The sequence below is a fragment of the Manduca sexta genome, chromosome 9 (genome assembly GCF_014839805.1).
Source record: "Manduca sexta isolate Smith_Timp_Sample1 chromosome 9, JHU_Msex_v1.0, whole genome shotgun sequence".
Lineage (NCBI taxonomy): Eukaryota > Metazoa > Arthropoda > Insecta > Lepidoptera > Sphingidae > Manduca > Manduca sexta.
In genome coordinates this window covers 5,901,725-6,045,903 of record NC_051123.1, presented here as the reverse complement: position 1 = coordinate 6,045,903, position 144,179 = coordinate 5,901,725, and the positions used below count along the sequence as shown (strand labels likewise).

Genomic DNA, 144,179 nt, shown 5'->3' with positions numbered 1-144,179 from the left:
TCGGGCTACCTTTTGAAAAATTTCTCCTTACGCCACAGATAATCGGTTATCTATGTCGGATACTTTCGCATACTTTGCGATTTTACAAAGGTATCAAAACCTATTTGGTACTTCCCGTTGACATTATTTTATAATTTGCGTTTGGTAATACTCGTGTTTAGGAATCGAACTGCATAGTTAATTATCTCAAGTTTGAACGTATATACTTCGATACCTTACCTACAAATTTGTATGAAAGCCTCGTCATGCGAGTCCAATTCACGCATGGCTGATTTATGTTTTTTATAAGCTTTATCGATTATACAAAGGAATCTTGTCTAAGGCTCCTGGTCCGTTTGCGGGAAATTTATTATCTTGATGCCTTCAAAAGTTTGCATTTACTTCTGACAAACATCCAAACCCTAGAAACCTTCATAAACTTTGCATCTATAATCTACTACCTTGTTACTTCACCCGCGTAAGAGTCATCCAAATTAAAAGAATTATTTATTTATTCCAGATGGCACCACCATTAGTAGTGGAAGATAGGCTGACGTCAGGACACCGGCTGTCTCACCCCCCGCCCGGCGATGAGGTCTACATAACGGGGGTGTCGGGGTACTTCCCTGACTCTGACTCCGTTATGCACCTTCAGGAAAACCTTTTTAATAAGGTGAGATGACGGATAATAGAAGAAAAAAAAGAAGAAAAAGAGTTTTATTATTGGCACAAAATGTAGTTATAAAAAATAAAGTATTTTTTTTTACAAATAATTAAATTAATGTGACAACAATGGGCTACTAATTCAGCCTAATGCTGCTGCAATACAGCTGCAGCGCTGGTTTTCAATTTCTATAATCCGACCATGTTGACTAAGAGTTTAAATATAGCCATGGAGATTTTACCAGACTAAAATCTTGTTAATGAATTCGTAAATATTTGGTCACTTAATGCTAAAATACACGCAGAGTTTCAATTTATGAAATAGGTGGATATGGAATAAAGGTTACTCAAAAGAATAAAGAACATGATAATTGAAAATATTGATTATTTCGTCCAAAAATATTATAACTATTACTGAAGCCAGAACAAGTGATATTATGTACCAAATTGCAACATTACTCAATTCTTGTATAGGTGGATTTAATTTCCGGAGATGCGCGTCGATGGAAGCTGGCCCACCCCGAGATCCCTCAGCGAACCGGCAAAATCAACCACGTGAATAAATTCGACGCTTCATTCTTTGGGGTCCACTACAAACAGGCACACACCATGGATCCCATGTGCAGGATCCTGCTAGAGAAGGCTTACGAGGCTGTTATTGATGCAGGTTAGATCCCTTTTTATTCGCGTCGAAAAACGCGTCTCTGAGTTCACTAGTGTTAATTTTAAAGATCATAATAATATCATACTATATTTACGTTAAAGAGTTACCCCCTTATTTATAGACGTTTTTTATCTAAGGACGAAGCATTGCTGTGATAACAAGTCTGTTTTTCAGTGCTGACGGCATGGCAGCCTTCGCAGTGCGTAGCCATAGGGTCGTTGTGATTGGCTTATATTTTGATACAACTTGAATTTAATTGGCTGTCAGATAAACAAAGCTGAGAAAAAGACTTTTTATCACAGCAATGCTTCGTCCTTAGATAAATAACGTCTATGAATAAGGGAGATAGACGTTTTTATAAGCATCCATTTATAAGTATCTAATACTTCAATTTTCTTCTTTATTCTTAAAGTGGTTAAATTCATAGAAACTAGGGGATTAAACACATTGAGTCAATCTGATTTCAGATTTGCACTGTGTTAAAGTTGTGTGGGTATTTTACTTCTTCAGATAGCTAGTTCTCTCTAGAGTTAGGCATTATCTGACAAATTATTTTTGGAAGCAACAATGCAAATCTCCATTCATTTCAAGTTTGAAGAAAATTGTTATACAATAAAATTTAAATACATGGCGTTTAAATTGTATCAGATGCATTTTATAATATGTAATTCTGGTGTTGCTACTATTTACAAACAGTCGTGGCGTCTTTATGTAGGCGCGTGACATGCCTATCTCTTAATACAATTGCATAAACACCATTTTCTCATTAACTAGAATCCCAGCAATCAAGCACAATTTGAATATCTGAATACATTTTGAACAAGAGCAATGGAGAAAGAAATTACCCCATTTTCTAACGTCCCAATGATACTTTGCACATAATTGTACCAATTCGTCTGTCGAAGAATTGAAGAGCACTCCGTCGGATTACATCCGTCTTGGCGCCAATTATGTGTGATACTTCGTTTTCCATTGAAGGCGCTATTCCTTTCAGCATTTGTAATTAAAGCCGGGTATGCAGAAAATTTAAAGGATTATTTTCTTTTAACTTCGCTCTTCATTTTTGAAAATGGTTTGACTTGACGGTTACATTTATTCGGCAATCAGTTAAGTTGTTAAATTTACTTAGTCCTCTAAACATAAATTTATTTATTTTTATCGGAATAGTTACTGAACTAGGTCTTTTAAGATAAAAAAAAATATGTTATATTATAGTCGACAGTTTTTTTTAATTGAAGCTGTAAATTTCCTACACCTGATCTGATATTATAGTCAAGATCGTGGCCATCTTGTTAACGAAATATCATTGAACGCGATTCCCAGACGGATTATGGCGGGCTTTCCACTTACTATGTACGGCAGTTATTCCTTCCTAAACTCTTCCATCGGCATTTTGAATAAATAGTATCAATTAAAACTATTTAGGTTTCACTTTGCAAGCGGTAGATTCAATAATGAAAGCCACTAAAATGCATTGTGGTCACTTTGAAACTTGAATGATTAAATTGTATTTGACTGGCTGAATTTAACCGGAGAGCTTAAAATTAATTAGGTTTCTAACTATTACCCGACCACAATGCATCGTTCCAATTTATAATGTGCATTAGAGGGATCAAAGTGTCAGTTATTTACTGACGCGGTTAGTTCATGAAGCCGTTTATTTTAGATTTTATAAAGTCCTAGCTTTTGCTCGCAGCTTCGCCCGCGTGAAGGAGTTTTCCGGGATAATTTATTTTTACTTGCTTGATATGTATCGTTATATTTTAATCAAATTACACAAAATAATAATAAATTGTAGTCTATTTGTTATTCTGATGTATAAGCAATATTACTGCAAAGTTTCATCCAAATCCGTCCATTAGCTTTTTCGTGATAAAGGAACAAACATACATATATCCATCCTCACAAACTTTCGCATATAATATTAGTAGGATATTCAAGAGGCCCTATTCCGTCTACGGGGGCATTACCGTCTTTTTACAATTACGAGCGTTCTACTCAAAGGACAGCTTTTGTAGTCATATAGGTATAGAATTCAGAAATTTTCTATGTATCTAAATGGCTATAAAGGTTGTCCTTCGGTTAGAACAGCAGTAATTGCAAAAATATAGATTCCCCCCGTCAACAGAATAGGGTCCCCTGACCGTATATAAATAGTCGATATTTTTTTTATAGCGACCATGGATTTTTAATCAATTGTAAATACGTAAACTTACGCCTGTTTGCTGAATGGAGTAGGCTTATGAGGTATTTAACGTTACGCATTAATTTTTCGTCCCAAATTATGACGTGAATTAACTATATGGCAAGGTCATAATTCAAACACGTATTATCAAAATACACACATTTATTGTGTTTATACTATTCGGAATCAAATTCATTCACGGTCTGAGTATTATAACGTTAGTCTAAAATTTTCCGCGCTAAACGGTCTGGTGCAAGATATTAAATCACTTTTGAGTTGCAATACAACATTGCAATGTTGCTATTGTGGTCTCTTCCGTTTGTTATTGGTTACTAGTTCAGATATAAAATTACGATACACCAACTATGTAATAATTTATTAAATATATTTAAGAGAGGAAACACAGATATAAAATCACCGTAGTGCGATAAGCATCTAAATCGCATAATAAAATAATGTTCTAAACTAAGTGATCGAACAAGAAGAATCGTCTTGTTATCTCAAAATCCATTAAAACTTTTACACAGAGTAATTATAACTCAATATTGGCTTTACGATCATTCTGTAGGCCTGTGGAATTTAAATTTGTTCATTTAACGTCCAAAGTTGGCGATCCGGCTTCTGGGCGAACTGTGTGGACCATGGCTTAAAGTTTAAAGTTACAAATAACAGGTGTTACTGTTAAGTCCATTGTTTTAGTAGTAAAAAGTTTTGTTACATTGAGGACTGGAAGATACGAAGTATTTCTCGCGGCTTCGTGCATGTGGAAGAGGACATAGTAAAATTATATTGGATAGAAGCAATGACGTTTTACAAAAAGACGCGTCATACACTAACAAAATTGCACTTAAAAACAGCGCAGTACATATTTTAGTCACAGCCCTAGCGGCTCGCATTGATACGGCCCGAGTGGGCCCGAGTATACCCGAGCGTCGACCGCCCCGTCGCCATAACAGTCGAATAAAATGCATTTATTAGTTAAAAAATAATTTATATAGTGTATACTTATTACTAACGTACGAAATGAAACGTTTTTTTCATTAACAGTTGGAGTATAATTTGTACATCGTCTAAAAACACAGGAAGGCATATTATTTATAAAAATACAAAAAGTTAGTAAGCCGACTAGCCGCGACAGTAGTTGGAGGTTGACTAAGGGACTAAGTGAATGTTGGGCAATTACCTTGCTTTCGTCTTGCCAGTATTGAGCTCAGACAACGTATCTATGTAATAAAAACATCTTAGGATAGAAGTATTCATGTGATTAAATTAGAACATTCTATAATTGTGTGCCAAACTAAGTATATCCAAAATTTTCTACCGGTTTCTGGAATTCCTGTCCTTGATAAAGTATGATAAAAACGCGGGTAGCATTGCCCCAGCTACGAATCGAAGTTAGAATCTTTCACCACCTCCTTTTGCTTGTTTTACCCCACTTGCACCAACTCAAAGAGTCAACAAAACCCGTCCATAGAATTAAAATTCTTTTAACTCAATACGGGTGATTTGCTAAAAAATTTGTAATTTCACGTTAATTGGGTACCGGAGAATGTCTGAGGATAGCAGCTATACTAATTTGAAGTAGACGAAGACATGAGCAAAATGTAGCTTAATTAATTTGTTATTTAGTATTTCGTCTTTATCTCGTATTTTCACAACACAATACTATTAAATTTTGTTGACTCTCGAGACAAGTTTGGCTAAAGTTTGTTTGATATTAAGCAACAAATGTCCAAATCTCTGGATTCAATTTTGTATTAATTTTGATGTTATTGCTTTTATAAAAACTAATCACCCATAAAATGCCGCTATAGAAAAGAACATCAGTTTTAATTGCAGACTGATAAAAAATTAAAAGGACAGGAGAAAAGAATATGATATTTTACATTTGCGGTATTTTGACAATTCAATAAGCATCGTGTAAATATATCTTCGTGCATAATAATAATTATAATGGATTTAAACGACCTACCACTTATACTCTGAAGTGAAATTAGATCTAAATGATTACACGTATCCTCCGCATAACTCAAGCAATCTTAATGAACTTTCTTTAGATAGTTTAAAAGGTGAAAACCGTCTGTAATTAGAACAAACATTTTACCGTTCTTCTTCTTCAAATCCAAATCACTGAGTATGGACTCAAAGAAGCCAATGAAAAAATATTTACCAAAAATAAAAATATGAAGACCGAGGCAAAGCTTCATTATACGAATATCAAAGAGATCTGAAGACATTTTGAGGTTCCCGACGAAACCATACGCCATCCGTTAATAGATTTATCATAACATACATACGTTGAATTATTCAACGTGGGAAATATGCCCTAATCCGTGTACTTATGTTTTAATGGAATACTGAAAGGATGCCTTGTGTAGAGGAAGGCGAAATCATTTGTTCATAAACTCAACCATATTGGAATAATATAGGGTTCTATATCCAATGGAAACTGGGTATGGGGCTCTTTGGGACCCGTTGTTTCGTGTGGGTGGATTGTATGTATTTTCGGTTTTATTGTGAAATATTTTTACTTATGGATCGTGAGTGATTTGTATTCATTGTGGGTTTATGAAAAATGTGTACGGGAATCGAAATTGGCTGTAGACGAAAAACGAAATGTATTATTTGAAATGGAAATAAAAAGCTCGATTTCTCAAACCTTTTTAGTTTAGTGGTTTAATATAAATTCGTTTTGTGTCGATTGAAATTTGTTTTTGTACGTCTTGACAAAAAAGGATAAATTGTCTTTCAAAATTATAAAACAACAGGCTTAAGATCACAATCTATTTTATACATTTAAATGAAGAGACGAACAAGTAGCTAGCCTGATAGTCAGCGCTAGACCTGTAAACGATAATAATAGTACACATAATTTCTAATTACAAAGTATGATATTAAACTTCGCTTGTTCTGGTACACCAAATGTTAAGTTTCATAAAAATAATCTCATCATCTCTATGCTATTGTAATTTGAGTACTTATTCCTGTCGTTTAGGTATGAACCCAAAAGAACTGCGAGACACAAAAACTGGAGTATTCATCGGGGCGTGTTTCTCGGAATCTGAAAAGACATGGTTCTATGAGAAAATGCAGGTTAACGGCTTCGGTATTACCGGGTGAGTAAATGTAGTAACACAATATACGTAGACTTTTCTAGCTAAAGGAGACAAAGGTTAAACTACTTTTCCAATAATTTACATTTAAAGTCTAGCTTAATGTATAAAAGTTGCATGGACTGCATCAGTGGCGAAGGGTGACATTGTTCAAAAGGTGACCCGAGGCAAAAAAATGCCCCAGTTTACATACCGCGACCAATTTTACCGGAAAACAGAAACAAACGTAAAAGGGAAGTCCTTAAGAATTGGTTTGTATGGAAGCTTCGACACTGGACTGCATCTCAGTACAACAAGATACTCTGGGGCCATCCCGTATGCGTCGGTGAAGGCCATCTGGGTTTTGGTTGATATGCCGGTATAGGGCATATATAGGGATAAGAACTCGGTCCAAAGCTCGCTCGAATGATGCTATACTCCCAAGGGTTGACACTGGGCCGTAAGACCAGTGCAACCAACATAACCGTTCCACTCATCCTCAAGTGGTGGTAGCGACAACGCATTTTTTCCCTTCGAAAAAAAAGGGGATAAGAGTTGGCAGGGTTGTTTATTGTTTGCAATTCTTGGACCGCAGTAAGTGCGATGGTATATATGCAATGCGTCGCTCAAATTGTGCAAGCGTGATTCAGGATCGACGTCGCCATCTATCGTGATTGCTGTGTGATATCACTGTAGTTGCGTCACTGCATCGATCCTCTTGCAGTTCCGGCGATGTTGACAAGATGGCGGTGTATGCATCGATTGTATCGCCACAGTACCGTCTTAGAATATATACATCAATATATATTTATCGTGTAAATACCTAATATTATGCTTCGAGTGAGTTCAAACTATTTAATTTTCGACTAGGTATTTACGGCGCGACGTTTCTTAAAACTGCTTCGATATAACAATAGATTGTTCAATTTTACAAGATTAACATCGAACAGTAATTGTAATACTTAACATCTTGTTAATTAAGTCGAAGCTGTTCCGAAGTTAAAATTCACTAGACCGAACCATACACAATTAAAAGACAGCTTATAAACCGCTACAATAGAGATTAACTTGGCTAGACGAAGCGAATTCCCTGTAATACAATGGCAATAATAATTGCAGTGCCGTAAAACAATTAAAACTCAACTTTCCAACGCCGACTCGATCCACCGCTCATTATTTCAATTGTCAGTCCTCATCGAGTTACGAAACGATTAAACTTTAGAGTAGTCACTACTTAGCTTAAGTTATTGCGTTAGTTCCGCGTCGGAATGCGAATTATACATCTAATTTTGTAACTCCAATTAATTTAAATTCATCAGAGGTCCGCGGTTTCCTAATTTATGCCGTGATAATAGAATGGATTTGGGATTATTAACATCCCTCAACTGGGATGTTTTAGCATGTTCTGGATTATTGTAGAGCTTATATGGACAGAAAATTTATTAAAACAATTTGTTGGCATCATTTACATAATAAATAACAGCTTAGAGACAAAGATTACTGGATGCAATTATGATAATTTGACATACTTACTAAATTACACCAGTCCCAATTTCATTTAAAAAATGCTTACAACTTTTCCATCTATTATTACTATATTCTTTTTCATTGGATTTTCGTTTGTTACGCATTTCTGACACAGTTTCTTATTAATTTTAAACCTGTGCTCCTACTTTAAATATTTTAACATTAGTTATTTTTAAATTTTTGACAGATGTTCGCGTGCCATGTTGGCGAACAGGATTTCTTATTGGCTCGGTGTCACTGGCCCATCTTACACCGTCGACTCGGCTTGTTCAAGTTCTTTATATGCACTAGAGCATGCATTCAGGGCTATAAGAGATGGGCACTGCGATGCCGCTATCGTCGGTGGCTCAAACCTTTGTCTTCATCCTTATGTGTCCCTGCAGTTTTCTAGGTAAGTCTCAATTCTGTGTTATTCTGCTATAATCCAAATTCAAAACTGGTTCCAATATTCATTTGCGTCTTTAGAACGTCTTGACTGGTTGAACCCAGAACGCGACTTATCAAAACGAGTGAGAATGGAGTTTTAGAATTGGAAAAATAAGAAGTGTTACTGGAATAGAAATAATCTAAAGTATAAATTTAAAATATAATAACTACTACGCATTCTGAGGTCAACAACTTTAGTAATGGTAATGCAGTTATTTATAAGCATCTCAATGTGATACTAATAAAAAAGAAAGAAAGAAAAAAAATGTCCTCAGGAAGGGTGGTAAACAAAATTACTATAATGAAATAACGTTAATCGTCAAACGTTTGAACTACCATCGATGTATATTGTATACTTACTATATTATTTATTTGAACAGGCTGGGAGTGCTATCGCCAGACGGAAGATGCAAAAGTTTTGACAACAGCGCCAACGGGTACGCTCGTTCTGAAGCCATCGTGGTCTGTTTCTTGCAGAAGGCTAAGGATTCCAGAAGGTACAGTTTATGTGGAAGTTATAACAGTTTACTTCTCTTATACTTGTTATAAACTAGCTTTTGTTCGCGGCTCCACGTGGTTGAATGAGATTTTTCGGGATAAAAAATTAGCTTATAGCACAGAAGTAATGTAGCTTTTTATTGGTGAAAAAAAGTTTGATAGTTTCCAAGATGTGCGCGTTTAAACAAACAAACTTTTTAGCATTATATATCAGTATAGAAATATTATTCCTCATTATTAATGTATCTTTATATTAGTATGCTCTAAATATATTTGGTTCTTTATATTTATTTATCGACTAAAGGATCACCAACATGACAAACCTTAGTATACGATGTTAGTATATATTTCCATAATAATAGGTATATAATTCCATAACGACATGCACAATAATGAGATTAAAGAGATTTATTACAACATTTATATTGTTTTAACTTTCGGAAGACATATTCATTTTATTATCTTATACGTCTAGCCTAGAGTATCAGTTATCATATGACAAACAGTCTAGCGAGAAGAAACTTAAGTTTGCATTAAATTTTCAAGGTCAGGTTGTGTTAACTTCTTAACGCAAAGAGACTAAGGTAAGTTACATAATATAATAGAAAGTTTCTAGCTAACCAACCCAAAAGTTGTAAAATTAAGCCGCAAAAGTGATTCTTATAAAATCGTTACTTTGTATAGCGTGTAATTTTGAACGAACTTAGTTGGTAATCGTATTAAAAATAGACGAGTCTCACTTTCATTTACTTTAAATTTTTCATCTGTTTCTGGTCTGTGTTTTAAGTCTAGTTAAATACCATTGATTTGATTCTTACATTGAATAAGAAAACAGTTCACGGACTTCATACTAGCTAATATACTTATCTGTTATTTTGATCAAGAAAATCTTTATCAATCCTACTAATATTATAAATGTGAAAGTTTGTGAGGATGGATGTATGGATATATGTTTGTCCCTCTTTCACGAAAAAACTTCTGAACGGATTTGGATGAATCTTTACAGTAATATTAGTTATACACCAGAATAACACATAGGCTACAATTTATAATGATTATGTGTAATTTGGTCATAATATAGCGATATCAAGTAAGTCGGAAAAAAAAAATCCTGGAAATCTCCCACACGCGGGCGAAGCCAAGCAAAAGCTAGTATCTTCATATCTAATTATTTTATGTAGCACTGCTTACATAATTTCAACAACAATTCTTTCTAACCTATTTTAGGGTATATGCTCAACTCCTCCACGCTAAGACGAACTGCGACGGCTACAAGGCACAAGGTATCACCTACCCCGCCGGTCAGATTCAGAAGCTACTCCTCAGAGAGTTCTACGAGGAATGCTCCATCCCACCATCGATTTTGGAGTATGTAGAAGCGCACGGCACGGGTGAGTTCATCTTTGGATGTTTTCTAAATGGATTTTTTTACCTATAAACAGTAATTACAATATTACACTGCATTCATCACCCTAAGATATATTAATCCCTAAACACAACAATGCGTGCACAATTGTGCTGACTGCAGAATATACATTGCTGTGATACCTAGTCGGGCTTTCCAATACCTACAACCAGATTGAGTTGCGTTAACAGTTGTGATTCTTCGTCCTTCTGGATAGGTTTAATGCTATACTTCTTGCTGCCACGTAGTCGCAAATAATAATTAGACGTTGAGCTTACCAGAGAACTGGTCATCTCATCATTCTGATCATTCAAAGCTGCCTCGATACAATGTAACATTAAATTAAGCGGAACTCTATGAATTGCTCATTAATTTTCTACCTACCATTTTGGGTAGCGCTTCGTATTTTGTTCCATGAAATAAATGCCTTTAATTTTCTTAGGAATTCCTTTTGTTTAACCTACATCACTACAAAGTGAATAGGTGCTGAGAGATTTTTCATTTCGTGTATAACAATTCTTATAAAGGTTACCCGCGTGATTTTGCGGTCGACCTGCGGAATACACACAATTATTATTAAAGGTTCAGAACTTTAACCTACTCATTAATAACATTCATAAAATAATATTTCATACACACAAAATACATATGAAACAAAGTGAAAATATAAAAGACAAACATTAAACTTTTCTTTAAAAACAACGTAAGAAAAATAATATGAAACATATTATAAAGGGAAAGAAATAAAAATAGACACTGTAAAGGAACTTTACAATAAAATTAAAAGGTGCATCTTCTCGTCAAGTTAGAGCCATTGTTTTAGCACAAAGAGCAACGATAAACTGGCTTTTGATGAGAAAAATAGAGCTGTAGAGATGTTTTGCGTCAGAAAATACACGAGCTTTCGCTGAGAAAACCTTTCCCGAACATTTATGAGTCAATTTATGATGCAATTCTATTGGCTTTATTTGTTATTGTTTGAAAATTCTGAGCTATATTTCGTTACATACTGTAGATATAAAATAAATACTGGCAAGCATATTTTATTGTAATATTATGCCTGTACATTAAGAAATGTAATATTATGTTTCATCTTTGAAAATTCAATTACATAAAATGTGATAATTTTTACTAATTTTACTGATTAACTTGGTTAATCAATTATAATTTCAGCCACTATGTGGAACTATCGTTAATTTCAATCAATCAGCCAATCATCATCAGCCATTGGCATTCAGTGAATTATTAAACATAATTAAAATTTATTCAATACTATCGTTTATAAATTCCATTACTATACCTATTGACTGTCGAGTTACATCAAGTTTTGCAATTCACAAATATTTTGATCGCAACGCGCTCTAACATTCCCCAAACGACATAACTTCACGCAACAGACATACAAAGTACAATTTCGTATTTTATAACTCTAATAAATTGCATTCGAATGACTTTACTTTTAAAAGAAGCGAAGTTATCCCATTTTTATTTCCCAGGTACTCGAGTTGGTGATCCGGAAGAATTATTGGCGATTGACGAGGTCTTCTGTACGGGCCGTTCTGGGCCGTTACTTATCGGGTCAATTAAGTCCAATTTGGGACACAGCGAGCCTGCGTCCGGACTTTGTTCTATTGCAAAGGTTAATACCCTTCTTTATTGCAATGAGATGAGATCCTTAGTTGTTTTTTTTTGTGTTTAGCACCGTTAATATAACTTCACTGCACCTGGAGCTGTAGCTAAAATAACTTGTCCATAATTTACGCTAACATTATGTGTATGAATGACATATAGCTAGCGATAAACATATCGATACGATATGTCAATCCCAAACAATTTGTTTTCTATTAGCGTTCACAATTATGAAAAGGCATCTTGGGTACGGCCCCTGGTGGTAAACGAAGTGAAGCCTAAGAAATTATTGACTGACAAGAGATGAAAGCATCCCTTGACAATCGGCATAATTATGGTCAGCTCTTGTTCGAAGACATTAGGGTGATAAAACCATAGGAAACTCCGTATTATTTGGGGTTAAGGAATCGCACAGACGCTGTTAACGTGTCTAAGAAACACTACACTACTAAGAACATCAGCTGTCAGTCATAGTGGTGTAGTGATTCTCTTGATATTAATTTACCATGAGCTATGATAGATCATATTTAAAGCTTATTAGTATAATATCGGATGCCATACATCGACAGATTATAATTAACAGCCAATTAGTACTGACCGGAATGAAATCAATTTTCATTATAATTGATTTGTAATTTGATCTCCAATTAGCTATTTAGCTTAACCTAAATATTAGTTCAGTGTTCTTTCACACTATAATAAAATTAAATCTGAACATTCGTGCAGTTATTGGTGATACTTCTTTATACCCTAGTGAATGAACGGGAATAATATTGATATAAGATTTAAAGGTAGCCTGGAATTGTGGCCAATTTCTTTTATAAACGGGCACGACATAGTGGCACCTGCACCTGATGGTAAGCCAGGTTCTGAGAGTGGCGACTGATAAGAAATTATTATCTTTCTCCAGTTGACTCATTCTGGAACGCGAAACACAACGTAGGCCACTATGGTATAACTGACGAACGTGAATGTTTTATCCTCCTGTCTTGAAAGGGAAAAAAGCATAATGTATTTCCCCAGATGTGCATAGCCTATACGACTGGTTATATCCCACCGAACTTGAACTACGTGGTTCCTCGTGAAGGAGTCACATCGCTGGTGGATGGAAGGATGCAGGTCATCACGGAGAAACAGCCATGGAGCAGGGGCATGTCTGGGGTCAACAGCTTTGGTTTTGGAGGCGCCAACGCCCATGTACTTCTGAAGAATGTTGCTAGGGAAAAGGTAAGAGTCTTTTTGTTCTTTCGGTTTCATTTTTTTATTCATTTACAAAATAGAATGTCTATTTACAATTTAAAAAGGTAGTGTCAACTTTTAATTAGTAAGAAAATTGAAATGAATCCTAACTATGGTTAATTAAATTAATATTAAAAAAGAGTCTTATGTTAAAGGAACTCTTTAGTCAAGATATCCTGTAATAAATACTAACTTGTCCGCGGTATTAATATTGAGTGATAGGTTTGCATATCTCATGATTCAGTTACATAAGAAATTAAATATCTTCAATCAAAAAAGAATGAATTACATTAGCATTTAATGAAGAATCTCTTCCTTTGTAGATTTTAATTTTATCATTCTCCAAAGAACAAACAAGATACGCCATACTTCGTTTGCGTTAGAGTAAGGCGAAGTTAATCATTGGATTTCCCTGGAGTGATACTTTATTCCGGGATAAAAGTATCCCAAGCTGGTCCGACATCAATATTTACCTGTCGACTAAAATAATAATTAAATTTATTAAATCTTTCTGGAATATCTCTTCTGTTATGGATGGATAAGCGTCCTTTACAAAAATATCACTTCTTTTTTAAATGACGTCGCGTCGATTTATAATTGGTATATTCCATATTTTTAGACAGGTCTCTATATGCTATACTTTTTCCGGGCTAGCATCGCATTATATATACCTGTCACAAAGCAGCATAGTTACTGTATCCATTTTGAAATTGAAACCATACACAGGAAATTAGGCAGAAATATCTTTTCTCAGAATGCTCGCAATTTATATATTATGAGCTCTAGAGCTCATGAATCAGGAACTGAGTTTACACTTGATTATATGTGTCTAATCCTTAATTCTGTTGGAATACTCATTTCTCATCATAGAAATCTTACCGTTAATAGTCTACTGTTGTTACAGCTTCGCTATTTATTTCATAAAATGAAAATGAAATCACTTAATATTTTTACATTCACAATAACGTTACCCATAAAGGGGCCGTAGATAAGATACCTTTTTCAATCGTTAACGCTAACGTTATGTATGAGAACGCTACATTCTGACGATGGACTTATCGATAGCAGATGTCATGACAATCTTTTTTCTCTGTTTTTTATTAGCGTTAACGATTGTACAAAGTATCTTTTCTACGGTCCCAGGTAAATTTAAACCTCATTGTCTCATTATTTCTAGTAATAATAAATGACAGAATGAATTCGCACGATGAAAAATTGAAAAAATTACCGTCCATAAATGTGTAGTAAAAATCTCATTCACCCCTATAATGTAGTAAAGCAAACACGAGACGAACGGCTGTGTCGTCTAATTGTGACGATCGTGATTGGGCGAGCGACCTACACGTGACTCACGCGTGACTCAGGCATTGGTCTTTCGACCAATCATAATCTAATGCCACGGATATTTGCGTCGTGTTTTATTTTACATGGGACTTCAAATCATTACATCTCGTTTTGTGCTGCAATGAGATCAGTATCCTGCCGTTAGATACACTATGAATACTTTTCTGATAGCTTCAAAAAGAATTGTAAGATACCTCTTAACTACTTGTAAGTTTTATACTCCATTAAAGCAAGTAAAGATGCTAGAATGATGTTTAATTTTTTTTTAGAGACTTTGCCTGGTATCACTTCTTCTTACTGAAAAGCATTAATGTTAATCCAGGAGGGTCCATTGTACGTCAAAATTTATCTAAATCCGTTCAGCAGATTCTGGAATTTCTAAAGTTTATTTTTGCAAACTTAAAAAAATATTTTATTAAGATATGACCAATCATAGTTGGTCAACTCTAGCAATTTCCTTCAAAAACTGTTTGCCCTAGGTCAACAATGGTATGCCAGCCGACGATCTGCCTCGTCTAGTCTGCGTGTCGGGCCGCACAGAGTCTGCCGTTGCAAAATTCCTGGACGACTTGGAGTCGAGGACGGTGGATGTGGAAGCGATTCGCCTCCTACACGCCATTCATGATGAAGATATCACTGGACATGTTGTTAGGGGATACACTTTATTAGGTAAGTGTTCTAAGCTGTCCTTCGACAGGAATGCCTGTAATTGCAAAAAGACGGATATGCCCCCGTAGAAGGAATGAGGCACCCTGACTATAATTGAAATACGATCAGCAGTACACACATATTTATAACTATTTACCTCTGGTATTACTAGTCAAATATATACCAAATGGCTTGGACAAACTGCACCTAAAAGAAACATTTTTCCAGGATCAACACCAACAAAGAGCGTACAGCTAGCTCGAGACGTGCAGTATTTCTCGGGAGTGCGTCGGCCAGTGTGGTTCGTGTACTCTGGTATGGGCTCTCAATGGCCTGGCATGGCCACTGAGCTCATGAGGATACCTATTTTCGCTGCTGCTATTGAGAAGTGAGTGGTATAGATTTCGGTCTTGAAAACTACGCAATATTCAATTATTTTATGAAACTTGACAAAAAAAAAATTGTGTTAATATTACGATAATATTCTATCCAGCATTAGATGTTGGCATTGAAGATCGCTTCCAAGCAATATATTCCTGTAGTATAGTCACCTTTCCTTGTATTGCTTTCCAAATTCGCTATGTCCAAAATGTCGTTGTTAATTTGGCAATAACCATATAATTTCAAAATATAAAATATGAATTAAATAATTTACTGAGCTAGACCAGAACCATAACTTACATGAAACTACTAGAAGATGTAACTCTAATTCTATTAAAACTTGTGCAATACATTTTATAGATGCCATAAAGCACTGGAGCCCAAGGGAATCAACTTGACTAAGGTCATCACTCATCCTGACCCGAAAATATACGACAATATTCTGAATTCCTTTATTGGTATTGCTGCTGTACAGATTGGTCTTACCGACGTACTAAAAGCCATTGGAATCGAACCCGACTACATTATTGGTGAGTAATTGCGATACGATGCTAAACTTATAATACTTGTCGTTTTCAAATGAAGTAGTTACCTACTTCATACACTCTTTCATGTAAACTTCTAAATCGAAAGTAGTTTTAGACACAAAGTTTTAATTCAGTTATTACGTCACCTTTACTACCATATAAATATTATTTGCTGTCTCGGTGGCGTAGTTGTAAAGCATGCACGGTACGACAGCACTCTGAGGCCCTGGGTTCAAATCCCGGGTAGGGAAAAGTGATATTCGGGTTTTTCTGCTCAGTATCAAACTCTGGAATTTAGCCTGATATGGCGATAGGCTCGCCCCCTATCACATCATGGGACGGAATACGTTTGGCGAAAAGTGGGTGACCTGGTTATGCCTTTGCATACCCCTTCAGAGATAATGCGCGTGTGTGTGTGTGTGTGTGTGTGTGTGTGTAAATATTATTCTGTAATAATTGTAATTATTTATATCTGCCTAGTTTAATTCCCTCCATAGATACACGATCTTTTCCAATTCAGTCGACGTAATAAATTTGTGGACTTTCGTTAGACTTTTAATGTATCTAAATGGATAAATTAATTAATTTGTCTTGTAAAAGCCTTTCTTTTCGAAGTAATTTAATCAGGTAAATGGGTCCTATCATCTATCTAGAGTAACAATAAATTGGTTTGTCGTCTTGAGCTATTAACAAACCAATAAATCGTTTATCAGAATTTCTTTTAAAATTCCGAAAACGCAAAATCTAAGTATGTAGGTAAGATGCAAATGAAAATGTAGGCTTATAATCATTAATCAGGATTTCCTAATCTGGGTCCGCAAGTATATCCCAAGGGAATTGCAGGCAAAATAAACATCAAAAGAAAAATTATGAAACCGGAGATACGTGGCCGAATGCTCGACGGCCACGAATTTTTTTCCATTATTATTATATTTTTTAGGGCCGTGACGAACAAAGTGAAATCCCTTAGGGTTAGGAGTAAGAAGCTGAGAAAAATGTATTTTGTAATGCTACTTTAACGAAATTTTATTCTAATGCACTAGGCAATACACGCTTTAATTTTTTGGAATTCTATTAAGTACGTTGTGTTACGGTACGATTAGCTGAGTTCTCGGGTTCGATTCCCGAGACGGAAAAAATGATATTGGTTTTTTGCTAAGTATTAACCCGGAGTCTGGAATTTGTATCTGATATGGTGATAGGCTCGCCCCTTATAACATCATGGAACGGAAAAACACAGTGGAAAGTGAGTGCAGCAGTTGCATCTCTGCCTACCCTACCTGTTTGTTTATGAAATAAAACATAGTATTGATAATCTTGAAATAATAACGGGTCATTAATTACTCCTTTAAAAACTTTAGGATGGTTTTCAAATAAAACTCCAGAACTACGACCCGCAGCGCCCGAGCAAAGGAAAACTTTAGACGTCGTTAATTTGAAATCGGATACTAAAGTAAACCAATCCACTAGCGAGTATTTCCTGGTATTCTTAAATATGAAAGTGTTTTTCTATCTGGATGAACTGCATCTGTACTCTTGAAAACATATATGAAAATATCATGATCATCGGTTTGAGTAGTTAGGCGTGAAGGTGGAACAAATAAAACGAAGTCATTTTCATAACATTAGTATTATTAGATACTAGATGAGCCTCCTGGCTTGATATTCCTTGCATGGAAGAGAAGGGGAGCGTGGGCATTTCTATTTCAGGTAGGGTGGCATGGTAAAAAATACTTTGGGTGCTTCTGCCCTAAAGTAATATGAGGAGCGTATTGACTATTCCTGGTTTAAAAATTTAATATTATACTAAAGTGAATACTTAATATAGTAGTCATCATCTATCATTAATTTATCATATAATTTTTTAAACAACTCAATTTTCATGTAAACAGGTCACAGTGTAGGTGAACTAGGCTGCGCGTACGCAGATGGTTGCTTCACAGCGGAGCAAATGATCCTTTCTGCCTACAGCCGAGGTTTAGCTTCCATCGAAACTCCATTCATCAAGGGATCCATGGCCGCTGTGGGCTTGGGCTATAATCAAGTAAGATTTGTTATAATATCGAATAGTTTTATAACAAAATTAGTAAGCTGTTGCTCTAACTTGCAAAAAAAAGAACTAGAGACACTAAAGAGTAACAGCATTTTCAGATACTTATTTTCAAGTTTTTAATGATAAGGAATAAAAGATGATCAAAAACACGATAAAACCAAAATCATGATTATTATTCCATTAATCATCATGCATATACTACATTAGGCGTATTCAATTAGAAAAATGACATATAATATTATAATTAAACTGCACATTTCAAGGTTAAAACCATGTGCCCGCCTGAGATCGAAGTGGCGTGCCACAACGGGCCTGACTCCAGCACCATATCAGGGCCTGCTGACGTCATGAAGAGTTTCGTCGCGAAGCTTACTGCGCAAGGAATCTTCGCGAAGGAAGTGCCTTGCTCGAACATCGCTTACCATTCTCGCTACATTGCTGAAGCTGGTAAAAAAATTATGTTATTTGTAACGTCTTATAGTTTTAACTATTAAAAATGGTTTAACGGTTGTAATGATGAGGACACTTAAAATGTGTTTCTTTTTGTTGTTAATTACGATAACTATTATAAAAAATTGTCTCCCTGGATAGCGATCACTACAGAAATCAGTTTTACTGTTTTCATAATTCGCGTACCGAGTCAGCCGGCATTTCATCAATTTGGTGATGTTCGAATGACCCAATGTCTATCTTTGGTTGACATTCTTTTTTTGAACTGGACCACTATTTACCCCATCAACTTTAATTTTGCCGTGTCAGATTTAAAATGTTTGTTATTTCATCCTATTTAGGTCCGAAACTCCTGAAATACCTTACTCAAGTGATTCCATCGCCTAAGCCTCGTTCAGAGCGTTGGGTGTCGACCTCCGTTCCACAAGCTCAATGGAAGGACGCTAAAGCCAAATTATCTTCTGCTGAGTATCACACCAATAATCTCTTGGTAATTATTAACTTATTGACCGACCAAAAATATAGTAAATAGTTATATCTTAGCCATCATATAACTGCTGTGTTTGCCAAAATATTATTACTTATTTCCTTAGTCATGTTTAAATATTTTTTATGTCTGCCCTGTGATAAGATATCAAAATAACATTAGAATTCACTGCGTCAGAAAGTAATGTTTACTCAATTTCAGTATTCTGCAAATCATATCATTAACCTTCCGAAACATGATTAATATAAAATTTCATTAAAACCCCAAAACAATGTAAGATCGTCATCGTTATTAGGCAAACAATTAACATGTCCGTACATTCCAGAGCCCAGTACTCTTCGAAGAGACATCCAAACTGATCAACCACAATGCCATAACGATAGAAATCGCACCGCACGGACTGCTGCAGGCCATCCTACGACGTTCGCTGAAAAAGGACGTTGTAAACATACCTCTGACGCAGAAGAACCATCAGGACAATGTGCAGGTGTTGCTCACGGCTTTGGGCAAGTAAGTAGATCTTTTATTGTATTCTTCTACCAACTGCCTTCCATCATCATCATCAGACATAGGAAGCCCATTGCTGAATAGGCCCCCCCTTAAAATTCCCAGGCCAACATGTCAGAAGTGGCAGCTGCTTTTATCCCACTTTAATTGAAATCTAAATGTTTTTCCACTTAAGAATCGAACTCAACACGTTTTTAATTCTTTTCTATACCTTATAATATCGCTGCCACTAAACAAAGGGAGAGAGGAGAGAGTAACATCTAAAAGTACGATTAAAGTAAAAACTTAGCGTCAACGCTCGAGTGAAAGATTGATACTACTGTAGTATTATGTGGTATGTGGATAACAATTTTTTTCTGAAAAATGTTGTTTGTACGTGAATTATATCTTGTATAGAAAATTGTAAACAATAACGAAATATTATTAAGGTGGTAGCTCAAGGTCCATTTTCATACATTTTGTTTCGGCTTTAATCTGGGTAACTAAACAAGTATTGGCAAGTAAAGAATTTAAATTCACGTCTAGTTAGTGATTAGTTCTCGCAGTTGAAAGAAAAACGTAAAAATAATTAATAATCATGGATATTTCGGCCTTTAAAATTTAATATGACGAGTATTGGCAAGTAAAGAATTTAAATTCTTTACTTGCCAATACTTGTTTAGTTACCCAGATTAAAGCCGAAACAAAATGTATGAAAATGGACCTTGAGCTACCACCTTAATAAGACCACTGATCCTATATTATAATGCGACTATTTGAAGTGCTATCAGTGAGTTATTCAATAATTTTTTTTAAATTATGATTCCATCCTTGTCAGACGATGATTTTACTAATGTCAAAGAAAGAAAAATCATGCTTATAAAATGGATAGGCTTGATATAATCTGTGACTATTGAGCGGTAAATAAAACAATGGCATTATAAAATACACTAAAACACTATGCCTAAATTCTTAATAAGAATATCAGTGAGGGTTATGTAATCTTTGTATTTTAACAATGATGCAGCATAAACGATAGACCTAGGTACGCTTAGATTAAACCAGTAGGTCTACTATAACTTAACAGAAAAGATCCTTATAGAACTTAGATAAACATCAATTTCTTCATGAAATGTAAATGTAATAAGTCAAGAAATAGGCCATACTGTTGCCATTATACAAAGATGATTTAGGTAAAGGAACAGTAACTTTGACTGTAGCCAATAAAGAAGTTGGCCATATGGAGGGATTTTTGAATAATGTTAATACTACAGTTAACGTCGCGGTGTGAAATTGAAAATTAGATGCTAACTCGTTCTTATTCATGTCACGAGCGAATTCAGTGTTGTACGACGGTTAACTAGCAATGAAAAAGTCATAAATGGCATAATGTTGTTAACAAATTGCCTACGTGTTACATATTTGCAAACCTTTTTAAAATATAGCAATTTTAATAAGCAAAGGATAATTTAAATTGCATGATCACATATAAACCAGAAGCCGTAGTTAAGATGCCTTTATAAAATTGCTATCCTATCGACAAGTCTATCGATCGGATATATGCTCTTCTCGTACATAACGTTAGCGTTAACGATTGTGGATAGGCATCATGGCTGGTCCAAGGCGTAGAAATACTGCGTGTCAGAATACAGAATACTACTTATTTTGAGTTGCGTTGAATCAAGTTTAAAAATATACTGATGTCAAATTAATACAATCATGTCCTTGGCTATACCGATACTTCCTTTCGGGTATTTAATCGAGATTTATTATATAACATTATTGACCACTTTATTTATATAAATCAGGAATTTATTTTTCTAAGTACTTGATAGAGCAGTGGGCAAGTATATAATACAGGGCTGATATTATATATACTTGATAGAGTATTTAAAGCATAAGATTTTGTCGCCAGGTTATACGAGACGGGTTTGAACCCGCACCTGGCCAACATCTACCCGGCCGTGCCGTTCCCCGTGTCACAGGGGACGCCGATGCTGTCGCATTTAGTAGAATGGGAGCACAGTGAAGACTGGTAAGATACTCACAAATAAAGCATAAAATTACTTTATAAGGATTAACAGGTGCTTTGACTTCTCACTTTGCGAAATATTAATAGGGGCCGCCGCCGGTCAGGTGCAACATGTTCCTGACTGGAAATCTTCCCCTTCCATAGAGGAATGCAACCATCTGTTCTTCTACAGTGGCGGCAATAATTACATCGCTACGTGCTATTTGTAATTTTTAAGTTAAGGGTACTAAACTATTGAATTGTTTCATAATAGTGGAAACTTCTTTTGGTAAGGGAAGTAGAATCTTAATATAATCGTCTTCTTAAGTTCCTTTGCCAAGTTTTGACTGACTTAAAAATGATTAAATTTTTATTTACAAACTTTATTCACACTTGTATTTTCATTATTCATTTTATTCATTTTATAACTCCGCACTTATTTTAAAGTACGTAAAGTTCCCCTCAGCATTTCTAGTTCACCTTTAGAACTCTTAAGCTTTACATTTTACTGTGGCCCAACCTTAACCCACTTATTTCTGCAGATGTGACCTATAAAGTATCTACGCGTAAAAATTCTACATTAAACACAACCCTTCGTGTTTAATTTTAAACTTTCCTTTGCTGCTTTGATGGTTATATTTTAAGGACAACAGGTTCTTTGGAATGAAAGGATTATTCCACTAGGTGTAAGGGTTTATAAATGATTACGAGCGAGGCGTGTTTAAACATGCTAATTTTTATACAGAGTCAAATGTTGTGTTCAAACTATTACAAATAAAATAAAACATGAATGAGGTTCCGTTATAATTATCCTACATATCGACGGTCGGAAGGCTATTTGAATTAAGCGACAATTTTTTTCGAAAAATTTCAACTAGTTTTAAAAAAACATAGAAAAACGTACTAATTTAAAATATGACGTAAGAAACTAGTGTCGCAAAAAAGTCAATTAGCCTTCTAACCATCGATATTTAGTGCCTAAATGGTTAAATTGGAAAAAAAATAACACTACCGCAGGATGCTTTAATTTTGTCGTCGGTCAATTCAAACCGATAAAGTCTACAATTGTGCGTTTCCACGCAAAACTAAAAGCCAATGTGCTTTGAGCACCCTTATTCTAGCTGTAGTGATATTATGACCTACAAGAGTATATTGTAAATTGTATTATCAAAAATCAGTTTATTGAAGAAAGAACTTATCTTATTGATTTCCTGTGTTTATGATCAGATGTACCGTAAGAACATAACCTATTACAATACAGTTTAACTGCGATACGCTTTAAAACCGCAAACGTTTCTTTTAAATCAACTGCCTGCAAATATTTTATTTCCAATTACATAGCTGTATTTAATTTACTTAAATAATGACATATTACCATGTAATAAACATCTATTTTACAGGTTTAGTTACTCACATACAGTAAACTCAAAAAGTACATAAATTCAACCCTAATTTCGCATACCGAAATATCACTTTTAGAAAGTCGACCGAACCAAAATCGACCACCTTCCGTATATTAATCGTCACGCATCCATCAAGCTACCACAAACAAATAGCCCGCGTGTGATCTATGGGTAGTACTTTATTCATTGACTCCAATAAGGACGTCCGCGTTGGCATTTTTCAAATGTCCCAGAATGCCTCTCTTTACGTTGTGATGAATGACTGCAATGCGGTGAATGCGCGATGAAAATTTCTAGCGATTAATCGCTAAGAAATGTGGTCAATCTTGTCTCGGCCCTTCGTAGTTTCATATGATGGATATCTTTTGAAGTCGTTCTATATCATGAAACTTGTTAGTTATATTCTAGGTCGGTTATATTGTAGTCATGGGCGCTGGGAGGGGATGCAAGTAGGTGCACGTGCACCCACCTTGCCCAAAAATAAATGACAAGAAATATGTTGCGGAATAAATCTGCAGTGATGGGAACTATTGAGCACATAGGTTTTTTATGACAAAGCATTTTCAAAACCCGCGCGATTAGAATTTGGAAAAAAAAAACTTAATGGTACTATGTAGTATAGTACGTAGATGCAGACGCACTTCCCTAAAACTAATCTTGGCTGCGCCCATGATTCTACTTATCTTTAAGTAGGATCTTAAGTAGACATTAAATGTATTGAACTATTTAATAAACAAAGATAAGCTGTCACTTAATAGCTTGTTCTCCGCTGAGTAGGCGTTGTCTATTAATAAGACTCGGCTGTCAAAATCTCCTATATATTGAGACTTTCATTTGAGCATGTTAATATGGGTTTATTAAATAGCGATGATTTTAAGACGCTGACTTTAAATTGTTGGACTTGATATTACACTTAAGAGCGCAATTCAGTTGCATCTAATAAAACGCTCAATGGTATTTTAAGAATGTACACAAATAAAGTCTACTCGGCGTTACATGTGTTAATATTTCACAATAATTATTTTAAAAAGGTACAATTAATTTTGGCAGCAAGTAATTCCAGCGTCACATCTGTCCATTTCATATAAAAATAAACTGAAAATACAACAATAAAGATCACCTTTCATCGAATGTTATGGAGGAGATTGCAGAGGGAACATAAATTTTATGGTTAATATTGACGAAGAAATGGCTTTTTATTCGAGCATCGGAGCTGATGGCTGTTATCGTAAAAATGTTTCCAAAGTATTTGGTGAAATTAGAGATTTTTTGAATCATTTTCCGAGCCATTGCTTATAGTCCGATGAATGATTTTTAAACAATATTTTACATTTTCTTTGATGATTGCAAAAAATTTTCTATATATAATTTTTTTAATGGTCTCTAATGATCAAATTCTATCAAAAAGGAATTTTAATTTTCTATACTAAACATTTATCTTTACGAATTAATATGCCTACGTATCGTAGGTAACTATTTGAAATTGTTTTGTACTTAGTAAACCAAAGCGGAGTTATGAAGATTAAATTTTAAAAATAAAACCCGAACTTCTAGACTAGCTAACTTCTAGCGACTAGAGCCATGAGCAAATAATGATAATTAAAAGATTGTAATTCCTTACTTTTAGGTATGTGACGTCATACAAAGCGCAGGAGAAGATGAAGTCGGGAGAGCGAACTATCAGGATGTCGATTGTAGACGAAGACAGCGAGTACATGGCTGGACACGTGGTAGATGGTAAGTAAGAATAACCTTTAATTGATAAACTATTTATAATGATTTCTTATGTTTACGCGAACGTTAGATATTGAATTGAAACTAGTTTTCGAATTTTCTTGCGGTTTTTTGTATTCGTAAAAAGTATTTAGTAAAAACAAATGCATAATTATAAAATGTAGGTAGATATTGCAACTTTAATTTTTCGGACGACCAACACCTCCGTCGGCTTTGTGGTCATGAGACTCCAGTCTTTGAAATATCGGGATTAAAAACAATACAAAAAGCAGCGATAAAATCCGAAAACTGGTTTTACATATTTCAATGACTATTTATTATTAGTATTTTAATATTTTCGAAATTTTAAAAAATATTTACTGATTATTAAAAACTTAACCATGGTGCTATTGACTCAGTGTCAGCTTGAAGTTTTCGTGATTATTTTAATCTATCTATCTATACCTATAATTAGAACAGGAAAGGAAATTACACATATCCCAATCTAAAAATGTTCTTTCCTCCTCAGGTCGTAACTTGTATCCTGCGACTGGTTACCTGGTCCTAGTATGGGAAACCCTGGGAATGATGATGGGAGAGTTGTACACGGAGGTGTCTGTTGTGTTCGAGAATGTTCGCTTCCAGAGAGCTACTAACATTCCCAAAGATGGCAACTTGGAGTTCATTATAATGATACAAAAAGGCAGTGGAAACTTTGAGGTAAGAATTAAAAAACAATAAGTGCAAGTCATAAGCGCGATAGCCTATTTGGTTGTGGAACGGACTGCCGAGACGAATGACCGCAGGTTCAAATCCAAAGGCACTCCAATCCATCCAATTCCTTTTTACGACAATTCTGCCAATGCCATGTTTTAGAAGCAGAAGCCACACGCTCTATATTTAAAAAACAATATTTGTAGCTGGGTGTAAATGAAAACATATACAATAAAAATGCTATTAAGAAACACTGAATAGGAATAATTTTAGGATTGAAAGTTCTTTAAATAAAAAAAATAAAAAAGTAATCATAATTTTCGTCCATAAAAAACATGATAAAATATATAACAGGAGTTATGACGTTATTTAATCAAAAATAAATATTATATTTTAAGAAATTACAATAACATATTTAAAATATAAGAATCCTTGCACAGATCGTAGAAAGCGGCGCCTCGATCGTAACAGGTCGTATCTACGCTAAGAAGAACGTTGGTCAAGACTATAGGGTATTACCAAATCCCCCAGAACAAACTGGACCCAACGTCAAGCACATGCTTACCAAGGATTTCTACAAGGAGTTGAGACTGAGAGGATACCAATACAGGTGCGTACTTGATTCTTAGATGTTCTTATTACAAGGTATATCCAACCTCTATAATATATTTATAAAACAATGTATTTAAAGTAATAAAAATAGAACTCGATTTGGCAAGTTATCTGGATTATGTAGAAGTGCATTTGATTTTAATTCGATAATAATTTTAGATGAAGTTTTTTTGCAGTTAGTCCTGATGAATGTCAAAGGCACATGTAACTATACTAACCAGATGTTAAAAGCGATGAACTATATTAAAACTGTTCCAAGTTGGATCTCTTTTTATGTCTTCTCTATTTATACTCCACTCAACTAATTTGTACTTCCTATGTTGCCTAGACCTTAAAATAATCTAAATTTCAGCGGTCTCTTCCGAGGCGTCATCGGGTGTAACATCGAAGGTACTCGCGGCCGCGTCGCCTGGGTTAACAACTGGGTTACCTTCATGGATTGCATGCTGCAACTTAAGATTATCGGCCAGGACACCCGAGGGCTCTTCGTTCCCACCAGGATTGAGAAACTCTCCATCGATGCCAACATGCATTACTATGCGATATCGAAGATGAACCCTGATTCCACCAGGAACTCTTTCGAGGCCCGAGTTTATCCCGATGTTGAAGTTATCAGGTAAGTTTGTAGGAATTTGTTTTTACAAGTACTTGATATGGTGCGATTAATATTTTTTAGTTTCTATTTTGTTTCTTCTTTACTCTACAAAAATAAATACATAGTTTTAAATTATTTTCTGTCAACACCACGAAATTAGAGACTAATTTTAGCTTCTTGATCAAAACACAATATTCATTATAATCATAAAAAGTAAAGATTAGTCTTTGATATCAAAACATAATGCCATATATTATGGAACATGAAAATGATTATGATTATTTTTATGTAATTGGAAGCAATGCAAAAAAAAACTAGACGAAATAAAGTTTTATAATTAACAAAACATAAATCAGCAATGCCTCCTGTGAGGTTTGAACTCACGACCCCTGGTTTACGAGACCAGTGCTCTACCACTGAGCTAAAGAGGCGTATACTTAGACAGCCATAATAAGGGTCCTTTAGGACAAACCAATATATCCAATATTAAATAAGGGTGTGAAATATAACACACAATAAATAAAACTGATGATGTAATAATTAATGATGCAACTTACTTGCTAATTACAATTATTAGTTAGCTAAATACTTGGTCAACGATGTATAAATCTCTGAAAAATACCTATTGTTATTGATAATTAAACAAGAGTTAATTTTTTTTCTCTTATTCAAGAAGCTTCTTGTGTCCACTTTCACCGGTGTTCACCCGCTTTACACGATGTCAAAATATTTTTTTAATAAAACCCTAGCCGCTTCCGACGCAGGAACTGACAACATAATACTCATAATACCCACATTGAAACCCAAAGTATGAGGTCCAATCCGCGCCAAACAACAAGTTCTTAATAATTAAAATCGATTGATTATACCTAACTAAATATGTACTGGGTATATTGTACCCACTTACTCAATTGTATGCCTTTCTAGACAACAGATAATTATTGGATCTTAATTTTTATTAGTCGATTAGTAAAATATAATGCGTTATACCTAACTTTAGTTGTTTATGGAACGTAAAAATGATATTTTAAATTTGAATATTTATTTTATTTTACTGCAGTATTGACTCTCAGTTGTGAAAACTTAATACAAGAATCATATTAATGATTGTACTATCAGCCACAAAAATAGCTGAACAAATTCAAAATTTCAAATTACCTTTTAACTTTTGTGTCCTTATCACTAATATAAACTTTAAGGAGTTTACTTAATCTGGATAAAAAACAAAGAATATTGCAATTAAAGTAGATGTGTAGGAGTGTTTTAAAGTGTTGAATGTATTCGGTTACTTTGGTTTCTTGTCTTTACCATAAAATATAATAAAAGTTACAGGGTCCAAAATATTACTTAGGATCCAAAGATTATAACATAACTTAGTTATGTAGTATCAGAGGCGGACTGAGAGTTTGAGGACCCTGGGCTAATACTAATTTCAGGGCCCGCCTAACTAATCAAATAATTGCTTCTTCAAGAAACGATTTTCGATAAGAATGTAGTATGTATATAAACACAGTATATTAGGAAAAAAAGGATAGTAAATACCTTATTTATTCAATGCTTGCATGCTGTGACGACTCGTAATTGAAACAACAATTAGCTTTTTGTTTGAAACTTTGTATTAATCAGGTATCGATGTATGTTTTGTGAGTCGTTCCTTTTAATAAATAAATAAATAATAAATCACAGAAACAATAACTATAAATTCTTAACTTACTCCCCAGTAATAATTCCCAGTAACCGGGGATCTTGGGCCACAACCCAAAAGACCCGTATATAGATTCGCGGCTCTCTAGGATGTGTGAACGCGTTCGGTATTTCTATCGATAGAGTAATGATGAAAATATTTGAAATCTCCCTTGTCTTGGAGAATATGAGAGCTGATAGCGATGTGGTACTACATTCCAGTGATAGACAAGCTTCTGCCGAGTTTGATTTGTATATACATTCTTTTTTCCTAGTTTAAGACTTGCTTGATTTTTTTCCAGGGCTGGAGGTGTAGAGATCCGTGGTCTTCATGCCACCCCTATCACCAGGAGGGTGCCGCTCGGTGTTCCAGTTCTGGAAAAGAATGAGTTCATTCCAAACTTTGGAAAGAGGAAGATGAAGGTAGTTATGTTTTTTCTTTATTGTAGGATGTACAGGAGATTTAATATTTTTCAAGCATTGGCTACTCTTACTCCTTATTAATTTTATATACTACTAGCTTTTGCTCGCGGCTTCGCCCGCGTGAAGGTGTTTTCCAGGATAAAATTCCACTGTTTGATAAAAGTCTTGCTACATATTTTCCCGGTACTTATAGGTTCAAACTAATTTTATCCCCAATCTATAATTTCAGTTCAATCAGTCGAAAATCTAAGAACATTTATACAAACTTTCATCCCCTATTTTATCCCCTTAAGGGTAGAATTTATCAAAATCCTTTCTTAGGGGATGCCTACGTCATAGTTTCTTTATGCATGTAAAGTCTTAGCCCGATCCGTCCAATGGTTTGGGCTGTTCCTTGATATATCACTGTCAGTCACCTTTGAGTTATATATTATATTAACAACTGAAGTTAGCTAAAATTGAGTTTCTCGAAGCCGACCACTATTTATGTACTATGTATTTTGAGACTATGCAATTGTGTCGCGTTCGCGATTCACTTTCACTTTTGTTGAGTTTCAGAACGCGATATTAGATCCTCCAACGCGCACGCGAATTTGAACTTTATGCAGCGGTAATAAATTACAAATTGACTCTCCATTTTATTTAGAAAACGTTTGTATGGGAAATAGAAAAATGCTGTTTTGAGGATTTTCCCGGCAATTATTCGAATTTTTCTCACCTTTTAAATCTTCCCTAGACCTCCACGAATAATTCAAGACCAAGATAAGATTAATCCGTTCAGCCGTTCTCGAGTTTTAGCGAGACTAACGAACAGCAATTGATTTTTATATATATAGATTAGCAAAATTGTAGGAATGTTCTATTTATTTATTCTTTTTCATCAATTTTCTTATGTATCTAACTGTAATAAATCGTTTGCAAACCTTAAATAATAGTAATTATAAATATTTTATGTCATATTACATAAAAATATATGTTTTATAATGTTTCTAAAACCGACAACCTATATTATTAAAATTCATTTTTTCCAAACAGACGGAAGATATCCTCAGGGCCAACATCCAGCTAATCCTCGAAAACATTCAGACTTACAAAGTCAAGAGCATAGAGTACGTCGACGAAGAATATAAAAAGAATAACTTCGAACCACTATTGGAACAAGTCGCTGAGATTTTGGGTGATTTGCCTTTGGTACAAGCTGAATTACTCTTATTATCTGAGGAGCCTGTAGAAATGGCTTCTAACATCTCTGTAGAAAATAAGAAACTTTCAACAGAGTCGAACGCTGTTATGGTTATCGGAGCTAATCTTTTGAACAGACCTGAGGCAAGTACTAACAATAAAACATTATAATATACATATAAAACCAAACTGTGTAACGTAGTGATAAAACAATATCATGTAATATAATTAATGATTTTTTGAAATTTAATTTATAATAATCTTTTTTTTTTTTTTGTCTATACATACTTTGATGTTACTTATTATAAATTATGTTTCGTATTATCTTATACTATAATATAGTTATGATTTTACATAAAAATTTTTTTTAGGTGCTACAACAAGCAGTGGCAACGCTCCGTGAGAAGTGTTTCGTAATCAGTCGTGAGAAAGAGCGTCCTGACGCCAAACTGTACGCAGAGAAATACGACATCATCACCATCCAAGACACAGGAGTTGAATACTTGGTACTTCTTAGAAAGAGAGTCGGAGCTAGACCTGCAAAATTCGTGAAGATCGACTCCTCAGACTATTCCTTCGCTTGGATCGACAAGGTTAAAGATGAACTCAAGGAGGGACATAAGATCGTATTGTACAGTCAAGACGAGCACATTAATGGACTTTTGGGTCTTGTTAACTGTCTTAGAAAAGAGCCTGGTGGTGAAATTGTTTGTGGGTTGCTCATTGCCGATCCTTCCGCCCCCCCTTTCAACCCCGATTTGGACTTCTATGAAGACCAACTGGATAAGGATTTGGCTATCAACGTTTATCAGGATGTAAGTAATTTGACTCATTAACGAGTAAAGAATTTATAATTTTATGCACCTAATTGATAGTTATATATTTAATTAGTATAAAATATATTTTATATTTAATTTAGCTTAGTTGGTTTAGTTTAGTTTCCTGTATAGACATAATATATTATTTTTTATTATCTTATACTAAATTTATAGTTCTTGTTGGCTGACTGACATTCACATAGTTTTTCATAACGCAGAACTGTAATACTTTTATGTAGACGAGATAATATAAAGTTTGTATATATTATGCTTAATGTGATTACTGTAGTCATTATTAATAATTCATCAAATGATTTGGTAAATGTGATAAAAACTTATATTTATCAATTTCGCCTGTTATTGTTAATAACTTTCAACAACCTTCAGCAATAAATGTAAAAAAATGTTGCATTTTGTGACGTAGTATTTAATCTACGAAAAGGACTTTTATGCATGAACAGTAATCGCATATATTTAACAACGAGTTGACTTTTTATTAGGGACAATGGGGTACCTACCGTCATCTTCTTCTCGGAGACTTGGAGACGGTCCGCGCCCATCACGCCTACGTCAATACCTTAACCATTGGAGACTTGTCCACACTCAAATGGATCGAAGGTCCTCTGAGGGAGAACCACCAGTTTAAGAATCCGGAGAAAATCCTAATACATGTAAGTTTTTGGAAATAGTAATGTATATAGGTACTTACTCATTCATTAATTATAATCTGACTAAACATATTTCTGAAGAATAGACTTATTTTATTCATGTGACTGCCTTTTCTTAACAATCTAAATATATATAACTCAAAGGTGACTGACTGACTGACATAGTGATCTATCAACACACAGCCCAAACCACTGGACGGATCGGGCTGAAATTTGGTATGCAGGTAGATGTTATGACGTAAGCATTCGCTACAGGATTTTGATTAATTCTATCCCCAAGGAGATATAATAGGGGATGAAACTTTGTATGAAATTTTGTCAATTTTAAACCGATCGGGCTGAGACTTTGCATGCATAAAGCTACTATGACGTAGGCATCCCCTAAGAAAAAAATTGATAAATTCCACCCCTAAGGGAATAAAATAGGGGATGATAGTTGGTATAAATCTTCTTAGATTTTCGACTGATTGAACTGAAATTAAAGATTGGAGCTACTATGATGAAGACGTTCGCGTAAATAGGATTTTGATAAATTCAACCCCCATGGGTATAAAATTAGTTTGAACCTATCAGTACCGGGAAAATATGTAGCAAGACTTTTATCATACAATGGACTTTTATCCCGGAGAACTCCTTCACTAACTACCGGTTTTTTTTAGAATCTTTATAAGTCTTTATTTTCCATCAGGTTTACTGCGCAGCGCTCAATTTCCGTGATGTTATGACTGCGACTGGTCGTGTAACGGTCGACGCTGTGGCTCGTGGAAGACTTGCGCAGGAGTGCGTGCAAGGGTTCGAAATTGTAGGCAGGACGCCAAAGTAAGTAATTATTTGCAGTGTAAATAGTTAATTGATAAGTTTGTCTAAAAGTTAGTCCTCGTATAAAATCATAAAGGTGAATGTATTCATTGATATTTTCATATTTTATAAATGGAAATGTCGTGAAAAATTAGGAAAGATTCAGAGACCTTTATTGTTACTAATAAACATTATATTATATTATTATAGGAATGTTTTAAGTACCAATATACTATTTTGTCACTGTCTTCTTTAAATCATTTAGAGTGTAAAGGAGCAAAACATTGATATTAAACACTTGTTCTTTTCAATAATATTTATACTTTTACTCCTTTCGAACAGTGGTTCCCGTGTCATGGGCATGTTAAGGAGCACTGGTTTGGCCAACGTAGCTGAAGGTGACAAGGCCCTCATGTGGGGAATACCCGACGAATGGAGCTTCGAAGAGGCCGCTACGGTCCCTGTTGCATACGGAACTGTTTATTATGCTATGGTATGTTCGAAACTTGAAACATTTTTTTTTATTTGATCACGAACCGCGTTCCTTACCCTATGGTATGTTCGACATTTGAAAATTATTTTATTTTTTATTTAGTCACGATCCGCATGTCTTCCTTAGATATTTAAGGGTCGTAATACTAGATCTAACTCAGTTTTGCTCTGAAGTATGATTATAGCTCATACACTATTAAGTTAAAGTCAGCAGCTTAATGGCGTCGCTATTTAATAAATACATATTATCAACAATGTTAGTTGAATACTTGAACTTGGTAGCAATAAGGTTGTTTTTTTAATTGGAGTTTTGAACATAGGTAATACTACTCCTACATGTTACCTAGAATGCTGAGTTTAATAAATTAAGCAACACCAATTTAACTGACTACAGGCGTTCAAATAGCAGCTCAAGTTTTGTTTATTGAATAGCATTTTAAATGTTTACTTAAGATCTTACTGAAACGTGAAATTCATTTATAAATGCGTTCATAAGCGCCATCCTTTGCGTTTTACAAAGCCTTAATAATAAAAACAACGATAGCTTAGTTCCGTGTATAACGGACTGCCGATATGAATGTCCGAAAGTTCAAAACCAAAGGGCACGCACTTTCGACTTTGGTAAAAAGTTATTTGTATTCTTTGTGAATTATAGCTTGCTTTAACGGTGAATGTAAACATTGTAATGAAACCTGTATACTACTGAAGTCCTTTATAGAAATGTTGAGGCTATGTGAAGTCTGTCAATCCGTACTAGTCAGCGTGGTGGACTATGGCTTAATCTCTCAGTAGTAGAGGAGCCCCTTGCCCAACAGTGGGACAGTATATAATACAGGGCTGATATTACTAAAACACCACCCCACGTTTAAGTGATTTTGTTTCAAAAATAAGTAGGTATTTCTGAGGAGGCATGTTCATACTTAAATCGTCATCGTTCAGAAAGAATTATATCCTAGTAGATATTTAATAATAATTTGTTTTATAATTATATCTACTACTTCTATATCCATTTGATCGGTTTTTTTACTCGCAAAACTTTACAATACCTCACCTGAACCGAATTAAAATATACTTTTATTTTCAATAAAACTGCAATATTTCATGAGGCCGCATATTGAATAAAACTTTTCCGCGTTATTTTCAAAGAGGCCCTATGGTGTATTTCATGTTGCATGTCTGAATGTAAAATATCCTTTGTTATCATTTTCAATATTTTCAGCCCCGTTTTTTATTTTGTCATTTCGAAGTCAATTTAAACAAAAGAACAACGTATTATTTTCATCATTAAATCTTTTTCAATGCGTGTTCCTGACTGCATTGAATGTTTGCGCGGATGGTCCGTAACTGATAGCTTGACAATTTAAAAGAAGATATTATGAGAGACTAGCCTACTTGGTAATGGAAAGGACTACCATGACTTCCACATGTCTGAAACAAACCTCTAACTTTTCAAAGTTACATTTGTATTATTAAGCAATCGTTCACTTTAACCTAATTAATACCTGAGCATTCTCGATAAGAATATCAAAGGTATGTGAAGTCTGGCAATCCACACTAAGTCAATGTGGTGTGGAATGTAAAGTATACAATACAGGGCAGGTAATATTGCTATTAAACGGCAAATCAAACGTTGGTCTACTAACACATCACCAGGTAGATATTTATCTAAACACGTGAGACTTTCCCGCCCTCACCCTCACCACTACAACTCTTATACGCCAGGATCAACATTGGCACGCATTTTAAGACACCGAGCGGTGAAGCTCAGCGAGTCACAGAGAATACTAATTTGTCTTTATCCCGCAACGAAAGTAATCAAATAGAAAGACAAGTTGGCAATACTAATACTTATGTAACATAAAATACTTTGTCCAGATAATGGTGGGCCAGATTGAGCGCGGCGAGTCGATCTTGATCCACGCCGGTTCTGGTGGTGTAGGCCAGGCTGCTATCAACGTCGCGCTCCACCGCGGCTGTGAAGTGTTCACCACCGTCGGTACCGCTGAGAAACGGGCCTTTATCAAGAAACTGTTCCCGCAGTTAAAAGGTTTGTAATAATTATGAAAAACCTTATGGTCTAATGAATGGATTGTTTGAACTTGATCCAATGAAAGTCACCAAATTTGTTTCTCTTGCCAATGTGGCACCACGATATAACTTTGCATATTTTTTGTCATCAATGTTATTTTAAAAGTAGGTTTTTCTTGCAGTTTCGCCCGTGTGAGAAGCTTTTTCAGCTTTAGAGTGACTAGGAAGAAGACTCTCCACTCCATGCGATATTTGTTGAGCTTAAATTTATTTGTCTTCATAACTGTACTTATGCTTCGTTTTTTTACAGATAGCCACATTGGCAACTCTCGTGACACATCCTTCGAAGATATGATCCGCAGAGAAACCAATGGCAGGGGTGTGGACATGGTCCTCAACTCTTTGTCAGATGAGAAACTACAGGTACGTGTTTGTTAATTATTATGTTTTATTAAATAAAAGCTAAGTTCTTGACAGTTATTTATGTCACAATATGACTAGAACTCCTTCGATTTATGGTCAAACTTGGTTATCTTACAGGCTCCTGTTTTTGACATATTCAAATTCTCATTTCTACGTGTATATTCGGATAGCTAAAGTCAATAAACGGCTCCATTCACTACTTTCGAATCGCTCCAGAAAACAATCCAATCAAAACTATGTCAAATAAACTTTATTTTTATCCATCTATGTATATCCGAAGATAGAGATCTGGTTCATTTATTGCAGCTGTTTGTTGTATTGCAAGTAAAGATTGAGATACTATTTCAATGAGTGACATTCCTCGTGAGGTGGAGATTTTTCTATCCAATGCGAAATCTTGTTATCTCATGAAATTAAAAATAAATATTTGTACTTATACAGGCGTCTGTGAGATGTTTGGCGTACCGCGGGCGGTTCCTTGAGATCGGCAAGTTCGACATCAGCAACAACACTCCCATCGGCATGTACTTCTTCTTGAAGGAGACCTCCTTCCACGGAATTATGTTGGATTACATCTTTGACCAGAGTTTCGCGTTTAGGAAGGTTAGTAACACTATTGGTAAATGTTATGTTTTTCTTTTCTTTCTAGTCAAAAACATATTGATGACTTTTTCAATTATATCAGAGCTATTACTTTCTTCCACCACTTATAATGATTATTAAACTAGTAACTACTTATGTCATCCATCATTATTAATGATACAAATTTAATTGCTTTTTTTTAAACAGAGGCTTCAAGATCTTCTACTGAGTGGTATTGAGAGTGGCGCAGTGCGTCCATTAACTTACTGCACATTTGAAAAGAATGAAATAGAAACTGCTTTCCGTTACATGGCGGCGGGCAAACACATCGGCAAGGTGAGATATTTATAACAATAGTGCCTACCATACAAACAAATACTGATTTTGCGACCTTAAGAAATATTGAAATGCGGTGGACGATGAAGAAAAATCTTCTAAACGTTGGTAATACAAATTAAACAGTATCACGAATAACTGGTAAGGAGTTCAATTGCAATGTCAAATATATAATTCAAGACATAGCTATTATTACGTATTATGAAAACATACACTTGACAAATAGTATAAATTAGTAACAATTAGAATTTAATAAGTAAGAAGCAAAATAATTTTAAGTTTTTACAAAGTAAAGAGTTTGAACGAATAGTCAGAAAGCGCCCATTACAATTCCATAGAATCATCAAGTTCCAACGAATTAGGTACCTAAGATTATAGTATGACTTGAATTTCCTAGGTTATTATCAAGATTCGTGAGGAAGAACGCGAGAACAGGCCTGTCAGGCCATCATCAATGCCACTTGATGCTTTACCAAGGTGAGCATATACTTTTGTATGTTTATATTTTATAACAAAACAAATGAAAAAAAGATACTATTCAGGTAACAAATTTATTTCCAGTTTCCCATTAAATAATTAACTTCACTAGTCAATATTTTGACCAACACTATTATGTTATTTCTTTCTTTCGAAATGTAATTTGAATGTGAAATATGTCCAGTAGGAGCGCCGCTAGAGCGGAACAAAAATTAGATATATACATACTAACATACATACATAAGGTCCTAACATTACCCTCCCTTATTCGCCGTAGTCGGATAAAAGTACTAAAACGCTGATTAAAATTATTTATTAATAAGTTTCGTTTTTCAGGTATATGTGCCACGAAGATCATGTATACATAGTAGTAGGAGGCCTGGGAGGTTTTGGTCTCGAATTGGCTGACTGGCTGATTCTGAGAGGAGCCAGGAAAATCCTCCTTACATCTCGCAGAGGTGTCACCAATGGATATCAATCTTCAAGGCTTAGGTAAATATGCTTAATAACACTGATTGCATTGTAAGATAATAGCATAATATTAATTTTGTTTTATCAACTTTTTTATTTAAAATCATGTCATATTTGCTTCATTTTGAACTTAACTGTCTTATAGAACATAGTATTCATAAATTCGATAGTTGTCCACTTTTAAACAATAAAAACTTTTTATTTTTTCATATTCCGAATAAATTAATTTGCAGTAATGCATATTTATGTTCAAAGAAATAAAACATAAGATTCATTAGGCACTATTCACGTAAACACATATTGATAAATAAGCTTTTAATATTTTGTCCTTATAATTCAACACGTCATAATATTGCTTTAGAGCGTGGGCTGGTTACGGAGCAGACGTCCAAATCTCCACCCATGACGTCACCACCGAATCAGGATGCGAAGAGATGCTCAAAATGGCCAACGCTTTGGGCAAAGTGGACGCCATCTTTAACTTAGCTGTCATCCTGAAGGACTCCATATTCCAAAACCAGACTCCTGATACATTCAAAACATCGTTCGGGCCCAAAGCAATAGCTACGATGCATCTTGACAAACTGTCTAAGAAGCTTTGTCCTGACTTGAAGTAAGTGTAGTTGTGTTCTCTTATGATTCTCAGACTGATAAAAACGTGGTTGCCTACTTAAGGAGCACAGAATTAAGATAATGATGTATCTCTATCTTCGACTGGTGATCCTAAAATAAATAAACAAAAATAAATTATGGTTTAGATATCAGAATTACCCAGTTAAATGGATACGTACCGTCATACTCTTATTTTTCTTACATTCCTTCCAAAAAAAATGTTATCAAAATAGTCTAGGCGTAACAATTATTAGACTTTAACCATGGTCAATGTGAAATTTAAATTTGATTTTTGACTTATTCTTTAGTTACATTAGCTTATTACAATAAAGGCTGGCTTTAATTAGAAAACTTTTGGTTTGCTTAAACTTCTGAGTGATTTTCTTACGTCAACAATGTGACGATGTTTTATGTAAATTTGTGATTTCATTTTTCTAATCAAGATGGTTTTTAATATCTTTTTTCTAGGGACTTTGTGGTGTTTTCATCTGTGTCATGCGGCCGTGGTAATGCTGGTCAGACGAACTATGGGATGTCCAACTCTATCATGGAGAGGATTTGTGAGTGGAGAAAGAAGCTTGGCTTGCCTGCCTTGGCGGTGCAGTGGGGTGCTATTGCCGACGTACGTATATGAACAGTCAGCCCCAAATTAGCTGAACAAATTCAATATTCTAAATCGCCTTGAAATTTTTGTTTTTATTCTTTTTTTCTTCATTTAAATAAATTCGATTGTAGTTTATCTGAAGAAACATTTTGAAGTTTTTAATTTGTTTAGCTATTTTGTAGCTGAAAGTGCATAAAGATTTTGCAACGTCACTGTTATGTCTATATTCAATTCATTCAATAATAAATATGTTAATAAAAATAAATGAAACTTGACTGTTCTTCAGATTTCGGGCAACCTTTTACAACCCAAAAATATCAAATAGTAGTATCTTACAAATGGAATATCTTCTGAGTCCTTTATTAACAAATACTATATTTAGCTACTAATTACGTGAAGGTACTCACAACAGAAGGATCAATCAATAAACACTTCTAATTAAATCATCTTTATGGCTTGTTTCACGATGTTTATGTAAACGCTAATCGTAAAATATAATATAAGGTGACTATATAAAAAAGTCCAGCTCCCAAATAAACGTTAAACAAAATAATATGATATACATAAATTATCTTATACGTTATCTGGAAAACATATTTTTTATTGCCTCCGAAGGCAGACGAGCTCATAGCTCACCTGATGGTAAGTGGTTACCGTTACCCAGGGGCACAGCTAGGCTGCTGCCTACCCTAAAAAACTTTTTTTAAACCTCATTTAAAGTAATATTTTATAGCGCTGAGGAAATACCGTGGATGGCATGTATTTCAACATAAAGGCACAGGTCCTTAAATAACCACCGAATATCACCTCCAGGTCGGTCTAGTAGCAGACATGCAAGATGAGGACGTACAGCTGGAAATTGGAGGCACGCTGCAACAAAGGATATCCTCGTGTCTACTAGCCTTAGATAAGTTCATGAAGCAAGACGCAGCGATAGTGTCGTCCATTGTCGTGGCCGAGAAGAAGGCTGGAGGCTCTGGCTGTGGAAATATTGTTGATGCCGTCGCGCAAATTATGGGTAAGGCGGCTTCCATTTTTATTCAGCACTTTGATGTCGTTTATCATGATGTCTTACAGAATTATTGTGCTTTTTATATCACAAATAGCTAATTATTAAACTGTCCTTCAAGATGTTGGCCAGTTCGATGCTTCGGAGTAGCATCTATCTGGCTTTAGTGCATGTTTATTTTAGTCCAACAGTTATTTATGAAATAACTGCGGTAGGACTATCAATAGGAAATAAAAAATATAATCGGGGACGATATCTAAGTAGCAAAACAAAAGAGAACAATTATTTTATTGATCTCCACAGGTATTAAGGATCTCAAGACTGTATCACAGCAAGTGTCGCTGGCCGAACTGGGTATGGACAGTATGATGGCTGTCGAAATCAAACAGACTTTGGAGAGAGAATTTGAAATCTTCCTTACTGCGCAAGACATCAGAACACTGACATTCGCTAGGTAACATGGAGTTTTAAAGCTAAAAATCCTCACGTTTCCTTTGAGAGATGGGTCTTTTTGATAATAAATCTTAACGTAGATTTTCTTCAGTGGTACATTTTGGTCAATTTTAATAATTAACAACGTCCAATCGCTATTGAACACAATATAGTAAATTCTTACTTCCAAAAAGTATAAAAATATATAAACAAATAAAACTAAGTAACTTTTATTACTCAGGTTGGTGGAACTAACCGCCCAGCGTGAAGCAGCCGCGTCAACGTCAGCAGCAAGGCCCGCTGCAGCCGAAGGTACCGCTGGTTTCCGAGTCCTCATGAGGAACTTCGGTGAAGAAAAGCTGGTGTCGGAACCTCTTATCTACATGCCGACGATGGTTTCCGACGGAGTGGAGGTAGCAAGACGTATCAGTGTTATATTTCCTATCTATTGTTTTTATTAACAGCTCCATTCATCGATGTTCAGCACGCCCTTGAGCAGCTGCTGCGGATACAATTAATGATTTACCTTGGCGCAGTGTCGAAGTCGTGTTACGGTATGACTATCGCGCTGTGGTCTCGGGTGAGATTCCCTGGTTGGGTGTAATATGGGACTTCCTGCTTATCAAATAGGAGTCTGAAATTGTGCTTAGTAAATTGCCACTGGGCCGCTTTCTTCTATAATATGTTTCCCATGTGTTTACTGTTAAATATCCTAGTCGTAACTGATAAATCGTTAATATACAATTGCGTCGCATTTTCATAGGGAGAAGAAGCCATCCACGTAATGGAGCGGGTGATGTTCATGCTGCCAGGTTTGGAAGGATCCGCGGCGGTCCTGGAACCCCTGTGCAAGAGGTTGAAGATCAAGGTTTGCGTGCTGCAACTCGGAATCGAGCATAAACACCAGAACTTGGAGCAAATGGTTGACCGGTTACACCAGGTGAGGTTTTGGAAACGTTCAGCATAATTCCTATTAAACTCCAAACAATTGTTCAATTTATAGAACTAGGTAAAAAAAATCCTTCCTAGTCGAATATCAGCCACCTGAGTCAGTTTTATAGAAAAAAGATATAGATTTCAAGTTTCGATTGACTACAAATTAATTTTTCGAAATGGACAAGTCGCAAACGAATTTTAGTGTGATTATCTTTTTCGGTATACAATTGCACATTGAAATATAATTTATGCATCAATTTTTTAAGGCATATTCTTTTCAGAATCTGAAATAAAATGTATAATGTTCTCAACAATTTCCATAAGTACAATATATTATGTCAAATCCCTATGATAATTAAATCATTTCTAAATTTTTCATTAAAATGCAATGATAGTTGATGTCGTTTAGAAGCATATTCTAAATATCTAGTTAATTTATGATTAAGAAAAAACGCAAATTCTGCTGGAAAACTCGTCCATAGAAAACACCAACTAGTGCGCATTTTGTTTGTGACATATTATCACATATGCTATGCTCAGCACAAATTCCGAGACAGAGTCGGCACATAACTTTGAATTATTTTAGTTAATATATCATGAAAAATTAGTATTTCTAACCCAATCAATGTTAACAGTTCACAATACATCAAACATATATAGCAATCCAAGTAAATGTAGGTGATGTAATATTTGGAAAAATGCGATTTTAAGATCGCATATTTTTCTTTAGTATATAGTTTTATCCAATGTTTTCAAATTGATATTCTATCTGATGACTTTCGAAGTAACTAAAAACCATGAAGTATTCATTATTTCACTCACTCTCCTATAGAAGCTCTGCTATTCGGGTTAAATAAGATTCATTTCATAACATTTATTTTAGTCTGGTGGCTATATTTCGTCATCAATCTGAAGTATGATACCATTTTTGTTGTTTCAGTCGGTGATATCACGATTAGCACCCGGTGCTTCGTTCTGGCTCCTGGGATATAGTTTTGGATCTCTACTGGCCTTGGAATTGGCAGCAAAATTGGAAAGCGAAGGTAAAACTAATCAGCTGCAATATAACTTTACTTTTATCGAATCATATTTTAAACCTGATAACAAAGTTACTACGCTCAAGGTCATAATTTATTTGTCTTAGACTTTTGTTTGATTCCGGTTTGGCATTTAACTGCCATACAGTGTATCAACTACTGTAATAGTTTATTTATACATTTTTATGTCTATAGGTTTCAAAGGTCACGTATTCTGCCTCGACGGAGCTCCGGAATTCCTTTACGCCATCTTGACGATGACAATAACCTTCAAAAACGATGTCCAACTCCAAAACAGCCTCCTGTGCCATACCATCGACATTGTATCTCCCAATAACAACATCACACCTGTTCTAATGGAGAAACTCAATGAAATAGAATCCTATGAAGAGAAAGTTGAATTAGCTATTAAGATGTCACCAATTCAAACGAAATACTCTAACAAGTTCATAGCTGATATGGCAATGTGCAGTTTCGATCGTCTCAAAATCGTTCTGAATTACAACAGCAAAAGCATCAAGAAGTTGAAGTCCCCAATCATGCTTTTGCGGCCTAAAGAGAATCCTCCTCATGTTGTGTGTGAAGAAAACTATGGGTTAGACAAATATACCGATAGTGGCTTAACTGTACACTTCTTGGAAGGTACTCATGTTAGCATAATTGAGAATAAGGACTGTGCCAATATCATCAACAGAGTGTTAGCGGAGTCTGAGGGAGGGCAAAAAGGCAAAACAACTGAAAATATTGTTACCAGCATCGTTGAAAATCAAAGGGAGGTTCAGGTTTAAAACTTTCCAGATACTTTGCTCGTTGAAAGGAATTTGATATCTACTATATGGTAGGGGTTGAGGGTGATTATAGGGTAATTTATTGTTTGCGAAACATTAAAAAATAAGCGGCCGTATTTGTTATTTAGACAAACCAAATATTAATTTATTTAGATTTAATTAATTTTAGGTTTTATGTCAAAGAGACACCAGTACCAAACAAAATATTCGTTAAGTTTCGTTGTAAGAAAACTTTTGGGTTGATTATTAAGTAGATATTAATTCGGGTTAACTTTTAACATCTGTGGTAATTTTAATTTTTGCATATTAAATTATGTTCCAGTTGGGTTAGCATAATCTGTGTTTTTAGAAGAGTTTATTATATTTAATCTGTGAATTAAGTTGTTAATTGGGGGAATTTTGAAGTATTCACTTCATTAATGAGTCAAGTCGTGGTAAATTAAGATCGCATTGTATGTTTTTTTACGATATAATAAGTTTTATATAATTTTAGGGCCTAATCGTTTATTACATTAGTTACTAGAATTGTTGCGAATATTTTGGTGTTGGGATGTCTAAATACATATATTTATATAAAAATATATTTGTTTCATTTCTATATCCTTTAAGCTAAGATTTATAGATTCTATGTTTCTTCTATTTAACTAAACAAACGCAAAAATATATGGCTGAAGTTGTCTAAATACGGAGTCAACACTTTGAAATATAGATACACATTACACATGCATCAATAGTATTTAATTACCAAAAAACCAATGGAGTATGTAGAAATGTACGACATTCTAAATTTATGTCAATGACAAAGCTATGACGAGGTAAATTTTCCATAAAATTATGAACACGTGTAGTAAGCAATAAATACTATGTACCTAGATAACACACCCTATTGACTTTCATCAATGAATACTAAATGTATGTAAGAAACGATTATCATTAAGACATGGTAAAAAAATGTAGTTCATAGACAATTTTGTATATTATATACAAAAACTGTCATCGCCAAATAAACTGTTCTTTTTTGTTGTTAGGTAAATTTCCAAAATTTTCCTATTCACCTTTTAAAAATTGTTGAATATACACCAATTATAGTTCGTACCTAAATAAATCCATGCTATTACATTCAACCCCATCGTAAACCCAAAATACCGTAGCGGTAAAAATGACGCAACAAAATCGAAGTCACCCCAAGGTTAATTTATAAACCCGGCTATCATTTAACAGATGAAACGTTCCGAAACAGGCCCCGAATGAAAGCGGTTAATCGGATAGAAATCGGGATTTGACAGTTGATCCCTGATTTTCGCCGTTGAATGAAACAGCATTATTTATCACTGGAGTAAACGTTTGAACAAATAATGATTTTCATTATTTTGTATAATAGAATATACAAAGCTCTAATGTTTCGTTTCATGTAAAATTTACATTGCTTTACGAATTCGTACACATAGTTCTCATTGGAATGAATAATTAGAATAGTATTCTGTCATCAGATCAACCGGATTGAGAGAAATACAGCCGGATTAATATTGGTACCGGATTACCAGCGTACCGAATGCCTAGCGAGCAGCCTCCCGTACCTCGCCCTTTGACACTCTATAAGCCCTATTTTCTGGCTCTTACGACTGATAGGGGATGCCGTGGCGGGATTCTCTAGATGCTCGCGGACCACAAGGCACAACATCAAGACTAACCTTGAATAATAATAGTACCAGCCCTATATTACAACTACTGAACATAATAACTTAACATAATATTATGTCTCAGGATGACGAGCGCAGTGGAATTCCAAACAATATTTTGTAATTCAAGGTGTTGGATGGTGTTTCTACTGTTTATGGGCGGTCATATCGCTCACCATCAGGCGAACGGTTAGCTCGCTCGTCATTCGAAGCAATAATAAAAAAAACATACTGTCCTAGTGCTGGGCACAGGTGTTCTCTACTACTAAAGGGATTAGGTCTTAGACTTAGATTGGCAGAGTTCAAATACCTTCAAAATTCTTTTAGATAAATTCTCAAGTTGTTGATGTTTTCCTTCATCGTTAAAGCAAACAATAATTTAGAAATAATGCATAACGTTAGAAAAGTCAGAGGTGCGTGGCCTTGGGTTTTGAACCTGCTGACATTCGTATCGTCCATTCCACTCCCAACTTCTTATCGCCGATTCCTACCGCGCACTAACCTTTTAATATTAGATATTATTATTTCTAACATTAAAAGGTTAGTTGGTAAAGCGGCGATAGCCTAGTTGGGTGTGGAACGGACTGCCAAGACGAATGTCCGCAGGTTCAGATCCCAAGGGCACACACCTCTGACTTTTCTAAAAAACATGTGTGTATTCTTTGTGAATTTATCGTTCGCTTTAACGGTGAAAGAAAACATCGTGAGGAACCTACACATCTGAGAAGTTCTCTATAGAAATTTCGAAGGTGTGTGAAGTCTATCAATCCGCACTAGGCCAGCGTGGTGGACTAAGGCCTAATCGCTCTCAGTAGCGGAGGAGGTCCGTGCTCAGCAGTGGGCAAGTATATAATACAGGGCTGATATCATTATATTATTATCATTATTTCTTAAAGAATTAACGAATTAGTTATTAAAACGTCGTCTGATTTAATTGGTAATGTATATTTGTACAGCCAGTGATAGATAAACATTGTGAAACTTTTCTGTAATTTTTTGTTATTTGAACTATTTTTAATACAAAATTTAAATATCTATTCTATTTATATGGGTACCACATTGCAATAATTGGGAAGAATGTTCTATGTGTAGCTAGATATATCAGCAGTCGTAACATGTTAGTATTATGTAGTTTGTATTATTATTGCTTAGTTCAATATGGCATTGAAATCCTTGTTCAATTTGCTAACTGATGCAAGAAACTACCTAAATTTGATTAATAATAATCAATTGGGTAATGGGGATAACATTGAATTCCCGCTAGCCGAATTTCCACCACGGCGGCCAATCTTAATGGATATCCGCCAATATAATATTATAGTGCACAAGTGTATGCGAAATACGAAGGTGCACTCGCTTATCCTTCACTCTCCAATCATGCCGGTGAGACATTGGACTCAATGTCTCACCGGCATGACTGGAGAGAAATCAGGCGTAGAACTAACGGCTTTACGTGCGTTCCAATACCGGGAGTACCACACTGCCAACTTCTTGACGCCTAGCTGCAACTGATTACTTTTTAAGATGGAAAAATCCAGTCCCAATTATTTTTGGCCTGACCTGGGATTCCAACCCTGGACCTCAACACTGCCGTAGTCATGACCGCACCGGGTACGCAACTACGCCACCAAGGCAATCTTGATAATTATTACATAAACTCATTTTTACTAAATATCTTATATCACTGTCACAATCAGCAAATTTTACAAGAAACATGAAGTTACAAGTGTGGGCGCACTTCGAATATTCTCTGGAAAATATTCATTTTGAATATACGCACTCATGACACGTCCTGTTGATACACGTATCATTAACACGAACCAAAGACATCGTCCGCATTGTAACTCACTACTTCGCATAAAAGTTTCCTGCAACTTAATATCTCACCGATTTTTTAGTTTAGCTTTACGATGGGTCCCACCATAACAGTGTGTCGCAATTAATAAATACCGTCCGTACATGCACTGGTACAGGCTGACTTTTTTGTTCGGTTAAGTGTTCGTGTTCGAGAAAATTCTACCTACTAGTGCAGACGTAGCATAATTCTCTAAATGCAACAGTATGGACGCGCATCTGATACAGTGTTTCACAATGTCTTCGAGAGTTTCTGTTGCGTCATATGGTTACAATATCTCGCAATACTTAAAATACAACCTAATAAAACTATTATCAATGGCTCATTTTGCATAACAAGTACAGAATAGGTACCACATTTTCATGTGCTGTAAAAAATGAGGACTCGAAAAATTTTACAAATTTTGCCACCGGATAACATGCGATTTTAATTTATAAGCTTACGGAATAAGGTATAGAATCTTTTGTATTCACAGGGCGATGGATGAGTATATAATCGATGTATAGGCATAAATACTTATATTTAACTGACAGCTCTTTGCTTAGTGACATAATGAAGGCGTTAGCTGGTGAGTGATTTTAATAATTTTATTTTACGTTAATTTGCGTACAAATACGCCGTTTGCAATTCAAAAGTTAAGCTAAGTTAGTACAGTTTAGCTCGCATACCTAATAAGTAATACATATAGTTCAAAATTCATTATAGCTACGCTGGTATGGAATACCATGAATTTGATAATAAATCAAGTGCGTTCATAGATTGAAGGATGTATACGACAAATTGCCGATCATAATCACTAAAATAATAACTTAATCAATGTAAATACATAAAACAATTGTACACACAAGTAGAAAACCTTCTCCTTTTTTTGGAAGTCAGTTAAAATATCAGCTATGTGAGTTAAGATTAAAGTGCTCCCGTCAGCAAAACGACGCCAACAGCATTTATAGAAGCTATCTAATCCCAATTTATAAAACATATTATTAAAAAATTTAAAAAAATCTTTCTACAGTTATTATCTTAACTTTGGTAGTTTCGATTTTTTATAATGTATTTATATATTGTATCATTGATTTCACAATAAAACGCCCCTAATTGACTAGACCTCAGCAAGGCATTCGTACCGCTAATCGCAATATATCTACGCCACCGAGCCATATTTGATTAACTTCGTTACGAATTAATTAGATAATGTTTTATTCACAGATTTTCGTGTTATAATAGGATGGATTTTAACATTACTGCTATTAGCAACTGTTAGTTTTGGATCCCCTCTAAACAGACTAAAAAGCAGGTAAATTCTCATTATTAAGGCCCATTTGCTTACTCCATCGTTATACCTTGATATATATTTCTAGACGAGACGATTTGAGCTTCATATTATAATCCTCCGCAAGGCATTAAACAGGACAACATGATCACGTACCCTTCGACTAGTACATGATTGCCTTGGCGGCTTAGTTGTACACGGTTCGAGCACAATCGGGCTGAGGTCGTGGGTTCGAATCCCAGGTTGGGCCAAAAATAATTTTGACTGGGTTTTTTCATCTTAAAAATTACTCAGTCGCAGCTCGAAGTCAGGAAGTTGGCGGTGTGATACTCCGTGCCTCCCAAAGCACGTAATGCTGTTGGTCCGGCTCCTAATCTCACCCCGTTCATGTCGGATTGCCGTCTTACCGGACTATGGGTGTACAGGAACAGGAGTGCACCTGTGCATTGCGCACACACTTTTGCACTACAATACCTTCTGCGTACCTTAGTAATATCCATTGAGATTGGTCGCCGTGGCCGAAAATCGCCTTGGAGGGATTCATTTACATGCTAATCCTTGAAATTGAATAATTATACATTTATCCCCATTTATTTATAAATAATCACAAAATTATCATTTTCAGTGCCAAAGCGAATCGTATATGCGTGACAATTTACATAGATCCTGTCACCGGAAAGGAGAGGTTAATCGGCCGAGGCTGCTAATAATATCAAGTGAATAAAAACTTAACACCAGATTGTTATTTGTTATTCGAATCGCCTTCCACCACCTTATATCCCCTATTACAATCCAATGTATTTATGTCTGTAACAAATGGCCTCGAGTGATAAGACCGCCAATTGTAATTTATTTAAATAAACATTTTATCATGTTTCTCCTAATCATGTCCAATAGAGTTATAAATAAAATAAAAAAATGTGTTCGATGTAATACACTTCCTTAGGTTTGTTACAGAAAGGAATTCGATAGGTATTACGTTCGTCGCTTGCTATTTGTCAACTTCTTCTGTGGGCCTCCTGAGACAATTTTTTTACGCTTGGGCCCCACTTAATACATCAATGACATGAATGAATGACATGAATGAAACACGTCATAATTATAGCGTCACAAAGTTATTCCAATCCTGAGGTTGGTTAGTACTAATCGATGAACGCAACGTCACTCACCTTATTACTAACACACACACACGCCTACGCCTTTTGCTACGCCAAATTCCTGACTCCAGGCTGATATCGAGTAAAAACCCCACTTCGCCCGGGAATCGACCCTTGACCTCAGAGCGATGTCGTATCGGACGCAGTACAACTACGCCACCAAGGCAGTCATGTACTTATAAGGTAGATTTCACATTGTGAATGAAATGATCTGTATCTCAGAGTGACAAAACGGAGTACCACGTGATTTAAAATCACGTTAAATGGTGATGTTAGTTTATGGCAGTGTTGGGCACAATTGAATTAGTTTTTTAATTGTAGAAGCAAACAATTTTAATTGCAACTAAATTAATTGCAATTAAATTAATTGAATCATTGTTTAATTGTGAAATACAATTAAGATCAATTGCAATTAAATCTATTAATTGTGAAATGCAATTAAGATCAATTGCAATTAGATCTATTTACAATTAATTTAATTGAAATAAAAAAAAAATATTGCAATTAAAACAATTATTTATTATAGCAATTACATATTGATAAATGTAAATATAGTAAGAACGCGTCAACATTTATGGCGACTTTAAAGTGCACTAGTCGCGGCGCAGAACCCCATCCGTCAAACCCAGTTCAAATTTTATGGCGGTTCGGCGAACCTATTCTAAGTACGTACCTGTGCTACACTTTTACATATTGTACTTAGTCCATTGAAATGTTACATTTTTTAGGCCTAACCTTGCGTTTTTTAGAGGACGCAATTTTATTTTTTTGAAATGTAGGGGGGGTCAGTCTAACGCTAAAACCAAGTTTGTGGGGTCGCCACCCTTGTCCCACGGCCGCCATCTTGAAAATAGGGGTTGAAATGGATTTTACGATGTATCTCTTAAACTATTTATCTGACAAAAAATGTATAAACATTTTTGTTGCAAATTAAATTCTCTACAACTTTGGTCTAGTAACTTTTGTCGTAGAACTATAAATAAAAAGTTATAAGCGAAAATGTTAAGAAATTCAATGTTAAGCAATGTCCATTGCAACGTCATCAGAACATGTGTTTATAAGGTTCATAATACTTTTTGTACTATCATTAATACCCAAATACCCAAGGGACCATTAGGGAACAAAAGAACATCTGCCTGCTATTATTATTATTATTTCTAACCTCTTATTGTAAGAATAGCTGATAATATTGTTTTGAAGTTGTCGTTCAACTTATATCTTTTAGGTATAACATATGTATTTAATTCGATATCCCGTCGAATTTCCTTGTTTAACGTGATAACTGGCTTCATAAAATACCTAAGTCCTAAATTAGACTAATGAAATAATCTTACAGGTTACCTTACTAATAGTAGTAATGATAAAACTTGCGTAAATGTTTGAATTTTTGTATAACGGAATTCGTGTAATATGACGCCATATTGACCAACCGCGCAGTTCGTAGTTTGGTTTTCACATAAAATTCCTTACGAAGTTCGGATGGCTTTGCTTATAAAGGCATATCGCTTAGTTATATATCTATCTTTATGAAATTAGTGACCAATGTACATAATTCTTAACACCTATAGTCATTTCGTGACCTTTTTCCCCGCGACGACGCTCTGTGCGTGCGCAGCTCGTTTTTATTTTCATTCTGTCATAAATTGATTATTCTACGAATGGGGTATTTCACTTTTTTACTTATAACATTTATAAAATATGTAAGTACGTCGTATAAATTCTAAAACAAAAGAAATTATTGAAATCTGGTTAAAAATCTATAAGTTATAAGCCATTGAAATTAGGTAGTAGGTGTGAGTGTCAAAAAACAGAAAAGGAACGAGATACTGACATGTGACATCAGCGGACTTTATGATGCGTGCGATGGAAAGAGACGGAGCGATACCCCCTCTCCATATCGATATAAGATATTAAAGAACCTATTATTTTAATTTTCCATGACATTAATTAAAAAACCTTGGATGGAACACTCCCTTCACGATATTTTGATTGTATTTTCTAAATACCTGCCCTAAATATGTAAAACATTATGTTAATGACACAGACCGCCTCCGGCTCGCAATTGTAACAGTCCCTCGACACGATGCAAACTACAGAGAAATCCACTATTCAAAATTGTTTAACATTTTCAATTAGATCTGTTACAAAGGGAAAATGTGCGTTTAATTATAATTTTTGTGTGAAATGTGTCAAAACTGCTAAAGACATTTTTGTTTTAGTTTGATTTTAAATGCTTCACTTGCATGATAAATCGTTTAAAGTAGAAAATAATAAATCCCCGTAGATATTTTTTTAGACAGAAACCTATGACTTTACACACGTTTAAGTAGTTGTTTAATAATCTACGGACAGAATTCATCGGCAAATATAGTTAAATATAGTTATCTACTATAAAAATATAATAGTAGATAAGTATATATGTATCGATGCTTGAAAGGCAATCACATCTAAGCGACAAATATACTGAAAATGAATTATATAAATATTTTGAATCGCCATGTTTTTCCGCGTCATTTGATCTAGGTTTTATTGGTCTAGGACAATTTTAATAACATTAGATTATATCTTTACAAAATAAAAAGTTGAATTGTTATGAATTTTCAAATAAAAATCAATGCTTTAAAGCACACTACTCAAAAATATACTAATTGTCGCTTAGATTATTGCCTTTCATACGGTCAGTATTTACTTACCGTATCTATTGACGAGTATGTCTTTTCGTGTCCACATCACAATTATTTCGACTTTGAGATTTATTGGACGTTCCGTTTATCAAAAACGTGTCACATTTCGCGACATGCTTCATACGGGCGAACGACGGCTTAGAAATTTGGAACTAATGAAATATTACGTTTGGCCTGTGGCTTTGTATGACTTGAAGTTTCAAACCCCTCATGTTTGTACAGAAACGTTCATAAATTTGCAAGTGTCAGCCCTAGAATGTGACACAACTATAACACGCGATAAAGGTTCGTTTCGCTTAATTATGTGATTGTGATTGGTTGAGAGACCAACGGATGAGTCACGTGCTAGTCTGTCGACCAATTACAATTGAACGCTATGGGCTTTCGTGTCGTGTTCTTTGCCATATTCAAAGGTGGCTGATGCCAGTAATTCGGGCGGAAAATCGCATAAAAATTCTGTAATATTTTGCGTTTGTAGTTTTATTATACTTTAATCCAGAAATGCAATTCAAAATTATATTTAATCCGTCTAACGAGAAATCGGATAATCCCTTTCAAATAAAATAAAATCATTCATTGATGTTGAACTTTTTTTTAATTATCTGATAAATGACAATGTAATTATTTCTGTTAAGTCCTGACATTGTTTTTTGTTTATATTTCATTTCAAAGTATGGATAATAATTGAAAAATCGGCCCTTAGAAGTACAAACTCAATATACAAACACAACTTCGCCATTTACAAAGAGGATGGATGTAGCAAATGGGTAAGTTTCATTTGAAACATTAGGAACACGCTGCGGATGCGGTCAGAAATTATTCGCAGATATTAATTCAACAAAACGTTTTCATCCGAAAACATCAAGGGATTAGTACCTGAGGGATTTTGCATACGTTTTTGGGCTTACTTCATAATTTTGTTTGGGGTCTGTTAATCCGTATAATATAATATATGACTTTAAATTTATTATACTTTCCTATTACATGCTATTTGTATTACACTTTATGAAATTTAGGATGAGCCCTGTGACAGATGTGAATATAAAGTATTTGGAGTTGGGAGCGCGTTAAAAATAAATGATTAGTGGATATTATTGTAATTTTTTTTTATATATAAATAATATTATCTATAAACAGCCTCGGTGGCGTAGTCATAATTGTACAGGGTTCGAGTACAACTACCACGTTGAGGTCCTGGGTTTGAATCCCGGGTTTGGCCAAAATAATAGGGACTGGGTTTTTCCATTTTAAAAAATACTCAGTCGCAGTTCGGTATCCGGAAGTTGGCGGTGTGATACCCCCGTGCCTCGGAAAGCATGTAAAGCCCTAGTCCTGCGCCTGATCTCTCTCTGGTCATGTCGGCTCACCGGATTATGACAGTGCAGGAACAGAGAGTGCACCTGTGTATTGCGTACACACTTGTGCACTATAATATATCCTGCATACTTGACTGATGTCCGTTGAGATAGTCCGCCGCGCCGTGGCCAAAATTCGGTTAGAAAGGTATTATTTTAATATACACAACAAAGCATGCATATTAAAATACATTAAAGCATCTAGTCTGTTAGATAACTTATGTCTACGTTCCCAATGGGATAATCAAAGGTGCAACGAGTGCCCCTAAGTTTTCTAATCTAGTTACTGATTGAGGAGGTTTGTTCCGCAGCGGGTGAACAGCGAGTGATTTTCTCACCCACAACTAAGTTTATTTTAATGCATTAGTAACATCTGGAAACAGTGAAGTACTACCAAAGATAATATACATATGTGTATATTATGTCGACCCTGTCTTATATACTGTCCCACTGTTGGGCACAGGCCCACTCTACTACTGAGAGGGATTAGGCCTTAGTCCACCACGCTGGCCTAGTGCGGATAGATAGACTTCGCGCACCTTCGAAATTCCTATAGAGAACCTGGATTTTCAAACCTGCGGACATTCGTCTTGGCAATCTGTTCTACTACCAACTAAGCTATCGCCGCTCCTTATATATGTATAATATATGTATAATTCAACATAACAAATTGTTTGTTTTTTTAACAACTATTAAGTGTGTAGAGACTTTCCCGCCTTCACACCCACTACAACTCTGTAAGCCAGAATCAGCAGTTGTACCCATTTTATAGTAGCTATCAGCATGATTAGCCCAAGTCCAACTTATATTTAGAAAAACTTTCCAGAAATGTACTTCTCACAAGATAATAAAGATTAGACTCTACTTCGACATAATTAGTTGGACTAATAAGTTATTGTATCTGAGACGTACACATATTAAACCTGTTTTTTCATTCAAATAAAATTTATTCGTAGGATAAAGTACAATCACTGACAATGGCATATGTACAGTCACAATTTTGACTAAAAAAATTCAAAATTTTAAATCGCCTTTAAACTTTTGTCTCCGTATCAACAAACGGTTTTTCTTAATTAAATTAAATTTTAAAATTTACTTCATTTCAGATTAAAAAAAGGATGTTTCAATTGAAATGAATGTCTAGAAACATTTTAATATTTCATTCAGCATTTTTTTTGGTTAAATGTATATAGTCGTCAATTTGTCTTACCTTTGAGGTGTAGTAGTATTAATATTATTATACATATATAAAATGTATGGTATATAAATATAAACACATTGTAATCCAAGGAGAGTAATAAATGATATTTCATCCAGAACAGTTGTCTTCATCTCCCCACATGGCGACCCTTGCCATATTTGGGACGCGTCGCGCCGGTACTGTCTCAGTGTAATATTACGTCTCTACAGTAAATAAATTGACCTTTGATCCAAGATGACTCCTTCAAAACACGGCGAAGTGTTCACGCAAGTTGGTAAAATCAAAGGCTAAAATAAAAAATACCTATTTAAAATCCGAAGATGTGTCAATCAAAAGTGGACAAGGAAACGGTTTTCTTAAATCAGAATGCTGCTGGATCAAATAATGCCAAAATTGAAGAATTGAAGCTGCATATGTCTAGTATTAGTATTTTGCTCGTGGTTATATGTATCCTACTGGGTCTCGGAGCTTTCTATTTAATGTGGAAGCAATATAAGAAATGTCACCATGCCTGGATCAATGACCAGATTACGCAAAATAATTTTCGTCGATCATTTAGCCGCGCTAGAGCCAATCGGGAAGAAGACAACGGCGTGCGTGATCCAATGAAATAGCAGAAGAGTCTTTTGTGTGCGTGAATGTGTTTGTGATACCTATCAAATAAAGTGAAATGTGAAAATCAATAGTGCAGTAACTCAAATATTTTATACATATTATTGACGGAAACAAATGTAATTTAAGGACATTAGAATTATACGTAAGTTATAATTTACTAAATTGAATAATGTAACATAAGACTCACGGCCCCTACTAAGGTAACAAACAATCAGAATTTGGTTTGTATAATATCATATCACCATATCATTTTATGAAAGGTTATGGAAGATGAATTACTTGAGAGTTTAGATGAGCTTAAGTTAATAAGAAAATATTTAATTAAGAAAGGAAAATCAAGATTTAAAGGTAATGTTATTAAGAATAAATTATCAGAAACGGAAAGTTTATATAAAAGTGTACGGAATTAATTCAATTATTATTGTCGAAGAAAGGAATAAAACTGAATTTTGTAAATCGTTAGCTTTATTAGAAAGTGAGATAAAATTGAACTATCAAAAAATTGTTAATTTATGTGCGGAAGGCAAATCAGATAGCGGTAGTGATAGCGAATTTTGTAAAACGAGTTTATATCAAGAAACAATTATGGATTTTGATTTTAAGACCGCATGTAACTTGATTCCGATCATGAACGGTAAGGAAAATAACACCAAAAATATTATAGACACTGTAGAATTGTATGCAGAAACGTTGTCAGAACCAGGGAGAAAGATGCTCATAAAATTTGTTTTAAAAAGTAGACTAACTGAAAATGCGAAACTGCGTATGTCCAATGACTATTCATCTACGGATGAGCTTGTCAAAGATTTACGTAATATTCTGTTAAGTAAAAGTCATTTACTGCAATACAATCACGACTGCAAAACGCAAAACAAGGCTGGCGTTCAATTGACCAGTATGGTACAGAGTTAGAAAAATTATTCACTAATTTGACAATATCGCAGGCTGATGGTAATTCTCAAAATTATACTGTTTTAAAACCGATTAATGAAAAATTGGCTATTAAACGATTTGCAGATGGATTAAATGATTCCCGGCTTAGCACAATTATCGCAGCACGTAACTACAACAGTTTGACAGATGCAATTCAGGCTGCAAAAGACGAGGAGTTGACGGCGGCATCTACTTCAAACGGTGAAAATATAATGCAATTTCAGCGTCGCAGTGGAGGTAAGTTTCAACCTAATATTTACCCTTATCATCAACCATCATACAATCAACAGTCTCGCGGACATCGGAAATATCCTCATCACCCAACTTCAAATAATTACAGAAGAGGTAATTATAATAATTATACAAATAATTTTGGTAGAGGTAGAGGAAATTTCAACAGTAATCGTGGTAGATCATTCTATAATTCTCGCGGTAACTCTCGGGGTTCATATAATAAAATAGATCGAGAGCGAACTAACCAACCAAACGAGAATCGATCGAGATATAAAACTCATGGTAGTGGTAATCAGCATCGCATGTTTTATACCGAACAGATAGATCAGAATGAACCTTTGAAATCCGATAACGATGAAATAAAAGTTTTTTCGATCTTAAACGTAATATTTTAGCATTAACTGGTAACGCGAAATTTTTAACTTTATATGTTGGCAAAAGGAAATATTTTTGGTTAGTAGACACCGGAGCATCAATAAGTGTGATAAAGAGAGATGCATTACCTAGCAACAGTATCATAAATAAAGATGAGACAACCATAAACGGCATTGGGGGTCAAATTCAATCGATTGGGTTTAGTCATCTTAGCTTGAATCATCATAGTGACAAACACTGTGTCGAATTTGATACCAAGCTTTATATTTTCAATAACATACCATTAAAGGCGGATGGAATATTGGGTTTAGATTTTCTGTGTCGTTATGCGGCTAGTATCAACTTAAAGAATAACATTGTTACTTTGTTTAAATACGGAATAGAATATATGTTAAAACTTCATGACGAAATTGATTATTCTAATGAAACAGTACGTATTCCAGCGCGCAGTGAATCCATTCACTATTTGTTTTCAGATACTGATTTTAAAGATGATTGTATTATTAATAATAAAGTACTGGCAGAAAATGTTTTTCTTGCGGGGTGTATAGCTAGAATAAAAAAATAATAGGATTCCAGTAAAAATTTTGAATACCAATGAACATGATGTTATAATACCAATGTTTCAACCGGAAATACATTCACTTCAAGATTATGATTTATGCAATTTTAAATGTATAGATAATAACTTAGAGCGAGTAACAAAGTTATTAGATATTTTGAAATTAGATCATCTTAATGTAGAGGAACGAGAATCCATTCAACAATTATGTGCTAAATATCCGGATGTTTTCTTTTTACCCGGAGACAAATTAACAACTACGAATATTTATGAACAATCAATAACTATCAAACCAAATACTGGTCCTGTTTATGTTAAGCAGTATCGATTGCCTCATTCTCTAAAAGATGAAATAAATAGACAAATACAAGATATGATTAATAATGACATAATAGAGGAAGCAAGAAGCGAATGGTCTAGTCCTATATTGTTGGTTCCCAAGAAAACTGAGGGAAATAAAAAATGGCGGCTAGTAGTAGACTACCGAAAACTTAATGATTGCATTATAGACGATAAATTCCCTTTACCAAATATTAATGAAATTTTAGATTCACTTTGTGGCTCTATCTATTTCTCACATTTAGATCTTGATCAAGGCTATTATCAAGTAGCTTTAGATAAAAAGAGTAGAGAATACACTGCGTTCACTACGAACACTGGGCAATACCATATGAAGAGATTACCTATGGGACTTAAAACAAGTCCAAGCGCTTTTAGTAGAGTCATGTCAGTAGCTATGTCTGGATTAACATATGACAGATGTTTTATATATTTAGATGATTTGATTGTTTTTGGAAGAAATTTAGATAACCAAAAATATAAAAATTTAATGGATGTTTTACAAAGACTGAGAAAAGTTAATTTGAAATTGAATCCACAAAAATGTATATTTTTGAAAAAAGAAATCCTTTACTTAGGACATTTAGTAACAGAAAATGGTGTTTTGCCCGACCCAGCAAAAGTTGAAATATTACAGAAATATCCAGTACCGACTAGTACAGATGAAGTTAAAAGATTTGTAGCGTTCTGTAATTACTACAGAAAGTTTATTAAAAATTTTGCAAGTATAACTTATCCTTTAAATAAATTAACTAGAAAATATGAACCGTTTATATGGACTGACAAATGTCAAAGTGCATTTGAAACCTTGAAACATGCTTTAACAACTCCACCAGTCTTAGAATTTCCAGACTTTTCGGAGAATAATTAATTTATTATTCAAACAGATGCATCAGGTACGGCCATTGGAGCAGTTCTGAGCAATAAAAATATGAAACCAGTAGCATATGCAAGTAGACCACTTAATAAATCTGAACTGAACTATCCAACTATCCAGAAAGAATTAGTGGCTATTGTATGGGCTGTCAAATATTTCAGGCCTTATGTGTATGGCAAATCATTCACAATAATGACCGACCACAGGCCTTTAATATATTTATTTTCAATGAAAGATCCCTCTAGTAGACTTTTAAAATTAAGATTGACATTAGAAGAATATAATTTTAAAATTGTGTATGTGAAAGGAAAAGAAAATAGTGTAGCAGACGCATTATCCAGAATTGATATTACTGTAGATACTTTAAAGGAAATGAATAAAGAAATAATGTTAGTTACGACTAGAGCACAGAAAAACAACTAGATAAAATTTAAATACACGTATTTTTAGTAATTCGGATAAACAGTGGCCTGATCAACCACGTGTAGTTGAAATACTAAAAATACCAAATGATTCTGTAGAAATGACTTTTATAGGTAATGAAGAATTAAATCAATTAAAAACAGAATAACGTAGATGAAGAAAAGGAATGTTTTGTTTATAGTCATCATAGGAAAATATTATATATTAACCTTAACTTTAGGGCACAATTTTCGCGAGCCGAATTTGTAACTAAGTTAGCAAAGTTTTGTAGACATATAAATATAAATGAACTATGCATAGTAAAAATTAAAAATTGTGAGAGTTTTATTAAAGATATATTAAGAGAAATAAAAGATAACAAGGATTGGACCGGTCCACGAATTTATGTATTAAGAGGAGTTAGAAGAATAAATGATGAAGCAGAAAAGAAGTATATTTTACATGATTTTCATCTGTTACCCACTGCAGGTCATGCAGGTGTACGCAGGATGACTAATAATATTAAAAGAAAATTTTACTGGCCAGGCTTAGATAAAGATGTTAAAGACTTTGTAAGTAAATGCGTTAAATGTCAAAAATGAAGCATTGTAGATATGTCAAGGCGCCCATGGAGATAACTACAACAGCTTCTTATGCTTTTGAAAAGATCTTTCTTGACATCGTAGGTCCTTTAGAAAGAGATGTAGACGAAAATATTTATATTTTAACACTACAATGTGAACTTACTAAATTTGTAGAAGCTTATCCATTAAAAAATAAGGATACGGTAAGTGTAGCACATGCTTTAGTTCATAATTTTATTTTAAGATTTGGGATACCAAACGCGATAGCGACTGACCGTGGTACAGAGTTCGTCTCTTCAGTAATGGACCAGGTATGTAAATTATTAGGAATAAACAAAATTACATCCACAGCATATCACCATCAATCTATCGGTGCGCTTGAAAATTCACATAATAGTTTGAATACAACTTTGAAAAGGACATAGGCTACTTTTTATCCTTTACTTTTCATTCCGGAAAAACTATTTCACGCAAGTGAACCCGGGACCTAGTGAAATAATATACTTAATTCTCGTGTAAATTTCCACAATCGAATCAAAGGATGTTCAAAAATACATTCTCAAATACAATACTAGTTAAAGATAAGTATGATAATTTCCCATGTTTTCTTGCGAAAAAATTAACACGAATTTCACAAACTTAAGCGTCTTCGAAGAATTATTTAAGACTCGCTATACAAAATATTAGAGAGCCTATTTCCGTTATCACTGAATAAGGCGAGGTGTTCTAATATATATGCAAATTTGTACTCACCGTCACACTGTTTGAACACGCCTGTCGTAACAGTGGATGTGACAGGGTGTGTCATTACTAGTGTGCTTGTACTTGCTTGTCCGATGATGTGTTACATGTTAGCTACGAAAGCTGAACAACTTCAAAACGACCCTAATTATCAACCTTAATGAAAATGTTCTTTTTTGTGTCTAAAATAATTCCTTTTGAAGTTTATTTCACTAATTCTTATAACTACTAACTTTACTAGTTCTTATAAACGATTATAAGAAACTGTTTAAAGGCGATTTGAATTATTTTATTTGTTGAGCTACGTTTGTGGATAACTGTACTCGTTCTAGTGTTTTCCTAAGTCAGAAGAAAAAGAAATTATTAATGTTGTGAAAGCAAGGTTCTGAATTGTTTTCACGCAAATAAAATGCTCCGGCAAAACCTTAGTAATTAATAATGTATTAATGCAACCCTCCTAGCCGAATTTCCGCCACGGCAGCCAATCTCACAGTGCACAAATGTGTGCGCAATATACTGCTGCATTCTCTGTTCCTACACTCTTATAGTTCAAAGAGAAAACAATCCGACGTCTCCGAAGGGAGACCAGATGCAGGACCAACAGCTTTTATGCTTTCCGAGGTATAGGGTTTCACACCGCCAACTTCCTGACTCCGAGCTGCGACTCAGTAATTATTAAGATGGAAAAACCCAGTCACAATTATTTTTGGTCCAACCCGGTAATCCGAGAGATATTCATCACTTGTCAGTCGACTCTCTATTGGGATCCTGCTCCGCATGTCACCAGGTGCTGTGAGGTCACTATATAATAAAATAAAGTTTTTAACTGACCTATTAAGCCAAATCAATTCAGATCTGATAATAGAGTACCTATTATGAAAAAGACTAAACTTTTATTATTAAATTCTAGTTTAATGCCATGAAATGTCTCACATAATAAATAAATAAGCCAAGAATACGGCGATAGCAGTAAAATACCGCTTCGCATGTTTATTTGCTAGCAAAGGTAGGCAATACAAATCAAATCCAAATTCGACTGTAAACTTTGTGTTTCAACTGACGTGAGTAGCTAATGGTTGTACGTGTATACCTGCTAAGGCCGATCGAAGTTTGCTCATCTCTAGTTTCAGTCAGCATTCCGCAGATTGTTGCAACATCAGACCACGGAACGCTCGATACTCTGCCCCGTCTCTACGGCTAAAGGTCAATTCGTACGAGCGCAGAATCGAAGTGCATCGGTGCGTCAAATTCTTCACAAGTTGCATGAATGCGCGCGTATTCGCGTGAATTTGCGCGCCTTCACATTTTTACATTTAGTATAACAATATCAGTTTCCGGTTGACTCTCATATAAAATGGTTGACATTGATCTTCAGCTCGTGTGTCCGCTCTTGGCTTGCCGGCGAGCCCGACAGCCACATGACATTACGCGTGTCAGGGAAAAACAACCTTATTATGTAGTATATAAGGTTATATTCCCGCGACACACGTAAATGTCAATGTCACATTGAGAGGACCCAAGAGGGTACCGATTCTGACTGTCAGTGACGGCGTTGGTTCGCATAGTAGGCGCTTGGGTTCGCGGAATGCTCGCACACCAATCAGTGTTGCTTGCGCTCAAACACGCGAATATCATCGAATGCGCGTGCCTTTTTTTAATTTAGAAGGAATATGTCGCACAATTCAGAAAATAATGTCCTATTTCAAAATTGTTAATATGTGGCAGTCGTCGGAAAACTAATTTTGCTTGTTTTATAAGTTGCTATAAAATTGAGCTTATTAAAGATAGGTAAAAAAAATAAAAATAACATGAAAAAAAGGGAAAAAACTAAAAGGTCGCAAACAGAAATTGGTTGTTTGACGATTCCCACAAATTGGCAATTTTGGAAAGAGTCATTATTTCATTAAGAGTGCGATGTGTATTACGTTGTAGTATAGGGGTGAATTAGTTATATTATTATAAGTTTCAGATTTTTATCAAAAAATCAATTGAGTTATAAAGTAGATAACTACAAACTAATCTTCCCAGAAAATATTTCAGCAAATATAAAATCGCAACGATCATTGCTTTATCCTTGTACTTGTGTTTCTAAAGGTATAATTTTTTTTTTTTCCAAATTGTCTGCCAGTAAAGCTTGGTTATTATTATCTCTGTATAAGACAGTTCTAGATATACTGGATCTTCTTAATATAGTGTCAGCATTAGCGGGGAACATATTCATAGGTGCTGCAGTCCGCAAATCATTCTAATGATAATTAGATTTTTACATCATTACGAAAAGGAAGCCGGCAGGAATCGGAATTACCTTTACCAATGGTCAGTATTAAAAAAAAACAAATAGTGTCCTTATAATGAGTTTATTCAACTATATACATAGTTCAGTTAGATATGTTTTCACATCGCTATAGGTAGGCTATAAAAATTAATCTAAGTGACACTAAAGTATTATTAAAGAATTTATTTTTCGATAAAAACTAATGAAAATGTTTTAATTTCTACTAAAATTTGATTATATACAATAGTTGAAGAAATAAATGCAAAGTTAAATGCTCGTTCTCCATTATTAACCAACTTAGACATTTCACAGTCCCTTTGAATACTTAATGCTTAGTATTTAAAATTCTAGTTAAAATGGCTTTGGTGAATAACTACATTCAGTATTCGACGACAGGACTTGCAGAATTTGTATACTTAAAATGATTTAGACGAATCACCTAGGAGCGTCTTAATCAATCAATCTCATCTTTAAGTAAAATTTCAAGTAGACATTTACCCCCTTATTCATAGACGTTATTTATCGAAGGACGCAGCATTGCTGTGATAACAATTCTGTTTCTCAGGTTTGTTTTTCTGAGAGCTTGCTGTTTGTTCAGCTTTGTTTATCTGACAGCCAACTAGATTTAAGTTGTATCTCAATATTAGCCAATCACAACGGCCCTATGTTTACGCACTGCGAAGGCTGCCACACTGACGACAGTCAGCACTGAGAAACAGACTTGTTATCACAGCAAAGAGAGAGCTTAGATAAATAACGTTTATGAATAAGGGGATTAATGTATTAAACTATTTAAATACCAAGCTCAAACTCTCATTTAAGAGCTTGTTCTCAACTGAGTCGGCGTTTTACATAAACAAAACTCTCAATGCATTTAAGAATGAATATCACTAATCAAAATCGTCTGGATTTGAAACTCATTAACTTATTTATGTTTTATGAATGCGCAAAACATTAAATATTTATTACACTATCTGCAAGTTCTACTTAAATACCAGTTAACCTTTAAAGTAATTCAACCCAAAAATTTCAAATGCAAGTAAAACACGCTGTGACTTACATGATAAGTATGCTGCATGGACATAATATCTCAACTTATTAATGCAAGATTATACCCAAATATGTATTCTTTAGTTTCTGCTAATGATGTTAGTAAAATTCCAAAAACAAATGCAAATCAAATCCTCATAACTAATTCTGTTCCAACGCAACATCTAAAATACTTAATTCTATCCGATCTTACATTAGAAATGTGTGATTACACGAAAATAAAGTCGGGATTTGTGCAGCAATCGCTTCTTTTGTCCAGATTGTGTTCTGATTTGATCCATTTGCCGTGACAGTGGGGCGCAACCAGGGCGTAGAAGCGGGTGGTGTGACCCGCCACGCCGTGACCGCTGCAACGCCATTTCAAATCGCGACGCAGCGCCGCTGTTTCGCACATTACGCACACTGTGTTACCTGATTGAGAGACAAATCATTGTTTTAGATATGAAGTAGTTATGACACTTTAAGTTAAGTACTGAAAGGTTAAAATTGTCTACTTAATAACTAATTTTACTCAATTTAATTTTTTAAACGCCCTAGTACAAGTTGGATTGCAAATATACGCCCTTAATTAATTAAAACAATATCTAAAAAAATAACACAATTATATAATGAAATATCTCTAAGTCATTTTTTGGTAAACTTTTAATATGTATAAAAGAAATCACGAAAACATACCACAATGCTTTGGTACTAAAGTACGATAAAGCCCACAAAAATCTGTACCCATATATCAATTACACCTACAAAAGCTATTGGAACGAAGCCAAGCCAAACATTTTTTATTGTTCATAAACACTAGGTATTTTCATTTCGGTATACCTTACCGAGGCCTTATGTCATAGAAAAAATAAAAACTGCTTCTAAATAAACTGTTTGTAATGACAACGGAAACTGTACCTTCTCTCAGTGACTTATAGTCGGAATCCATGTGGCAAGCCTTCGACACCTTGGTCACCTCGTATTGAGCACAATACCTGAAATCATTTCCGCTTTATACGTCGGGAAATTGAAACACATCACAATAGCTATATTGTACTTGGGGCAGGTGCGTTCTTAGGCACATACGAGGGGGGTACCATCCACTCTTCTAATATTAAACAGTTCATTGCGCTTTACAATAAATAAAGGAGGCATTTAACGCAATATATTATAACTTTATATTAAAACTAATTTAACACAAAAAAACATATTTTTTTTGTTAACATTCTTATAAAATTACGTTAGTTTGAACAATTATTCATAATTCACCCGTTATTAGGAAGAATACTTCAACATTTTTATATAAAGATATGAGCTCGTAAATCTGATGAAGGGAAGAAAAGTTTGAAACTCAAGGGAGAAATGAGAGCGAATCACAGCACATACCGTGATAGCGTATCACGAACTAAAACACTCATAAAACGATGCTGTTACCTTACTTTTCATGATTAATTTATGTTTTGTTATTCTTAGGAAATATATTTTTATTTTTAATGCCACACTATCTTCATAACATCTGTGTATTCATTTACTTATTTGTTTTTAAAATGATTTTAAAAATATTAGATACTAAATTATTTACTTACCAAATATTCAATTTATTCATGTGTTAATAATCCAGTTTAAAATCGAACTCTGAGTATGCCCCTGGCGTCTAGATATTTATATGGAAAGAAATTTTGTTCCTCGATTCGTTTTGAAACGGAAATGGGGACACAACGTGGAGTATTTCCCCTTCTCTGAATCTACTTTGAGTAAGTATGTTACGGAAATATGTATCGGCGGATGCTAAGCAACTGGATTTCTATAAAGCTTACGACATTTTCAACAAGCAGACATACTACCAAATAAAACACGTTACACTCAGATGTGAAACAGACCCAAAATATTTTTTATTACCTATAGTTAACTTCTTGCTATTGTCTAATAACATCCGTATGCACATACAAATAATATGAGGACGTGTTATGTCGGGAATACGTTTTTTTTTTTTACTTTTTTTACCCAGAGTTCTTACCTATAAGTCAATCGCACTAAGCCTACGCACTACGAAGGCACTTTGTTTGTGAATACGAGTCTTAATTTCATCTATTTTCAAACGTCTACACTTACTCTCTATGCGAGTTGGACTCGGGATCGTCAGGGTTACGAAGGCGTAGATTTTTTCTTATGTCAACAGTTTCGTTCGAGTGGCGGCTGATGGACAACGCTCCGGGAAGCAGCATCGCAGTTTCGTCTGAAATAAATTACAATACTGTAAAATTATGGATGATATCAAAGAAGACAAAGTAAAGAGCCAAAGGGCAAGTGGACGCAACCCAATATGGTGGTCCGATCAGGTCCGCACCACACTTCACACCACTATATACGACGCCATACACGTGGTCAACAATCGAGATGACGTGACATCATACGGTGGTACAACTACCACCGGTGAAAGGTCAAGATCCTCAAAACTGAGGAGAACGATTCAAAGATAGATGATATATAATATTAGATACTATAGATGTAAATTAATATAGACTTTTGGTTACTTTTTATTCCGAAGCATGTCTAATATATTTCATCGCACTATATTATATCCGACGATAAGCAGTTACACAGACGTCATGTAACAAAAAGAGAAAGCACGTGGCTTTAAAGTTAGAAGATACACTTCAGAAACAATTCTTAGTATTCTTTCGAAATATTAAATTACATTATTCCTAATTACTATAGGCAACTTTTTACCTCAGAAACAGACTTGACCGCACTCAGAAACACCTGGCCTTTGAAATTAACCTTAACAAAGAATTCTTTTGGAAGATATTGGATCGCCAAACTTTTTCTTATGTGAATATTAATTAAAACATATCCATACTTAATCTACAAACCAATCTCTGAAACAGTCCGACATAATTGTATCGACTAGTATGAGATAAACATCTGGTCAATCAATAACCTATCTGGACCCCACTCCACTGACCATCAGGTGCAAATCGGTCACTTTGCCCTGACAGTATATAAAAAAAAAAACAAAAATCTCTACTCGGGGTTATAGGCAAGAACAATCATGTTATGGGAGACAAGTTGAATTAAGGTAAAAAAATTATAACTTAAAAACCCACCTCAGTAGCGCTATCGTCGCAAAAGTGTATGGCATGAATTTGGCAGTTGTAAACGTAGTGTGCTCAGATGAAAAAAAAATTACATCTGTTTACTATTGTAGTTGATGTATGGAGGTTAATGAAACCGTAGTGTATAAAATCTCTACTATAACAAATTGGAAGCCTTTTATCTTAATTCAATATACTATAATAACTTCTATTTTAATTCAATATCCTATAATGACTTTGACGCTATCTTTAAAAATGACCCACGTGCTATCGTGGCACCACATAAATGTAACGTTTTGCGAAGGACACTTTTTCATACACAGAGATAGTTCTTCCTACCTCTACTCTCCATACTCGAGGTGCTAAATCATCCACGCTCTAAACTATGGCTTCGCTTTGCTTAAGTCTTACCTCGTAAAGGAATGTCGCTGTCAGCCGAACACCCGACATGTTCTTGGCAGGCCCTGCGCTGGACTAGTGAGGGACAGTGTCTGCCCCCATGTGCTGGTTGCTGAACGATCCTCCGTGTCCGAACCATGCTGCCAGATCCGCAGGCCGTGTCGCATTCCGACCATGGACCCCAGTTTGATACCGCGCAGTCGATTACTGTGGACAAATAGAAACTAAAATTAAACTATTTTTCAGATTTTATAGCGGTTTTAATATTTAAGTTTTCTCCCGACGTTTCGAAGACTTTGCATCCTTCATGTTTACAGGGGGGACGTTACATTAGAATTATAGCTGAATATTTGTACACAAAACATTCGAGTATACAGGGTGATTTTGACATTGCGTTAATATACAGAACCACATACTCATTTTTATACTAATATTGTACCAAAAATTATCCGTGAATAATCAATATTTTCACCAAAATACCCTGTTTTATTTTGCTGGCCTTTTGATCATTTTGTACTTTAATGCAAATATGATATATGCGTGAGTATATTTCTGACTACAAATGTAATGTTGCCGCTTGAACGAATTCTTTTAGAGTAATAGTATAGACATTAGGGAGCGTCAAATAAAAATAACTTTTTATTTATATTTATTTGGCTCTTTTTAATTTTACATCTACGGTTCGATTAATGCATTGTAAAGCATTATATAGAAGAAGAAAATCAAAAAAATCTTCATTTACCTATGCGGCTATCAAAGCTGTCCTTCGATTAGAATGCCCGTAAAAGCAAAAAGACGGATATGCCCTCCATAGACGGAATAGGGACCTCTGACCTAAAATTATTGTCCTCACTATTTGATCTAAAAAAGACCATGTTCAAAATGAGTTGCTTTTCTAACCGCACACATCTATAAATGTCTTTCCAGGTTCAATTCTGTTAGACTATAAAGAGAAGTAATAAATTTTAAAACGATTCTAATTCATCATCATCATCAACCGCAGGATGTCTACTGCTGAACATGGGCCTCCCCCAAAGATTTCCAGATTGAACTATTGGAAGCGGCCTGCATCCAGCGACCTCGTGTGACATTTATGTGGTCATCTATCTAATTATAGAATCAATTTAACATTAGATGAAGCTATCATGTTCATCCACTATTATACTACCACTAAAATCTTTGAAATTCCATTCCTTCGTGTACTCCTATCGGTTATGTTCATGGCTTATTTTCCCAGCATATAATGGGAGTCTTCCTGTGACAGACGACCACTTAAAACCTCTTTATAGGCCGTTAGCCGCGTGTCATTACCGATATTAGGACATTCTACTGCGAAAGAATTTTACTATAAACGAAGGGTATATTTTGAATTACTTATATTTATTAATATGTATTAGGCCACCAAGGAGGTGCCTGACAGTGAAGGTATTTCCTTTCGCGTTTAGAATAGTTAATTAAAATATATAAAGATCATAATATGTTAATTCAAAGCATAAATTAACGGGTAAAAAAATAAGTAGTCCCGAATTATACTACACGATACGTAGGTCGAAAACCATCATTCTCAAAGAATTTTCTGTCAAACAGAATAAAAAAAAAAAACACAAAATGAAGGTTCGTTCAAAAACCTAAACAGAGCAATATTTAAAACTGATACGCCTTTTAAATCTCTGACAAAAATGCGTTATCATTTCAAAAGCTCGTACACACGAAAACGAATTGTTTACGTGTGGCATGAGTTCAATAAAAATATTGTTTTCACACGGGCGCGCGACACAAATTTGCGACGCGCTCCGATGCGGCTACACAATTGGAATGAAAAAATATTTGTTATTTCGAAACCTAAAAGACTTTCTTTACTGACAATTTTAATTTATATATCTACTGGATAAAATTTATTATTCGAGACACAACACAGTTGAAATTGTTCTGTTTGGAATTTTGTATAAGAAAATCTTAATCAGAATGGATTTTGATAAATCGGTCCGTAATATTCTACTCCATATCTTCGATACGCTAATCAGTGGTTAAGTGTATTTTATTGTTTTCCGTAAATAGGATATAGCCATTTTGTTTTTACTAATCACGGTTCATGAAGTGGGTATTCAAAAACCTTCACTTGAATAAAGAAAGATACGTTATTATCATCATCATCATCATCATCAGCCACATAAAGACCATTGCTGAACATCGAAGAAATAAAGAAAAAAAATACGCTATTAAGTAATTGTTTAATTAAATGAAGACAGTATACATATAACCGCAAATAAGGATTCCTACTAAATAATATTAAATATGCGAGAGTTTGGTACATTTTTTGGATGTCTGGACGTATGATAGAAGTAAACTTAGAAACAGCTGAACGTATTTAGCACACGGGAAGACTATGTCCTGGATTAACACGTAGGCTACTTTTATCCCGGTAATTTGTTTCTATGGGAAATAATAAGATTTAAACCATTTAAAAAATAAAGATGGCGCTAACTTAGTCTTTATTATTTCCAAGTACTCCCTATCTTTCTATTTGATTAATTTCGTTGCGGGATAATGATATATTAGTTTTCCCTGAGACTCGCCGAGCTTTACTGCTCGGTGTTATAAAATGCGTACCACTGCTGCTACTGGCTTACAGGAGTTGTAGTGGTGGGTGTGAGAGCGGGAAAGTCTCTAGCGTAGTCTTTGTTACGCTATAAATCGCTATAGTGATTTAGATATTTTGTAGCGGGAAGGCTTTCTACGCAGGCGAAGCCGCGACCACCGCCTAGTTTCAAATATAAAACTACCCTCGCATTGTAGAGATTAAGGCTACGCTCAGTTAAAATTAAACCCTGCAAATAGTCCTTAGTTTTCCGACGTAATGGAGCAAAACTCATGCAAATTGAATGAAGATTTACTACAAGTCCCATTTCCGTTCTCTGTGGAAAGGATTTAAAATTTCAAACGTCGACAAAACCAAAAACCATTTCCAATGGATTACTGAGATGATATTTAAACCCGGATAGCGGTGGATGTTGCTTGATTTATTGATAATGAACTGTACGGCTTTATATTTAAGTATGTTTACGTTTGGCCCGCGGGAACTGTATATGCCAGCTTTATTGGAACTGTTGTGCATTAACGCATTATGGTTTTAATGGAACTATAAACAGTTCTTCGTATTTACCAATAAATAAATGTTATAAACAACATTTACAGATAATCTCATATATTTATTGGTATTCGGTACATTATAAATCAGAAATGAATTTACTTATTCGCGTTTCATTTTGTACAATGAGTAATCGCAAAATTGTTAGTAATTACTGTATTAATAATAAAAATGCCTGCTGGCCGAAACGCATCATATTTACGGCTAAACCGAACACAATTATTGTCTTTAAAAGTATATGTAGTTACATTCAACCAGATTATGTCTCATACTCTGTAACTGATAACCGAAGTATTTGACTAAAATAGCGGCAAATTCGGCTTTTTAATTTTAAGACGTACAAAGCTATGACTCAGCTGACTATAATGCATCTTAAAGGACTTGAAAAAGTTTTATAAAGTAGTTAATGTTCCATTTAACAAATTTTGTATAAGAATTTTTAGTTCGCTAACTTCCAACGCTCCCAACAGAATCTATAAACTTCGTCGGCATACGAAACGTTATATATTGTAAAATGTGCAATCAATAGCATTTCTTCAACAATTTGCTTCAAATCATCTTCATCGTTTTCTGAGTTCTCTAGCAATCACATAATGGGACAGATAACCTCTTGGAGAAATGCCTCACGGGGAACGCCTTCGTTGCATCTTAAGAGATAATGCCGTGAGGTTATATTGTTTTGTTTTTGTCAGTTATAATTAACGAATTTTATGATAATGCATGAAAATAATTCTGTTGTAAGCCTCGTGTTAACGCGATTTCTACAGAAGTAAATCAGAATTTCGTCGATATGAACTGCACATAATATTATTTGATTTATAATCCAATATATTTCGCCATGCAAATCGATTATTATTATTTTTTTTGTCGTTTTGTAGTTTAGTGCGAATATGATATTGAACGTGAATGCAAAGGTGGTCTTAGGGGGAGGCGAATCGGACAACCGCCTGGGGCCTCGCACGGTGCCTTGGAGGACCTTTTCTAGATCTTACCGACGAAACTTAAAACCGGGGCCTTGCTTCGTTTTGGGCCGCCATTGCATGACTATAATTGTTGCCCCTGCAATGAATTCTCTCAAACTAGTAAGAATAGCCTTAGGACGTATAAAACGTTTTTTTTTTGTTCGAAAATATCTATTTTATTTTACATCTACTATTAGAGTACTTACCGTAAAGTGTTGCAAGTAGACGAAAATATTCATCGAATAACGTTTTAAGACCCTGTATAATCTTCCTATGTTGAGAATACATATAGCCAAGCCAAGGCCGTTAGTATCTACTACATGTTAGACTAATCAATTACTAGTAGATATATAGTAGGTACATAGTACGCATAAAGTACAGATGCCCGTTAGACCATCGACATTGTTTGCCGGGCTAAATACAACGTGGTTCAAGCTTTGTGTTATGTATGTTCAAATTCTAATTTGCTGATTGTATTGTGGAATTGGATGTACGGTTGTCACCTATACCCGGCGAATTTAGGAAGTGCTATTGAAATGTTAAATTCATTGCAGTGATTGCGCGATGCGTTTCTGTTTTGAGTCAATATTTTCAATAAGACCTGATATGGCTAAGAATAAGGATCTTGAAGGGTAGGATATAAAGAAATATCTTAAATATCTTGAGCACAAATAGACGATAAATGTTATAATAAGAAACAAATAAGAAACCAATTGTTAAGATTAATAATTAACCTTTTTGTCTCTATAACATCGCATTAGTAAAATAACTGTTATATTATATGTGTAAATGATAGATAAATAAATAAATCTTGGTTTTCCATGAGATTATTGTCGTCAAAAAGGCCATCGATTGTAAAAACTAAGCAAATAGTATCTGCATCTTAAAAAAACTGCACTGTCGCCATACCACGTTAAAAATTTTAGAACAAATAGAATATATTAACGTCTCTGATTGAATTCTAGAAAATTCTAAAATAAATCCTTTAATCCAAACAAAGATACGAATTTCACAAACATCATAAAAACTACGAACACTGTAAAACCGAAACCCTTTCAAAACAAACTACATCGAAATACACAAAAATACGGGATTCACAATCAAAGGGAAGCCGTTGTACATCCACGTACTCAATTAAGCTCCCCTCAAACAAAGGAAACTGAATCCGAGATTACATTAAAGCATTCTTACAATTAGCAATGTAAATAAATGATGACTCGAAGGTTCGTTTCCTTTTGTCGCTTTTATTTTTAAGTATTGCAAAGGCCCGCATTTTGTAAAGGGGAATGAATTCGCTTTCGTAACGTGGGAATTTGGAGTTTAGGATAATAATACTCTTATTAGATTGGAAATGGAAATTTATATTATAGAAATACATTAAGTATTAAAATTAAACAATATTTTAGGTTTTATCGCGAAAAAACTGCGGCAAAATCCGAAAAATAGTTTCATTTTAATGTCCTAACTACATGATTGTTAAAAAGTAGACACAGCATTCACTAATAATACCTACTAACAAAAGACACATAAGTAGCGTTAGGTTAACAATATTATAAAAATTACGATAATAACTAAATTCACAATAGTTTAACAAGACACATTTTTAACAATTATAATATAGCAAATTAATTGAGTTTACAAGAGCGTAATGTTTTTCGAAAACTATATGAGTCCGCATATTGCAACAACATATCAGATAAAGTGGCTGTTAGCAACTGAATAGATCGGGCTGAAGATAGATCTCCGTAATCTTGGAGATGCTTTGTACAGAACCATTCGGATTGAAACAATATACTCTGTTAAACACGGTGATTGTCTTGTATCCGTATAATAGATGCTTTTGTTCATATAATGGTATCTAAATATTATTTATTTGTCATAATGGATGAATAAGGTTATGTAATGATACAATTACTGGATACCTTTTACTATAGTAGCATTTGGGAACTAACGTTTCTGAGGTTGTCAATTCCAAAGACATGCAAATTGCCTGGGATTTGAATTTGATCATTCTATAATTCAATGGAAATGAGCTTAGCGAAACGTGAGTATATTGGCTGCCTCGGTGGCGTAGTTGTATTGCATGCCCGGTACAATAGCGTTCTGAGGTCCTGGGTTCGAATCCCGGATCGGGCAAAGTGATATTTGGGTTTTTTCTGCTCAGTATCAGCCCGGAGTCTGGAATTTGTGCCCGATATGGCTATAGGCTCGCCCCCTATCACATCATGGGACGGAACATACTTGGCGAAAAGTGGGTGCCCTGGTTGCGCGCCTCTGCATACCCCTTCGGGGACAAATGCTTGATGTTATGTATGTATGTTATGAGTATATTGGCTTCAATTCTGTTTAACACTGCAGATACAGGCTTGAGACATACATTATCAACAATTTTACTACATAATATTATTTTTTTTATACAGGCACCACGGCACCTGAGTAAGCGAAGTGAGAATGTGGACAGACGAGAGATGATTACCCTGCGACAGACAGGCTGGTCCCAGAACGCGACATACTTACGAGGGCCACTATGTCGAATTTTAACACCTTGTATACGGTGATCGCACTCCGGGCGGATATAAAATATATCCCTACCACCAACTATTTAATTTCATCTTATTCGGTTGGGTATAAATCTGAAAATGGCCGAAATTATCACGAAAAAATCAAATCTCATCACCAAACACTTCCCCATAAATATAACAACGTCTAAACAGAAACATGATGTAACGTTCCTTTTCATTGCGGGAAGGGATATTTTTCCAGCGGACAAAAAGGGAGCATAACTCTTGGTGACAAGCGGACGGCATTCACAAAACTTCAATTAAGTTGAACAATTAGAAGATCTCGGGCCGCTGTGATTAAACCCCTGTTTTCTATCTCGAACAAGCGTTCAACAATGTAACAGAGAGGGGGAAAGCTGTTTAACATTCAGTGAAAAACATGAATAGTGTAGAGTTAAATAGATTACCTTTAATCACGTATTAAAATAAAACAAAATCTATGGAAAATATCAAAAAGAAAAGTCCTCTTCATTTGTTAATTTACTAAAAAAGTTTAATTCGTAGTTCATTAAAGAGGTTGGGCAAGGCGAATGTAATGAACCGTTACTAATTATTTGTAAAATTAAAATATTTTAAGGTAAAACAAAGGCTAAGGAATCATAAAAAATTTTGCAGAAATCATTAAATATAAAACAAATACATCTTGCAAGAAAACATGAAGTTTTTCATTGTGTTGTTGTTTAACTTGTTAGGTTCTCAAGCGTGACAGTTTTAACCAAACAAAACCATTTTTAAAACGCTCCAACATTTCGTTGAACTCCGAATTCATTCTTTACACCCCTTTATATATGTTTAAAGCAGAACATCAAGCTAATGGTGGAACGCCTTCAACACGACATCAAGTAAATAACAGCCATCCAAGCTCAAACCGTCTACACTGGATAAACGGATAATGCAGACGATATACTTTCGAGAACATTCGGTGAAATTGTTCTTGGGATTTGAACATTATTTTATGTGCTTGAGAAAATTACGATAAATTGTAGAATTTAGGACAGAAACAAGGACGCATTTAAATGATTTTTTTTCGGTAGTATATTAAGCTAATGGTTTCAAAATCTGTTACGACTATTTTCGATGAAAGAAACGATGCAAAATGCATTTTAGGAATGGGTAGTATGATTCATATTGGCTCATAACTGTAGATAGCGAAACTTAATATTTACTAGGCGAAAGCTACACCTAGTTCCTCGTTTCATCCGACTCCTTGAACTCAATACGGAAAGATTCCTTCCGAAGCAAGCACATTTATAGAGATTGAATAATAAATAAATAATTTCAACATAGTATCTGATCGCAGTTGTTTATTCTTAATCAAAAACCATAATATAAGTAATCGGGTTGAAGCACTAATGATACTATTGACGCGTAGATACTATTTCATTCACAGAATTCATTGACTGGACGAAAACAATAAAAACTCAATATTTAGGGTAAGTTTTACCAGTCTTCTTTAAAATTACATTTTACAATTAATTATTCTTTCCGTAGATGTAACTTAAAAGTGTTAATTTCGAACAAAATAAAAATATTGTATTATGTAATAAAAAGTATTTTTAAATTAATTAAATTTTTTAATTATAGTACGTCGTAGAGGCAAATTCCCACTTATACTCAGAAATACACTTACTCATACATCATAATATTATATTATTCACACTAATCTACAGTAATAAAAAATCAACAATATTCGATATTCATGAATGATTTTTCGCACAATGTTAGCAGAGTAACAATGAGTATGTGGTTTAATTTATTGACAATGACCCTACATTAGAAACACGGCCAGCTGATTTTGAAAACAAACATAAACTCAACATATTTGTAAACAAGTTTGTATACCACGTAGCGAAAACACCAAAATTAGCTCTCATACATATGTAGGCGCTTTTTACATTATCCAAAGCTTTGTTTGGAACAAAGGGAGTGTGCACGTTGCCTTAAGTACGGTCCGTATAACAGTTCTATTCAATTTTGGTAGTAGTGAAATTATGCCAACTACCCTGTGAATATGGTCCTTGAATTTTCTCCGTCGTCGGACTTTGTCAGCAGACAGTCGTTTATCAAAGTAAAATCGTTCGATTTGATTCCAGATTTTACCTATGTGCAGAATATGCTTTTGGTCTTATCTTTTATATATGTTTTCCAGGCTGTTTTAAATATGGGAGGTATCATTGATTGATTCTTTACTAACCGAATTTCGACCACAGCAGCCAATCTCAACGAAGATCAGCTAAATACACAGGAAATATTATAGTGCACAAGTGTGTGCGCAATATACAGGTGCAGTCTCTATTCTTTATCTCATAGTCCAGTGAGACTGGAATCCGAAATGACCGGAGAGAGATCAGGCGCAGGATCAACAGTTTTACGTGCATTCGCAGGTACTGGGGTAACACACCGCCAGTTTCCTGACTCCGAGCTGCGACAGTATTTTTTAAGATGGAAAAACCCAGTCAATTATTTTGGGCCCAACCCTAGATCTGAACCTAGGAACTCAGCGAGGTAGTTGTACGAGTCCCAAGTATAATTACAACTACGCCATTGAGGTAGTCATAGCATAGAAGAGGAGATCTTCAATACATTTATGGGTTCAAAACTAAATGAAAAATTTGTCTCCTCGCGATAGCAAAACCTTTATCCTTGGATTACTTTACCTGGTTATAACGGCACAGTTACCTTGCAATTCTGTCAAGCATTGATCAAATTAAATTTCCGCTTCGGCTGTCTAGATATTATTTTTTAAGACTTAAGAGATTGGGAAGAGGAAACTTCAAAAGGCGAGGGAACAGCCACGATCAAAGAAATTAAGGAAAATGTAACTGGGATGGAATATTGCTATTGCCCGTTGGGTTTTTTAAATGGCATTTGAGGTTATGAAAAAATGAGTCTGCACGGAATAATTTGACTCAAATTTATAATTAATTTGTATTTTAATTATTGTTTGTATCGCATCGTTTTGGGCCTTTGAACTGCCATGACATTTGTATGCGACAAGAGAGGTAAATATTGTAAATAAGTCTATTTTATGATTCCCAATTGGAAGAAATACGAATTATGAATGTCGCTAGATTCCGATTCCAAGACAAATAAATACAAAATTTGCATTGCATTCACGTGAATGCAACATCGAAAGGAAATACTTGCTGTGGATATAATTGAAATAGCAAAGTTATGTAACATTTTAATAACTAGCGATTGAACATCGTCCACACACAAAGTTTTTAACAGGTCGTGAAACCTAAGAAATATTTTAAAGTTTTGTACCGAAACTGAACTCTTTAGAGTCCGCCTTGCCGGTCAATCGCATTCGCATGCTATTATAAAACCATTCGACTTAAAAGGATGATATCGGACACAGATTTCAGACTTCAGGCTGTTAAAGAACACAAAAAATACCAATATAACTCTGCCCTCTTCGAGATTCGAACCTGGGACCTCAAAGCAATGTCATACCACGCCCGCAATAGATATATGCCACCGGAACAGTCATCTTGGGATTGAGCACTCATGGCTGCACCTCTGTCCATTCGTTCGTTTTAAGATAATTATTGGTTGAAGAATTAGAATAGACTATAAAAGAAGACGGGCTCTACAGGGATAGTCTCACATCTTGGTGAGATCGCAAAGTATGCTACATACCTATATAGATATTTTATCGCGTTAATTTACAAGTTTTCTTTTTTATGGCTTAAAGAGACCATTGCCCCGAATAATTGACATAAATCTCAACTTGTTACTTCTACGCGTTCCTAAGAAAAAGGATCTTGACATGCACATAGACGAACTACAAAGTGATCCTCTAAAAGTACCTTTTGAGGCACGGAACCTTAAAAACCAAATTGTATGTTCGTTCACTTCAATTTACGAAATATCTAGAATCCACGTAAGAATACCTACTATAATCTTCAAATAAGGAGCCAAGCCTCACGTATTTTCACAGGACATGTAGTTTCAAGAAATTGCCAATCACGTAGGCTTTCTTTTTTTTATTCCCTTACATCCTATATAGGTAAATTGTATACAAGCTTTTATTAGCGTATTCGCCGGCATAGCTGTTATTACCTGAATAAAAACTCTACAAAACCATGAATTTTCCAGAACAAAATCATCTGTAAAGTTTCTTTCCCGCGAATTAACTATTCCTGTGCAAAACATATTTCAAAATTAGAGCATCGGTGCTATAATAGAGCGTCAAATCAAGAAATAAAATTTGGAATTCGTATTAGTATTTTTTATATTAACACTAGCTTTTGAACGCGGCTTCGGCCGATAAAAATCCCGCTATATAATTTAAAAAGTATGCTATGTCTTTCCCAGTCTTAAACTATCTTCATACCAAATTTCATTGAAATCCGTTTAATAGTTTTAGAGTCAATGGAGTTTATAGAAACATGTGGCGGGGACTTTATTTTATAATATTATGTAAGAGTAAAATGGATAGCAAATGTAATTATTCTTCTGAAGTGGTCAAATGTTTCCTTTTTTAAAAGCTATTTTTGTAAATTAAAAGAACATCTTTCCGAAAGCCTATTATTGGACGGAAATTAAAGCCATTTAAAATTGTATACAAACAATTTCCTTTCATCAAAAAGAGAAGCTATCTAAATACATTTTTTACGTTAAAACAATATTTATAAACATAAAAAGGTTAGATTTTTTTTCATGTAAGGAATCAAGATTATAAGACAATACATTAGATTTGTTCCAATATATGTGGAAACCAAACATTACATCGAGAACAAGGAAAAATCTTCTGTATCACAAAGGAATTGAAAGAAATAAGCCGACAGTAAAGATTTTAGTGTACTATAGAAATTTGCCAATAAGCAATTGTGACTTTTTCTATTTATTTTTATTTGCACAGAAATATACGACCTGTTATAAGTATTACTATGGGTGACATTTTGATAGCATTCCTAAGTTTGTGTGTGTGTGTCTGTTTTTATGCCTAATTTCTCAACATTCATGTACTCATATATTTTAGTAATAAACTTTCTACATCATATATTAGATAACAATAAAAAATATACCCAAGTGTGTATTCAGTCCCAAAAAGATCACGCCACGTATCCAGCATCACCTTAAACAATGTCGTACAATGGCGCGCTTCATAATAATATTATCATATTATTGCGCAAAATTGATTTTTTGTACGTGTACGACAAAGTGACCCAGCTTCACCTGATAGTAAGTGGAGTGGGTTCCAATGGAATTTCGACTGACAAGAAATTATTACCCTTCGGAAGTCGACAATTATGCCGTCTCAGTACCAGATATACACGGGCTGATCCCGAAACGCGACACACTTACGTGGGCCACTATGGCGGGTTTTAACAGCTAGTGTACGGTGGTCGCTATTTGAGCGAAATTAAATATAGATCCTACCGCCAACATGTCCAGAGATACATCAAGTCATGCCCTGAATTTTCCCAAAATATAGCGTTATTTTCACAGTCTCCACGTCGAATGTTGCCTTACGTATACGAGACTTATTATGTTAATGCATGCAGAATCTCTTGTTTAGCAAAAAGGAATATCTTCCCCCTAGCGGCTGCCCCAATAGTCGATATTCGGAATTTCAAATTATAACACTATTCATGATTGTAGATCTTTCAACTATTTCATGTTTATCGATAACTATTAAACGCTATTAGTAACAGTTTACAGCAATCTTTGTCTTACAAACTATAGTTATGATATTACTTTATTCCTCCAAAAGATTTGCCCCGGCAAGCTTCAAAGATTTCAAATATTTCAATTTTAAGCCAATTGTATTGAAAGGGGTGCTCCAAACTTTCATACGCTCGACAAAAGTCGGCGTGATATCGAATGATATGCAAATACGTCTCCGAACAGTGAAATCCAATATGAAGCAATAACGATAGGAAGTTTTGTAAAGTTGCATCGAAGGCTGAAACGAAATGAATGCAATATTTCGAATCACTAGATTTTCGCTCCTTTATCGTTCAAGGAGTATTGAATAAACTGCATTACCTAAACACAATATTAGTACATAATATTTTATGATTATGTAATATGTGTACGTACTTTGTATGTATTTTGGAATAAGTAGATATGCTAGGATGTTTTTTTAGTTAAATAACTACTATAGAGGAAAACATAAACATTAACTTACATAATAAAAATACTATTACTATAACGCGTAAATTTCTGCTAGGAGTATTGTTTAGGTGAATATAAATGTTTCCTTGATAGTTCTTGTTTCATAGAGGTGATAGCCTAGTTTGTTATGGAACAAACTACCGAGACAATTATCCGCAGGTTCAAAACCCAAGCGACGTCTGATTTTTCCAAAATTATGTGTGTATTCTTTGTGAATTATCGCTTGCTTTAACGGTGAAGGAAAACATGGTGAAGAAACCTACATGAAGAAGTTCTCTCTAGGAATTTTAAGGGTGGGTGAAGTCTACCAATCCGAACTAGGCCAGCGTGGTGGACAAACGCCCAGTAGTAGAGAAGGCCCGTGCCCAACAGTGGGACATCATATAATAGGTACAGGGCAGATATATATTATCATAAATGTTTCCTGAGTATTCCTAAATTCGAAATCATTTCTGAAAAACAAATATCCAATAACAGGTATTAGTCCATTGAAAAGTTACATTTGGGGTTGCGTTTTTTAGAGGACGCAATTTTATTTTTTTGAAGTGTAGGGGGGGTCAGTCTAAAGCTAAAACCAAGTTTGTGGGGTCGCCACCCTTGTCCCACGGCCGCCATCTTGAAAATAGGGGTTGAAATGGTTTTTACGATGTATCTCTTAAACTATTTATCTGACAAAAAAAATGTATAAACATTTTTGTTGCAAATTAAATTCTCTACAACTTTGGTCTAGTAACTTTTGTCGTAGAACTATAAATAAAAAGTTATAAGCGAAAATGTTAAGAAATTCAATGTTAAGCAATGTCCATTGCAACGTCATCAGAAAGTGTGTTTATAAGGTTCATAATACTTTTTTTGTACTCTCATTAATACCCAGATACCCAAGGGACCATTAGGGAACAAAAGAACATCTGCCTGCTATTATTATTATTATTTCTAACCTCTCTTATTGTAAGAATAGCTGATAATTTTGTGTTGAAGTTGTCGTAAGTAAGTTATTTATTAGCATTTTGACTTTTAAAAGTCTTTTAAAAGTCAAAATGATAATAAAAAAAAAAGTAGTTTTCACTAAAGTTAAAATCGTGTCTAAAATCATTCGAAATCGTCTTCATAATTAAAAACAGAATAAAATACATCCGCACGTACAGAAATATGTAGCACAACTAAAAGATATAAGTTGAACGACAACTTCAACACAATATTATCAGCTATTCTTACAATAAGAGAGGTTAGAAAGAATAATAATAATAGCAGGCAGATGTTCTTTTGTTCCCTAATGGTCCCTTGGGTATTTGGGTATTAATGAGAGTACAAAAAAGTATTATGAACCTTATAAACACACGTTCTGATGACGTTGCAATGGACATTGCTTAACATTGAATTTCTTAACATTTTCGCTCATAACTTTTTTATTTATAGTTCTACGACAAAAGTTACTGGACCAAAGTTGTCGAGAATTTAATTTGCAACAAAAATGTTTATACATTTTTTTTGCCAGATAAATAGTTTAAGAGATACATCGTAAAAACTATTTCAACCCCTATTTTCAAGATGGCGGCCGTGGGACAAGGGTGGCGACCCCACAAACTTGGTTTTAGCTTTAGACTGACCCCCCCTACACATCAAAAAAATAAAATTGCGTCCTCTAAAAAACGCAAGGTAAGGCCTAAAAAATGTAACATTTCAATGGACTATATCCAGACTACTAAATCTCAGTGTGACTGAAATGAATTTGGACGTCAAATATCAATCCATGTTTGTGAATCCACGTTTATTTGTTCCAAGTCTGACATTTTCGCCTCGCACGCAGTCTGACAAAGAGAATTCGGCTCCCTTTTTGTATATTCAATGTCATGTTTTAGTCACAAACTTTTAATATATTAGTCAACTATTGGTATTAAGTACTTGTAGACTGGATAAAATATTGTTTTAAGATATCTTACTGTATTTATAAATAGATCTATAAATTAATGTAGTTTTTTCAATCAATCAAATCATATCTATCAATCTGAATTCTAAAATTCTTAACATTAAAATATACTAATACAAATAACCAGTTTAAGACACGTTAAACTAATCACTCAAGGATAATGTTGCGTCCTATTAGACAAATAATTTTAAAATAGTAAGAATGGTTCTAAAAAATTGCACGTTAAAATTAAAAAAAACAATTAGCTTTAAATGTACCGTAACACCAAAGAGTTTTAAAATTATAATGTATATTATAATCTAAGTGAGTACCTATAAATAATATCCACATACGTTATTTTATTTTTTTATAAAATAATTTGGACCTATTCACTTCAAATACATTTAGTGAAATAAAAAAAAATATCCGTAGAACAATGGGTATAAGCATAAACAGAAACAATAGAAAACAAAAACTCCTAACAGAACATTTATAGCAAACTTCTGTTTACAATTGTTAGTATTTTGCTTGTACACGTTTCACAGGCGCTAACCATTCTACACAAGTGGCGCCAGGAACGTATTCAGGCGCGTATTAGGGGGCGAAATTACGCTACATAAAATGAATAAAAACAATATTATAATACTTGTCGGCTTTTTTGCTATGGTTTCAGGAGTGTCTAAATCTGATTTAAGTCTCCTTCAACATTTAAATATGAAAATCTTGTAAAATTATAACTCACCACATGTACTCACAAGGTGAATAGGTACCTAATCTACTAAAAACTCGAATAACTAAGGTGTGGCCGTAATGACTATTTTTTTTCAAGTGTACCTAAATCTTATATCATGAAATTAACATGTCTTAAAAAACAGACCTCATTGTTATTTATTGTAAGCTTTACACCAACGGCATAGGTACCATAATGTTAAGCCACCTAATACGTCATAAATACTCCCTCAAATCCGTCCTCACGTCCCATATTTACAAAGGTACCAAACTAAGGGTGCTCACTGCGTCTATTTTTAAATTCTCACTCCAGTGCACTATTAAAACGTACACCGTAATATAAGGCCACGGTAACACAAAACAATTTCCCGAGCAATTTCTCTACGCCCCGCGCCCCTTAATTTGTTGCCGGGCAAAAAATGAGTGCACCGCGTGTCTGGCACGTGTTGTGGGTTCTGTATTTGCACCCGTCGAACATAAAATCTGCTTATGGCATGGGGCAGCGATAACATAAACTCTTTGTTCGAAAAATCGTGAATTTGACCGTGTAACCACAAAAGTAGCTGAACTCAAAATTTCAAATTCTGAATTCAAAACAAGTTCCAAATTTAAAAGCATCTTTAAACTTTTATATTATTAACAAACTTTTTTTTCACTTTAATAAATGTCAAAGAGTTTGTTTTAGATAAAATAAGAAATAATGTTTCAATTGGAATCAATGTTTTGAATGTGATTACTTTTCTGGCTGACTGTACATTGGTTTGCTGTACAGGATCTTGTTTATTTACCAAGGACTTTAGTTTTAAACAACAATATAAGGGGACGAGGAAGGTGCTCCTCCTGATCATCGCTATTAGTATAAAATGAAGTCATAATTTATCTACTCAAAAATTAAAAAAAAGTCTACATGACAACAAGTTATTGATTAAGAGATATAAAGATGCTAAATCATAATCCCCAATTATTTCATTGTGCTCCAAACCGAGTGGCACGGGCGCAGGGATGGAGGAAGCGGAGTATACAAAAATGAAACAATAAAAATATGCACTTAATGGCATTTCTATTCATTAGAAAAAATAACAGACTCAGCCTTAAAAAGTCTAAAACGAATAAATTCCTAGTTGAACATACTTTATTTTAGGGTGGGTTTGAACCCTAAACACCCTATCCCCTCCATTCTAGTTGTGCTCAAGCCATGAGGTGCTTGATGATGGAAATAAACAATTACCACATTGTTCTTGACTAGGCGACAATGGATGCCTACTGGTTAAGGAGACGGAATCTCGTATTTGAGGGACCTCTCTCTCTCTATCTTTGCGTCGTATTCCTCAATATCGTAGGTCGTGACCTTCCTTCTGTATCACTTTCTAACTAACGGGCTTTTTCCATCTGTTGGTGTCTTCTGTAGTGTGGAGTGCGCTGTAAACTATACAGAGGTCTACCACCTGTCAATTTGGTTATATAGAAATGCTACTTGAAAAATATACAAATATTTGACTGGTAAGTCACCATCCAAAAACGACAAATAGTATAAATATAAACCTTTTTTCGTTTTACATACCGAAACTGCCAAACGGTATGCTAAAAACCGTCAGTTCTTTATTTCGCGGTAGATTGCAAGCGCTCCTTGGAAAATACCTTATAAAGGCGAATGTTGGAAGAAATTCTTTTGGAAACAAGCGCAAGAGTGAGTCGAACATTTTATGGAATATTTTATAACATAAAGACATTTTTTAAATGGTTTCAAACTAACACAAATATTTAGCTTTTTATATACAACTAGCTTTTTCCCGCGGCTCCGCCCGCGTTATAAAGTTTTTCAGGCTAAAGTTTTCCGTTATAAAAGTAGTAGTTTTCCGGGAGCCTATGTTCTTCCCAGGGTCTCAAACTGTTTCCATACCAAATTTCATCTTAATACGTTGGGTAGTTTTTGAGTTTAACACGTTCAGGCACACAGATGCAGCGGGGGACTTTGTTTTATAATATATTTTTTAGAACTTTTTAAGAGGAACAATCCCGTCATACATCATTGTTGCATAACTTTAACCGTTTACGCAGCGCACGCAACGGAAGCTCTCAAAACTAATAATTTTTCCCCGTTTTTGCAACATGTTTCATTACTGCTCCGCTCCTATTGGGTATAGCGTGATGATATATAGCCTATAGCAATCCACGAATAAAGGGCTATCCAACACAAAAATCATTTTTCAGTTTGGACCGGTAGTTCCTGAGATTAGCCATTACTGCTCCGCTCCTATTGGGTATAGCGTGATGATATATAGCCTATAGCAATCCACGAATAAAGGGCTATCCAACGCAAAAAGAATTTTTCAGTTTGAACAGATAGTTCCTGAGATTAGCCATTACTGCTCCGCTCCTATTGGGTATAGCGTGATGATATATAGCCTATAGCACTCCACGAATAAAGGGCTATCCAACGCAAAAAGAATTTTTCAGTTTGGACCGGTAGTTCCTGAGATTAGCGCGTTCAAACAAACCAACAAACAAACAAACAAACAAACTCTTCAGCTTTATATAATAGTATAGATAAAACCATTATGAGTTCAACCTTGCTTGTGTATTAAGATATGTTAAAACTTTTGATCTAAATTAATTAATTTTAAACTTCATTTAAAATGCCCATCACATCTGCACACGATTAAAAAAACATTGGGCAATTATTTTTTCATGGAATTTTAAAGTGTTATAAATTTTATAATTAAAAATATTAATGTATAATTTTCCTAAAAAATTTACTAATTTGCTACAGGCAAATCTAAGCCCAAATAAAAAATAACATATTTTTTATATTAATTATTCTGCATTAAGTATAGAGGCACATGTAACGTCCATAAGTTTTGCCATTTTTAAATTCAGTTGAAGCATACGGCATTCTAATAATCATTAACATTTTATTTATTCTTTATACTTTCAGATTTTTATAGATTTTAAGAATACATAGATACCTAATAGAAACTTCTTTAGTTCCTATAGACATAGATAGCCTCTAAAACTACAAACGGGAATATCTTTTTTCCAAGCTTCCTACAATAGTAAACTTTAAGACAAAATTCTTCAGGGATTCGAATTACCTATTTGCAAAATTTTAATCGCTTATAGAACACAAACTGTAAAACAAAGAAAAAAAATGGGACATCGCTATTGTTCTTTAAATCTTATAGATATATGTATATTGTATGAGATATGTATATTAATGCGCGGGCATTACGAGACATATGAAACAGGGTGACAAAGACAGTCTAGTGCTGAAACAGAGATCTATAACTCTTTCTGGCTGGTTGCTATCTTCTGATTATAAGCAATCATGAAGAAATTACTTCCTTGGCCAACTTGGAAATCTTCTCTTACTTATAAATCAACAAAATTACTTGCACCTGTTGTGTTCACACTCGGCAAATTTTTAAATCTTCTGAAACTAGAATAATTGCTTGAATGTTCCCAACGTGATGAAAATATAAGCATATTCCCTAAGAAGCTTAATGTATTTCGAAATTAAATTAAAAATACCGCCTCGCAACATGACACGTTATGAGGGAATATTTAACGAGAAGTTACGCGATTTTCTTTTACAGAATATCTCGAGTGGAATTACTTACATAAGAATTTCTGTATTCATAAATTAGGCTTGCAATTTGCCTTACTCGTGTTAGGATATATTATATATCCGCTCGGATAGCGACCACTGTACACAAGGTGTTAAAACACGCCATAGTAGCCCACGTACGTGTGTCGCGTTCCGGGATCATCCTGTTTATAACTAGTTCCAACAGGCCGGCGTGATTCTGTCGACTGTTAAGAAATCATCTTTCGTCAGTCGACATTCTATTGGACTCCACTCCAATTACCATCAGGTCCGGTGGGGTTACTTTGCCGTAGAGATATTAAAAACAAAATGATTTAATTATTATGTCTATTCTAAATAATTTGATGATGATGAAAGAATTTGATATCAATAGTTTTCTATATAAATCATAATAATAAATAGGCACGGGCCGTCTTTACTACTGGGAGGGAATAGACCTTAGTAAACCACGTTGGCCTAGAATGGGTTGATAGTCTTTACATACCCTTGAAATTCTTATAGAGAATTTCTAAGGTATGCAGGTTTCCTCACGAATCCACGATGTGTTCCTTCGCCGTTAAAGCAAGCGATAATTCACAAAGAATACACACATATATTTTTTTAAAGGTGACCTGTGCACACCCTTTAATTTTGAACCTGCGGACTTCGTCTCGACAGTCCGCATCGCCGCTTTAGGTTTCTGTGTATTTATCTATAAGTATCTATGTATATTTATTAATATCAATAGATAACTGAAAGTGCTTTAAGATCGTAATATTATATGTTTTTAGTTTCCTCGATCTATACTATGTTATTGTGACTAAGTTTATAGTCGTATGAAATCAACTTCTACTGTATGGTATTAACAACTCCCAGCAAACTCTCCAATCTGACTCGAAGAGGTATCTCAGTAAAATTAAATAAGCCAACTGCAAATAACTTTGTGCGGTTAGTTTCTTTGATACGGACAGGCAATCCTTCTAAAAGCAGTCTTAGACGCTATGGGATTTCCTTTTTGCCGACATGGAGTACCAACACAGTGCAACGTAGTTACATTGTTCACTTTGACTGGAGAGTCGAGGATGAAATGCATTTTAGAAGATTTCCATAGCGCTTTAGAGTTATTAGTACTAGAGTCAAAACGCCTTTTTACAATCGTCAACATATGCTATCGATAAAACTAAAGCTAGGGTACGTACTGGTGGTAGGTCTCAGATATGTGAGAGTCCGCCTGGGTAGGTAAAACCGCAATGTATATTTCTGCGGCCAAGCGTGTGTAGGCACTGTTGTGTTCCGTTTTGAAAAATATTGTAGTCAGTGTAAATAATAAGACTAACATCTCAAGTCTGTAGATGGCGAACCCAATGGAATACCAAACAATACTTTGTAATTCAAGGAGTTGGACGGTGTTTCTATTGTACATGGCCGGTGGCATCGCTTATCATCAGGCAAACGGCAAACTCCTCTTGTCATTCAAAAATAAAAACAATCATTCTTATGTTAACGATTATAAAAAGACTTGGCTTGATGACTTTGCAAAGGCTACAGGTCAGTCACACAATAAGATATCGACAATGCGTATTCGGAAGTTACTCAAACTGATGGGCGATGCAGGAGTATAAGAATCATATATTATTAGGAAATTAATCAGCACATTACTCACACCTGTAGACCTAAACATCAAGCAACTAGTCGTAACAAAACAAAACTTTACGCAGTATAAATAAAAACATCGTTGACCCTAACTAGAAGAAGGCAAGAAGATGACGATAATACTAATGAGACTGCGACTTTGGTAAGCATAAAATAAAACGAAATGTAAGTAAAAGCGGAAAGTAAATAGTCAAATAAAGGTAACTGTTGACTCAGTCGGTTTGTCGACCGCGAAGCCGCGGGCGAGGGCGCCTTCAGAGTATTAAATTCCATCTCGCTTTATTTTCATAGATACTAGCTTTCAATTCACACTTTATATTCCTCCTATTGGACACAAATAATATTTGTATGTCGTGAACTTATAGGTGAGAGAATAACGTTAGTATCATGTATAGCAAAAGTGAGTTTTCTGAACATTACCAGTACTGGAATTGTAACTTGTAAAGGACTCACTTCTGTTTCCTATACTATTTATCTTTAGTCCTAAACTATAGTAGAAAGCTGAAGAATTTGTTTATTTTAACGTGCTAATCTCAGAGACTAGTTCGAATTGAAAAATTCCTTTAGTGTTGGATAGCATTTATCGAGGAAGGCTAAGTGCTATATAACATCACGCTAAGAACAACAGGAGCAGAGCATCAAAAAATTGGTAGCTTTCCAGAGCTCCTGATGCGAATGCTACGCAAACAGTTAAAGTTACGCAAAAATCATGAATGATGAAATTTTTCGTACCAAAAGTTCTTAAAACATAATATAAAGCAGTCTCCGCCGTATATTTTTGCCTCTCTGTGCGTAATAAACTCAAAACTACCCAACGGATTTGGATGAAATTTAGCATGGAGATAGTTTGAAACCTCAGGGAGAACATAGGCTACTTTCTATCCCGATAAAATATGAAGCGGGACTTTTAATATTTAAAATTTTAACCGGAAATCTTTTCCACCCTGGCGTACACAATAATAATAATAGCCCAGTATTATATACTGTCCCACTTCTGGGCAATGGTCTCCTCTACTATTGAAAGGGAAAAGGCCTAGTCCACCATACTGGCCGAATGCCGATTGGTAGACTTCACATACCCTGAAAATTCCTATAGAGAACTTCTCAGGTATGCAGGTTTACTTGTTATGTTTTCCTTCACCGTTAAAGCATACAATGATTCACAGATATCTTTAGAAAACTCAGAGGTGCGCGCCCTTGGGTTTTGAACCTGCGGACATTTGTCTTGGTAGTCCGCTCAACTACCTATACTATCGCCACTTTTATATGACACCTAACATATTTGACGCATTGTGGTAGTGGCACCACGTCTGCTTACCCCGTACAAAGGTAAAGTGATAATATTACAAAGTCAAAGGAAATGTATACGTACATAAAATTTCCACAAGTGCAATAGTTCATGACAATTCTAACCAAAGGAGCCACAGGACTGACATATCAATGCCTGTGGTATCGAATTGGTAACAGGAATTAGCTAATAGGAAACCAATTCCGAATTTAACATGAGAACATCTGAAACCATACAATTCCACATCTAAGATTTATGTAGAGGTTGTACGATTAACCACTAGCTTTCGCCTGCAGTCCTGCCCGCGTGAAAGTTTTACCGGAATAAATATTTTCCCGGAATAAAAAGAAGTATTGTAGCTTATTATTAGCAAAAAAACATCAAAATCGGTTCAATAGTTTCTGAGATTAGCGCGTTCAAACAAACTCTCCATCTTTCTATATTAATATAGATACATTACTGTCTTCAATTAAAATCATATTTGCATAAAATTTACTTGTGTTCAAATGACCACTCACTCACACATAAAAACGTAACTAGTGAACAGTTTTCGCCGTGTGTATATAATATTGTTTAATGAGTGTTTTAGTTATCATTTTTTGAACACTTTCTTCTTTGTACATCAAATATTTTATAAGTATTACGTATTTAGTTTATATTAAAGTTATTATTTCTAATTAATATTTTTTTATCAACAAGTATACACCGCCTCCTACAGCTCGTTATATTTAGTCTTTCACCATAGGTCCAGCTTGTCTGGAAGATGTCGCTTTTTAGCGATAAAACCGCCTATTATTGCATTTATTTTTCTATTAATCGTATTCCTTTTGCTATATACCTTGTATGATAAAGTGTTTTCTTTCAAATAATTTGAGAGCCAAAAAGTAAAGTATTGCTTAGGTTAATCAATTATTAAGATATGAATTGCCAATTTGAAGTTAATTTAAAATCTACGCCGCCATTAAGGCATTCATACTCTGAACGGTTTTAAATGAAAACCGTGTAGAAATATTGTTCTTTAATGAACGCGATATTTCATTTCCCGGCGCAATGAAACCTTGTTCTTTTTTTACAACCATTAATATAAAATTACACTTGAGGAAAATCTGTGTTCTCTAACCAAAGTTCCCACTATATTGTGATACTTTTACTGAAAATGAGATCGTAGATTCGATCTTCGGTAAAGTTGTATTTAGTTATCGATTTAGCCTAAACGTTGTATAACGTTGTAGATTATTTGAGTATTATAAACACCGATATATATGTACTACGTACTAATTTTGACGTTTCGTTTCGTTCACTGTGTTCCACTGAATTGAACTGCAATCCATTCAAACCTAAAATGTTTTAATTAGCAATTGTAAAAAGTCATTAATTCAAACTAACTTTAGTATGACAACTTGTGATTGTGTACGGATTGGCGCTCATGATATATGAACTCGAATGTAAGTGTAATCCTAGATTTAAATATAAAATTTTAGTCAAATAAGTAAAATATTTTTTTGTTGAAGTGAATAAATAGGTTATAGCAGTAACGTATTGGTTGCCATTTTAGTTCAGATTTTGAACAAATAGTTTATATGGACGTTCGTGTCTATTGCATATAAGTTCATGATTATAATTGTTTTTTTTTTCAACCTATGTAAAGTAAGATTTCACGTAATGATCGAAAATATTAGCAAAGTGAAGATGCGGTCTTTACATAGCTGTCCACCATTTTGGGAATGTAGGTGAGAGCGTCAACTTTTTTCTGTCCACCATTTTGGGAATGAAGGTAAGAGCATTATTTTGTTTGTGTACGGACACGACAAAAATAACCCACTGCACTTGATGACGAGCGGAGAGGAGTCCAGATAGAATGTCGACTAACAAGAGAATACCTCTCGCTACAATTGTGACGGCTTGTTGGAAGCGGATATGTACAGGCTGATTCCGGAACGCGACACACATCGTGGGCCACTAAGGTGGGTTTTAACATCTTGAGTACGATGTTCGCTATCCGGGCGGATTCTTAACTTAGCATCTGTTAGTGGTAGTATATATTTATATCTTATTGCGGAGATTGTTCAAGAATTGTTAAGATCGCATATAGATACATAACATAAAAATCTTCTAACAAAATTAACAGAAATATGTTTGAATATAATATAATAAAATAAAATGTTCTTAGTAACATTTAATAGTTATCTTTTGCACTAATTAAACAATGATAATAAAATTACAAAGCATTTTCTGCTGTGGTCGCATTCAGCGTTCCGTTCTACACAGAAAGTACACACAAAAGCAACCTATTGTAATGATTTTACTGTTTTATTTTCATACCGTTTTGCAATTTTGATTAGCACGTAAATTATATTGAATTTTAACTCCCCCGCAGAGAATTGAAGACACTAAAAATTAAACTAAATCCTCTACGCAGTGTTTAGAAATTTGTTGCGTCAACCCCAAATTGGAATAGGATATAGGGTCGATAAAAGATAATCTATCATCCATAATAATCCTAAAATTGAACAAAATGATACGTGACAATATCTGTCCATTATAATTGAAATACTACTATAATTTACTTACTTTATACTGCTTCTAAAATAAAGACTTAACTGGAAAAAGAAAAATAAATCCGAGTGGGGACAGACCCGTGGACCCAGAATCATTTATTATAACTTGAGTGTGCTGTTCAACAAAAAAACTTACTTTATTATAGTTTTGTTCTTTCAGTACCTGGTTGCATTAAGTTAATTGCTTGGATAAAAATGTTTGACCCGTATACTATATTTAGTTCCTCTTGATCTAGTGGCAGCCTATATGGTCTGTTTACAAGAAGGTTCTAGATTCAAATCCCAAGTCAGGCTCTATTTTATGAGGGTTTAAAATTAGAGTATAACTTATCTAGCTACAAAAATCTTAATGAAAAATTTAAATACCTAGTAGTATTAGAATTAAGAAAAAAACAAAACATTTTTGTTTCCACTACGTTTAATTAAATATCTGTAATCAAAAAAGGACTTTAAAAGCGCACAAACATAAGACTCGTTATCTATATTTCATAAACATCAAGCCAAGAAAACCTTAAAAATGGCATAAAACTCAAGTCCGAAACATCTAACGCCGGTAACAGATATTAAAAACGTTATTAAATGTACTCCTGAGTGAGTCTGTATCCATTTGTAGCAGTACTTTCATTAACAAAAATGTTTCCGTAAAAAACGTAATAAAACATACATAAAGTTTTCATTTCAAACAGGAACGCAGACTCTTATTTAATTATTTGGTTCGGAGCTACTTTTCAAACACACGTTTTTATAAATTTTTAGACTGAGGATTAGAAGGTGAATATAAACTTCGAAGCTAGTTTTCAAATAGACATTTTAATGTATATTTAGGCCAAGGGTTAGAAACTAAATAGGCTATTTGACTATGTTTAATTTTGTGCATTTTTTAATATGTAACAGTAATAAGTACAAAAAAGAAGTCCTTCTGAGAAAAAAAGCATTAAAGTTTCAAATGAAATAAGGAAGTAATTAATATTTCTAATATTGCTACATGCACGAGTGGGCTCGAAGAACACTGCACCAACTAAAGGTTTATTAGTATAAAATGCCTTCGGCATTAATTTCTCTTTAATATTTTATACTGTGTATACAAAATGTAATAAATAAAATAAAATAAATAATAATATAAAAAAAATGCAATTCTAATGTCGTATATAATTTCATAAAACGTGTCATCAAATCAAACAAAACATAAAGTTGAACTGAATAATCGATGACCCTAAGTGCTCTTCAACTCTTGAAATCTCCCGATAACCGACCCTTCGAACCCTTAAATTTTATAAAGCAATTTAGAACTGAACAGATACGGGATTTTTAGATAAAACCCTATCTTTCCGCAACCGCTGGACGTGTTTTGCTGCTTGAGCAATACTTGAATGATTGGAATTCGACAATTCTGATTTAGCTGAAATAAATTTCTCGTTATAAATTTCTTATTGACGTTATTTTGTACTTAGGTTTGTAATAGAAGAGCAGAGATAGTTAATGTAATTAAATGTAATTATTGCCCATGAGCGGTGGGTGCTGCTTAACATCAGGCGGATCACTCGTTTACCTACCGAAGCAAAAGCAATATTTAATGTAGCCTTTGAATCAGATGACACGCTGATAAAATTTATACTAATATATATAAATGAAAAAGTTTGTGAGTTTATTTGTAGGTGTGTAGGGGCTAATCTGAACTGCTACCAATCTTGTAAATTCATTCACCACACGCAACTTTATTCTGAGTGCTATAAGTTACCTTATATCCCGGGAAAATATATGTCGCCGCAGCACCTCGTTATTCGTTGAATTGGTGAATTTCCGGAGCGATAGTGGCGCCATCTATCATTACATCGAGGAAGTATTAGAAGAGGAGGGAGGTCGACTGCTGTCAATATAAGGACCGGCCGAACAACGACGAGCAAGAATCTTGTAGAAGTTTTTGTACGAGTCTTATTTGGACGCTCGAACCGAGCACATTGTGTATTCCGCTAGTGTTACTATGCAGTAAATTGTTAGTGAAGTAAAGAAGTGTTTCAATAATTGAATAACTGTCTGGAAAATAAATATAGACCGGTGATACTTTACCGGTCATGCAAAAAAAATAACCAAGTAAAGAGTTTTCACTCCGACATCAGAATTGGGATAAGTAATCGATGCCCATAAAATTGGATTGTGTTCACTACATACCTACGCTATGTAGCATACCATGCTATGTGTAAGCAACTTCGAATGATAAAATGTCTGCGGGTACCGCGATCCAATTGCTACAGCGTTCCTGTATGGGTGCCGCGCATGGTGTGAAAATTCTACGGAGGCGTCTTGGTTAAACTACGTGAGTGACGAATGGCGGTTGATGCTAACTGGCCTATCGCAGAGTATATTTATCGACGCCTGGAAAGTGTGGTATCGTATGACCCATAACCCTTATTTTATTTAACTACCTTCGTAGCATAATTGTAATGCGTACACAATACGAGTACGACTACTGCGCTGAAGTCCTGGATTCCGAATCCCGGGTCGAGCCAAAAATAATTGTAACTGGGTTTTCCATTTTGAAAATTACTTTACTCGCAACTCGGAGTCGGGTAGTCAGTAGTGTAACAACCCCGTGCCCCGGAAAGCACGTGAAGCCTTTGGTACTGGGCTTGATCACTCTCCGGTCATGTCTGATTGCTGTCTCACCGGATTATTGGCCACTGTGGCAAAATTCGGCTATGAGGAATTCATTCATTAATTAAACACTTATTTGAGGGTAAGTTATTTTCCCGTAATCTCAGGAGAATTAGTTTTACCATGTGTTATTGGAAGTGATATCCGATTTACTTTGTAGGTAGATTTGTTTGTGATGCAATAAAATTGCTGTTGACAAAGAATACTTTGTAATTCAAGGTGCTGGATGGTGTTTTTACTGTTTATGGGCGGTCGTATCGCTTACCATCAGGCGAACGGCAAGCTCGTCTCAGCATACAAAAAAAAAGGGAGGGTTTGAAAAGTCCGACATGAATGAGATTGAGGTCGGAATAGGCCAAACGATGATGCTGTCTTGGTTTTTGTTTTTTTTTTATGTGCAGAAATATGTTCGCGACTCAGGGCGTGCGCAGACGCGCCTCATGCGGTGCGGGTACGCGCATCAGGGGGTGCGGATGCAAAACTACCCGCTCCAGGCTGCGCGGGTACAAGCATCGAAATTGGGAAGAACCTGCGAGAACCTCCGAGAACCTACTAACCTTGCAAAATTGATTTTCTTAGCAGTTCTGCTTATGTAACAACTGTGACAAAACAACGCAAGTTGCTTTGAGTTAAAATTCAATTATTCATTTATTATTTTCATAATGCTTACAACTACACTTTTACAATAATCTATGAGAGTAAAATATCTGGAGTGGTACCTCTGAGCTTAATCATGTGTTACCCTTGTGCTAACCACGGGTCCTTGATGTATCCACATGTGAACCCTGAGATACCGTTGGGACGCCTTGTGGAACTGTGGTTAGACATGTGCTCACCACAGATTCTAAATTGACAAAACCGTGCATTAGGGATGTCTTTGTGTACTGTACTTTACAATAATCTGCGAGAATAAAATATCTGGAGAGTGGTACCTCTGAGCTAAATCATGTGTTACCCTTGAGCTAACCACGGGTCCTTGATGTATCCACAAGTGAACCCTGAGATACCGTTGGGACGCCTTGTGGAACTGTGATTAGACATGTGCTCACCACAGATTCTAAATTAATAAAATGGTGCATTAAAGATGTCTTTGTGTACTGGCTTTACAGCAATAATGCTTTCAAAATAAGCAACATGGGTTGCTCACAGTTGTACTAATAAGAGGAAGTTCTTTCTAATCATACAGAATCAAAATCTACTTTCGAGAATCAACGAGGTCGGTGCCGAGCATGCTGCACCGCCTGTCGGTATGGCCATGCTGGCGCAAATACAACAGTTCATCACATTTTATTTGACCAGTACTCACGTGGAGTGAGCTGTGTCTTTTATACTCGTGAAACCCATGTTCCATATCCAAAGCTATGTTGCTTACAAGTAAATTGACTGAGGTGTACTGTGGAAGTAAACACCTTGGCAATGAGTTTCTGTTACAGAAAGAGAATGACCCAGCGATGCAGAGCACGCATCGCATTTCAGAATGGCCGTGTCGCCGCAGCACCTCGTTATTCGTTGAATTGGTGAATTTCCGGAGCGATAGTGGCGCCATCTATCATTACATCGAGGAAGTATTAGAAGAGGAGGGAGGTCTACTGCTGTCAATATAAGGACCGGCCGAACAACGACGAGCAAGAATCTTGTAGAAGTTTTTGTACGAGTCTTATTTGGACGCTCGAACCGAGCACATTGTGTATTCCGCTAGTGTTACTATGCAGTAAATTGTTAGTGAAGTAAAGAAGTGTTTCAATAATTGAATAACTGTCTGGAAAATAAATATAGACCGGTGATACTTTACCGGTCATGCAAAAAAAATAACCAAGTAAAGAGTTTTCACTCCGACATATATAACAAAACTTTTATCCCGGAACAACTTTTACACGCGGACGAAGACGCGGGCAAAAACTATTTAAATATAATAAGATCTTCGATACCTACTGATAGATTCCCCCTTCTTCTCTGATACACTCATTTTAAGCTAAGTGCTACATTAAAAAAATAATAACAAGTTACAATACTTTAAAAAAATAGGTTGTGTGCTTAGAAATGTTGCAAAAAGCACGACACGAGTCTGTGTTTTTTCAATTGGGATTGGTTGAGATACTAACACCTACTGACGCATTGGTCTCACGATAAACATCAAAATTAAACGACATCGACTTACAAGTCGTGCTTTTTGAGACTCTCAAACTGGATACTGTCAATATGAATGGGAATTATTCGATATTTAAATTCGAAAGTCCTCATATCCGTAAAAGACATCTCAGCATTCACTTATGTCACAAAAAAATACAGTAAACAACTTTTGACCGCGATAGTACAAAGAAATATTTTAAAAAGTTGGCAACACAGGTGTCGTAATACTACGGTATGCAAACGAGCCCTAAAGGGAGGGATCAGTCTGTAACAGGGGGATTAGACACAGTTATTACTCTTATAAAATATTTAATGTAAGATATATTTCCTTTTGCATTTACTGAGGTCTTTTGTTAATATTTGAGAACATTTCTGCGAGAAAACATTCGTTGTGTATGTTAATTAATTCTTGGAAAAAATATTATGAGTGGAAGAATATGAGTGAAAGAAAAAACATTGGTAACTTACATATGCCTAAAGATAGACAGCGTAATGATACGATGAAAATACCTCCTTATATCAAAAGTTACGTTATTGATGGCATCAAGGTAACAGTCACATACGAGTAGACCTATATCACAGGAATACCTATCACAAACTTCAAAAACACACAAAACGCTAACTGGATGATGAACTCCCAAAACAAATTGCAGCTGATCAACATCGATAGTTGCAGTAGTTTGACGAGTTGATTGCGAAATTGGCATAATTGCGAAATAGTTATAAGTAACTACAACAAATTTTAGTCTCACAAGAGCATAGGATACCCACTTCATGTTCGTTAAGTAATTTGAGAAATAGGTATAAAACTACTACAGATTTCCGTTAGGTCTAAAGCACAACATGGAATACGCCAAAATTTTGAATTTCGAACTCGTAAAAAAATATCAAAACAAAAAGCGATTCAAATTAAAACAGAACGTTTCATCATCAAGGATTAATTGGCAAAATTGAGGATTAGAGGTCGGTGAAGTTTTCGCTTTATATCAATTGTTAGACAAGACACAGATTAAAAAATAATTTACTGGGCTATTCGTGTAATTCGATCAAAATGAAAATGGGATTAAAGGATTCCCTTTTAATATTCACAATTGGAATTTGGATTTGATTGTGTGCTAACGAATTGTAGATATTAGTGTTTTTAAACATGGCACAAATTAAAAAAAAAAAGCGCCTGTACTCATACATAAATGCATGCACATATGATCTGTGTGTTTACATTGTACAATGACATTGTAATGTTATTATCTATAGGAATTTAAATAATGTAATTACATTGTTGGTATGCTAAATAAATAAACAAAATACAGTGGATGGTAAAAATATAACAGGCAGCGATGGCTGCCAAAGGGCGTAATTTGTTCATGCTTGATATTACAATTTAAGTCCTCTCGTACCAGTAAAAAAAAAAACAATTTTATAAACTTAGAAAACTATATTTGATATTTAAAAATACCTGATGTACTCGTTGAAAATATTTGTACTAACTCCTCGTTTTTAACTTGGCAACAAATTGAATATATTTGCTATAAAAAAAATAAGCTTTCAGTTCGTAAACCCAATGGTTACAGAAAGTGATTTACTCGAAATTCGTTCAAAAATTACTGTTCGGAGAACTGAAATAGTTACTCTTAATGAAATTTGAACAAGCCTCGGATAAATTGAATCCCGTGTATGTAAGCCGATTTATGAACGTATAAAAGTGTTATTTAATTCGTATAAAGCCTGTACACTAACGGCTTAAAGGTTCGGCCACACGCACCATACAAAGTCCGGGTGGTGGCATTGTGAGGCCGTCCAGCAGTACACAAATTTACAATAAAAATCATTGAAGCTCCGGTGACGGACATATTGTTTGACCCCATATACGAGCAAAGCTTAAGGGATTATTCGAAAATGGAACACCAAAAACCGGTTTAAACACAGGCTTATCTGACTTTAATACAAAGAAAAAATGTGTGAATCTATGTTACTGGTAAGATATATTGATACTAACTAGATAAGTAACTGCTTTTTAAAAAAAAAAATCTCAATTCAAAAACTTACCGCCACAAGTTTCTCGGAAGTCTGGACAGCAGTCGCCAAGCTTCAAACACGCGTGGTCACAATAACAAGGTTTGTCGGTAAGATCTTCAATGATAGCATTCTGATGCGCTTTTTGCACAACACAGGAACTATCCCGGCCCGGACAACACAAATTAGCATCTCTACAATAGTTAGCACCGCAGTGGCCCGCCAAGCAAACCGCACTCGCGAAGCACAACCAATAGCGAATCATGGTAATTTTGTTTTTTCTTTTAACGAGCCTTGATTGGATTGTTAGTTTTTTATGCTGCCAGTTTGAATTGCAAGGATTTAAAAATACATTGGCAGATTGACAGTGACTAGGTATTCTTCATTTGAATTTCGATGACGGGTGTTCTGAAACAAAATAGTATTTGGTAAATAAATATAACTTAGGTATTTAATTAACGTCGACATAACAGAGACATACATATCATGAAAATAATAGAATTTTAATTTTTAGCATATTTTTTATTGACTTTAAAACCATTTTAAAAAAAGAACTGCATCGTATGCAGTTATTTAAAAAAAAAAAATAATACTATAGTTAACTTTTGGCCAGTCCGGTTTTGACAAAGATCCTAAACAAAGGCTTAAATTAGAACAGACGGTAATATTAAGTTATAAAATGTGTAACTTCAAGCCTTTTTCTATGAAAATGGTTCAATTAGAATTACATCCATCTCTTTTTAACTGAATTAAATAATATTTCGTAATTTTGTCAATAAAACAGTAAGTTGCAATTGCAATGCCTCCTGTGAGGTTTGAACTCACGACCCCTGGTTTACGAGACCAGTGCTCTACCACTGAGCTAAAGAGGCTACATGAGATGAGTCAAAATAACTATATTGAGTCTACTATGGATATTATGCATAAATATTAGTACATTTTTCCTTATTAGTTGAAGTACCTACACAGTACTTTTTGTGATTCGGAACTATTTGGAAACATTGCACTTGTAGACTCCGTTTTTTTCTATTATTATAATTTTTTTGTTTATTCTCTCCAAATAAAAATAATATTTTTCTGTTTCCTAAATATACAAAAACATCTATAATATATTTTTTATATTATTGTTATTACAATAAAGCATTAACGAAAAGCTTAATATCTAAGCTTACATAAATATATATTTTTAATAACATTGTTTTCATATATTTAATAACAAATCTATTAATTACAATTTGAAAAGTTATAGCACCGGTCAGAAATCATGGCCATGAAATAAATTTATATGAATTAACATTATTTCAATTCCATAAATTCTCTACCGTCAGTTTCTATTTTATATAGGCATGTTCTGTCCAACCCTAATGAGATTTGCGTGGAAAACAAGTGAGGCCAAAAATGGCCTCGGCTTACGGTACACTTATTGCACTACAAAAAGAAGCCGGACCATGTGAGGTACTTGACCGCGACAGGCCGACAACCGGAGCTTACGGCCCTCGTTAAATGTTGCCCGATAACGACTTAAGATCGGGACATTGCCGCAATGTTTTTTAAATGATTGCATGGTTGGCCAGTGTTTTGATAGAAAAAAATACAATGAGTTTTGTTATATTTTTATACCACGTATACAAACTTTTTGATAATAATAATTGAGTATTATAATTTAGGGACGAATAGAACAAGTCCATAGCAAATATAGGCTTAATTTTTTGTTGTAAAAAAAGCATAGTGGGTCTTCTGTTTCTACAGATCTTCCTTGCGGAAAACGTGAGAAAAGCAACTAAATTTCATAGAGTAGGGTATAGTTTCCTATTTTTGATTGCGTACATTATTTTATATGTAACAGAGATTAATATAAAAAATAAATTATTCTGTAAAATCAGCATTATTTTTTTTAAAATAAGGGGTATTCATATTTGAAACACTATTGTGAGCAAAAGTGGGCATGAAGTTGGGTTATCGCGCTATCTCCTTCTCCCGCACGTAGCGTTATGGTCAGTAACACTCGGTGACGTCACAGTTTGCTACTTTTATAATTTGACTTCATCCGTCAGATTTTAGATGACGTACATTTTTGATAAATGTATTTAAAAAAGTAGTCAACTACCTTATTGAATATTTAATTTCTTAAATAATAATATAATATAATTTATCTAGTGTATTTATACAAATAGAAGTTTCGCCAATGCTTTAATTATGACGCTTAACAATCAGTGAACATTTCATAATGACAGTTGCGCGATAAGAATGTGTTACGATCAATTAATAGTTAATTGCTTTATTTCTCGAATAGTATCTGTAAATGACAGTTTAGATGGACATAAATAGCTATCAATATCGTTGACCTTAATTACGATTATTATAAGTACTTATTCTATTGTAAAGATGGAATTTTACACTATAATATTTCCGGCTTTGCCCTTTTATTATTTCTAACCAGTTAAACTTAACCAGTACTTATATTCTTTTTATAAATCTTAAATCAAACATTAAAACATAGTGAAAAAAGTAGCAAAATTGGGATTATTGAAAACACAGCAAACGATTTACAATTTTAAAAATGCAATTGATGAATATATTCTCAAAAAATTGCATCGAACCGTCAGACGAAACGGAAATGTAAATTCAGATATATTCGGAAATACGAAAGGCCTAGTTTGCCGTGCGATGCTAACTAGAAATATTCACAAATACATCGCACAGTTAAAGAACGAAGCAAACAATCCAAACTGAACGGCCAAACAATGCCCGTCGGTACGTCAAACACGGCTGTGTTCTGAATTCAAATTTTAAATAACTCCCAACACTGGTTCGCGTGACGTTTGAAAGTTTTGACGTTTAATCGGACACTAAAATGGCGGACAAAATGGTTACCTTCTTGATGCATGATTCACTTCTTCACCTCTAAATAATATTTATAAAGCCTGTCATGAAAATTCATTCAGATATATCTATCATTTACATTCTAAGCACAAACATAAAACGAATATTAGCATGTCACGTCTTAGTGTTCAGTAATAAAGATATTAATTATAAAATAAAACATAAAAAAAATCAATAAAGCAATCATACCTACATTACACCAACGTCTCAACCAATTTACTGGTTCAGATAAGCTTCTGAAACCATTTAGGTGTTATTTAATTAACCGTAGCGCAGATCTTAGTTCAGTAGCACGGGCAACGTACTTCTATAGAGCAAAAAGAGGTTAATATAAGTAAAGTTGCATACTTGAGCAGCACAGAATTTAGATAATGTAATTTTTTCTTATTTGTTATGTTATCTTTTTTATTTATGGATAATTAGGATTTTGGCTGTGTGACCATATCGCAAGATCGGAAAACACAACAGTAAGACATTATTTAGTAATTAAATAACTAAATGTAAGTAGTAAATTACTAAATGGTGCAATTTTACAGCCAAATATGAGAGTGAATGCGCGAGAATTCTTACACATAGAGACATCGATAGTTTTCTTACCACCAAAAATTGAACTATTTTTCGGATTTTATCGCAGTTTTAATAATTTTAGTTTTCTCCCGACGTTTCGAAGACTTTGCAGCCTTCATGGTCACAGGGAGGACTGAGGTGTTGTTCATCCGCAAGTAACAATATCTACTTATCAAAGTTACAATATCTAACTACATTTTACAATTTAACAACTTTTTAAATTTTTTAGCTGTTGGTGGTCCGATCTACGCAGAATGAGCTCACAGTGTCTTTTTAATGTCTAACATTCGCGACAACATAAGAAATCATTACCAAAAATTTACTAATTTTAATACATAAATAAACTACAAATATCTTTAAAAAAATACGGTTTATAATCTCCATACTTAACGCGACTAATACCATATTCATAAACCCCACCGCGCACAAAACCCTTTGAAAACTTGACGAACCGTAGCCTAATCTCAACAGAAAGTTAATACATAAGTTAAGTGAGTAAAACCAGGAGATGTAAAGTATATCACACTTCATTAAACAATAACGAAAGTTTCGAGTTGGCAGAGTTGGGCCTACATTGCGGCCGTGCTAACCACCTCTTACTTTATTCTACCTGGCAGATCGTGGCTTTGTTACAGAAACAAATAGAATAACAGTCCCGCGTAGAAAATTTGGGTTGCTTTATAACTTTAACCGCAATGTCTATTTTTGCCTCCCTAACAGCAGTGTGTAGTCACTGTTTGAAGGGCATTGTGACCAGTATAACGATTTGACATAATATGACTTAACATCTCATGTCTCTGGATGGCCAGCGTACTGGAATACCAAACAATACTTTGTAACTCAAGGTGTTGGATGGTGTTTCTACTGTTTATGGGCGGTTGTATTCTTACCATCAGGCGAACGGCAAGCTCGTCTCGTCATTCAAAGCAATAAAAAAAGACTATACGTTTTAATTTTGTTAATAAGTAGTCACAATAGAGATACAAGATTAAAAAACATTTTTAATCTGCAACAGTTGTTTTTTAATCTAAAATTGGTAACCAGTATATAGGTAATTTTAAATTACTTTATGGTTTTTAGTGGTTTTTAAAGGCGGTAAAATAGATGCCTCTTCTAATAATATACTAAACATACATACGTGCTGAAGCATGTTTCAAAACTGTTTTGAGGCACCGAATTCTTGATAAATATTATATTGATAAATACAAGTTGTATACTCAGAGGTCTTAATGTCAGCAAATTTTAATGTTTTTATCTATAATTTCTGCGTATTAAAAGTTACAAACTTCTAATAACTTCTAAAATCTGTTGGTTAATAAATAAATCTATTTCATCAAATCAAATCTCGAAGCATTAACTTGCATTGAATTTCAGCATTATTAATTTAAATTAATTTTCACGCGAGGGTTGGATGCATAGAAACTTCGAACATTCCATCGCCGTCTAATGATTATAAATTGACTTGTTATAGCACATCGGAGACCGAACTAATCGAGTTAGGTACCGATTCAATGAACTAGTACCGACCGATTCACATTCAAAGCGTTCGGTCCTTCTGAGCCGCGATTAATTAGCGACTCAGTTCAGTCCAATCATCTGCCAGCACAAAGTATTTATGTCAAGTTATTTATAGAACTGCTATTAGTTTCCGAGACAGGCTTTGACTACCGGCTTTGTCTGGCATAGAACATGTTTTGACTTTTACGTAAAATATTTTAGCTTTAAATTTTGCTCTTCATTTAAACTCTATACCAAACATTTACTTAATCCGCATACTCAATTCAACCAACCAATGACTAATTCGCAAAAAAAATCTACTAAAATTAATCTTATCTCATTAATATTAAAAGTTTTGTGAAAGTTTGTGAAAATATTTGTATGTGAGAAGTAAACGCAGAAAAAACAACGGATTTGTATGAAACTAGGCACACGGGTAAACTATATCGTGGAACAAGTACCTTACTTTCTGTCCTGCTCATTTTCTCGCATAGAAAATAATTATACTTTTTAGACTGAATTTTTAAATTGGCGCTAACGTTATTCACTATTTTTAGCACCTTATCTGGAAGGCTGTCCACGTGAGGGAAGCCGCACGAATTTCCCGTTCAAAATACTTTTAAAGAGTGGCGTCCACCAGTGGCAAAAAGTCCATATTTAATTCCTACTAGCTTCCTTTTGTGAATTTATGTAAGCACGCTATTAAAGTAAATTATAGTATTAACATTAAATAATTAATATAACATAGCTAAGATCCCATTAGTATATTTTGTGTCGGGTACCTTTCGAAAAATTGGTACCCTTCGCCTCTGTTATACTCTACCATTTATCTAGATTAGCAGTGGACTTAATCCGACTAATTATGATACAAAACATTTCCTTAATCCCTATTATTACCATTCAAAGACCCGACGCCATTTCCAACTGTTAACAAAATTAATTTATTAACAAAGTCCGATTCGTTACTTCCCCGAAGTCCCATATCTTGCGAACTTCATTCTGTACTTAAGGGTCAAGGCATTAGGTACAGGGTATTATAGCCCTGCGGTTTGTGGGACCTTTGAGGACGGTAACCGTAACATTTGGATAATAGAGTTGGATTTAGAAAATATTTCATTCAAAATAAAAGCTAATCGCTTGCTAAAATCCCTAGAATACTAAAACATTGTATTTATTTAGAACTAGATTTTGCTTGCGGCTTTGCCGGCGTGAGAGTTTTCCGGAATAAAAATAGCTATATATATCTTCCCGGGATAGGAAGTAGGCTATGTCCTTCTAGTGAAAGAATTTTCCGGAATTAAAGTCTCGCTAAGTATATATTTTCCCGGCATAGAATACGATAGCCTTTATCCTGGGAATCACTTAGGCTTACTGCCTATGCCCTTCCCAGGGTTCCAAACTATCTCTATACCAAATTTTATCGATATCAATTGGTTATCACATTCTGACTAGCAGAAAGGTGCGGGAGACTTTGTCATTTCATTTAAATATTCATGATGTAGCGTAACTTTAACCATTTACGTCACGCACGCAATCGAAGCTATTTAAAGGAATAAATTTTCCAAGTTATTGTAACATTTTTCATTGATGCTCCGCTCCTATCGGTCAAAGCGTGATGTTATATAACCTTCCCCGATAAATGACCTATCCCATGCTAAAATATTTTTTAACTCGATCGAGTAGTTCCTGAGATTAGCGCATTCAAACAAAACTGTTCAGCTTTATATAATAGTATAGATAAATATAAATATAGATTTAAATACTGGCTGGATTTTAATGCTGGCCATATTAAAAAAAAAGAAATTTGAGACGGTTATTAACAAGAAGTTCTAAGGTCTATATTTAAATTAAACAATTCAATGGATTTTAATGCTAGTCGTATTAAAAAAAAAAGAAATTTGTGACGGGTGCTACCAAGAAGTTCTTATAAGATCTATATTTAAATTAAACAGTTCAGTGAACATCTTATAAGTAGTTCGACTTTGTCCTGCCACGATATATTACAATATCTCGCGATTGAACTGTCTTTGCATGTTGAATTTACTGCGAAGCCGTGAGCCATTTTGCATTTATAACTTCCAATCAATAGAATTTAGATGTGTAATATTCTAGAGAAGTAACAAGAATATAATTCACGTATATGATTAGTAATATTAATATACTAAATTAAATTCTAGATGGAACAATTTTTTTTTAATTTTAATTGTGTTGTCCGTTATATACGTGGACTACGAATATTTAAAAACGTTTTACTACAAACACTTTTCATACGAAATCAAACAAATTATTTCTCAAGTTACAAATAAAAAACTCCTTAAAAGTATATACAACAGAGATCAAATTGGACACACACTGATTGATAATCCACTTTTATGATGACCAACAGCTATAAAACGCGGTAAGCTACAATAAAACTCTGATTAAAATTACTTAACAAAAATAACACTTAAAGTTGAAAGCCACTCTCGCCGTGTATCGACAATTATTCCAGCTGCGGAAGTTACGATACAATATGTGCAAGTAATTTGCATGTGAATGACGTCATCAAAGGATTGTTTAATCCTAGCTTATTAAGAATCTCGTCTACACAATTCGAAAACCAGTTTCTGAGAAGGGATTTTGGTGATGGTGTTTTATTTTGGATCGTTGTGATTGATATGACTGATGCGATAGGAACAAAATTGGAGATTCTTAGAATGGGATGATCGAAGTATAAGAATCTACTAGCGACTTAGAATGACTCAGTATTCATATATTTTGAACCTCAAAATCAGTCTAGTTTCTAGCTAAATTATATTAATTTATTTTATTAAACCTAGATGCTAGATGCATCTTCCAATCATTACTGTGACTCCAGAATCCAGACAGTTAAATTCGATAAAATAGTGTTCTAAATTCGAATTAATGTTCCATACTCGAATTTTAAAGCAAGTCGCGAACTAGTTCCAAATTTAAATAACGAAGCACAAGCCTTTAGGTGGTTTAAATGACCTGTTTTGCTTTGTTAACTTGCTCAAATAAAGACTAACTTCAACGCGTTTGCTTAACAAACTTAACGCATTAGAAATAGCGAACACGACGGTTCAGTGAACAGTTTGCGATAGATATATCGTACGTTAATGTAGTCACTATTCGACATCCTCGACGATTAGGTTTTGCGATCGTTAGTTACCTACATTTGAATACATTATAAATATATTTTCAAGGAGAGGTCGTAGTCATCATTTTATTTTTATCGCGAATAAATAATCTATTGCCTAATTTATACCAAGCAATATTCAAAATAATTTAATTACGCGAAAAAAAAACAATTGCCATCGCGTATAGTCGATTTTTCTCAAAAATAATTGAAATGCTTAACTGATCTGAGTCTACCTTATTATTAAATATACACTTCTACGTAAATTTGCGGGCAATTTTAAAATTACCTTATCAGTATTTACTCTTTTTGCATAAAAACTGTTTTTACTAAGCAGCGTTTATGTTCCTAACTTTTCCAAAGTCTATAGTCTGTGGTAACCACATAACTTCAGACCGACCTTTAGCTTGTCTGCTTACTAAAGCAATAAAAAGGAGACACCATAATCACTTCAATAGCTATACGCAATTAAAGTAGCTAAGTGATATCAGAGTCAGCCCATTAAATCTTAATGCAGCTAATGACTGCCTAAATCATTGTTTTTTGGTCATTCGATAACGTTAAACCGGTCCTGGGTCCCGGCAATAAAACAATACAAGGGTTTGATGTCGTAAATGTGATGTTAAATCAAGCAACAGGCTAATGGACAAGGACCCCAATAAAACTACAGACGTGGCACAGTAATTTTAAAATTAATATTCGCTCTACAAATTTAGGTGAGAATTTTGTGTTCGTAATTTTAAAAAAGGAAATTCTTTTGCAGTCGCCATTATAATTTAGATTTTATTATACTATATACAGGGTTTATTTGACATTGCGTTGATAAAACCATATAATTGCATTTTTGAAAATAACAATTTAGCATAAGTTATTGTAGCTATACATTTAAATAAAAAAGTGTAAGTTACGAACAAACTAAATATAAATAAAAAGTAATTGTAATTTTCAATGCTGTGAAAAGCATTATACTTTTAATCAGAAATACCCTTACATACACACCATATTTGCAATACACTACACACTAAAAAACAGGGATTTTTGACGAAAATATTGTTAATTCATTAATAATTTTTGCTACAATGTTAGCTGAGGTAAAAACGAACGTGTCATTGAATATCGCAATGTAAAAATGGCCCTTAATTATATAAATGTTTTCTTTTTATTTATTTTATATTTATGAAGCTATGTTGTGACAGATGAAAGAAAAAGTATTTAAAACATATTACCTATGACTGTGATAACTGTATAATTCTAGCTAGCAGAGTTAAAAAAAAAACGATAACACAATTTTACAACATACGTCAATATACTTCATGGAAACACTGCTCGGAAATCGAGTTAAACATTCACCGGTGTTAGTCCCAGTCTGTTGCAATCTATTCATTACTATTGGTTAGACACACACATGTGTTTGCACGCTACGTATTTGTCATGCCAGAACACAGTCCAAATCCACGTTAAAATTCATCATATTGTATGAAAAGCTCTGTTACTACAAATAAAAACTTGCTGTTTGCTTATTTTATTTACTGATTAACCAATAGTTTATATTATACTAGGTGTCGCTCTCGGCTTCACTCGCGTGAAAGGTCTTTCCCGTTACAAGTCCCAATAACACTAAAACGCTGTACAATACTATATATTTAAAACATCTGATTAAAAAACACCATTATTTCCCATGGGAGTAAAAAACCGGAATAGGAAGAGGCCTACCTATGTGCCAAAGTTCATCTATATGCGTTCAGTTGCTGATGCATTTACTTCTAAGAAATACACAAACATTTGCATAAACCTTCACCTATAAAATATAAGGAAAATAAGAAGTAAGATAAGACTAGTTTTGCCCGTATAGGTCTGTGCGGTATAAAATGTAACCCATAGCTTTATCTAAGTAGCTGCCCGTAAATGAAAAATTTTCACAACTTGAATATTTAGCGCGATCAAACAAAAAAGAAATAAATTATAATCTCTACTAAACTGTCTCTGTGGCGTAGTTGTATTACAATACGACTGCAGTGCTGCTAAATCTGCTTTTATCCCCGAGTCGAACAGCGATCTTGCGTTTTTCAACTCAGTATCAGCCCGGAGTCTAAAATTTGTGCCAGATATGACGAAAGATTCCCCCATCACATACTGTGACGAAACACACACCGCAAACAATGGGTGCACCAGATACAACACTGTTTACCCCTTCAAGGATAAAAGGCGTGAAAATGTGTATTATCCGTGTAGAACTACTTATAAAAATTGTTGAGAATAAAAAATTAAATAAAAAATAGGTAAATTACAGTCTATTTCTTCGCTATAAGCTCGCACTATAATCGAGCGAACATACAATAACACCTTAGATAATGCGTCCACTATCAGTACTAGAGGTTGTACGATGACACAGTACGTGATTTTATTATGACTATTAAGAGTTTATTCAACTCACGCACCACGCAATTATCATACGGAATTGTTTGGGCTAGGTCGGTTGACTATATCAAGCTTTTTTAAGCTGTCGGCTGTTCTTTCTTCTTCAGCCTATATATTCACCCAATGCCGAGTGTAGGCCTCTTGCAATGCACTCCAGGTTGTTCTCTCCAGGGCAGTTTTCATCCAGCTTCGTACCGCCACGTGGACCAGGTCGTCGGCCCACCTCATTGAAAGCCTGCCGCGGTTTCTATGACCAGTTCTTGGTCATTACTCACTCTGCCAATATTAGCCCAAATTATAACTGTCCATGTTCAGTGAACTCCCGTTATAAATCCGAAAACGGCGCGGAATCCTGTTTTACGGTAACTCAAAAAGTTGTACAATTATCTGTTTTTTATTTTCCCCAAAGTTAGTGATTCGTCCGCCATTTTGATAATCGTGTTATGCAAAATGCGAACGTATGCGTTCTCACTTAAAAATGCGTTTGGCGCAGTTAAATTTGGTTGCTAGCGAGCAAGGCCGCCAAAATGTATTACCAAAAAATATTATAGTGGAGGAATTAGAAGCAAAACCTACATATGCCTATATTCATTAAAATATCAAAATATAATACTCATCTACAAAACCTAGTTCTCTTAAAAACACTATTTAAAACCAATTATGCTTGAAACTTCGTCCGCGTGGAATATTATTCCGCTTACTCACTTCATAACTATATCTTACATCGTAATTTGTAATTAAATTCTAATAATTTAGGATCTATTTTCAAAATCTGGCTCCTCTTAAACTTATTTAATAGCAACGCCAGGAACTTCCTGTGCGCATTATTTTTCGCATTATAATAACTTGCACGTTTTACACTATTTTATTACTGCAAAACAGTGAAGAAAATTCTAGTTTCTCATTCATCAATCAGTCATCCAAATCCTTGAAGTTCATTTAGCATAACAAGCGAATCAATTAATAGTATCCCCCAGTATATTTTAGCTATACTTATAATAACATAATTTACTAAATAAAAAAATCAAATTCAATTCCTGATAATGAACGCAATATGGCCAAACTGAAATGTCGTGTATTTTACAGTGAATACTAAAACCCGATCTACGACAGCAGATGGAAATGTCATACAACAGCTACAAAGCAAAGATCAGATTAAGTGGAAACATACATTATGCAGACTTTATAAGCAGAGTCACGAACCTCGATCGGGTGAGTCGAGTTTAGTATAGTCAAGTGTGGTGTAAGCACCTCAGAATAGAGGTACTAGCTTTTGCTCGTGGCTTCGCCCGCGTGAAGGAGTTTGCCGGGAAATTTTCCGACTTACTTGAGATGTATCGCTATATTATGATCAAATTACACAAAATCATTATACATTTTAGCCTATATGTTATTCTGTTGTATATTCAATATTACTGTAAAGTTTCATCCAAATCCGTTCAGTAGTTTTTTCGTGAAAGAGGAACAAACATACCTCCATCCTCACAAACTTTCGCATTTATAATATTAGTAGGATATACTGAGGGTAGATAGGTTAACAACTGACTAACAGATCGGGCATTAACAGCAGGAATAACAATGCACGGGAACGTACCACGGGGACATCATTCATGATCAATTGTTTTTCCCGCTACCCGCGAACTGCCAACGTCACCACTCATGGCCGAGTTTCAATTAAATAAAAACGTCAGTAAAATCATAAAGACGTTTTTATTATTGGCAATTATAAAATTTTATTAATTTCAAAACATTATCATTAATTGAATCACTGCTGCTCTTAAAAATGAGTTAACTGATCGTGCGTTCTACTAATTAAGTAGATATGCAGAAATACTTTTTTTTATTGCAATTAATGACAAGACGAGCTTGCCGCTCGCCTGATATAACCAGTAGCAACCATACATAACTTTAATCTACAAGGAAGGTCCTCCTTTCCCTGCAACTCCCCGAGCTTCACCACTCGGTGTCATAAAATGCGTGCTGATTCTGGCTTATAGGAGTTGTTCTGGGTGTGAAGGCGGGAAAGACTCTACCTTCCATAAGACTCGTATACCACAACAGGTAAGAATGCTATTGTTAAGATTTCTGTAAAATAATAATAATAATAATATCAGCCCTGTATTATATACTTGCCCACTGCTGAGCACGGGCCTCCTCTACTACTGAGAGGGATTAGGCCTTAGTCCACCACGCTGGCCTAGTGCGGATTGGTAGACTTCACACACCTTCGAAATTCCTATAGAGAACTTCTCAGATGTGCAGGTTTCCTCACGATGTTTTCCTTCACCGTTAAAGCGAACGATAAATTTACAAAGAATACACACATGATTTTTTAAAAAAGTCAAAGGTGTGTGCCCTTGGGATTTGAACCTGCGGACATTCGTCTCGGCAGTCCGTTCCACACCCAACTAGGCTATCGCTGCTTAGAGAAGATTTCTGTATGCTGTTCGACAACTATCCCCTCTATACCTCACCACCACATTGCAAATTCAACTTCAAGACCCTGTGAGCTCATTCCGCGTAGATTAAAAAGTTGTATAATGTAGGTAGATATTGTAACTTTGACTTTGCGGATGAACAACACCTCAGTCGCCCCCGCGACCACGAAGGCTGCAAAGTCTTCGAAACGTCGGGAGAAAGCTAAAACATTAAAACCACGATAAAATCCGAAAATAGTTTAATTTTAATTTAATTAATTTTAAGCAATAATCATCCGACATCAATATCATTTGATTTCACTAAATTGTATGCGGTGCATTCGGTATAGTGTCAGCTTCATTCCGATGCATTATTGCGTGGATATTCAATGCGAAATGAAATTACGACGGGGCTTTGTTTCCCGATGTTTCGTCCGCTGCTCTTTTGTAATGACGGCGGTCACTTTATTAATATTGACTACGAACGTTAACCATTTCGATGTTTTCAATATTGGTTTTTGTTTTCATGATGACTTTAGTAAATAAAGATTGATTATTGATTGAGTGAAGTTTTAATTAATATAGATAAAATTGTTTGTGGATACATTTTACTTCTTAGCAATTATTGTTATTAATCATTGGTTAACTTATCACGATTCATTCACGTTGTTTAAATAATTTGAGAAATAAAGAAGCGCGAGAGATTACGTATTTTAATTAACGAATGAATTAATAAAAGTATTAATTAAATGTTCTTAATTTGTCTATTTTTATGTATTTAAATATTTTAATTCCTCACATCACATGTATTGCATAATGATTTCTTATGTTTACGCGAATGTTAGTCGTAAATGTCACATGTATTGTTTATTATTACCATATAAGAAAGAAAGTACAAATATGAATTTTAATTCACATTTCCACTACTTCGTTCATTTCAGAATTAAAAACATAGATAAAAAAAAAACACAATTAAACTCCGTAAACACAACCACAACCGTATACCAAAATACGGCATTTATATAAAAGAGCGTAAGAAAACTCATATCTTAAGGCTTCATGAAGAACGTTTCGAAATCCGAAACAAATAGAAGGGTTGTAAGCGGATTAACTAAAGCTCCACAAGTGTGGAACTAGGCTTTGCACGCGAATTCGTAGAGCAAGCCCAGTTTTATAGCTTACTAAATTTTCTTAGCGGTTCGCCCACGTATGTCTTTTTCCGAAATAAGAATTATACATTTGATATAAAGTCTCTATTACCTAAGGATAGCTTAGGCTTTTATAAATAAAATATTTCTAGAATCTAGTGGAAACTACGCCGTTCGTGACTAACTAATCTAAAGGGGCCCCTCTTAACAAGGAAAATCTGAATCTATATAGATTTTCGGTGCCCTTTTTTAGGTCCCAATACAAAAAAAAGCTAGTAAATTTGCCTCCCTGAAACCAGATCCCGTAGCAGAATCAGTATCGGGTATCACAAGCTCTTGAATCAGTGCTAGCAGTACCACAAATACTTCATTACCAATTTTTCACCATAAACAATAACCTCAAATAATTCTAAACAAGGACAAATTTTAATACAGCCACGAGCCCTCTCGTATTCAAGTACCATACACCGGTAATCCTACGCCCCTTTGCCCCTTCGTCCCACGCCCCTTGCCCCTCGCTCTGGGCCCCTTAAAAGAGTTATGGAAACATGTAAATTATGAAACTCGCTCACATATTATATCGCGTGTTACGGAAGCTTTGCTAACAAAGAAACAAAATTATCCGTCGTAATCTTTTATTTTTCGGGTGGGAACTCGGAAGTCTGCACTAACCGATGTTACTTATATTTTAAGTTAAAGTTTATGAAGATATGTGGAGGTAGATGTTTGGATGTTTGTTAGAAGTACGCGAAAGAAGAAAGAAGAACACTAAGTGGATTGGGATAAAATTTGCCGCAAAAATAAGCCATGTTTTTAGAAATAGGTTACTTATTATCTTATACATACCTACTTTATATAATGCCTAATAGTTTTGTACTAACATCTCTTTTACACGAACGAAGCTCCGTCCCAAATCTACTTTGAAATATATTGTGTTGACGTTAAGGGGTTGATACAAGTTGAAAACCGGGCGCCGTATGTAAACGTTCCCAATTACCGTTGCATCTGACAAACGACACAAAACAGTTGCAACAAGCTGTCGATATTTCTCTTTCACACAATGGAACACTCGCTTTAACTAGATAACACTTCTATTGTCTGTTTCGTTATAAGTAATTGTTATCCCCGATAGCCTAGTTGGATGTGGAACGGACTGCCGAGACGAAGCTCCGCCGGTTTAAATCCCAAAGACACATCTCTGAAGTTTTTTTTTTTATTTATGTGTGTACTCTTTGGGAATTATCGCTTACTTTAACGGTGAAGGAAAACATCGTGAAAAAACCTGCACACCTGAGAAGTTCTATATAGGAATTTTGAGGGTATGTGAAGTCTACCAATCCGCACTAGGCCAGCGTGGTGGACTAAAGCCTAATTCCTCTTAGTAGTAGAGGAGGCCCGTGCCCAGCAGTGAGACAGTATATAATACAGAGCTGATATTATTATAATTGTTATCCCGCGTTTTACTTATTAAGCTTTGTAAAATGGTAAAGAACTAACGTCTTGAAGAGCATGGAAAATTTTGTCAATAACTCAGTAATAAATCTTCTTAAAATTAAAAAAATAAGTTACGGTCAGTTCATTTGTTTTATTATTTATCTCTATTACAATATATGTCTATTTTTTCATCCTTTAAATTCTATTAATCTTGATTCACTGTAAGTAAAACGCAACTCCCATACGCAATGTATTTTCAATCACATCTCTTTGATTAGAATCTTTAAAGATTGTGAAAAATATTTGTTCAATCTTCAACTTCCAATAAACATAGGTATATCAATTGAGAGGGTTCCAATCACATTTCCCATCGGTCGCTGAAATAATACAGAGGCAATATCTTGTTCAAACATTATAAGGGTCCTAAGAGGGCAGCGCACTCGCTGAGGCTTCGAAGAACGAGAAATTATTTCTGACTGATGTTTTTTCAATCTCGTATTTGCTTCATAAATATTGAACATATTTAAAATAAATTAATCAAACAATCAACTATGTTATAAGAAATATAGATAAGGCGTCATTATACTTTTTTATTAATAAAAAAAATATGAAATCAGCCTTACGATCCACTTGACAACATTAAACATATCTTATAAAATTATATGATATATAACTATTTCACACTATGATAATATATTGAAGGCACTAGTAATATAATTCGTAATTTAGTGGAACAAAAGTCCGCTAGAATTCATTACTAAAACTTCAAAGAAACTAATGTATATCACCCATAATGTATGGAAAATGTTACAAGAATCTAGTCAGTGAAACAAAAAGAGAAATGAGTACAAGAAATGCGGTCACAAGGGGTGTTTCTATTGAAGACGTTCTTTTCACATCAATGTTTGCTTCACGACACATTAGAAGAAACAGGCCGATAGAAATAAAAAAAGGTAAATTGTAGAAAGCTGTTATAAGCAAAACGATATGAGCAAACAAATTAGACATAAATTATATTTTTCCTTACAATTACCTCAGCGAAATAACATACATTACACCGATCCTAGCAAAGAATGTCCTGGATCTGATGGTAAGAAACATAAAAAATACACATCGAATGGCTAACCTCCAAATTTTAAGTTGGTTAAAAATAGGGATTTGTATCCATAATATTTATTAAGAGACGTATCGCCGCTCTATTGCCGGAATTTTACATGCCTATCTTATTGCCGCATACAGAAACGTCATCTAACTTTGATGGTCATTAGCCATATATATAATTAAAGTATATCTTCAAAAAATCAGTAAACATTTAAAATTAAAAGGCGTCTTTTTATAGCATTTTTCCAATTATTAGTAGAAATACAAGGCGTTAATTCACTCTGTGTGCGTAAATAACTGAATTCCTATAAACTGTTCGTTCTGAGCTCCGCAGTGAATTTCGTTTTTTTTTTTATAAACAAGGGTGCAATGGCAATTTCGTCACATATACGCCAGTCATTGTGTTGTTCCCACGAAATATATGCAACATCCGCTAACACATCGCACAAAGTTTGAGACAAAAATACCTCTGACTAAACACGCCGTATTAACAGATGTTACAAACCAGACTCAAACAAAGATGTTAAAACAATAGTTAAACAATCGAGGTCATTGCACTAGAGTATTATTAGTTTTAGTAATCAGTACGCGTATCTCAGGGCGGAGGTTATGTTGATAAACAGCTTTTTAACCCATATTTTATGTTGTAAGCGGTAAGATTTATGGCTGATAATACTATGAATGGTAGAATCTCATTTAACGATGTTTATTTGTTATAATAAAATCATTTTCGATATTTCGGTGGCGTCATTTATTGAGGTTAGGTTTTTGTCAAGTTATACTTTAATTTTTGCAGAAAAATATCATTGGAGTTTATGAAGAATATAATCGTTATTCAGACATGATTTTTGAAATATTGTTAGCAGAGATAAAGAAGAATATGTGGTATCATTAATTAATTAATTATACTTACTTAGAAAATATAATATAATTATATAAGTAAAATAAAGATATAGTACCAACTACTAACGTAAAGAATGTTCCTAATACGGAACTCGATAGTTTACCAGTAGTTTATAAAAAAATACCTTTCCCAAAGGAAATCCTACGCTTTCACGTACTGTGCCCATTAATTAGACTCGTGATTTGGATTATTCGAGTTTTTGTCGAGCAAAAGTACTATTCCACGAAAAACAAATGAAGTGCCTAAGTTTCGGATATTAATGATATAAGTAGGTGATTATTATTTCATCGTATTTGTTTTTTGCTGGTGGAAGGATGGCGAAGGATATTTACATCTGCCCGGATATCTATAGTATCCTTCTTCTTAGTCATACACTCCTGATGCTCACGCTGATACCCGAGTGACAATATTTTCCAGAAAACGTTATACTAGATTTTTCCGGTACGGCTTCAACGGAATATAAAAACAACTTTACAAACATGCACAATACCATTTTAATAAAATTTCTGCTCATCATTATTTGCAAAAGAAATTAACTCTGATGTGGTGACGATCAACTGACACCGATAATTTCGCACTCTAAAGACTTCATACCACTGATTTATATATAAATGTTACATAGTTGATCATGTATATATGACAGGTAAGAAGCTCAGGTTCCGTAATAAATCTTATCCATATAAATCTTTAAAACACAAAATATTATCCTTCAACAACACTTAAGTCACGTGCCATTACAAAAACAGACATTTCAAATAAACGCCAATAATAAGAGCCATTTAAACCACCCACGACCACATTCATATTTTAAAATTATCATTGAATAAAGAACGGTCACAAAGGCCCTCAAACGTAGAGTCATCGTCAAAAAGAAAGCTTAAGAAAACCAACAGCAACACCTTTGTCCGTTTGTTTATGCGGCCATTGTTTGTCGTCCGGGGTCGTATGTCGTATTTTGTACCCTCATTGTCTTGAGACGGCCGTTTTAAGTTTGGAACATTATTAGGGTTAAATGAATGTTCGCGTCGAAAATAGTTGCGAATACAAAGAGCTTTTGTAGTGTTAAGTGGATAGTACAAATGATGCTTCATTAGACTAGCGTCGGAAGGAATTCTTATAAACATTACGAGAATGGGTGAACGTTTCGCTTAATGCGATTGCGACTTTGTGGATGTCTAGTCTAAGGGTTTGGGAGGAACGATGTATTTAAAACAAGATGTTTACAGAATAAAAGTAAATTAAAGGGACGGAAGTTGGTAGGTTTGCAAGTCAGTTTATTTGTACAATCTATTTTCACTCCGAAGTGCGATATCAGGTTAGGCGCTGACAAATTAAAGTCAGCATCTTAAGATCGTAAATTTAATAAACAGATATCAACATCTCAAACAATATCTTAAGTCATAGCATATGACGGATTTTGACTGAGTTTTATTCGTTTAACAATGCCGACTGAAATTACATCAAACTATTATAACAACTTGAGCTTTGTTTATTAAATAGTTTAATACATTCAATGTCTACTTGAGATCTTACTCAAAGGTGACATAGACTTATTGCGACGATCTCAATTATCATATCTTATACCATACTCCATTTGATACGTCTTTACCCACTTGTAGTATACCTAATAGTTACCATATAGTAGTGTGAACATCAATATTGAGCTCTTATTGAACTGTGAACACCACTTCGCTACCGGATATCCGCCACCAGATATTCAGGAAAGCGGGATCCACTGCGTTTCCTGTTTTTGAATTTCGAATTCTAATACCGTGATAACAAATTCTTGTAGCATCCAGATATATTAAAAAACATTAGTTGGGTTATTTTTTAAATTAAGAACAAAATTTGTTAAAGCCATGAAATTTCAAACTTCAAACTAATTTATTAAGAAACGCCTTTATCACACAAAATAGGAAAATTTATAGAATTTAATTCAAAAAGCATTCCACAGAACGCTGCATTAAAATAAATCGTTTATGTGCTTAATTTTAAATTCTCATTTCTCAAAGACAACAGGAAAAAAGCGAACGCAAAAGTTGAAAACATAGCGCACCAGAGTGAAACTTGAGATTCTATGAGAGATAAACTTTTTCGACGTGCATTGAATAGGTAAAATTACTTTGCGAAGCTGAAGTCGGCGACTAACAAGCGATCCAGCTTTCTGTGACTTAATGCTTAATCTTTGATAGAACTACAAATAACTTTATTTTATACTGAGTTTATCGCGTTCAGACAGGCAGACAGATGCGGCGGGAGACTATTTTATAATATATTTTTTTAACTTTTAATGGGAACAATAAAAATAAAATTTCATCATACATGTTTGTTAACAGTTTACGTAGCGCACGCAACGGAAGCTCACAAAAAGAATAAACTGTCCACATTTTGCAACATTTTTCATTGATGCTTCGCTTCTATTGGTCAAAGCGTGATGTTATATAGCCTTCCTCGATAATTGACTCCAACATTAAAAGATTTTTTTAATTTGATCAATCGTAATGTACGCTGAGATTTTTGTATGTTTCTCAGTGCGTGAATTAATTTGTAATTCTTAATGAGAAATAATGTTTTCTAAACCCAAAATAATAATCCCTGAGATATAGTATAGATTTGAAGTCTACTATAATAAAGTATCTGTGATTTTTGGTAAATCCATCCTTCATATGATATAATTTATGTAATGCTAAAATGTCTGACAAAAGTATTTGCGCGAAGTTCAGGCTCTATTTCAAAAATTATTAGATTAATTAAACTAAATAGAAGCTGAATACAGACAAACTTTCATTCTAGTTATATTTATCGTATAGTTCATTTTTACAATTTATAAATACGCCCCACAAGTATAACATGTATCAGAACTTCGACGAACTTTCAGACCTACAACCAATGAAGCCAATATTGGACCGTGCGAACTTATCACTTGAATTTCTATTTGTATCAGTCATTGTATTTGTATCAGTTCGGGAATCAATTACACACCTCTTCATTTCTAAGCCATCTCATGACGATGAGACAATAGATACCAATAACATGTGTAGTATCAGACTTCCAAGGTGGCGTAGTTGTTTTACGGTGCGTCTACAATGCAGAATCTTGGGTTCGGTTCCGAGTCGGGAAAAACTATATTATCGGGCAAAACTATACTTCTACAGAGTAACAGCCCGGATTCTAGAATTTGCGCCCGATATGGCCATAGAACCTCCTACTATCATATAATGAGAATATACTCGGCGGAAAGTTAGTGCAAAAGTTACGGTGTATGTGAATATATAGTACTAAAATCATTACTAAGAAGTTTTGATCATTACATACCTACTAATAGCTTTGGTAAAGTTTGTGTTGAAATGTATTGAATAGTTCTCTGCTAGGACTTAAACTCTCAGGGGATGTTTGGTCGTTACGCAACACTCGTAGTTAATAGGCTGTACATAAATAATGTTTTTACGTAAAACCATCGGGAAAATTATAAAAAAAAAACGCTATGCTGACTAATAATCTGGCTGAATATTTTGTTTCATTTAATAATTTATTCATTTTGCAAGTTTAATCTTATCAGTATATTGATTGTGAAATCATTCGAATGGTTATTATTTAAAAACACTGCTTCATAATATTTTGACATAAACTCCCGCCTTTGTTCAGCAAGGAATAGGCAGTGAGTCACTAACAATATTTACCATGTTAAATTCGTTTCATGATGTTATTGAGACGAATTATCGCCATATCTTACATATATTCTAGTGTTATATGCCAACATGCATTTTCGAATGGAAAAACTAACAATTTGATATATTTAGACCATACACTAACCCAATCCTTACGTGGGATTAAACGTAAGCATGATTTATAGTAAGCCGATATTAATCTCGGTAATAAATAACATTGCGAATGAAGAATTTCCTTCTAGGAATTTACATTCATTAAATTAGCGCTGAAAACAAGAAGATTTATAAATGTAACTGGCAATTTCTGCATTCTAGTTTAAAAGAAGCGAGGGTAGTTCCGATATATCTATACGTATTATAAAACAAATTGCCCTTTTCTGCCTGTCTGTATGTTATCGATTTTCTCAAAACCTCCTAAACGATTTTTTGTGAAATTGGGCATGGAGATAGTTTAAGAACCTGGGAAGGCTATAGGCTACTTTTTATCCCGGAAAATATAGAGCGGGACTTTTATCCCGGAAAACTCCGTGATGCGGGCGAAGCCGCAAGCAACAGCTAGTTAATCATATAATAATAATATAAGCCCTGTAATACATACTGTCCCACTGATGAACATGGAATGAACTGGGGCTTCATCTACTAATGAGCGATTAGGACTTAATCTATCACGCTAGCCTAGTGCGGATTATCGGACTTCACATACCCTAAAAATTAAGATGCAATAACTTAATAGTAATATTACTTTGATCACATTTTTCACACAGTAGTTTGTCATAATACAATGACAACGAACTTTTTAGATCTACAAGAACATTTAAAGTTCGTTCACCTCATATTAGCTTATCTTTGGAAGAATAGATAAAAGCACTTTCCGAGCCCTATCTATTTTGTTTATAACTCTGTCACACATTATCTTATATGAATAATATAATTCATCCTGTGGATTATGAAAACCCTTTCGTAACTTGTAAACATGTAAACTTCTAAAATTATCTTTGGTCGCAACTCAGTCCGTGTATATTTTTTTTCCAGGAGATTCCCAGAGCGCTCATTTTCTGCATAAAAACTGGCCTAGCGTATAATATAAAAATGTAATCTATCTAAGTGCCAGATGTAGGTTATATACAATTTGAAAATGTCTTTGGCAAAGCCCTGAAACTACAAAAGATAAAATGCGTCTACGAGTACAAATTAAATTGCTTACTTTGCAAAAATTATATTAAGTTCTGCTAATCCACTAAAAAGCTTTTAACGTCAAAGCTTTTAATGTCACGCACAATTAATTAATGTGGCAGTTTTTAATTAATATTTCTAATTGTTTTCGTACTTACGAAAAATGCGAAAGCTAATGATTCTGAAAGTGCGAAAGCTCTGACAGAAACACCTGAGTTTAAATTGACAAGCTTTCAAGAATATTAAAAGCTCTGTCGTAGTTTTGTCCGTAGCAATTACGTTCAAATATCAACGTATCTATTTTAAGTGTATGTTTTTTTTAATAAATTTTACACGAATGATTTGTTGTTAGTACCTGCATTAACCATTAATTATAAAAATATATTTAAAATTTTCTTTTACAAATACATAAACATTATTTTTTAAATCACCGTTTTATTATTCCTATTATTCTCATTTCGATTATTTTATTATTTACCTAACTTTATTAATCTACACCAAAAAAAAACATTCCTTTTTCAAATTTTAATAACCACTTATTTTAAAAACAGAAAAGTACTTACATGAAATTTCGTCACACAACACTGGCACAAAAGAATTATCCTACGGGATCGTAAGGGCAGCGCGGAATACGCCCGGACGCGACCGCTCGCCGCGAAACACCGGCGAGGTATGGACTATTTGAATTTCGAATTTCCGCTAGACAGTAGGTGGCCGAGACGCATGATAGATGATCTAATAAAGAACGTATTGTATGGTAATTTCTAAATTAATGGATAAATTAAGGGAGTCATAAAATATCATAAATTTTAGGTTGTGTTTTTTGTGAAAATTGTTTTATTCTTTTTTATCTATTTACGATCTGTTCTAGGAAGCAGTATTCGAAATGCGTCTAATTGTTACGTCATCAAGGCACTTACAATATATTTGATGCAGTTTTTGGTACATTTACATACTATAACTAATGAAACGCTTTTCGCTCGCCAGCATTACGCTACTCATATGTAGAGTTGCAATGCTGATCATGTGAATGATCTCTTTCAGCGTGAATCTGAAAGCTCATACAATTAATTTTATATCACAAACATTAGTATATTAGTGTAATCATTCTCGGCTGATTTTGATTACTTTTAGAAAAAAAGATAGTATTTTTGTTTATATTCATAAATAACAAAGCACTGTGTCATATACGAATTTAATATAATTTCACAATATACGCCTTAAGACCAACCATTGTACATATTCAGTCTAGACTTTAGACGTTATAGCCTGGGTATTATGATTAATGAAATTTTATATCTTATAATAAAATTAAATGAATTATTTGAATCTGTAAAATGCTATACATTATTTAGATTCCGTCAATATTAACTCTACAACCAGTTCGGAAAACAGTTCTCACCAGACAAGAACGGGCAAGAAACTCTGGTGTTGCTCTTTTCAATCAGTTTAAAGACTACAGTACATGATAAAGTGAGAAGTGAAAGAAAAGAAGTGAGAAGAAGAGAGTATAGTTATCTAGTAACTTGATATATATATCTCACTAGCTTGGCTCGCGACTTCGCTTGCGTGAAAGAGTTTCCAGGATAAAAACTAGCCTATGTTCTTTCCTTAGTCTCAAGCTATCCTAATACCAAATTTCATTGTAATGCACGGTAGTTTTGAGTTTATCGCGTTCAGACAGACAGACGCGGCGGCTTTGTGTTAATATGTAAGGATTTAGCTTCTGGAGATAGATCTACGATGACATAAAATGTATAATTAATTATTTTCTAAATAGTTACATATTACATGTATGATACGACGATAGCCTATTTGGGTGTGAAACGGACTGTCGAGACGAATGTCCACATGTTCAAAACATCTCTAACTTTCCTAAAGTTATTTGTGTATTCCTTGTGAATTATCGCTTGCTTTAAAGATGAAGGAAAATATCGTGGGGCAACCTGCATACCTGAGAAGTTTTGAGTAAGAATTTTGGGGGTATGTGACGTCCGCCAATCCACACTAGGCCAGCGTGGTAACCTAACCTAACCTAATCCCTCTCAGTAATAGAGGAGGCCCGTGCTCAGCTATGAGTATATAATACAGGGCTGATAGTATTATACTATATATATTACATGTTGAAAAGACAATTTATTTTCGTAGCGAATAGAAATAATACTCACCTTACTCACTCACCTCACTTATCCTCGAATTTCGCACTTAACCCGTCTATGTTTGTGTCAGTTTTGTTTTATGTAAATAACCCTTGTAGTATACCTATATCAAATATCTTAAAAAAGAAACTACTCTTGAATATTTTATACTGGCTTTTGGTCCCATGTTCGTCCCCGTGAAGGGGTTTTCTCGGGATAGTATTGCTGCGATAAAGTAGTCTATGGCTTACATTTTCCCCATACCAAATTTTATCGAAATCCGGTAGTTTTTGAGTTTACCGCGTGCAGACAAATGCGACAGGATACGACAGGGAGAAGGGTCTTTGTGTATATGTAAAGATAATATAGGTATCTGATATATAGGAAAAGGAAAGCGACTTTGAGGAATATACTTATTTAATTTACTTTGAGAAACAGATAAGATGTGTTGGATAGTGTGAAGAGTAATTTTTTATCAAAAGATTTTCGGAGGCTTGTAATTTTTCAGTATTATATCTACAGAATTTAAGTTGATATTAGCAGTATTGGCTGTTTAGTTTTTATGTGTGTACTACAGTGACAGTCCTGAAGTACGCGAGACCCCAGACGATAGTAAAAGAAATCGACGTGAGGCTTTGGGCTGAGTAAAAAAAGTTCCCCGCTTTTAACAGTTTCATCGGTAAGGTGGTAAAAAGGATCCTCCAAGGCGACGCACGAGGCTACTGTAAACGCGAGGCTCTAGGCGGTTTCCCGGGTCGCCTCCCTCCAAGACCCCCTCTGGCATACTATAAGCTTACCATGGTGACTCCCACGTATTGGAATACATTTAAATCCCAGATTGTGTCTTTATAAGATACACTTTACGCCTTTAACCTAGCAAGGTTATAGTTGCAACCAAATGACTCAATTTACGCCATAACTTTACCGTCTCAAGATGCAATAGGAGCCGAGTATATCAAAAGTATCATTACAAAGACGAACAAAAAAAAAACTTTGTATAGTTGTAAAATGTAGATTAATATTATAACTTTGACTTTTCAGACGACCAATAACTCAGCCTCCCCCGTTACCATAAAGACTGCGAAGTCCAAACGTCTGCAGAAAATTACAATACGTATTTGCTAGTGGTAGGATATATTTTATATCAGCTCGGACAGCGACCACCGTACGCAAGGTGTTTAAACCCACTACGGTGACCCAGATAAACGTGTCGCGTTCCGAGACCAGCCTGTGTTTATCCAGTTCCAACAGGCCAGCATTCCATCAACCATCCATCTTTCGTCAGTTAACATTCTATTGGACCCCAGTCCACTTACCATCATCAGTGGAGTCACTTTGCCTTGCTCTTATATAAGAAAGACAACAAAATCTACAATTTTATCATGTTATGTATAGCCTACCAATTTGTCACAAATCCACAAGCTCATTCCACTGTGGCATTGATATTAATATTGTAAGGGTCATTTCCCGCGTGTATAAATTTTGTGGTACGTTGTCATTCCATCAACAATTCGTAATGGTCATTGCAATACAGTTTTAATATGCAGCACGTTGTTGGCTTTATAAATGGCTTTCGAAATCCCTGATGGAATCGTATTTGACTTTGATAAAAATGTTTATGTAGTAGCAGTTAATATTCGAAAAGTTTTGATAAAATATTTTTGCAGTAATAGTTTCATTTGTTTTAATTTGTAAACTGTTGATAAACGTTTTTATTTATAAAAGTTTTAATTTTGTATTTCGTCATAATTGGATTTAGAACATTAACGTGTATTTTAAAATATTTTTTTTTACCGAAGTAAAATAGTAGTATCGAACTGTGCCAACAGATGGCATTTATTTATAATTTGATAATAATTATATCTCCTATGGTGTAACGATCTTTCTTAAAAGAAAAATGGATGATGTAAATATAAATTACTTAAATTTAGCTTATTAAATTTTTATATCACTACTTGTCTTATTTATTAAAGGACCTCGAACTATCCACCAAATTAAAGTAGATCACAGTGACAGTAAATATATATAACAATATCAAAATATAACAACATAGTACTTAATATACTCACCCACACTCACTATTACAAATTAATAAGTTTAAAAATACGAAAGATAACTAACACTACTAGAAAGCAAAAGAAAACAATAATTAATAACAAAATTAAAGAAAACCATGATCCATAATAACGAAACAAGTTTAAGAGAACTTATTAGTACTTAAACAAATTCAAAAAGTGTTTTACTAATGTTGTTTAATAAGTGTAAAACACTTTTTGAATTTGTTTAGCAGATTAGAAATATCAAGTGATGATAAAAGTCCGTTATATAGCCTACAGAGCCTAGACTCAGCAGCGTAGTGTCCGAAATTTGTTTCAGACATTTGTTCTTGTAAAACCCATACATAAGGTAAAATCGAAACGTCCAGGAATACCTACCGAATAAACCTTTATATTGTAATCAACACTGAGAAGTGAAGACAAGTATTTTAAAGTTTAAAAAAGTAATTATGAGGTGTACTGACACTTGTCCGTGTGTTGTCTTTCACATACTTATATGAAAGATTAATTATTACCTATATTTTTACATCGTTCTCTCTCTTTCCGTCTAGAACCTAGGGATAAATTGTCAAAAGGTAAAAAAAAAGTACTAGAACATACAAAGCTGTAAAAACGTAGCGGCATATGTAAGCCTCTTTAGCTCAGTGGTAGAGCACTGGTCTCGTAAACCAGGGGTCGTGAGTTCAAACCTCACAGGAGGCAATTATAAGGTATTTTTTGTATCCCACAAAATCTAATTTATAAATAAAACAAAATGTAAAATAAACACTTAAATACTGATTAAATACCCTCCGTCTACCAATATTCGCCATCGTGTGGTATAAACATCACAAATTATTTCTTCCATGCGTTTTGTAACACATAAACATATTTTTTTCGGAATTCGAACAGTGATTTAACATTACACAATTTTTTTGATTGCTTTGAATGACCAGACGAGCTTGTGGTTCGCCTGATGGTAAGCGATACGGCGATAATATAAGCGATACGAATTACAAAGAGTTGTGTGGTATTCCAATGCGCTCGCAAGCCTAAGACATGAAAAGTCTTATTATGTCCAGTAGTTACACTGGCTACAATGTCCTTCAAACCGGAACACAACAGTGACTACACACTACTGCTTGGAAATAGAAAGAAATAGACAGAAATAGACATTGCGGTGGTAAGTACCTACCCAGGCGGACTCTCACATATGAGAAACCTACCACCAGTAATCTGAAGGCTGAAAATCAAATAATAAAAAAAATCAAAAAAAAATATTATAGAGTGTAACATCACCTAAACAAAAACCACAATCCTCCACACCACTCTAATTAATTTTAGACTACATAAGACCTAAAATTAAAGGTAAACGACCCACGATCCGCGAATGTGTCTGACAAGGCGATTGATTACGCTCGCAACGGATCCGATTTAAAACGGCTTTGTCACAGTGTAATGTACAATTAAACTACATTCATCAATCATAACTCGTGTATACATTTTTGATTCGTGTTTGATTACACGGCAGTTTGTTTTTATCCTCATGTCACACGATCAGGCAGTGAAGGGTGAAGTTTTCCAAATAATAACCTCACAACATTAGGCACTATGCGTAAATGCGCTCTCCAAATCATTATAATCATAATAAGATTTTACATAAATTACGAAAAGAAAGCCGGCAGGATTGAGTAATAATTATTTACAAAATATTTTTTTAAATCTATGCATCTTATAAAACAAAACCCCTTTTTCTGTCTATTATTATGTTATCGATTTTCTCAAAATCTACTGAACGGATTTTTATGAAATTTAGTATGGAGATAGTTTAAGACCCTGGAAAGGTTATAAGCTACTTTTTATCCCGAGAAAGTATATTGCGAAACTTTTTTTCCTGAAAAAACTCCTTAACGCGGGTGAAACCGCGAGCTAAAGCTAGTTTTGTAAAACTTTTCTACTTATCTTCATAAATTTGGTACCTAAGTAGAACCCATGAAAAAAACATTCGCGCTTCAAAAAAAAACATTTGCTCCTCAAAAAAATCTTCTGCTTAAGTGTTCCAATCACAGTCCAAACAATAGTAATCCATATAATGGTTCATTGACTCGTAATCTATTACGATAAAGAATTGAGGCGATCTTAAGAACAAAAACGCACTATCATTTTTACCTACGAAATTTATCAGCCTCTTCACATTGCCTACAAAAAGAACTAGATAGTAAAATAATCTCATTGACCTCTATTATATTTGTAGTACAATCATGGAAAGTTCCAACATCAAATTCATTTAACGTTTTTAAAGTGGTAGGACCACAGTTTTATATGCAGCATGAACAGTCCAGCTCGACCGGGATGATACTGACCATCCAGTGCGAAATTATGCTGTTTTTCATACGGGCAGAGCCACGTGACCCCACTACACGATATATAGATTAGCGACTGACGAGAAATGTCCTCCCTAGTCAACTTAATTATGCCGACCTCTCCGGAATCTAATATACATAGGCTGATTCTGGAACGCGAGAGCCACTACCTACCATTGCATTCCTATGGTGGTCGCTGTCCGTGCAGATACAAATATCCTACCACCAGTGTTGCGTTTGATACGATCACTGACTGCCAGAAGTTTTGTGATCCTCTCTCTATTCTAATTCCTATACCTTCTTAAATACCAGGAACGCATCCATGCTTTTTTGCGTCAATAAATGAAAACATCTGTAGTCTGTAACTCTACTAACATTGTGCCCAAAAATCATCCATGAGTAACGAATATTTTCACCAAAAATCTCGGTTTTTCTTTTATGATTTTTTTTTCTTTTTTGTATTTTAGTGCGGATATGGAGTGTGCGTACTGCATAAATGTATTTCTGCATGAAAATGTAATGTTGCCGCTGCGACGAATTCACTAGTAGTAGTGTGCATAAGGACATTTAAAATAAAAAAATGATACTTGCACTTATTTTACATCTATTTTTAGTCTTTTTTTATTCATTTACGTTTATTGTAGTGTTATTTTCAAGAAGGTTTGATTTAGTAACGCAATGTTAAAATAACTCTTTTTCCGCGGGAAAATACGTCTTATCTATACCAAGATAAGGAATATTTTCCCGGAGATGAGTGGAACGCTTATTTTGTTTTCACTAGTCTTCAATCCCTATATTGATACAGGCGTGGTGACAACTCACCATCACTACCAATCTACTCGTTCAAACTCCATACAAAACACTGACAACCAACTCATTTCCCGTCCGTACTAAACACTGTAATAGTAACACATAGAAAATAGGTTTCAATTTGAAAAGGAAAACATAATTAATCCTAACTGGACTACAGGTTAGGTACAAAGGAACTTTACAAAGGGCACGTTTCATTGTTATTGTGTTTTTGTTAATAAAGTGTAAAATGGAGCCGGCAATGGTAGCGATTTCGTTTCTACTTCGATTTTGTTAAAGCAAAGGTTTAAATGTACAAAGTGTAATGGTCTTACTAATATATTATCATTTGTGACTATCTTTTGCTTGCGGCGATGTTTATATTGTCTGTTAGCTGAATAAAATATATGGAAAGTAAGGACAATGTAACTTATTAATAAAATAGTTTTGGAAACGTAGTATAAGTTCCACATATAAGCGAGTTCAACCGAAAAAAAATAACCATTAAAATCTTTATGACAATCGTTGCTGATAGAACTAATTGAGCATAGTGAGAAGTGAGTTCTATGCTCCCTTAACACGGAATATTAGATTTTCGAATGCTATATCACAATACTATTATAAGAATTAAGAATTTAATAATAAGTATATTAGTTGTAGCATCGTATCAGTGTTAACTGTAATTGATATTACAATTTAGTTTAATAAATAAATAAAATCCGCTGAACTATAACATAAAAATACCGGCCCTTTGTTATAAACTGTCCAATGATAGGCACGAGCCCCCTTTACTACTGAAAAGATTTAAGCCTTAGTCCACCACGCTGGCCTAATGTGGGTTGGCAAACTTCGCAAAGTCTTGGAATTCTGATGCAATTATTCTTAGGTATATAGATTTCCTTACGATGTTTTTTTTTTGCTTTCGATAATTGATAAACAAAGATACATCGTAATAAGTGTCCCTATATCTCGAGTTCCCAACCACCAAAATGTCGCAATCGTATCTCGCTCGTAAGTACCCCAAATCCGTTCAGAAATTGACGGATTTTGGTCTGTCTGGCTAGTTTTAGAAGATATTGAACCACGTATGATTTAGTTTCATTTCGTCGAAGACTGCAATGCTATTATGTCAGTAATGTTACAGAATTCATAGAATCTAATAAAACCAACCCAGCCCAATCAAAGCACGAAACAGATTCAAGATTCAAAAAGGATAGAGTATTGGTTCAGATTGCTTTTAATATAAGAACGCAAATCCCATAAATAGAATGTCAACTGATAAAACAAAATGAATTCATTTACACTTCGTACAAAACCCAGTGAAGCGATTTTGAACAAAATATGGAAAAAAAAATACGAAATATAACATTTGTAATGAAAACATTTCAAGAGACAAAATGCTATTTCCAATACGTGATGTATGGATGTGGTAAATGAAACAAAGCACACAGGATGCGAGTGTTTTTTTATTTTTATCCAAACAATAAAAATATCCATCGGGCCATGTGGTGTTACGAGTATCCCCTACAGAGCTTCCCGTTGTAAAATTCACACCGAACTGTAACACTGGTTCGAACTATTTCGTAATATACCTACATGGCGTCTGTATATTTTAAAATCGTAGACTTTTCATGTCAGGACATTAACATTTGCAAAAACTTAAAAATGAAAGAAGTAAAAAGTATCGTAATTTTTTTTTTGTTTCTTTTTTCGGTTTTTGTCGTCCAATATTGCGTAGCGTTTCACGGCAATTTCACTCACATCTGATCTCATTAATATTATGAATGCATGTTTCTCAAAATATTTGTATATTTGAATGTAAAAATAAACGCCTAAAATCTCTGAACGGATTCGAAGAATTTGGCAAATAGATTGACAGTAACCTGTATTAAAATATAGGCTATTTGGTCTCGTGGGAAATGTTGAATTTTAATTTTATTTTTTTTTTCAATAGTTTTGGCACTAGAGTTGTCCAAATGTATGGATCGCAGTGATTTATAACTTTTAAGTCTTTTTACGTTGCCAATGCTGCGAGTAACACCTAGTACAGTAATACCCAGTTATAATCAGACAAATTTAGGTTTAAAGAGTTTTATTATCATAAGAAATAATACATTTCACTTGTAATGAGATGCATACATTTACAATTATAGTCTCTGTTACATACTCGTCACGATAATTATATGCAAATTAAGTTTTTATTTATATTATAAAAAAAAAATTTAATGTTCATTAGGTTTAAATCAATAAGCCTTTAAATACATACAAACACTTTTAGATTTTAGGTGTCTTCCACCCGAGTCCATATATTTTTAACAACATTTCTCCTTAGCAATAAGGATACGGTGTAACGTCCGCCTGTGTAATGTTTTTATTTTGTAAACACATTACAATTAAAACAAATCGCTGGCCGTAATGCAGCTGAATTAACCATATCTTTTTTAAACATTGTCCGTTGTTCCTTTGTAAAGGAAATTAATTATAATGCCTAATGTGGCCTAACCTTAAATGATAAATATCAGCAAAAATTATACAAAATGTATTGCATTCACAATAAACGCAGATTGCAGCTTTATTTATTATTTTAAATATTTTTTACCTATTTTATTCATAAAATTATACATGATTTAATATTCAATGACTTGTAATCAAATGTAAACTTCATATTTCCTAAAATAAAAAATTATACGCGTTGTATTGAACCACACAAAACAAAATATTTTAATTTCATATAGTTAGAAACTATTTTCTCAAAAAAACAAAAGAACAACAAACAAACACTGGACTGATTTCACTTAATTTAGTATGGAGATGGTTTCAAGACCTTGGAAAAGACATAGGCCACCTTTTATCCCGCGAACATTTATAGCAGGACTATTATCCCGGAAAAACTTTATCACGCTGGCGAAACCGCAAGAAACAGCTAGTTTAATAAAAAAAAAAGTATAAATTACGCTGCAAAAACAGTATTACTTGCACGCAGCCAAGTGAAGCTTTGAAACAAAGAAATTGCAACATAGCATACTTTTAATTCTTTTAAGCCTTACAGTTCAATTCCTTTGCCACCCAGAAACTAATTAAAAATGCGGAGGTATTTACAAAAAATATTCAAATAACGAACTGTTTTGTTCGGTGTTATTTCTTTATTTATAAAAATGTTTTACGATAATATAATAATGAACAGTGAAACCCTTGGTAAAGTGTGGAAGGTGGCAAACAATATCGAAGATTCAAATAACGATATTTCTCTGCCCAAAATATGGTATGTTTAAAATATTTTTTACAATTGTAACGATTTTTAAATATCCCACTATATTATGCTAAATTATTACGATTTTGATATATGCCACTACATTATGCTAAACTGAAATAGCTATAGACATAATTATGTAATTTAAGTAAAGAAATATGTTATTTTATTTCACAGAATGGTTTTTGTACAGGGTAACCCGTATATCAATGTGAACTGAAATAAGAATATTACTGAGGGGGTAGGACGAATACAAACTCATACAAGATGTTGCCTGTATGTTTAGATTGTTTCCGGGACATCTTAAAATTAGATCACAAGACCAGTGACCCTAACAACCAACATGTTAGTTCAATCGATTTTTAAAAATGTTTTGTTGATTTCGCCATCGCAAATAAAATGACTTCTAAATTATAAACCATCCAGAGACGAATTCTTCCACGCCTTTATCGCCGAAAGGATAGACAGAAACACAACTAATACAACCAATTGTCGGCATGTGTATTTCGTTCCATGACAGGGAACAAGCCTATGGGGCACAAATTTTAGACTCCGGGTTGACATCAATTAGAAAAACTAGTTTTCCAGAACCATTCAACCACACCAAACCATTACTTCTATCGGAATTTACTCTACGATACTTCACAGGCAATATAACTACGCCACCGAGACAGCGATAAACTGCTCATAGAAAATTCAAAAAATACAATAAAACTAACTCCAATACTATAGACTACATTTCAGCACGATACCTCTCTAAAATAATACTACTAATATAGCATACAGAAGACAAATAGGGACAGATCGCGATACATGGAGCGTCAATATGACGCATCGTCAGTCACGACTCGAGCCAGTGACGGCTCATTAACTAGGATATGTGGCTGGACTAACAGGTGTTCCACTGGCTTGTTAGCTATAGGTACATGCTGAGAAACAACTTGATATAACTTGTAAACTGTAGGTATAATATACAGGGTCATTTTCACATTGCGTTACTAAATGAAACCACATACTTATCCACTTGAAAATAATACTTTACAATAAGTTACTCGAGCCGTAGATGTAAAATAAAAAAGTGCAAGTTTCGGACATAATAAATATAAATAAAAAGTCATTTTAATTTTACGGACCCTAATACCATTACTAATACTCTAAGAGAATATGTCGCCGCGGCAACATCATACTTTCAGTCAGAAATACACTCATGCATACGCCATATTTGCAAGAAACTACAAAATGGTCATTAAATCAGAAAATTAAAATCAGGGTTTTTAGTGAAAATATTCTTTACTAATGGATAATTTTTGGTACAATGTCAGCAAAGGTGAAGACGAGTATGTGGTTTCATTAAGGAACGCAATGGTAAAATGACCTTGTATAAACACCTTGATATACACAATTCTTATCACTTTTTGAAAAAAAAAATATTTTAACCACTGTCACTTTCGTTTACGTTAAATGATATGTCAATTTTGCATTATATAATTAAGCATTTACGTTTGCATATTCTAAAGACAATATGATTACCCTATTATGCAGAAGCAATGAAAATTTTAAAGGAGGCACTTTTAAATCAGGGAATACCAGAGTTGAAAAGGAAATGTTATTTATTACAGCATCGTCTATGAAACTAAAAGTCAAAGGAAAAACTAAATAAACAACATTTATTTACCACTAGGTACTTATATCCCTTAGCTAGCGTCGATTTTAGTACTTGTAAACATTATTTTTGTTTAGCTTTAATATATCCATTTCCATAATTATTTTCAACTCCTAGAGGACTACGAGATAATATTTTGTACTTAATTAGATAAGGGCCTTTGTCCACGCGACAAACAATATGTCAATGACTTATTCTGACATGACGTATCAAGCTCACTGAGGATATGGCCTAATTCATGCGCCCTTGAAAAGATCTAACGTCGTAGATACTAACTAATAAAGTACCATTTTATTGGTAAAAAAATGTATCCCCTTAAAATACGTGCTTCAGAAACCGCAAAAAAATATGAAACATGAAATCCAAAAGTGAAAATCTGTAGTCTTAGGGCCTATGCACATGGTGTATTTTTAACCCGTCGACAATGTAGAAATGACGCACGCTAACGCGCTTTAAATTGAATTCAGACTAGATACATGTCTGTCATGTCATGTCTTGTTGATTACATGGAGGAGTATCTTTTACTCCAGACTTTTCAACAGTAATAAGCCCTCCCCCAAACCACTGACTCCGAAAATTGACAAACAAACGCAATACGGACGAGTTTTGAACGCGGTTCCCACGCGTTTCTATCGCTTTGTACTCGCGTTTGAATCGATACAAATCTGACAAGTGACAATCTGCTATTTGGATATCTACAGCGCCGTGAACGCGCGATCGTAAAACGTGCGTCGTCCGCGCGTTTAAAATACACCATGTGCGTAAGCCCTTACAAACTCTATGCGGAGACTTACTATTTTACAAGACGTGCTAGCGACGATAATAAAGGACTTGGAATAACTATTTATCTAGCACTTCTACCTGGCAATCTTCCAACTGTCCCTAGGGTTCACTTTCCTAGTGCCAGAGAAATAATTATTGAAATTAATATCTCCTTGCTACAATAAACAGCGATAATAGAAGACATAATGGGACAGACTGCCGAGATAAAGCTCCGCAGGTTCAAAACCTAAGGCACTTAATGGATAGTATTTTTATTAATGTGGATTTTGAATATTATTTCAATTAAGACAATTTCGATAATAGTTTGACAGTACAAAAATATCTGTGCTGTTCTCCGCCATATATGAGCTAGTACCAAGAAACCTATATACCTAAGAAAAATCTATAAAAAAATCCGATATTTATTTATATTATTTAGTCTGGCAATTGAAAATGCACCAGACCGATATGGTGGACTGAAACCTAAAAATAAAAAATATCATGATTTCTTATGTAACCGCGAAAAAATGCGTTTATTGTTTTATTTTCAATAAAAATATCTTTAAATTTGCTGCTATGTGCCGCGCAGTTGTAGCGTGCACACAGAACTGGCAATTTTTTTTTCCAAATGATTCGACACAGAGAACTTTTTAATTATTCGACTTTGGGGAGAGAGACGGTGTCGCTTTGCGTGTTTATATTAGGGTTTTGTCAGTGGTTGGGTACGCTATTTGATACGTCTGTCCTCCACCACTAACTGTGTTGTTATAACATTAGTATTTATGTTTCGATATGAGACTTTAATTTTTAAACATATTTTCGGTGTTGGGAAGATGGAGGCGAGCGGGGTCCGCTATTTGATACGTTGCCCGCTCGCCTCCATAAATGCACTGGAAAATTTGAAGCTCTAAACTCTCTCAATAGACCTTTGTCTAACAGTGACACAGTAATACACAGCTGGTATTACCAGTGGCAAAGGGTCCATATAAGCCGATTCGTGCCGACTTCCATTTATTTAGTACTAGCTGACCCGACAGACGTCCTGTCTTAACTATGTATGCACGCGCGCAATCTGTCGATCGCTGACAGTTATTTCAAACCACTAACAGTTATGTAAAATTAATATTGTCGTTAAGATTTCTTAAATTTTCTAAAATTCTGCGCAACTTTTTGATTTTTTTCTTTCATAAGAACCTTCTCCTGACAATAACAAACACAAGTATACATCGCACTCTTAGAACTAAGGTGATCTAACTAAAAAAGACGATTTGTGGGAAACGAATAAAAATGATTTGAAAACAATATAGAAGGCATTGAAATGGGCGGTCGTCGAAAGTGAGAATCTCTGTTTCTATTCTTTATTGTCTTTTTCTTGTCATAGGGTTATAGAGTTCGCTTTGAAAGGTCGTTTTTTGACAAAATCAGAAAATATATAAACATTTTAAGTTAGTTCACTGTAGTCAAAGAGAATTATAATATATATGGAAAACTTCTAAGGGTCTTCTAACGTTCTAAGGGTGCTTTGTCGGGTTTCCTTTTAGAATATTTCACTTTCCGCCACTGATTGTTACAGTGAACAATTAGACGATTGGTTGGGAAATGAAGAAGAAGTTCCTTACAAACGTCTATCGCTGAGGACATCAGCAATGTTCATCGACGGCGCTGCTAAGCTATATAAACAGGGGATGCAGAAGTTATTTGAAGGTAAATCAAAAGTGTTTTTCGTAAAGAATTTTTAATTTTAATGTATTTTTATGAGTCAATTATATAAATATTTTCGAACTTTTCAATAGTCTCTCAAATATTTACATTTCTAATCGGAAAACTTATCTATTTGAAACAAAAACACATTTTGTTTTTCTACCCTTGAATGTTATAATAAAAAAATTAAAATCATCTCCAAACGTAGAAAAAGAAACATAATAATTTAGAACATAATAATTGTAACAAACAGGGCTATAAACAATTTAAATTTAGAACGAACACACAATTCGTTACAGATATAGACAGTTTGGACAAAGCGATGTCTTCTCGCAAAAGACGTCGGGACGTTCCAGGTACAATAGCATTGTTAGCTTTGTCATTCATATCGTTGGAAACCGGTTACAGCACACAAAAGAAATGCTATATTCAAATAATAACAATAAACTTGCAAACGCGACAGCAACTTAATAAGATACTGCTAACTAGTTATGGCGTCGCGTGAAACACATTTCCTGAAACGAAAGGCTGGCATAATTCTGTCGACTGGCAAGGGGTAATCATCTCTCATCAGTCTATCTAGATTCTACTCCACTTACTATGTACAGTAAGGTCACTTCGCCGCGACCTTGTAAAAAGTACGACTATGTAAGTACCTTCGTGTTCCTAGTTACCTAGTTCGTGATGAAAGTTGCCTATGTTAATTCCAGAGCATGGTCAACTTGGTGCCAAAATTCATCCAAATTCATTGCTATTTGCTCATTTTCCCACACATTTGCATTTATATCAGTGAATGGCACTGGCGTAGTTATATTACTGTACAACTGCAATGCTAACGTTTCGGCTTCGTACCTCGAATCGGGCAAATTGATATTGAGGTTTTCTGCTCAATATCAGCCCGGAGTCTAGAATTTGGGCCCGATATGGCTCGCTCCCTTATCACGGGACGGAATATACGCAGCGAAAAGTGGATATATTAGTGCCTGCTATTCCTTTAGGAATAAAAGGTGTGTGTGAGTAAGACAGTAAGATTAATATAATAACCCGTTTCACAAATTTTAAGTACATTTAATTTAACCGTTATCGTATTAAACAACTAAATAGATAGTATTCATTTCATAACCATTTATTTGGGAGCATGATTAGTGGGACTTTTGTATTTGCTCGGCTTATACATTTAGGTATGTAACAAGTAGCATTTACTTAAATATTGTGAAATGGATCCCAAGTGTTGAAACTAAATGTGTAAATAAATGATTACAATATTTTTACATTAAAACCATGCATTTATATAATATAGAGTAGATGATTGTCATAAAAATTTAACGCATACAATCTTGTACTTTCCACCTGACTGAATATGATTTTCAATTTCAAGCGAATCCAACTTAAACTAATACGAGTAAAAAACCCGCACTGCGCTGGCTTTATGCGCACTTGGCCGGATTTATTCGATTTATTAAAGTAGCCAGTGGTTAGATAACCGTACAGCTCTAAATATTAGAGAGTTCTTAAAATTTTACGATATTTTCTTACAACTTGGAGAAATTCAATTGCAAATGGAACATGAATTGCAGTATAAATCAGTTTCTAGGTTATTTTCTTAAGCAATTTTTATAATTTTGTTTGCGCCATGTGTGTTTTAAGTGTTATTTACTGTACCCTGAATGTTTTGTATTGTGAAGAAAGTTATGATAATCATTGCATTATATAAAATAATTAGGAAGATTACTAAGTCAAGGTGATTATTGACAACTAACCGCCATTTTTAATCTATCTAAAAAATGGACCAATGAGAACGAAGTATTTTTGACATGTTTACAAATGACGTATTTTGATTGATTCATTCTCGGAATCATATTGAAGTTCGTTTATTGAAAACGGCTGTAAGTAGCTCTGAATTCTTTATTAAGGCGATACCTCAAGGTCCATTTTCATACATTTTGTTTCACCTTTAATCTGGGTAACTAAACAAGTATTGGCAAGTAAAGAATTTCGGCCTTTAAAATTTAATATGACGAAATTTTAAAGGCAGAAATATCCATGATTATTAATTATTTTTACGTTTTTCTTTCAACTGCGAGAACTAATCACTAACTAGACGTGAATTTAAATTCTTTACTTGCCAATACTTGTTTAGTCACCCAGATTAAAGGTGAAACAAAATGTATGAAAATGGACCTTGAGGTATCGCCTTAACCGATTTTTTTTAATTTCGCCGAACTAGCTTCAGATTGATTTACCCATATTACAGCGAAAGTTAAAAATAAGATTTCCTATAGTATTTTCATAATAATTAAATATTATGGATTTATAGATTACTCAACAAGCAGTACTAGCACTTCAGACACTGTACCAACCCCTGAGAAAATGATGAGGCGCCACCCATATGATGTAGGTATAGGTAAGTAACACACTTCATGATATCTAAGATTGTCAAAGTCTTTTATACCGCGGATAAGTCATTATTCACAAGTCATAAGTAATTTTAAGTACTTACTTAAAATTATAATGCGAGAAATAAAAACTAGCCATTAGATGGCTTGATGTAATTTTTTCGCAAAACGAAAACTAAAATAAAAAAAATGATTAGAAACCTAAATAGCACTGAGATTAATGTCATTTCTCAATGCACAAATAATAGGTACATTACTTACAAAATACCATAAAAACTAAAAACTTGTAAATCAGATACCTTAATGTAATTTTTTTGCAAAACGAAAACTGAAATAAAACTACCATCCAAAGAGTTTGATTACAAACCCCTAAATAGCACTTTGACTGATGTAATTTCTCAATGCACAAAGAATATGTACATTACTCACAAAGTGTCTCTAAAACATTAAAATGTTTTTTTAAAATAGATGCAATAATTTCAGATACGTCTCAAATAAACGGAACGCGTTGGAGGAGTTATGAAGACCGTTCGCCAAGCATCTGCAGTAATAAAACGGTTGAAAGATGGACATTTCGCGGCACCAACAATAACATATTTATTAGAGACGACAATAGGACTTCCAGTGTCGTAACGTCTGAAGTAAGTTGTTGCTTTACGACATTTTCCTTGATTACATTTTTCATTAATGGGTTCTGTTAAAACATGGTCTGATTATAAATAGTGGACAATTATTGCACTTCAATCATTAAGTTTTTATTTTAATTTATTTTAAGAACAAACAGTGGTTATTACATTAAATCAATTAAACCTTACAAATAACTTCAAATATTTTAAATATATGACCTTTAGTTGCCACGGCAATTCATTGATATGTTGAAGTGTTCGACTATCAATGGCTTTTAGTATTTCAAAGATTTATTTGAACCTATCGCCTGCGGATCTGCCGGCGTGAAAAAGGCTTTCCAGAATAAATATTTTCCCAAAATAAAATAAGGCAAGTAGCACTTAGGAGTAATGTAAGTTCCTATTAGAAAAGAAATTTTCAAAATCGGTTTAGTAGTTCGTGAGATTAACGCGCTCAAACAAACTAGCTCTTGAGCTTTATATATTAGTATAGATTTAATACAACTATTGTATCACAGATGTAATCCATTTCCATGAGAATGAAGCCGCTATTTTACAAAAAAAGTGGCAAATTAAATAACCTTAATAACGCTATAAATATCTAATAATTTACTCTATGAAGAAATATTAAATTGTCCAACTTTCAACAGGATTCTGACGAAATTCAAGAAGTTCAGCGGAAGGAACAAGAAGTTCAGACCACACTCTCCTTCGCCCCTAATGTAGAAAGAGCAAATGCACAGACTAACGGATTTGATGAGAATCTTCCATTTGGTTACGTCATCATTCATGATAACTACCGATCTCGAATTCCAAGCAAAATTATATTCTCCTCACTCAATGCAGACGTTAAAAATATTTTTTGATTTGTAAAATTATCGATTTACATAATCGATTATATGATTATTGAATGTATTAATTATTAATGATTAATTTGCTTACGACAATGTAAGACATTAAAATAAAACTATTTACGTGGTTATTTATATTATTATTTTCTCCCGACCTTTCGAAAAAATTACAGCCCTCATGGAATCCGCCCTACAACCATAAAGGCTGCAAAGTCTTCGAAACGTCAGAAAAAAATAATAATAAATAAATAACCGTAATTCGTAAGTTGGTTTATTTTAATGTATTAATTACTCTAAAGAAAGTATATTTGCGATTATTTAGTTGCTATCATTGTAACGCCAACCATAGGTTTAGTCAGCATTTTTCACCTAAAACTTAGGTATACTATATGTATTTTTGTAAAACGAAAATTAAAAATATTTTCTTCAACTTTCCTACTTTATTGATTTACATAATTAGGAACCTTCTGAACCTTTCACCGCATTTCACAGCATTCACACCATTACATCACAGCATTAAAACATAATTTTCCCCGGATAAATATAAAACATAGTAAGAAACACGAATAAAAGCTTACATGACGACAAGATTTGATATCAAATGCTTATTTCAAAGGTATAAATCATAAATAAATCGAAATGCATGAAATTCATGTATTGCGACAATTTTAAAACGGCACCCAAGTTTCCTTGCATTTTTATTTATAGAAACGCAAGTGGCGGTCCACTCTGCCCCGGGTAATAGAACTGGATGGTAAAGTAAAAAGTCAAATGAGAACCTCCCGGCGGACCTACAAAGGCATCAGACACCGACCTAGGGCACCTAGATTGGCTCGACAGTTATGTATTCAAAATTCCTTTGCGTCCTATCTTTTTTAAAATTCCTTTATTTTGTTTCTCTTTTTTGAGATAGGATTTTTTAATCTAGGAGGCATTTACTATTATACACGTATTGAATAATATATCTTGATTTAATGTAATTGCAGTTCATAGCGTTGTTTTTCTTGAACCTCGTTATTTTGTGATGTACTGAATTTGTTTTCATTCGGGATATGAGAGAAGAAATTCGTAAAAACTATTTCAAAGTAACAATTAATCCTTGATTAATAGAAGTCACTTAGTATTTATATATAGTATACATTAACTACATAATTGAAATTAAATTTGTTCAAATTATATTGCTAAGACATCTAAGGTAAAAAAACAATTCAAGTCATATAATAATTATGCAAGTACTTATTAGAAATCTTATATCTAATACAGACAAATGAACCATATTTAGTAAAATTTAATTCTATGATGTTCAGTAGCACGAATGTCGTATCCCTATGTCAATAAGCACTATTTTCCCGTGTCACTCTAGAAACACGTCCACTGCGGCACTCAATTGGAAATTATTTTTCCTTTTGCAGTCTGTATGGTTTACAAGTCTCTTGTTTGATCTCAATGCAGCTTTTTAACAGTTCCTCTGTGATATACTAATAAACAGACTGTTGGAGGCACGTAGACTTCTGCACTTTGAATATTTTTTGCACAAGTGTTTGTAAAGAATAAATAAAAGAGTAAAGTGACAACTGAGTACATTTTATTTCACTGTATCTTTCTTTACTTGTATGTTATAATACCGAACCGTTATCATGGCCATACTAAGCATATAAATATTGGAAGAAAGAAAAAAAAGAAAGACATTTATTTTGCAAAACACAAGATACATAAATATGACAAACAGTCGAAACATATAAAAAATCTGTTAAAACTATGTCACAAAAAAGGCTCCAACTTAGCAACATGCTGACAATGGAGCCAGCGCTAATCTTCCGTTAGGTCGTTTGTTAGTTGAGATCACGGACAGCAAAAATTGTGAGCAAAAATAAATAATAAAATATTGCATCTTATTATGCCGATAATTAAAGGAAATAAGTTATCTTGCTGGTCGGTATTTTTCTAAGACATACGTGGTAGGTATAGTGAAATAATTTCCCATAAAAATTGTACAGGGTCATTTTGACATTGCGTTGCTAATTAAAACCAAATACTTGTCTTGTTGATATTAAAACTTTACAATAAATTACTTGAACTGCAGATGTAAAATAAAGAAGTGTAATTGTCGAACAAATAAATATCAATAAAAATAATTTTAGTTACACACGACCTGATGCCACTACTGTACTCGCCACTGCTATACTCTGGTCGGTATGGTGGTCGGACGAATAAACGACGAAATCTCTGGTGAAGGTAATGAGCCTTGTTTGTAATTTATTTGTCTCTCATGGTGAGCCAATGGTGGGGTTAATTGGCGCTCTAGGTTACCAACTTACTTGAATATTGCTTTGTAATATCTGCGACGACAAATCTACAACAAGAGAACGAGAGTCATTGCATCCCTCGTCTATTACTAGAACTATCCTCAACTGTACACTGACTGACAAAACGTCACTTGCTGAACCAACTAATACGTGATATTCACGATACCATTCAATCAAGCACATAACATATTAACATCCAACAAATGAAGACTACTATTCTACATATATACTCTACAACTGATACCTCAGTCGCAGGATCAAGTATCACGAGATTTACACCACATACACCTTGGCTGCTACATAATAAGGCACATAATCGATACCTATAAAGATAAACACATAGAGTCTGTATTCCTCTAGCAATTTCAGATATTTTACCTAAACTACATAGCTACATTTATCCAGCACTCAGCGAGTTCTCGACACTGAATTACTGCAGGTCAGCTAACAACTCACTAGAGGTCTTGGCTAGCACGGATAATGTAAAAATATGGGTTCTTGTGAGTAAAGCACTTGAGTTTAAAGTGCTGTGACGCGGTACAGCATCTATGTTAGTTCTTGATACTAATTATGGATGGAATTGTATACTTAACTCTACAGTATGTGAGGTTAGTTGAGGGGCCTGTTTGAAGAGGCCATTGAGTGTTCGAACCTCGTCCCAAATGTATATAAAATAAAGTTTATTCTCGCGGCTTCGCCCGCGTGAAAGAGTTTGCCGGGAAAAAAGTCCCTCTACTTATTTCCCGGGATAGAAAGTAGTCTATGTCCTTCCTAAGGTATCCAACTATCTTAAACAAATTTCGTAGAAATTCTTAGGGTAGTTTTTGTGTTTATCGCGTTCAGACAGTCTGACAGATGCGGCGGAGCAGTTTATAATATATTTTTAGAACTTTCTAAGAATCATTTACGCAGCGCACACAACGAAAGCTCTCAAAAAGAATTAATTTTCCTCATTTTGTAACATTTTTTATTGACGATCCGCTCATATTGGTCATAGCGTGATGTTATGTAGCCTATAGCCTGCCGCGATAAACGGGCTATCCAACACTTAAATATTTTTTCAATTCGAACCAGCAGTTTCAGAGATTAGCGCGTACAAACAAACTCTTCAGCTTTATATAATAGTATAGATAGATATGAACTTACCCCCTTATTCATAGACGTTATTTATCTAAGGACGGAGCTTTGCTGTGATAACGAGTCTGTTTCTAAGTGCTGACGACATGGCAGCCTTCGCAGTGCGAAGACATTCGGCCGTTGTGATTGGCTAATATTGAGATACAACTTGAATCTAGTTGTCTGTCAGATAAACAAAGCTGAGAAACAGACTTGTTATCACACCAATGCTCCGTCCTTAGATAAATAACGTCTATAAAAAAGGGGTTATTTTTAAGGGAATTTTAATATTTAAGTATTTGCCTATCTTAAACCAGGTTTAAAGTGTGATGGGAAACACTTAAAGATCATACGCACACGTAGGGACCGATAACATAGGTCAAACAACTACCCAACTTGGGCGGGAGCTACGTTTTAAATAGCGGAACCTCGCCCCCTACGCTACCCTACAAATGAAACACATTATTATTAGTTCACTAATTAATAATTATCAGCGAATTATACTAAGCAACATTGTGCAATCATGAGCAAATAAAAAAAAAAAAAAACCCACACATTACAAGTTGGGACAGCCGGTATCCGAACTTTTATAGAAATAAATATTATATTTGTTTATATTTTTTGCTTTTTCCGAAAAATACTACATTTCCTTGAAGAAGTGTTGGCAGCCCTATTTTAATGTGTTGTAGCACTGGTTTTTCTAATGTTTTGTTTTTAGTACGTCATTTTGTAAATACATAAGTGAACAAACTCTAATAATATTGTATTATTATTTCCCGTTTTTCTTTAATTATAAAATGAAATATAGTATAAAAAAACCCTTTTAATTAGAGCAGTGTTGCGCGTATGCTATTTTTCAGTGAATTAGGCAGCTCAATATATTCTTTGTTGCGATGCGAGCCACACACAACGTTTCGAGTCGCCAACACTTTCACTTGGAATAAAAAAATAGATCAACAGAATAAATTAGGATTGACGTTTGCCACGTTGGCAATACCTTTTCTCTCACAAATGGTTAACTTGGGACGGTCCTGCTAGCCTTCAGACAGAAACCGCATTATAATGGAAACCCTCGTACATTTTTTATTCGTAAAGGTAAGTGCAGTTTTGTGTTAGAATCGCTATGCTATTGAAGGCGATATAGCTTTATTACGTGTTTCATATCTATTGGGTATTGACATTGTTTGGGTATATTGCAATAGATTTTCAAATACTACGCCATTGGAAGCGACATTACGTGTTTAACATCTATTGTTCATCGAGATTTTTTGGATAAATTGCAATAGCTTTTAAAAAAAATGAGTATTATAGTATGGTATCCCACAGTGGGTTTAAAATCAAGTGTCCGGTCAAAAGCAGCCAGCAACTTAACGAATACTTGTAACTGAGTGCAAAAGATTGTTACGCTTACCCCACATTTAAGTAGAAAAGGTTATTTTGTTCTATTTTTTTAAACACTAGGTACAGTCACCCACATAAATAGCTGAACAAATTCAAACCTCCAAATTGCCTGTACACTTTGTGTTTCACCAATTTTTTTTTTCTTAACAAAAATAAAATATATCTTATTTACTTTACTTCACACAAGGAAAAATATTTCAATTAAACTTAACGTGTATAGGCGTTTTGAAGTTTTAATTTTGTACAGCTAATTTTGTGGTTGAGTACACACAAGATAAAATACGTGCCATTTTTCATGTGATAAAAATACACAGCAACTTACTTTTAATAAAGAAAACGACTTTCACGTAGCAGAGGCGTGAACAAAAGCTATTTCGTAATCATTTCAATCTAAACTTCGTGTATTCACCCCATAAATTCTATACACTCCAATTTCGTACGTATATGCTCGTCGTCGAGGCATCCAAGTGAATTTTCGATGTTAAAGGATAGTGTTCTGTAATACCTTTAGCATCGGCCAGCAGTGAGGCATTCGCTTCTAGAAACCATGACGCCACATTTTGTACTTGCTTTGAAACGTGTACCCGTATGATAAATTCATTTCTCTTACAGCTCAGGAGTAAGCAAAATCATCTAATCAATGTAGGCTTTGATATACAGAAACATAATACTCTTACCTTTATTGCTGAAGGTTATGCTGTTGCACAACTAATACGACTAAAAATAATAAAAACTGTCGAATTGGCAACATTGTTGCTTTTCGTATGATTGCCAGCGCAGCGCCAACCTCTCTCTCTCTCACAAATCCTCTTTCTCTTTTCACTTTAAGAAACAATATACGAGGGTTCTTTGTCAAACTTTATTTAGTATAATATTGTTCATTTAGTTTAATATCAACTCTATATTCTATGTGTAGCATATAATGACCTAGT

At 34.4% G+C, this 144,179-nt stretch overlaps 3 protein-coding genes, 2 long non-coding RNA genes and 3 other non-coding genes across 9 annotated transcripts in view; 4 read left to right on the top strand and 4 right to left on the bottom strand.

Moving 5' to 3' along the window:
* LOC115441336 (fatty acid synthase) overlaps positions 1 to 43,124 on the top strand; it is a 49,188-nt gene extending 6,064 nt beyond the window's left edge. Inside the window, exons 2-41 of the mRNA XM_030166092.2 lie at positions 500 to 652; positions 1,117 to 1,309; positions 6,487 to 6,607; positions 8,298 to 8,501; positions 8,917 to 9,033; positions 10,262 to 10,425; positions 11,936 to 12,078; positions 13,092 to 13,295; positions 15,131 to 15,320; positions 15,528 to 15,687; positions 16,041 to 16,210; positions 18,100 to 18,251; positions 18,524 to 18,707; positions 19,052 to 19,200; positions 19,523 to 19,707; positions 21,599 to 21,718; positions 24,725 to 24,834; positions 25,340 to 25,530; positions 25,965 to 26,134; positions 26,489 to 26,752; positions 28,717 to 28,837; positions 29,873 to 30,163; positions 30,391 to 30,834; positions 31,338 to 31,508; positions 32,194 to 32,324; positions 32,646 to 32,796; positions 34,671 to 34,842; positions 35,134 to 35,246; positions 35,688 to 35,849; positions 36,036 to 36,164; positions 36,562 to 36,641; positions 36,978 to 37,133; positions 37,474 to 37,725; positions 38,193 to 38,346; positions 39,142 to 39,346; positions 39,641 to 39,791; positions 40,011 to 40,182; positions 40,533 to 40,709; positions 41,646 to 41,748; positions 41,938 to 43,124. Of these exons, the coding sequence (XP_030021952.1) occupies positions 500 to 652; positions 1,117 to 1,309; positions 6,487 to 6,607; positions 8,298 to 8,501; positions 8,917 to 9,033; positions 10,262 to 10,425; positions 11,936 to 12,078; positions 13,092 to 13,295; positions 15,131 to 15,320; positions 15,528 to 15,687; positions 16,041 to 16,210; positions 18,100 to 18,251; positions 18,524 to 18,707; positions 19,052 to 19,200; positions 19,523 to 19,707; positions 21,599 to 21,718; positions 24,725 to 24,834; positions 25,340 to 25,530; positions 25,965 to 26,134; positions 26,489 to 26,752; positions 28,717 to 28,837; positions 29,873 to 30,163; positions 30,391 to 30,834; positions 31,338 to 31,508; positions 32,194 to 32,324; positions 32,646 to 32,796; positions 34,671 to 34,842; positions 35,134 to 35,246; positions 35,688 to 35,849; positions 36,036 to 36,164; positions 36,562 to 36,641; positions 36,978 to 37,133; positions 37,474 to 37,725; positions 38,193 to 38,346; positions 39,142 to 39,346; positions 39,641 to 39,791; positions 40,011 to 40,182; positions 40,533 to 40,709; positions 41,646 to 41,748; positions 41,938 to 42,530 (7,272 nt within the window). The 3' untranslated portion in view covers positions 42,531 to 43,124. The remainder of the gene's footprint in view (positions 1 to 499; positions 653 to 1,116; positions 1,310 to 6,486; positions 6,608 to 8,297; positions 8,502 to 8,916; positions 9,034 to 10,261; positions 10,426 to 11,935; positions 12,079 to 13,091; positions 13,296 to 15,130; positions 15,321 to 15,527; positions 15,688 to 16,040; positions 16,211 to 18,099; positions 18,252 to 18,523; positions 18,708 to 19,051; positions 19,201 to 19,522; positions 19,708 to 21,598; positions 21,719 to 24,724; positions 24,835 to 25,339; positions 25,531 to 25,964; positions 26,135 to 26,488; positions 26,753 to 28,716; positions 28,838 to 29,872; positions 30,164 to 30,390; positions 30,835 to 31,337; positions 31,509 to 32,193; positions 32,325 to 32,645; positions 32,797 to 34,670; positions 34,843 to 35,133; positions 35,247 to 35,687; positions 35,850 to 36,035; positions 36,165 to 36,561; positions 36,642 to 36,977; positions 37,134 to 37,473; positions 37,726 to 38,192; positions 38,347 to 39,141; positions 39,347 to 39,640; positions 39,792 to 40,010; positions 40,183 to 40,532; positions 40,710 to 41,645; positions 41,749 to 41,937) is intronic.
* On the bottom strand, positions 27,091 to 27,162 carry Trnat-cgu. The gene has a single exon. It is a non-coding gene; the product is annotated as a tRNA-Thr (tRNA).
* Positions 43,125 to 47,271: 4,147 nt separating the features above from the next.
* Positions 47,272 to 48,073, top strand: LOC115441301. Its single transcript, XR_003938456.2, has 2 exons — positions 47,272 to 47,358; positions 47,960 to 48,073. It is a non-coding gene; the product is annotated as an uncharacterized LOC115441301 (long non-coding RNA).
* Positions 48,074 to 62,802: 14,729 nt separating this feature from the next.
* Positions 62,803 to 120,533, bottom strand: LOC115449159 (somatomedin-B and thrombospondin type-1 domain-containing protein). Its single transcript, XM_030176892.2, has 6 exons — positions 120,413 to 120,533; positions 97,534 to 97,908; positions 66,204 to 66,398; positions 64,810 to 64,933; positions 63,616 to 63,692; positions 62,803 to 63,129 (listed from the first exon to the last, which is right to left on the bottom strand). Exons 2-6 carry the CDS (start codon positions 97,763 to 97,765, stop codon positions 62,927 to 62,929), a joined length of 831 nt encoding a protein of 276 aa, XP_030032752.1. The 5' UTR covers positions 97,766 to 97,908; positions 120,413 to 120,533; the 3' UTR covers positions 62,803 to 62,926.
* On the bottom strand, positions 98,301 to 98,372 carry Trnat-cgu. Its single transcript has one exon. It is a non-coding gene; the product is annotated as a tRNA-Thr (tRNA).
* A 4,141-nt stretch (positions 120,534 to 124,674) lies between the features above and the next one.
* On the top strand, positions 124,675 to 124,746 carry Trnat-cgu. Its single transcript has one exon. It is a non-coding gene; the product is annotated as a tRNA-Thr (tRNA).
* Positions 124,747 to 130,223: 5,477 nt separating this feature from the next.
* Positions 130,224 to 138,854, top strand: LOC115449156. Of its 2 annotated transcripts, XM_030176888.2 has the most exons (6): positions 130,224 to 130,437; positions 134,424 to 134,554; positions 134,851 to 134,907; positions 136,869 to 136,955; positions 137,431 to 137,588; positions 138,224 to 138,854. In XM_030176888.2, the coding sequence occupies exons 1-6, from the start codon at positions 130,331 to 130,333 to the stop codon at positions 138,437 to 138,439; spliced, it is 756 nt and encodes a 251-aa protein (XP_030032748.2). In that variant the 5' UTR covers positions 130,224 to 130,330; the 3' UTR covers positions 138,440 to 138,854. The 2 variants fall into 2 exon arrangements, with proteins under 2 accessions (XP_030032748.2, XP_030032749.2); XM_030176889.2 differs by lacking the exon at positions 134,851 to 134,907.
* A 1,138-nt stretch (positions 138,855 to 139,992) lies between these two features.
* Positions 139,993 to 141,639, bottom strand: LOC115449162. Its single transcript, XR_005112136.1, has 2 exons — positions 140,975 to 141,639; positions 139,993 to 140,777 (listed from the first exon to the last, which is right to left on the bottom strand). It is a non-coding gene; the product is annotated as an uncharacterized LOC115449162 (long non-coding RNA).
* Positions 141,640 to 144,179: the final 2,540 nt, after the last annotated feature.

Excerpts from the sequence above, each read along its gene's own strand:
- LOC115449159 (XM_030176892.2), bottom strand. The coding sequence starts at position 97,765 with ATGATTCGCTATTGGTTGTGCTTCGCGAGTGCGGTTTGCTTGGCGGGC. Across the intron at positions 66,399-97,533 it reads CTTCCGAGAAACTTGTGGCG|TAATCGACTGCGCGGTATCA; the intron begins GTAAGTTTTTGA and ends ATTTGTCCACAG. Across the intron at positions 64,934-66,203 it reads CAGCGACATTCCTTTACGAG|ACGAAACTGCGATGCTGCTT; the intron begins GTAAGACTTAAG and ends AATTTATTTCAG.
- LOC115449156 (XM_030176888.2), top strand. The coding sequence starts at position 130,331 with ATGTTTTACGATAATATAATAATGAACAGTGAAACCCTTGGTAAAGTG. Across the intron at positions 130,438-134,423 it reads ATTTCTCTGCCCAAAATATG|TGAACAATTAGACGATTGGT; the intron begins GTATGTTTAAAA and ends TGATTGTTACAG. Across the intron at positions 134,908-136,868 it reads AAGACGTCGGGACGTTCCAG|ATTACTCAACAAGCAGTACT; the intron begins GTACAATAGCAT and ends ATGGATTTATAG.